The 144,179-nt window shown below is 41.3% G+C and overlaps 2 protein-coding genes across 5 annotated transcripts in view; both read left to right on the top strand.

Annotated features, from left to right (window-relative positions):
• The window catches only part of LOC309436367 (outer dynein arm-docking complex subunit 2-like), a 55,013-nt gene extending 4,548 nt beyond the window's left edge, over positions 1-50,465 (top strand). Inside the window, exons 6-10 of the mRNA XM_082045503.1 lie at positions 3,488-3,730; positions 11,010-11,124; positions 23,314-23,502; positions 24,084-24,305; positions 50,185-50,465. Of these exons, the coding sequence (XP_081901629.1) occupies positions 3,488-3,730; positions 11,010-11,124; positions 23,314-23,502; positions 24,084-24,305; positions 50,185-50,298 (883 nt within the window). The 3' untranslated portion in view covers positions 50,299-50,465. The remainder of the gene's footprint in view (positions 1-3,487; positions 3,731-11,009; positions 11,125-23,313; positions 23,503-24,083; positions 24,306-50,184) is intronic.
• Positions 50,466-70,657: 20,192 nt separating this feature from the next.
• On the top strand, positions 70,658-118,712 carry MKX (mohawk homeobox). Of its 4 annotated transcripts, none has more exons than XM_082045504.1 (7): positions 70,658-70,754; positions 70,966-71,212; positions 73,426-73,585; positions 80,328-80,481; positions 82,347-82,682; positions 115,964-115,997; positions 116,107-118,712. In XM_082045504.1, exons 2-7 carry the CDS (start codon positions 71,031-71,033, stop codon positions 116,291-116,293), a joined length of 1,053 nt encoding a protein of 350 aa, XP_081901630.1. In that variant the 5' UTR covers positions 70,658-70,754; positions 70,966-71,030; the 3' UTR covers positions 116,294-118,712. The 4 variants fall into 4 exon arrangements, with proteins under 4 accessions (XP_081901630.1, XP_081901633.1, XP_081901632.1 ...); XM_082045507.1 differs by having other exon boundaries at positions 116,112-116,194; XM_082045506.1 differs by having other exon boundaries at positions 70,661-70,754; positions 70,971-71,212.
• The last annotated feature ends 25,467 nt before the right edge of the window (positions 118,713-144,179 follow it).

Genomic DNA, 144,179 nt, shown 5'->3' with positions numbered 1-144,179 from the left:
GAGTCTCCATCTTCTTTGTAGACACCTTTTAAATGCTGGAATATGGTGATGATGTCTCCCCTAAGCCTTCTCAAGGCTGAACAAGCCCACGTCTCTCAGCCTTTCCTCATATAGCAGCTTCCCAGTCCTTTGATCATCTTTGTGGACCTTCTCTGGACCCACTCTGGCTTGTTTACATCTTTTTTATATAGTGAGGACCAAAACTGAAGACAGTATTCCAGGTGAGGCCTGACAAGTGCTGAGTAGAGGGGGATAGTGACTCTGTCTCTGCTGGTGATGCCCTTGCTAATGCAGCCCAGCATCCTCTTGGCCTTCTTTGCCACAGCAGCACATGGTTCACTTACATTGAGCTTGTTGGCCACCAGGACTCCCAGGTCCCTTTCCACAGAGCTGGATATAGGACACTGTGTTGGGAGGTGTACTAGCACATACTAAACATTTGACCATGGGCATGTCTGATATCCACACTCCTCTCTATAGCTTACAAACCAGAATCAATACTGTATTTTAGAGGCAGTAGTTAGTACACTTAGCTTTAATGTGTTATGTCAAGAGACACAGCAAATTATCTCATTCTAGGATAGATATCTAATACACATTATGTGTGCCTACTTTAAGAATATACTGGAATTTAGGATAATTAGCCTAATTGGCTACAGGAGGGGCTCAGAAAAGTATTATAGCTTAGGCTGGACACCCAGCTTCCAAATGAGTGGAATTAACTGCAGGTACCATAGGTACCTGCAGCCTCTCAGTATCAGGGTTCTGAGTGATTATCTGAGAATGTGACAGCAGGAGTTATCACCCTCCCCCTTTCATGGAACAGCTTATTGATTGAGAATACTTGATACCTTCATCTAAAATTAATTTGTCAGATCGATGCACCTTACCTCAAAAAAAAAAGCCTGCTCCCTTGGAGTCCGTGGTGGACTTCCTCCTGCAGCTATGCTGCTCTGTTCAGAGGAATGTAAGATTCATAGGCTGGAAGGCATATCAGTAAGAGGTAACTAATTTTAGTGTCCTTTGCTGGATAAGCAGATATGACAGATAACTGCTGCATAAAAATCAGAAAGAATTCCAGTAATAAGGGTTAAGAGTCTGGCTTTTTACTGTCCTAAATGAGTCCCCAGACTATAAGTATACAGAGCCATGGCCTTCTTACACTCTACTGCTGTCCAGCTGCAGTTTGCATTCTTGATTGCACAGTAACCTGGCTTTTCAGAAGGGTATATCCTCCTTTCCTGTGGGCTTTGGGTGTCTGCAGGGAGGCGACCTAGTTCTGGAGCAGTCAGTGATGAGGTGGACTGAATGCCTCTCTCTATACTAGTAAACTGAAGAGAGCTGAACTTTTCAGGGTTCAGGCACAATGTTATGATTATCCATACTGCTTAACTGGTAGCACAGCCCCTTACAGAGGTTGGCCTGTGCCAGCAAATGCACTCCCAGACAATGCCCAGACACTCCTTGGGAACAGCGCAGGCAACAGATTGTTTCCATTGCACAGAACGGGTGAGGCCACCCTGAATTGTGGGGGTGAGAGATTTTAGCCATATGGATGCTATGTTGTACTTGTTGTCCTCAGGGCTAGAGAATGAGCCACTGCCTGTTTTATTTATTAGTATAGCTGTAGCAAAAAATTCTGTCCAAATGCAAACAGATTTTTGCTGGGCTACTCACATATCTTTGGCAAGCGCTTGATGCTTCACAAAGGTTACTAGCCAGACGCAACTCCAGACTGGAGCTGAATTCATGTATTATGTAGTGCTGAGTCTGAAGCAATAAACCCTATCCAAACTCAAGAAGGGAGGGCACTGCAGAACAGGGAGGGAGTATAATATGAAAATGTGCAAGTAGATCTGGAGGGATGAGCTTGAGTCTGGCATGAAGATAACAAACCCTGCTGGTTCCTGCAGGGCCACTTAATTATCTTTGAACTACTCCACAGTAGTTCCTAGACCTGCAGCACATTGCTGAGATTTTGTGCTGCCTCAGCAATGAGCTGATACAGGTGCCAGGGCCTGACTGGCTCCCATTCCAGTTTGTGCGCAACAGCCCTGCTGCTGCTGGACACAAGGTGGCCTGAGCCAGCAGCTCTGTCATGCCAGAACCTGCTCCTATCATTCCATCTGGGAAGCAGTTGATATGCAACACAGATAAAGTAGCCAGAGAAAAACAGGGTTTTAAAATAATCGTTTGCTTGCTTTGTTGCTCTTTTTTTCATACTGTTGATGTTTTCTCTTGAAAAAAAAAATGTAGGGATACTTCCAAATTATAGTGAGCAAAGAGAGGACGATTCCTCCTTAAGCAAAGGCTTGAATCATGAAAAATGAAAGTTTCTTATTTCTCAGTTACTTTGTTATAGGTTGGAAGGAGTAACTTTTGTTGAAACAGTTCTAGTTCTGCCCTCAAAATGTCAAAAATGCTATTTTTTTTGTATGAAAGAAAAGGCACATGTAAAACTGATTCCTGGGAAATACAGAGTATTTGCACTTCGACTTTTCCAGAAGATAGGGGCTGTGGGGGAAGCACAAATGAGAATTCTGTACCCTCAGAGAAATTCCCTCTTTAGGGAAGGAGCTATGTGTATTTACACAAAGGTGTAAGTCAAAGCATTATTCTTAGGTAGTCTACAGGTTATATCTAGCTCGATATACCAAGTGGAATTGTCAAGGTGTATCATAGAAAATGTATGAAGAGACAGTATTTTTTAAGTGTTAAGAATCTTCTAAATTCTGAACAAAATGAACTTGGAACACAACTCCAGTACTGTGGAGTAAAGTCCTCTTCTGAAAGATGAACTTCTGAGGTTTATCATGCATCTGTTTGTAGGATGGGATCTCCAGGATTTTTAAAAACATATTTTTGATTTTCAGCATCTGGAGTGCTGTGAGAAATGAGGGAATTATTAACATAGCAGTCAACTCAAATTTCTGTCAATTACTTGATTTTAAAATGGAGTTTAACATAGTATAATAGAAATGTACAACTATAGCTCTGACCTTAGGAAATTGCCCTTATTTGGCCTGAACTAAATACAGAACTGGTCAGGGCAAATGCTCTAAAGGCAAACATTTAGTGAAAAGTAAGGGTTCAGAGAGGTGAAAGAGGGTTTAGTACACTATGGCTCTAGCTGGTGTTAACATGGCAGGAAAAAGTACTGGAACTCTTGCCACAGTACTTGCCAGTCTTCCAGTATGTTTTCAGCTATCTGTCTATAGATGTTGCGTGTCAAATGTCAAATTTTAAAAAACGCTCAAACTAGTCAAACTAGAGAAATGTATTTTAAAAGGCGGAGTAAGAAATTATGCTGTACGTCATGCTGACAAGAACTGATTGAAGTGGTTTACCTATATGGTGATTTCTTCAACAAGATACTTTACACACAGAAATTAAACATTAGACATGGATTATAATTATACTTTAATTGTAAAATTAAACTTAGTAATGTACTGAAAATAACAACTTTGGTTTTATTTCTCTATTTTAGATTTCAGGAATATAAAGTCGTAGAAGCTTTGGTAGGACTGCTGACTGACCAGCCTGAAGAAGTTCTTGTACATGTTATCGGAGCACTGGGAGAATGTTGCAAAGAACCAGTAAATCGAAGTACTATCCGTAGATGTGGTGGAATACCACCTTTAGTGCAGTTACTTTCTGGAACTAATCAGGCACTACTTGTGAATGTCAACAAAGTATTGGGAGCTTGTGCAACAGAACCTGACTCTATGTTGTAAGCTATTCATTTTCATAGCATTTTAAATATTGAAAAAAACCCTTCTTTTTAGTAATTCCAGCACAAATATAGTCAAGTCTAAACTGATTTAAAAGGATATTTTACTTTGTGTTTTTGACAGCACTGAGTAGGTTAGTTACATCCCTGTAAAATGTACTCTCTCTATATATATATAAAATATTTTTATTAAAGAAGAATATACATAGCATGTAAAACTTTTACATTTTTGGGAAAATCAGATAAACCTTTAATAAACTGATATTTATTAAAGCTAAAATTCAGAGTTAAAGGGCACCATTTTAAAGTGGTGTATAAGTACCTGTTTTGCCTTCTGCTTTTACATCTGTTCTCAAATCATAAATAATAGCCTAAATTAGAGAAAATAATTCCAAAAGGAAAAGTGTGCATTTGCTGTAATGAAAAACAATTTTAAATTTTGAAAAGTAGAGCAATATTTTTGTGTTTTATCTGTTTTGTCTCTCTCCGTCATTGCTTTTATGAACTCAGACTTTTTTTGACCCTTTCCTCCTCTTTTGTTCCTTTGCAAAACCAAAGAAAAAGACTGTCTTTTTACTGAGAGAGTTGTTGCTGTCTTTGGTTTTGTGATGTAGATGTGTACAGCTTACAAACATCCTTGAGTTTTATGATTAAGTGTTCCAGTTAAATGTTGAGGTCGGCATTTACTGTGCTTACTGTTCCCCTACAGGGATATTTACCTCAAGATTCTCGGCATATTTCCCTCCTTATACATGAGGAAGGTCAGAAAGAGAGTTTTATTAATCTCCTCCTGTTCTGATTTGCATAATTCACTTGATATTCATATAGCAGTGTAGGGAATTCTTTTCCTGAATAGGGCTTTTGTTTTCATGCTTTGGCTGTCACCCAGTGGCAAAAGGCTAGATGGTACCCAACTGTAAACATGGCTTGCATGAACAGTTAGCTATGGAGCATTAGAGTATACATAAATTAAATCACTTTCACGATGTATCTCTCTAAAAATCATCCTTTAGTGCTATGCATGAACCTAACAGAATTAACATTGTAAATTAACTGAGAAATTTAAATACCAGTAAATATTAATAACACCTCAAACATACTCTAGTACTTAGGACTATCGCTTGTAGTATCCAATATGGGTAGCTTCAGACTGGAATGTGGTCAGTATAAGCAGCAGAAATAACACAAGTTGCTGCTCAAATTGTGATGAACAAAGTCCATCTTGTTTTTAAGAAGGAGAGAGTACAGGTTGTTTGGAACAAAAATTTATGGAGTTTGCAAAGAGTGGACAGAGGGATCAAATGCTGAGTTTGGTTCATGTGAGCAAATTATTTATTGATGGTTCTCAACTTTTTTTTTTTCCTTTTAAATATTATAAAACATGAACAAGTAAGCCAGATCTCAGATCAAGAGTAGAATATTATTTTTACTACTACTACCAAAAAAAAAAAAAAAAAAAAAAAAGACAAGACTGTGACCTGTACCTGATGTATTGTGCTATTTAGACTTGTAGTACTAGAAGAGACTATGCTGCTGTCTTTTCCCAAGGTTTGATTCATCCAGGTGTGGATAAGTTTGATACCAATCCAGCAAAATATTTGAAGGCAATGCTTAGTTAAAACATTGACACCAGTGCAACTACTCACATGTTTAAAGGATTTGTTTGGTTGATTTCTCTGCCCCTCACAGGGTTAAGATATTTAATTCCCACCCCACACACACAAAGGGATATCAATTCCTCTCCCTTCTCCTCCTCTCAGACTAGTGGAGCAGGAACTGAAATTGTAGTTCCTCATCCAAACTGATCTTTTCCTTTTTGGGAAGAGTAAGTCACCAAAGACATAAAGGATACAGAGTCTGTAGCATCACTTTATTCCATTTACAGAATTTGGGACTAAAACAATAAGTAGTCTTGTTGGAAACTACTGTGCGGAGATGTGCTGAGATTGTATTCAAGCAAGAAGCAAAGCAAAGCCACTTGTAGCCTCTAAGTATATACAGGTGATGAGAACTTCCCATCGCAGTTCAATAGTTGGCTGTTTCTGGTCATCCTGGTTCATTCCTCATTTCATAATCACCTATTCCTCAGAATCACTTGACAGGTTCTATGAGATTAGTTGTTCTCTACTATTACCTTTTTCTCCTGGCAAATTTGGCTGGCAGGTCTTAAGCCCTATTTTCTTTGTCATCTGGTACAGACAAGGACTGTTTAATGAGTTACTGTTTTAGTTTGGCACTACAGAAATTCTGAAAACTATGATGATTTTTCTGGATTCTGCTATCACAAACTTTCATATGTACTAGAAACTTCAAACAAAGCAGGAAAATATAAAGGGAGTATCAAGCCCTCAGAAGGTTTGAGAATTTTCAGACATATTCTAACATTTCATTAGCTGTGTGTATGTTTTATGAAGTGTGGATTAGAGACTAAATATTCAATCGAACAGTCTTCTATTTTGAATGTGGTTATGCTTGCAGCAGTAGGCATGCATAGATCATACAGGCCAAGAGTGGAGCTCATGTGGCTTTTGTGAATGATTCAAGGGTATGTAATGAAGAGGATGGGATTAATATAAGAAATAAAAAACTGAGAGTGTTCTATGAAACTGTGCAGTTAACTTCTGAGGGAAATATTGTATATTTATCATATGTTCCATGGAGGAATCCTGCACTGACAAAGAGAGAAGACTAGTAGATCAGCATAGGTGAGACTACAGCTTCTGTATATCTTTTATATATTGTATCTCTGTCATGTTTCCTAGTTGACACTTTAACTTCTGCAACTACTCAGTGGAAGGTACAATAGTGTTACTTTTCTACGCCAAGCCTTTATTATAAGGCAACTTCCAGAAATTAAGGGATTCCTTTTGACTCTATCGAGCTGTGTAAAATGAATAGTAGCCAGCTTTACTCACAGCAAAAAATAAGTTGACTTTTCTTAAAAAGCCAAACCTATGTGACTGAACTTCCTTTTACTATTATGTGGACAGCGTGAAGTTGTTCTCCATACTTAGTCTGGTGCATGGCCACTGACAGATGCCACTGCACATCTTTTATGTACATTTGTCTTTTTGAGGAACTTTATATAAATTATTCTCTTTCTCTTATCAAAGTCAGAGGACTAGTGTATATTCTTCATCTGCAGCTAGATTTTCATTTGCACTTTTCATTTGAAAACCTGTAGACTTCATCTCTAGCATTTAAAATTGAGGGTTTAGAATCTTATAAACTAAAAAGTACAATTATTTTAGTCAAACAGATGGAGTTTGAGTCATTGCTATATAACACTATTTATCAAAGCAGTCAACAGCAACTAGTGAAAGTTTTAAGAAACATGCTAAATTGTGGTTTCAAAAAAGACAAGATTACATTCTGCCAGAATTAAACCCTGTAATCTTACCAGTGAGCACAGTGCAGAGTCAGTATAACTTTGTTTATTTACATTTGTATTTGTGGTCTAAATTGGCAGGCAATTAAACTAGACTTCTCAAAAGTACTGGCAAATGGCACTGTAACAGAAAAATATTATAGATATGACAAACAGATGTCTAGGCTGTGTGTATGCATGTGTGTTCAAGCAATTCATAGTGAAGTTTCTTCTGGAAATGTTCAATATTAAGTTTGAATTTGAAAGAGAAGTGCTATTTCAGATTAACATCTTTGCTAGTTTCAATTACCTAAAAAAAAAAGTTACTTTCTAGAATTGTAAGCCACGTCTTGCACAGACATCTCGTGACGTTCGATGACATCATGATACCAAGATTCTTAAATGAAATAATGTGAAAAGTCGTTATTAAACAACTGTTGACTGTAAACAGCCAACAAAAGTAATTCAGAAAAATTAAAAATTGTTAAATTATCTGCACTGGCCAAATAGCAAATACCAGTTAATTGTAACCTGAGATTTCCCAGATGATGTCCTGGACACTCCAGTAATCTCTGAATGTGTTTAATTGCATTAAAACTATTTGCCTGTAAGACATGTTCTATAGACATATTCTGTGTGGAAGCCAAGAAGATGTTTTGCTCCCCCCGGCAGTTGCCTTTTTGCAGGCGTGCTGCCAGCTGCACACCCTTGGGCGCTGCTCTGGTCACGTCTGCCTGGCACAGCAGCGCATGGCAGGAGCACCTCGTCACTCCTGCTCTTATATTTCTAACTGCCAATACAACCACCTCTGGGTATTTTGAGGAGCAGAGTAATTTACACCTCATTCTAAATTGTATCAGTGATCAAATAAGAACAGTTTACGATCAGGTTCAAAGCTTTGAATTAGAAGAGGTGGTCACTGGCCCTCTTGGGTCAGGTATATTGGAAGATGCCTCCGCTCTGCTAGGGAAAGAGCAGCAATAGTTCAGAATACAGGCTCTTGCTTCTGAACTCTGCATATTGTTATGTACTTACAGTGAAGCACCAGGTGGCAATTACTTATAAGATTTACATTTCTACTTCGTGTGACTTTCACGCATCTTGATTTTGACTAATAGTATTTTATACATTAGATACATTACATACATGTACTTTGGCTATTCTATAAGGCAGTTAAATATTTGAATTTTAAAATATTAAATATTAACATATTGTTATATCAACTGAATATTGCATTATATAATCTTTTATGAGATTCCCTTCAGCTTTCAAAGGAAATATTCTGCATTTTTTTGGTAGAACTGTCCTTTAACAGTCCCGTGAGTGGTTGTTTAATACAGGTTTAACTGTAGTTCAACTTTATCATCATAATGTCAACATATTATTATAAAATATATAATTTAAGGGACTGTAACCACAGAGTGGCTAATGTACTAACTATGGATGTATACAGAATTGAATGCCAACCAAAGTAAATGTTAAGGTATAGTTGCTTGTCTTTATTGTGGTAAGTAGCTTTATTCTACCATCCTATTAATAATGTTCCAATAAATTTGGGGTGATAAAATTAGATACAAAAGCTATATACAAAAGCAAATCAGAATATTGCTTAGTGTAATGCCATCAGAACTGAAATTTTCAAGATTACAGGTCTATTTTCCCATCTCTTTCTTTGTTTATTTGTAAAGAAACCTAACAGAAATTTCACATAGAAAGGAATCTAATGTCTAAGCACTTTTATAGAGGAAACATTTTTCAGGCCATTTATTTTAGTGTTCCCTTTGCTTTTGTAGCAGATATGCTCATTTAACACCTGGTTTCTTCATCTGCTACATTGTGCAGTGAAACCTTAAAAAGATTAAAAATTGAATTGAGAAAGGATTAGTCACTTGTTTAGCAAAGCAATTGGCAAATTATTAATTGGCAAATATATGTTCTCAGCAAGATGAAAATAAAAGGGTTAGTGCTTCTTTCATGATTACACAACAATAATTCTTCCAGTACAGTAATTTAAGAGCATCATTCTTGTATGCAGAGTTCTTTTCATTTGGGCTAATCTAGTGTAACTGAGAGAAAGCAGTAATCAGTGATGGACAGCGTACTTTGGAGATTTGTTTGTTTTGTCCTTATTGTTTATTAGTTTGGTTTAGTTTGATTAGTTTGACATGCTGAATGGATGGAGGATGACCTTTTCAGATTTTTTGAGCTGTTCTGTTGGGTGTAAGACAACTAGTCTTTCAGGTCTTCAAGCAAAAGGCAAAACTCTTTAGAAAATGAACCAGTGAGTGAGGCTGGTTTACCTTGAAAAGCAAATGAAAGTAAACTTTAAATTTAAAAGGAAGCTTTCAGAAAAATAGAAAGATAAATCAGCCCAGTGGTTCTTTTTTCTTTTTCTTTTTTTTTTTTTTTTTTATTTAAGCGTGGTGCAAAAATCTGAGCTATTTGGCTTCTACCTCTTGATTTTTATGTACTGGTTGGAGCTGAGTCATTTATACTTAGTCCCTCTTGGGAGGAAGTACTTCATGTTGGTAAATGGTCAGTACTCTGCTTGACTAGAAGAAAGATTCATGGGTTCTTTTTTAATTAACATCTCATCTAGGAAAAAACTCCTTGTGCTTTCTGAAATGACAGGAAAGTAATGTTAAAATTGCTTAAGTGTGGGGGTTTTGGAGGGATTTAAAATCTTGTTTTGAAGATTTTACTGAAGTCATCCTTACAATGTTGAACATATATAGGTAATTACGTAGTTTGTGATCATGCTATTTTCTTTTGATGTGTTAAGATTTCTGAATTGTCCTTTGAATGATGATTTTCTTGCAACTGATTTGGAGCTAAGTATGTAAAATAAGCTGTATTAAATTTAGCAGATCTTAAATAACTTATAGTATCTCAACCAAAAAAGTATTATTTTGAAAAACCTACGTGTTTAACCACTTTGCAATTGCAGTTATACAATTGAATTTTTACTTTTAAGATTAAAAAATGAAGCTGTATTTGCTTTTCGTTATCTTCATTGGCTTTGGATTCAACATATCTTTTTGAAAAAAATGCATATTTGTGAACGGTATTAAGTTTTGTTTGACCTTCCTTTCCATTTAAGGTATTCACTGGAGCCTAATGCGCAGTTATGATCCCCAAGCCTGATTGATATGTAAACATAACGCAGATGGCGTAGAGATGATTCTGATGATAATTCATTTTTCAGCTAGTCACGAATCTACTTTGATTACAGTGTGTTTAAGTAATTATAACACAGTGTTCAGTGTTAGTCTTGTTGGTAAGGAACACATGGGAAACAAGTTACATGTTATTCGTGCCCAACAAAGGATGCACTGTGGTGTGACCATTTTAATTTCTAATGCTAGATTAGAAACGTAGTATTTTAAAATATGTCATAGAGTAAGGTAAATACATTAAGCATAGACTGAATAAAAAGTTAAGTACATAGTTTTGGGCATAAATATTTGTTTTGGAAAGTATTTGTTACTATATGAAAGAAGCCAGTATGCTTGAAATCAGATTTCACTTTGCATGCAGATCATTAAAAAGTCACATGCTTGTTTTCACGTTTCTATGAGTTCTGGTTATAATGTAGTTTACTTTATCTTCTATAAGCATTTTGAATTACAGTGCTGAGAAATAAGTAAACAACATTAATGATATTTAGTTAGAAAATATATTCTGTCTTTGCATCATGTATTCACACCTATCTGCTCAAGTAAGCGTTTTTACTGAATGTGTTGATGGCGATTAGATGACAATAAAACACAAGTACTTACAGCAGAACAGTAGATTAAAGAAAATCATACCAATATTTCTTAAAGCAGTGTTCCAAACAAACATATAATTTCAAATTTGACATTGTCTACTCCATAAGTAATGATCTCTTTTTTTGGTTTGTTTCTGCAATAGCATAATTGACCGTCTAGATGGAGTTCGTTTGATATGGTCATTGCTGAAAAATCCTAATCCAGATGTTCAAGCAACTGCAGCTTGGGCTATTTGTCCATGCATTGAAAATACTAAGGTAAGGAAGTTTTAAAGTAGTAGTTTTGTTATATATATACTCACATATATTTTTAATATTTGGATGATTTCCAGCAATACGTTGCTGTTTGCTGCTTTCATTCTCTTTGTTTCGTTCTGTTAACTGCTTAAAAAAATGATGTATTCACTTTTCAAAAGTGAATTGTCCTCTATCTAGCACTCATTATAGCGTTCTGCTTTGCCCATATAAAGCATGTTGAAAATCTGACAATGCTGAAAACAGAAAGCTTCTACTCACAGGCTATGAATAGTAAAGGTAGTTGTAGTTGTTCTCCACTATGAGGTACTTCAGCTATGTTCTCAAGAGACCATAACGGGTTTCAGAGCATATTTCAGACCCGATGCCAATGTAATCCTTAGATTTTCTGCTCAGACTGCCAACAAAAAGTGCCAGTTGTGAATAGTGGTTGTTGTGCAGGTCAGTTGGGCACAGAAGACTGAGCTATTCATTTAGTTTGTGTCAGTTTCCAAATAAAGATATAATGGTAAGTATAAGCTGTAAGTCATCTTCAGTGAATTCTTAACCACTGACCTGTGGTAAAATAAATGGAGAGGGTTTTGTTTCCCATTAGAAATTTCCTAAAATAATAAGTAGACTTTTATCCTTAATCCTTGTACAGTAATATCTTCCGTTTCTAATTTACCTCCAAATTTAATGCAACTTTTGCATCTTCCCTCTACTGTACCACAAATATATATCCTTCCACTTATCTTTTGAGATCCTGACCATGTAAAGAGTGGAAATTCCTTCAAAGTGCTAGATATCCTTGGCATCCTCTGCTGGCAGTGTATGAAATTGAGCACTATATGGTTGCTATTAATTTATATAGATGAGTAAATGTAGATACAGATACACGGATGAAAGTATTGCGAGAACATTTGGTCTTGATTTTTGTAACTTAAACATTTTCTGTTTCTTCTCAGTGATTTCTACAGTTGCAGCTTGCTTGCCATTTTTCAAGCATGCTGGTTATTCTGAATTATCTTTCCATCTTTTCTTTTAAACATACTCTCTAGTATAATAAAGTTTTTGATGGGGTTTATACAGGTCTCCTCTGTCAAGATATGACTATACCTGACTCTCTCTTGAGTAGTCTTGCTATAACTGAATGTTCAAATTGTGCTTTATCTCAGAACTGAGGTAATATTTACTATGTGTAAGACTCTGCAACCTGTAGTGCCAGAGTAGAACTTAACATTGCTAGAGCTTCCACTAAAAGCACTTTTTCAGAAACTAAGGGGATAGAGGACAGCTACTGAAATTGTAGACTACATGGATTCTTTTTCTTGTGTTTTTTCCCTTGGGTATTTGATGAGTGTAAGCTATATACATCCTTAGTGTAGCCATCCTCCTTTCATCTCTCTTGGCTGCCTGCCCAAATGCTAATCTGTGACCCCACAAAGAGTTCTTTGTGTGAGACTGAGGCAGAGTGACACACTGAAACGAACCTACCAATAATACCCTTTCCTCTGACACTGAATGGAAAGAAGTATGTATAAAGCAGCGATTATAGCCACCCTGCGGAAGTGCAGTAACTATTTCTATCTAAACATTTTTTTTAATTCAAAGTTAATAGTATTCAACAATTTGCATGATCTTCCAAGAAGCACAGTTTGGTTTATGCAGTGCTTGATTCAAAAGCAGTAATGACTATATGACTTTAAAAGGATTATGTGCATTCTGGCTTTTCCAAGCCTGTACTGCAAACCATGTTTCAAATAACTGTGAGCTTGGAATCTGGATTTATTTTCTTTTTGTGCTCTTCTGTGGAAGCTATAGTGATTCTCTTCTGTACTGGGAGGTTCAAGATGAAATAGGACTTGTTAACCATATCAGAAACATTTTTTTAGAACAATGTAGTGCAGCAACCATTTTTCTGCACAGACATTTTCTGTACATCCAACTTCAAGGTTATTTTCAATTATATTTATAAAATCTTAGAAGCTAATCTGTCACACTGATAGGGCTGTTATTGTCATAGTATGTGAGTACATTATTATCTCTCATGCTCTTCCTCTAACCATAATCTGTTGAAGATGGAAAGTCTACCATTTCTGGTTTACCACTGGGGCATAAGAGTCACAAAACGCCAAGACTTGAGTTCTGGAGATATTTAGGTGCTAGGCAGTTTTGGGGCTTTCAGGTCTAACTAGTTTTCCTGCTGTTAAGCAGATAATTGCAAAAGGAGCAGAATCCAAGTTCCTGTAACCCTAGATTATATATGTCACCAGTTACATTATGGTAGCTGGTTCAGAATACTTCCCATAGAATAGAATTGTATCAGTATGATGTAGCTAAGTGATATAGTATGTTACAGCAACATGATGTAGGTGAGTGGTTTGGTCCATGACAGAGCTCAGACTTCTTAAGTAGAAGACATAAATTGTACACTGTAGTACATAAACTGTTACAGCTCTGGCAGCTATAATATTGATTAGATATCAGTCATCGTTTCTGCATGCCAGCATTAGTTCTAAGTATTTTTAACCTTAAGAATTTCTTTCAGAGTGAAGATCTTATAGGTAGGCTGGCAGTGATATAATTTGTGTGGTAGAACTATCCTGAGAAAATTTGCCCGTCACTTGTGAGTGCTACTTGTGAGTCTGAGAAAAATATCTCATTATTTTAGATAAATTAGTTTATACATTTCTTTAAAATATAATAACATAAGAGACCGTCATTTGTTAAAGGAATTGTCTTAATAGAAGGAGATTCTTATTAATTAGTTCCTTACTTCCAAAAGGAAAAGTTACTGCTGCAGGCACATTGGTAATGACAAAGTGTAAGTGCACAGTCCAAAAAACGACTGATTATGAAATACGGCTAAGAAAAGTCTACTCAACTCTGTTGATTTTGGAACAGCAATATTTGGTTATGACGCTTCTTTGAAAAACAGTATTTATAGTGTTCTCCCAATGTACATCAGCCCAAACAGAAAAATTTAGAGAAACTCTACAAAGCTGTTGTTTTGGCTATTATAAAATTCGTCCAAAGGCATTGTGCCAGTAAGAGGAACACTGCCAGCTTGAGTTTGTATGAAAATTCCTATTTCTTCACAGAGTAACCTTTCAACAGGATGCCTTGAAAAAAAAAAATAAAAAAAGAAGAAATGGTAGAGGTTATTTTCTGTCCTCATTTTTAGTAGAGTTTTGGCTGCAAACATTAGAATAGGAATGGTATTGTCAGGCTTCATCTTTGTCTCTGTCCTTTGTTCTTGTGTATCAGCTTTCAACTTTCAAAGTTTCAGTTATATGCTTTGTTTTAGCTACAACTGTAAAGGCTTTCTTAAAGAACTTCAGGAAGCTACATATAAAGTTTTCTGGATTTGAGAGAAGAGAGAGTGAAAGTTATTGTATTTTCTTAAAATGTACATGCGAAATGAGATCTCACACCTTTCTGATAAAATGTGATTTTTTTTCCCCCGAAGTTATTGCATCCCTTTTAGCTCTGAAGTGGAATTTGATGGGTGTGATGAAGGATGATCAGCCATGTAAAATTGTCTGTGTATTTCCTACATGTGGGGAAAGAGAATGTCCATGAGATGGGTATGTGTAAAGGTCAGGTAACTTTCACGCTTACAGAAGTATTATATACTGAGGAAACTACTTCTTCTGGAGCCAGCAGCCTGGAGTTAACCTGTGGGTGGAAAATATGCTGCTGATGACCCATGCTATTTAGGATTCTTACACAGATTTTGTTTGTTATGGAAATTTTAACATCACCATATGTATAAAAACACAGATATTATTTATTTACTAAAAGTAACAAAGAAAGGTAGTGGAACTTGGAAATTTTTCTGTTATTTGACAAATAGTAAAATGATTTGCTGTTTTAAATGAATTAAGATACTTTATTTAAACTTTTTACTAATTTAAAACTCTAGTGTATAAAGATCATTCATGCCCCATGCTCTTGTTCATTTGTTTTATATTTAAAAAATTTTACTTAAGCAGTACCAAGACATTTTTGTTTACGTACCATTCTTTTGTTAAACCTATAATGTCGAAACTCCCTGCTTGAGTATGTACAGCATTTTTCCAGTTTCTTTGTTTTCCTTGCTGTGCTTCTTGCAATTCTGTACAGAAACCTTGGCAGTTCAAACTTGGTGCTCTTCCTGCTCTCTTTCCATTTTCCTATTTGTTTTCTCTAGACATTATCATTTTTAACATCAATCATACCTACTTCTCTGTATTTGGTCTCATTTTCAGAGAGTTTTTAATGCCTGATATCTGGATGTAGACTTTCCAAATTTTTAAGCATTTGTTATGAACTAAACTTCAAAAGAGTACTGTAAGAGAGACAAAAAGGATTTTTTGGCTTGCACTTCAGGCTTTCCAGACCACCAGAGTCCTGGGAGATTTAGGAAGCCCAGGAAGCCAGGCCTGGCTTGGGGAATCCATAGCTGGCTGCCAGGGTACATGCAGAACCAGCCTGCCCAAGCTGCCTAGAATTTTAGTGAACCAACTATCATTGTTTGGGCCTCCTATAGGCATGTTACCCTGGAGATCCTCAGTGGACTGACATAAATTGCCCCAAGATCCTTAATGTCTACAAATATAGGAGTGCAGTTCCTGTAAAACGCCTAACCTGAAAGCTGGGAAACTAAGAGCGTGACCCATATCTCCCTCATTGGGGAGCAAAGCAGCTGCCTGAGAGCTTGGAGGCCATAAGAAGCCAAAAAGCTTAGGAGCTCCTGGAGACCTGGCTTTCCAGCTGTTTGGCAGCCCATCAGGCAAGAAGTCAAGGATTCTGTGAAAACCAGAAGCTCAGCAGCCTGGCAGGCTACTCACCAGCCACCTGGCTGACAAGAGAAAAAATGAAGAGGCATGTTGGTAATTTAGCCCGCCTTTCTGCCTGGTTTCTGTCAAAACTTTTCAAGAAGTCGTTGTGTTCTTGTGGAAGGTTTTGGTTCCATTCCATTAGCGTTTTCTGATGGAATACTGTTCCACTGGAAAATATTTGACCAGTTTTCCATGTAACTTAGTTTATAATAGCTACACCTGCTAGTCAACAGCTTGTCATGTAGCTTCTGTACTTTTAAATTAGTCTTGCTAATTGGATTTTAAAAATCTATAAAAAGTTTAAAGCCCATCCTCCTCACATTTTTTCTTTTTCATCTCTTCTTGGTTTTTCCTTCTGTCCATCTCACCTTTTTCCTCTTTTACCCTCTCACTTGCCACATAGGCCTTTCATAGATTTTAAGGCAAGAAAAGAGCACAGAGATCATTGTGTCTAATTTGCTGCATAATATAAACCAGAAAATTTCAAGCAATCATTTTATCTAGCACAGAAGCTTTTGACTTTACACTTGTTGTTCAGATTCTTATGGGTCAGTAATGGTAAGTGGTACAATATGATAAGATTGCCTTCTCATATAACACTCTAATTTATGGAACCGTGCCAGAGTTGCACAGACACAAACAATAATTGTTATAACAGTTTATTAGTTTGTGTTGTCATTGCATTGATTGTTTACCTAGCCTGGCCTCAGAACATTCTAATATTGCTGTCTTCCTTACAATATTAAACTACATATTAGTGATGGCTATCTCATAAATATACTAATAAATAAAGAAGTTTGTGTAGACACTTCTTTGGATTCAATTCAATCCAAATCCAGTGGAAACCATATTTAGTTTTTCCAGTTATTCAATGTTATCTGTTTCTCATACTTCCATTATTCAAACACTTTTCAAAATAATCTAAAGCGAATCATAATGTTTTCTCTACTGTGGCCTCAAAATACTTTAATGTTAGTAGTTTCACTACTTCTGTGAAAAAAATCAGGATTTTGGCATTTACTCAGAACTGAACTTCATTGAGAGTTGTGAGGAGGAGGAGAAGGAAGAGTAAGCATACTCAGACAGACTGAAAATTAAGGAAAACAATAGACAAATGGACTACCATGTTGCATGAGTGGTTATGTAGACCTTCTTTTCCCTCACCATCTTTTAGAGAACATGCATTGCATGCTTTCTTGGGCTGTGTGCTTGGCTAATGGACTCTGCTTTTGTTTCTTGAAAGTATCAATAGCAATATACTTGCCAGCTATTTAATAGTGCAATGATCAAATCCCCGAAGAGCCAAGAGTAAGGAGTTCTGCTCTTCCAGGCTACAGACTAACATTGGAGCCATGTTAAAGCTACTCTGCATTGTGGCTCTGGCTTTAGCTGCTCCATTGAGGTGAAGAGGATGGGAAAAAGTTGATTGTCTGCTGTTGTTTTCCCAACACGTTGCATTTTCCCAATGCAGAACAGCTGTGAGATATACTGAAGGAGTCTCATCTTAAATGATGTTTCTTCATCAGTTCTGTTACAGTGGAAGTCTCCACTGCTGTAGAGACTGGAATAAAAATTAGCCTTTAAATATAAAGTAATTTGATTAATGTTACCATGAAAGTGTTTAATAAGAAAAATTAATAGAAACTTCATTACATTAAATTGTGTGTTTCCCTTTTTCACTGAACAGCTATAATACAGAAATCTATCTGTTGCATTTCTTTATTTTGAATTTTAAATTGGACTGTGCATTAGGTTGATAACTTATTCAGTTGGTCATGGGGGATGGAACAAGACAGCTGCCTGCATTAAAGAAATGGTAGTTTAAAAATTACTCTTGATAACTAAAGTTTATTTGCACAGCCATACCATCACTTCTTTGGACAAGAGCAATTCGATTTGACAGATTAGCTTTGACACCTTACGCTTCTTAAAGTGAAATACTACTTGTTTTTAGTGGAGGAACTTTTCTCTTTTAAGTGGAGTATTTTAAAGATAAACACAATGTGGTTTTGTAATACCGTGTTTAGCTTTATGTCTTTCAAATAAAGCAACCAGTATTCACTTTGGAAAAAATAAGGTAGGAATTCAGTTACAAAAGAATTCAGTAGCTCATTTACAAGAACTGTATGTCTCAACTTAAGGCTGATGAACTTTCTTTACTTAACGAAAATAACCACAAAAACACATATAATATGACAGCAAGAGAACCAAGAATCCCAAATGTTCTCCTTGTATAAATACTGCAAAGATCAAGTGATTTTTCCAAATCTGTCTTTTTGCAAATATGCTTTCTGCTCCTAATTAAAAAAAATATGTGTAAAGCTGGTCTGTCTCGCAGTATTTCTGCTCTTGGCAGAAGCCAATGTAGAAATAAGTAAAAAGGGAAAGCTAGCTAAATTTTGTTAATAGTAATGCAGTTCATCAAGATGAAGATATAGGTGATTAAAGAGTAGCAGGATGAGGCTTTTCTTAGCACAACAGGTAACTGCTGGCCTCAATGTCTATGCCAGATAGGTTGGTTTTTTTTACTACATGAGATTGCAAACTCCCTTTGAATCCAGTTTTGACATCATGTTTACCATAATTTCTGAGGATAAAAACTTTGCTGTCCACTAGTTAGAAGATACGGTCATGAAGTCAAGAAAATCCTGTTATCTCTTTGTGTTTTCTTCACCCACTTAAAATGTGGTTTAACAATGTATGTTTCTTCATATCTCTCACCTCAGGTTAAATATTACATTAAAACCTATAATAATGATGAAGGTTTAAAATGAAGATATTTCTTGTATACAATAAAAAGTTCTTGCTTCCCCCTCTCTTTTTTGTTTAACATATTTATTACTTTAAATGTCTTTTTGTTTGGCCTCTTTGTTGAGCTCAGGAAGTGTGATGGTAAAAACAGAAGCAGTCAGCCTATCGTTAACACACTCAGATGTATACAATAAAATTATCTAGTGGGAGCGATTTTATCAATGTTTTTATCTATAAAAGCTGTTTCTTAGGCTTTATTCTTGCCATATCATTTTTTCCCCACCTAACTCAAGCTGAGTAGCCTTGCTGTAACAACTAAGAAGTAAAGTTCTGTCGCAACAAGTAAGGGGGGAATAAATTACCGAAATTCACTTAAATGCATTCTTCTTTTCTTTCAAGTTGTTTTGTTTGTTTGTTTGTTTTTAGTTTGTTTGGTTTGTATAGCTATATCCTAAGATGCTTTCTAAGCTTTTCAAAATACTTGAAGTGTATTGAATAACTTCATACACAACACTAAAGAATGTAGTAATGTAAATGTAGTTTAATAGCTATATTCATAGATTAGAGTTTGCAGTATGTAAATACTAAAGCATAAAGGTAGTCTTGGAAATGGAACACTTTCCGTGTCAAGTTCAATATTAAAATTGTTATTACCCAATAGTAAACTACCCAGACTTTGAAACATTTACATTTCAACAGTGAAGTTTAAGGACACAGGTAAATATGAAAGCTTATCACACACTAATAGCTGGAAATGACAAACCCTTTGGGTTAAGTCTCACTAAAAGTTGTCTGATGATTAATTTAGAAGGTAGAATTTAGAGACTGTGTTTTTTTCTGTGTGAAACAAAAAGTGCGAAAGATTTCCAAAAGAACATTATATGTGATTTTTCTTCTCTTGTGTTACAAAAATAAGTATAGATGAAAATGCCTGAGAGTATTTGGAAACTAAAGTCACAGAAATTACATTAGACTTTATAGCATGAACTGCTATCTGATCATTAATACAAGTTTACTCAAAGAACACAGATGCAAAATAATTTAATCCAGACCTCCACAATCACAGGCACAACTTCATATAATTTTTCTTTAAATATCTTTAAAGTATGGCAATATCATAAATACACATCTTTCAGTTAAAAAAAAAAAAAAAGTATAAATTTCCTGTACAAAGCAAATATGTGGTTTTGCTAAATGATACTAAAAAAATTGCATTTGTTGTTGAAATTTCTTTGGGAAAAAAAAAAAGATCTTGTAACATAGCGGATTTTAAAGCTCTCATTTCAGTCCTCCTTCTGCTCATTGTTCTTCACATTTCTTACTTCTTTGCTTTTCCCTTTGTCTTGCACAGACCACCAGACTACACCCACAATCACATTTGGGAAACTTTCCTGACATGTGGTTTCTGCAGTTTCCCTCTGCTTTTCATCACTGGTAGGAGGTTCTGTCCCTGTGTTTAGCTGGTTTCACAGACAATCATTGAAACTCTTTTTTTTTTTTCTCACTGCTGGATTGTTTATATATTATTCCATCAGTTTAATTGGACTGTGCTTCTTTACAAAATGTGGAAAGCATAAGGTTGTCAGAAGAGAACTTTAACAAGTAGGGTTATAATTATCTGGAAAGAAAGTATGTACAGGTAGGAAAATAAAAAATGTACATACTAGTTCATTAAGTCAGGATACAGATTATCTTATCTCTTCATGAAATGCCTTTCAAGAGCATGAATAATAATACATGTAGAAAAGTAGAATCATGTCCATGTATAGCAGGGCACCTTTCCAATCTTAGACACCTTACTCTAAGTTTCCCTGTTGAACAGAAGCCTTTCTCATTTCTTGAGCCAATATTTAGACACAATGTAATGCACACTTTTGTAGTAAGTTTCAAGAAGTTGAAGTAAATGTAAAATATCTTCTTTTCTTCTCGTGTATCTGGTCATTTAGCTGTCTAGCCCTCTAATACCCATAGGTAAGAAATTTCTGTGTAGAAATCTTGCTCTGTAACACATTATCTACCATCTTTGGTCAAATTTTAAAATTTCAAGACAGACATGAAAACTGATATCAAGAAAAGTTGTTTACATTTGGATGATTGTCTGTAGATACATTTACATTGTGGTATGTATGCAATGATAGAGAATGTTTTTATTCCGGTATATCCAGAATATATTCAGCTCCTGTTACATGCAGCTCACGTGGTAACAGAGGGGCAGATAACTGCCCTTCCTTCTCTGTTTCTCTCAGCTGCTTTTCTGGGTAATAAACCTGGATTGTCCTCTTTCAGCATAAACATTTAGATCCTCTTTTAGTTTCTGTAAGGTCCTCTGTTATTTGTTCATTCTGTGTTTTTTAGGACTTCAGCACAAATTTTGCTCTTGGATATTACCCTTTTTTCCACATGCCGTGGCTTCTGGTTTTGACCCTCACACTATATGGCTTTAATCTCTTCCTTCCAGTCTTGAGGATTGCACTGCCTGTGGCAGAAAATGCTTCATTCCTGATGGGCCTACTCACTTCTTTTGCTTTCTGTTAGCAGGAAACATCACAGCTAAGAGTTCTGTTTAGCATTTAGACCCAGAACTAAAAAATATGAACTGCAGCATCTTCTGGAATCTTTATTTACCAAGTCCATGAGCAATTTGATGGATTTGCTCAGCAAACTTAGCACAATACAATTGGACCCTACTCTGTTCATAAATCAGCCCCCAAAATGAAATAAATATAATCAAAACCATTCTTGGTCTCAGGGTCACTCCCTAGCCCTAGGAAAGTTCATACTACCCATTCTTGAATTTTCATGAGGTCCTAAGACCTTTCAGTCCAAAAGGCTTTCAGGAGAGTGTCTGGTAGTTTTAATTCAAAATTTCTCCTGTTTATCTGCTGAAGGAGGCTCCTGAAAGAAATTCCACTTGCAGACCTTTCTTTCCATCTGTGCACATTTACCATCACTGAGGTGCACAGGCTAGAAACATCAAAAAACACCTGAAGTTCTTGCCCACAGTGGTTTCTGACCCATATCTATTTTGTAATCAATAGTTTATTTACTTTTCTTAAGTCTTATGTTTTACAGAAATCCTTAGGTTGTCCATAACTAGGTTATTCGCTGGTTTCTGTGTTCATTGGACAAAGAACTTAAAGAGAATCACTCATCTTTCTGGATCCACATCTGAAAGATAGAAAATGTGACAAAAAATGTCAGACTGGATTATAGATTGTATAAAGAAGTCCTGATAAAACACAAATATCTATGGTCAGTATAGAGGTCCACTCAACTAAAGTAACTGGTGGACCCATTCAAGTAGAAATGGTGATTTCTCCAGATTACATTGCAATACTTGATATACTCAGGTCAGGCTCTTGAAGTTACATCCATCCCTTTGCTAATTATTATGTTTACACTGAAGTTTCTGAAAATGCTGCTGCATTTTGCAGTGTTGGCTTTCAGGCCCCAGATAACCAGGCATCCTGAGAACTCCTTCTAGATGGTTGTTGGCAAAGTGTTGCTCAGAGTTACCCGTGGGTTGAATAAACATGTAAAAAATCATTCAAATAAGTAGATGTTTTTTTCTATTCTGGCATTGTTTCTGTCCAGGAGGATAACCAGGAGGTTATCTAGAATAATGTAATCTGACATGGTGGAATGTCTTACCGAAGAAAGAGATAAGTTTCTTTTCAAGCATCTCAGTTTAACAGAGCACAATGAATCTTAGAGTACAGCATTGGTCAGTGGCTATGTATCAGTTAAGAATTCATGCTTGAACAAATCTTAGATTTATACCCTGTGTGCTTTTAAGGGTACATGAAGTACTGTATGCTGCATGTCACTTCATCAGATACTGCCAGTCGCTTTTTGCTTGGGGCAACCAAATGAATTCTATACCCGTTAGCTTAGTCTCACAGTCCCAAAACTGCTGGTTTTCTCTGGTTTACATATTGACATGTAAGCATGCGCTTGCTAATTTGAACTGATTAATAAACACAGGAGTGTGAGAGCAGCCAATGCTATGTCAGAGCCAAGGTTCACTGACACAGTATTCTGTTTCTCACACTAGCCCACAGGGGATGCCTGTGGAAAGGTAGAAGAACAGGGCAAACTTGTAGCCGTGGTTCCACTGCCTAGAATGCTCTTCCACCTTCAAGAAATCTGTGACTCAGGAACTTTTCTAAATCAGAGGGAATACTTTTATATTTAATAAACCTTAATGGACTTTTTTTTCCTGTGAATTTGTCTGGTTAATTTCTAACATGTAAACTTCTAACAGCCATTGCAATCCTGCTCCAAGGACTTCAACATCTTAACTATTCTTTGAAGAGAACTTCATTTTATCCTGAACGTGCCAACTGCCAATTTCATCTAATGCTCCAGTTCTTCTCCCTGTGGTATCTAAAATGACACTAGATACCTTTATTTAAGCATTGAATTTCTGTCTAGATGGTGGTACATGAAACAGCGTTAACTCTCATATGTCAATCAAGAGAGCTCTGAGTTACGAATTAGCCGTATTTCTTGGTGAAGGCAACACAGCAATAGCTGCAGTTTTGAATAATGATGTCATGCCATTCTCTTTTTTAAACATTTGCTTAAAATACAGATTGAATATTTTAAAATAATATTTCTTTTGATTCTCATTTAGGATGCTGGGGAAATGGTTCGATCCTTTGTTGGTGGCTTGGAACTGATAGTCAATTTGCTAAAGTCAAATAATAAAGAAGTTTTAGCAAGTGTATGTGCGGCCATTACAAACATAGCTAAGGATGAAGAAAATTTAGCTGTTTTAACAGATCATGGAGTCGTTCCCCTGTTATCCAAACTAGCAAACACGGTAAGTAACATCTAAACATTTTATACTAAGTATACATAAGTCAGACTGCATTATACCCAAATAAAGGTTATGACAAGAGTGGTAGATTTCACAGCAGCTGTAAGGAAGAGCTGTACAATCCTTCCTCTGTGAGATGTATATTAGACATGAAAACACTCTGTGGCTGGTACTAAAATTGCTTTGGAAGATGAGCTTCATTTTAATAGTCACTGTTGCTGAATATTGCATTTGAGAGATGCAGCTGCCAGGTGAAAAAAGCACAAAGGGTTGAGGGCGCAATAAATCTGAACCATGCAGACAATCTCAGTGATGGGTCTATATGTTACATTTTAAAGCTAATTTCATCTTATTTCCAGTCAGTCTAAAAGCACCTTTGAAATAATATGAAAACGCACAACACTTCATAAAAAGACAATAATAAAGGACTAGTTCCTTCATGTGTTACAGTTCTTTCCAGTTTTTAATTGTGCTTCAGTTAAATTGGCATACCTTAAAGATGTTTGAGAATACAACTCTGCTTTCCTATGAACTTTTTGTTGTATTGTGGTGTCTTTAATTTATTATGTTTTTACCTTCTTCAGACCAATAACAAATTAAGACGTCACTTAGCCGAGGCCATTTCCCGCTGTTGCATGTGGGGGAGCAACAGAGTGACCTTTGGAGAGAGCAAGGCTGTAGCTCCTTTAGTCCGTTACTTGAAGTCAAATGATCCAGCGGTTCATAGAGCTACAGCTCAGGCTTTATATGAACTTTCAGAGGATCCCAACAACTGTATCACCATGCATGAAAATGGAGTGGTGAAGGTGAGGTGAAACTTTTTTCTTATTTGGAGTTCAAACTATTGAAGGGGTTTGGCATTTGAAATAGTTCTTCAATATTGCTGTGTACCTCAGATTTTCTGCACTTTATCCTAAAAATGTCTGGTTAAATAGTGAATTAGGGAACAGTATTTCAGTGCTAAAGATATTACAGCTTGGTGGTTGTTGGGAGTGGAGATATGATGTGGATGTTCACCTCTAGAGTATTTGATTTGACTCTGACCTAGGTTAGTAGTGACATTACATCAGCATTTTGTTGTTCTCAAATGACTTTTGCAAAAGAACTTGCATTATCTTAATTAATAGTTGCCTAGTACAGCAGAAAGTCACCCAAGAACAGAGTGTAACTAGATTTGGGGACAAATTAAGATAGAGTAATACAAAGGCTTAGTTTATCTGGAGCTGTTTCAGTGAATTCTGCCTTTACTTATACAAATTCTTCTTTTAGGAATTAAGTATAAGCAAATACTGCAAAGATCTTTCTCCAGAAAGAATTTTTCTCTCAAAAGTATTTTCTAGCAAAGTTTTCTCACTAGTTGAAGACAGAAGAGTTATTCTTTTGGCACAGGAGAGATAAGGATTATGGCCGTAGAGATGGAGATAGTAGGAATTTTCAATTTTCATAAATTTTCTGAAAGATTCACTGTTTGCAGACTTTTCATTTCACTTCATGTTCAGATAAATGTATTGAAAGTATGAGTTGACTTATGATGCAATGTTGTTATTAATGGTGAATTTAGGCCTGCACTAATCATAATGCACTTTATTGTGAGCAGTTTCAATTCTGGCACAGTCTACTGGTCCTGCATTATCATGCATTTATCTGTAGTAGGCTATGTCTGTAGCTGGGTTAAAAAAAATCACTGGTCAAAAATGTTTAAAGACTCAGTTTAAATGCCAGTGCTTGAACTGACTCAATTCAAGCTACCTGTTCAGTGCTGCATTGTAACATCTTCCCATCACAGTTGCGTTACACTGGCTGTAGGGCAGAGAGGAATATATATTGTACTACAACTCCATTTGAAACAAGTGTCTGATGACTTTTTACTGTTGCTTATCTTTCTGTTCAACTGCCACAGCCCATTTTCTGCCTTCCTGCATCTGTTGTTTTCATTCATTTTGTTATGCAGGTTTTAGGTTTTATAAGTTGTAGCACACTGAACATACTATATAAAGCCAATTCTGATTATACACTTTTATAACAATTCCATCTCAGTCTAGGTTCATCTTTATTTTTCAGTCCTAGTTAAAACATTTAGGCTAATTAAAAACATTTCTTTGCACTTGCAGATAAATAGGAATGTACAGAAAACAATAGCAGCTATTTAATTTTTTTATTATTCACAATATTCTGGAATAAGACTAATATTTTAAGTGAGAGAAAAGAGAACTGATAAAGGAGAGCAAAACTACAAAATAAAGGAACATTCTTTTTTTCCCAGGGTGCACTTCTTGTGTATGAGAAACTTGTATTCTTGTAATGCAGTGAACAAGTGTTTGAACATGGGCTTGTATGTGGGTCCATCAAGAACCAAAGTGGAAGTGCCACTCATCTCATAACTGGTGGGTGGCCTGAACATGTGAGAGGATATACGACAGTTTCTCATCACATGTGCCAGCACACACATACATTTCTGTCTAAAAGCAGATGTGCACTAATTGTACAACAGGAAGCAGCTGCATTTTGGTCCAGGTTGAGACCAGCAGACAGGGTAGCAGTTCTGCTGAAAAGGACCTGGAGCGCAGGTTCAGCAAGCTGAACATGAGCCAACAGGATGCCCTGGGAGAGATGAAGGCCAACAGGGTCCTGGTCTGGAGACTTAGCCAGTGGCTCAGGGGTAGTGACTTAGCACTTATTAAATCACATCAGGAGTATTATATTCAGTTTGGGCTCCCACTTAAAGAAATATATGGATTACCCTGAGCAAGTGCAGTGAAGGGCCATCGAGATGGTTTGGTCCTGAAGCACATGACTTATGAGGGATCTGAGCTTGTCTAGCTTGGCAAAGGCCTTTGGGCAGCAGTGCCTAACAGCAGCCTGTCAGTATCTAGGAGAAATGTATCAAGGAAACAAAGGCAGGCTCTTTACTGAAGTGTGTGGTAGGAGGACAAGAGACAATGGTCATAAATTTAATCTGATGGATTCCATCTGTATATAAGGAAAAAAATTCTGCGAGGGTAGTGAAGCACTGGAACAGTTGCCCGGAATGGCTGTGGATTCTCCATCCAAGAGAATTTAGAGACCCAGCTTGAAAAGCCATCAGCAACCTGGTCTGACTTCAGTATTGACCCTTCTTTGACTAGGAGGTTGGACTAGATGACCTCTGAGATGCCTTCCAACCGAAATGATTCTGTGATTCAGATAATCTGATTTCTATCATATGGAAAATAATGAAAATAATATGAAATACAGAAGATAATTATTGTTCCTTGCAAACCACTTCTTCACTACCTTTCGATAACTGAGCAGTATTCTCCAGCTTCTCAGTGGACTTTATTGAGCCATAACCATGGCATATTCAATTAGGGAAAACAGCCATAGCTGTGATAATGGGCTTTCCCATTCAGTACCCAAAAACCCTGGCATGGCAGAAACCTTCTAAGTCAGATGGGTATCTCAAAAGAAATACTGTTTGAAGAACAGATTTAATCACTCTGTTGTTTAGATATTTAGATACTTAAAGAGATGTGTAGGATAAAGTGTCTGAATTCCAGTCTGTGTCATTCAGAAATAAAATATTCATTCCATGAACAGAAAATTCACTTGAATTTTAGGTCAGGGCTACAAATATATGTGACTAAGAGATGCAGTGCTATCGCGCATACTTTGAAGTATTTCAGAATTCCGTGAGGTGTGACAAATCCTCCTCTGTAGTTCAGAAGATCTCAGGTTTTTTGGGGAAAGCAGTCTGACTGCAAACAAAACTGGTTCTATAATGAATCTTTAAAATGCAGCAAACCTGATCAAATGTTAAGAGGTTAATGAGCATTAAGATAAAACCACCTGTGTCCATACATTACCATGAAGGACCTGCAATAATTCGTCATACCTGCTGGTATCACAATGTGCAAAAGTCTTGGGAAGAATTTTTGGAGGTGATTCAGAATATCAATTAAATCACCTCTAACCTTAAAAGGCTGCACCGTTGCTCTCAGATTGGTAGACTGGCATCTCTTCATAGCCAGGAGGTGACTGCGAACCAATTATATAGCTGGGAAAAGAAACATTATGGTTCCTTACTGCCCATTTTTCTTACTAGCAGTTAAAAATGAAATATCCTTGGAAGACACTAATTTACTGGAAAAAGTAGTTCTTCCTAGTCCCCCCAAAATAAAAAATAATGGAAGTTTGGGGGAGTGAGTTTTTGGATAAACTAAATGAAACTAGTCAGATGGTTGATGTCATCCATACCAAAGACTGTCAGCTGATGCACAGTCAAATGTACTGAATAAGCATAAATCTTTAAGAAGAGATCTGTCCAGCTCTTCAAGGAAAGTGTCTTCTTTTCCATGTCCTGCTGAAATCAGTGTGTATAGTGTAGAATCTGAAGTCCTAGGGTCACCTAGAAAAAGTGTAACAATGAGGTGTAACAATTTACAGTTGTAAATTGAGCCTTGAAAACAAGTTTGATCCTTTAAAAATTAGAAGATATTAATTATTTTTAGAAATCCATCTATGTGAAGAAATTCTTTAGACACATCCCATAGTTTGTGCTAAGAACTAAAAGTAAGTAGATAAGATACATGGAATTATCTTATTCTACACCAGCACATATTTCATTTTTCTATGTGTTTGTTTTCAGTTACATTCAAGTAAACATTTATGGAGGTGCTTAATTACAAATGCTGCAAACATTTGATCTGGAGAATATGAAAGTAATTACATGTAAACAAACAAAAACATTCTTCACAAATAATCTTTCTGTGGTTTTAATTATCACAATATTTTAAAATAGTGTTTTATGGAAACTTTATTATGACATAATAAGCATAAATGGAGCTGTTATTAAATCTTTATTCCTTTAAGTCTTTAATAAATCCTTAACACAAGGCAAATTGATAATATGGGTAAGTGAAAACAATAGGACCCTGGAAAAGTTTCCGGCTGTTATGTACAGGTGCGTAGCATGCAGGTGTGGAACTGGAACCACAATATGCATGAACCGTTGGGAATCAGGACTGCAGGACATATTGCAAAATGCATTTGCCTTTCAACTAGGAGATAGGCAGAGAGAATCCAATACTAGTGGATGTGTTGAAGTTAACACGGCTTAGAGATCCATGTTAATAAACTCTGAAAAATCTAGACCTTAGTCTGTTCTCTCTAGGCCATAAGGTGACAGAAGTCTGTGAGGGGTCATCAGAGCTGGCTTTCTCTAACTATCCTGGGCTTTCTTGCTTGTCTAGCTTTGGTAGCATGGAGATCAGTGTCAGATGGTTTGCTTTATTCTAGTATTATGCCTGCAGTATAGGCATATCCATTTTTTAAAAAGGGCATAGTTTGGTTTTGCCCCTGTTTGTCAGGGAGTTGCATTCTCCCACTCACAAAAGGACAATATCTATGGTCATCTAGAGTTTCTAACCCTAAATAAAGCTTGTTTTAATTAGCAAATATCTTGCTGTGATGTTTCCAATCACTTTCTAATGCTTTTATGTTGTGTCATACCTGGAATAACAAATCAGCAAAGCAAAGTGAAGCAACAAATAGGCCTTTTTAGAGGATATATCAGACCAGTGAGACATAGTGGTTCTTATCCAGTGAGGATGGCCATATAATAAGTGAAGCATGGTGGGAAGTCTGTGAAAATGTGTTGGACCCATCATAGTTTCTCCAGATGTGCTAGTCCAAGTGCTTTTGTTCGGTGTTGCCAGAGCTGAGCAGATCATGAAGCAAATCAACACTTGCACCATGACAGCTCAGGACACAGCTGGCCAGTGCACCAGTGCTTATGAGCTGGGCTCCTGTACCATCAAGAATCAGTTAGGGAGTTTCAGAAAGACTAAAGAGGCACTTCCAGAGGGCAAGGAAAGTGAGTGGAGGAGGTTTAGTTGCTCAAATGTGAGAGTCACAACAATGCTGAATCCTTCATGTTGTTAAATACAGATTTTTTCAGGACCGATCACATTTTGGAAAACTTGTCTGGGTTCCTTTGATATTTTTTCATCCTTTTACCAGATACCTGGTGTCTCAGTAATCATACCCAGTTGGATTCATGTCACAGCTGCTGTAGTTCTGACTAGGTTGCGATACATGTGTAATCCCAGGTGTTCTTCAACACATGTTCATGTGCTGCGTTCAAATACATGGAAATTCTGATGCTTCAGGGAAACATTTACTCTGCATGAATGACACAGTTGCTGAGTACTTGAACAGTCGGTCAGGGACTTTCTCAAAGCATCAGATTTTCTGACCATTCACTACACAATGTGTATATACATGTTTCTGTTCAGAAAACCAGGAATAAAAATAAATAGGGCAAGTAATTTCATCCAGATTCTCATATTTCACATTTTGCCACTGCTACAAATAGTATTTGCTAATCACAAAACAACAGGTATTTGCATACAGTTGTGAGAGCAAACCAGTGTTTCAAGTTTTCACCTATTTGTAAATGCACCCAAAATATGTTCAGTTTTCTCAAGCAAGACTATGTGACAAAAGGGTTGGGAAATGCTGGCATATGTCAGCTGCCACTTGAAATTCTGAGCAAACAAACAGCATCATTCTGGAGGAAGTTTAGAAAGGCAGTTTATGAAGTTTTTCTTTTATGTTCAGTTCCATGCTCAATGTTCTTATGACTGGGAATGGAACAATGGTTATGACCTGTGACAGATGAATCAATGCTTTATTTCTACCAAACACCAGAAAATATTTCCACTTTCTGAAGTAAAAATTCATGGCTGTGGTGGAAAAGACATTCATATTTTCAAAGACCCAGTAATGACATGTGGGACACTAGAAAGCAGGGGAAATTTTTAGACATCAGACTAAGGAACAGGCATCGACCTGAATTTAACACTGAAGACAGCTGTCCACAAACCAAGGGAGAGGGAAATCCAGTGGAGGATTGGCAGTTTATAGCCAAGATAAGCAGGACTGCCAGGCAAAGTTCTTCATACTGGGAGTCTGTCACAATTAGAGGGAAGAGAAACAGGAACAGTCACAGACAACTGGAGGCATCCAACCATCACCACATTCTTCATGGAAATGGAAAAAAGTCTCATTTAAAATGTAGCTGTTGCAAAGGGACAAAGATGGCTACTTGTAGCTGACGGTTGCTGGAACCTTAGACAATCAAGCTCATTCATTAAAAGATCTTCAACTGTCCACTAAAAAATACAGGTTTTTTAATAAGGATGCTCTTTTCAGATTTATTGTAGAAAGGATGTTCTGTAAGGCACAGGCAGATGAGGAAGTGTAGCTACTTTAGTACTGAAAAGAGGAGTCTAAACATGTTTCAAATGAAGAATTCAAGTCGTCTGAAGATCCTGAAAGAATAGTCAAATCATTATCCTAGAGACCACGTCATGGTATCCAATTAATACAATGCTTCTCTATGTTACAGTCACACTTCTTCTTGGTTAAGTTGGCAAGCTGTAGATTGGGACATGCGTCTGAAGTGAGTGAGTGAGGGTGGTGATGTGTGTAGGAACTTAGGAAATTACTCATGTGTTCTAAAAAAACTTCAGGTATGAACGGATGTAAACTGGAACACAGGAGGTTCCACTTAAATATGAGAAGAAACTTCTTCACAGTGGGGTAACAGAACACTGAACAGGCTGCCCAGGGGGGTTGTGGAGTCTCCTACTCTGGAGACATTCAAACCCTCCTGGACACATTCCTGTGTAACCTCATCTGGGTGTTCCTGCTCCAGCAGGGGGATTGGACTGGATGATCTTTTGAGGTCCATTCCAATACCTGACATTCTGTGATTCTGTGATTCAAAGTATATACAAGTGGAAAACATGCAACTGGTTATTCCTGGTCATTCTTTGCAAATGAAGAAAGATAAAAGGTGATCTGTTGTGGAAGTTAGTTTCTGCTGTTGTGGAAGTTAATTTTTGACATTGTAAGTGATATAAAGGATTTTTTTCTGTGGAATATCATTATTATTTCTCTGTAAAGAAGGCATAGGAAATTTGAATGGCCTCATCACCTACCGAGTTGAGGCCAGTCTTTTATGATGAGGCTAATAAGACCTCTGAGGAGATTATTGAAGTAATGAAAAAAAAAGGAGAATAAGAACCCAAAATCAGGCTGTAGAAGAACAAAATTAATCAAAGTCATCATTCATCACAGCTTTAAATGTTTACATTGTGAACATACCCATCTGAAATAATCACCCAAATTCTTAAAATAGTCAAGGAAGAGAAATAGATTCTTTACTGTGCATCATTTCTACTAATTTAGACATTCATGCAAAGATAAGGCACCTCTGGTCTCCTTTGACTATAATGAGAGCGCAGGTTCAAAGTTCAGATCTGCACATCTGCACCGTAGGTATCTATGTTTAATGGGGTGAATCCCATCCTAAGGCAGTGGAGGACTTGTTTAAACAACTATACAGTCCAGTTCATTAATAGAGAGAAATGACAGAATTCTGAATAATAGTGCAATAAGGAAGAACAATTACATAATTTGTTCTCTTCCTAGGAAAATACAGATGAGATGCATTTATATGCTATGATGGTGATAAACCTCTGTCTTCCCAGCAGTAACTGAAGCACACTTTGAACCTGATCTAATAAAGCCAGATGTTTTAAATTAGTGGATTTAACTAACTTGAATCCAGGGATTTTGACAAAGATCTTTGGAGTATTAAGGGTGGATTCCTTTCGTCTAACTTCCGCCACTTTTAGGTATGGAGTAGTCTAAATTAAGACACCTTCTGTAGTCAATGGAAAGAGAGAGAGGCACCTGCAGACTTGTGCTAGCTGAAAATAGGTGCCTGAGATATCTGGAAGGAGTAGACTCGTGAAAGTGCCTAGTTTTCCTCACTGAGTATAGAAAGGACCTAGGTGGCTAGCTCAGACTGAACAGCTAGCTTCCAGACAGCTGAATTTTAATTAATATCCTCCTGAATGTTGGTTTTCAACAAGCCTTGCAGCACAGGAGAACTTGCAGGGCTGGAAGAAAGGTAGTGTGCCAACATTTAAAAAGCCTAATTAAGATTATAATCCTGTAAACTGGACACTATTCTCATGTTAAATAATAATAAGTACATACATTATGTACATACTAGAATGGATCATCTTATTGATCTAGTCTGACTAGCCTTACTCATACAAACCAGAGACATTGCTTCAATTTACTTCTGTTTGGAAGAGAGTATATATTTTAGAAAAACACTGACTCTTTACTTAAAAAATTCCAGCGATGGAAAATCCCCTAGAGCCATCATAACTTGTTCCAGTAGTTAAATACCTTCCCCATAAAAACATTTGCACCTTATTTGTAGCCTAAGGTTTGTCTAGCTTTATCTTATGCAGTTACATGTATGATACTGTTGCTTGCTATATAACTTCCGTTCTCATATACATTCTTACTGAATAAGATAAAATTGCTTGTCACATTGTCATCTTTTTAATTTGCTAAGCAAGTGTAATCTCTGATGGAATTTCTATCTTTTTAATTCTTTAATTATATTTCTGTGTCAGTCCTGAATTTTTTATTTTGAACTTTCCTTTTGGACTGAATTTCAACATACTTCAGAGCAGAATTCAGTATTCCAGTAATATCTGTATGAATACTTAAAACAGGTAAAATAACTTCCTGTTTCTATGTAAGCTCTGTTTGAACATCAGAGATTTTCATTATTCTCTTTGGCCACAGTATTGGCCTCAGAGTTCACATTTGGCCAATTTTCTACTTCGATTTCCATGTCTTTATGGAAACTGTTCCCCAGATTAGACCTTTGCATACTATAATATTGACCTTCATGCACAGGAGTGAAAATTAGGTAATATTGTTAATGTAAATCACCAGGAAATTTAGACCTTGTGATAGAAGTTGTTGGTTTTTTTTTTTTTTCAGGAGATTAAATCAGATTTGAATTGTTGTCAATACGCTTTATGAATGTCAGATGAGTTAGCTTTCATTTTTGTTAAAAGCAGCCACAAAATATATTCTAGCATTTTATTGTTTTAGAGTGGAAAATTTTAAGAGACCAACAAACTGACTCTTCTTGTAATGCCTTTAAAACAAAATATTGCCTTTCAACAATGGAGGATTCCAGGTCTGGCAGAGATATGATTCATTAGAACACTGACAGAGTTCACTGGCTGAGAAAGTGGTAAATGCTTTTGAATTATGTAGACAGAAATGGATTATGGTCTGTGAAAAGAATAGCAGTGGCTTTGATTGTAAAGTATGAAGCTAAAAAAAATGGCTGTTAAGCTTGCCAATGAAATTCTAAATTTGCAAGTACCTGATCAGATGGTACATAAATATTCTAAAACATTTAGGAAAATCTCCTCAGTGACATAATTTCCAGTATCTCATATGAGGATCTCTTGATATTTTGACTTAAAGTTTGTGCTTGAATTCCAAACCAATTAAACAATAATGGTAAAGGCATTATTTTTTTCCATTTATTCATTTATTTATGTGTACTGTGGTGATGCTTAAAGCCATTGACCACAGATAAGTAGTTCACTTTGTTAGGCAGTGATATATACCTACATAAGAAGACAACTCTAGAAAACTTTCAATTTAAATGTAGCACGTAATAAGGTGGAGGAGAACAAGCAGGAATGGAGTTGTAGAAAAAAATCTATAAAAAACATTTGTTTTGATCATATTTGATAGTTCAAGCAAACCAAGGTACAATCACTACTAATTCTTAGCTGCAACTCAATTATCATATGTAAAACATAAATACTGTGAGCTTTTTGAGAAAAACAAGGAAACAGGAGCACTGGAGAGCAGCCAGTCACCCAGACTGAGGCACTTACACCATATGGGAACCATAACTGGTGCTGCTGGCAGCTCTTTCCATGTGTGTGTGTCTGTGCTGAAGTCTACATCAAGTCACAGTAAATCAGCCTCTGCTGAGCTCCGCATTGTGCTGAGCTGCTTTTGTTATCCAAACAAGTTTATTTAAAGATTGTATTGCTGTGCTGCACTATGAGCAGGTCTTTTCTCCTCTTCTTATTACATTGTACATACAGAACTAATTATTGTTGGGTTAGAGGAGCCATTATTGGGGCTTTTTTATTGGGTTGGGTTTGGTTTGAGTTTTGTTTGGGGGGGAGGCAAAGAAGGTGTAACAGCTATAATGTATTTTCTGAATTCTGTGATGAATTAATAAAAGGTATTTGTGTTTTTTAGGTTCTGTTCTTGCTGGTAGAAAGGGTAATCACATGTAGGTTCTTCTGTTCTCTTGTAATAATCTAAGATACAAACCCAGTTGGTTTAACCATGATTTATGAAAGTTACTGTGAAATGTAGATTTAATATTTGGAGAATTCTTTTATGTTTCATTATAATGACTGTATTGAAAAAAATATTTTATGTATTTTATTGTGCAGAGCTTCCAGAATATTGGTTTTCTTTTGCTAAAGTCATAAAACCCTACAAGAAATTTTGGCTAACAATTTTATGTGAAAAGACTTTCGTAAGACCATCTTTGTGAAATAAATAGATGTGAATTACAAAATATGGAAGACAATTAGTAATTTCTACTGAAAACATTCTAAACCCAACTTTGTGCCACAAACCATATATATCTGAAGCTTAGAAAATGAAATGCAAAAGCACTGGCACCTATTTCTGTAGGAGTATTTGGTTATGGGGTTGGTTGTTGGTTGTTGGGGGGGCCTTTGGTGAGAACATTGAATACAGAATATAGAGTTTTATGTTATTAAGCGAGATTTAAGGTAAGATCTTTCTAAATCAATCCAAAATATTTCATATAATATCTATGCAAAAATATTGTCGGGGTACAATAGTATGTATTTGCATATTTACATATTCATATTTTTGTCTTAAGTTTAGAAGAACCAACTTTTTAACTGTCATGCTTGGCTCTATTCAGGCTCCACAGCTCAGTCCGGAGATGCAGCATGTTTGGCACGTAATCCAAGCTGATGCCTGTTGCTTTTCATAAATTAGTTGTTACAATTCTTGGACATCAAGAGAGAGGGCACTAGATGGCAAAATTTCTGCATGTTTGTTGGCTACAGAAAGTCTGCCCAGTCCCTTCGCCCACAAATGTATTGATTGCATCACACTTTAAAATTTCAGATATAAGGCTCCGTAAACTAAGTCAAATACTGCCATATTTTGTTTAGTTTCAGAAGGATTGATGAAAATTGACACAGTTGCACCACTGCAATTTCTGTTGTGTTAGCAACTGCCAGGTGTGAACATTTTCTTTACCGTTTCAGCTGCAGGAGGCAGAAACCAGTGAGCCTTTACCTTCATAATAAGCACAACTTCACCATTCATAAAGTAGGGTACTTACATGTAAGACATTTTGCTTTTGCACCATTGCCAAAAGTGATGAAGTTTGGCTTCAGTGCAGACCAAACCTCAAACTTCAGATTATTTTTCAAAATTTCACATTATTAAAGTTTATGATACGTAGCAAGTGTTCTGTTAAAATCTGGCTGATCCCGGATGGGAACAACCGGCAGCCTAAGGGACATCAGCTTATCTTTGCCCAAACTCTGTGCTTCAGGAGACATCTGATTTAGTAACATTTGGATAGCAAACCTAGAGGCTGGCATAAAGCTCCTCTTGGCACATTTTAAACATCTTTTAGTCTTATAAAAAGAAGCTTGTCCCACTAAGCTGTAGGTTTGTTGGAGCTGTTTAACAGTAGCTGTGCCCTGCAGCTCTTTTAGTGATAAATGAGCCGCTTCAAATAAGTGCAATTGCAGCCAACTGTGCAGAAGGAATCATTAAAAAAAATTAAATCGGCATTTTTTGAAGCTTAAAAATGAACAAACAAAATATGTTAAACCAAAATATATGTTGCTCCTTTTAATGGAAAAGATTGCTCCTGGCTAAGTCTGCCAGCTTCAATAGGTGTGCCAAAAAGCCAAGGAATCTGGCAGAGTCCATAGATAGCAGTTCCATCTTTCATCTATATTTCTTTTCTGTATTTATCTTGCTTTAGAAAATGCAGAGAATGTCTTTTCCTTCCGACTTGGCACTATTTCCAAACCACAGAAATACACAGAGCAGCTTCTTGCAATTGTTTAGCTCCCTGCACCAGTCTTATCCTTGTGAATATGCGAAATGTTTCTTTCTAATTTGGCAATAATAAGAAAGAAGAAAATGAAAATAGTTTCCTGTTTATTGAATAATATCTTAGCTAAATAGTCAGATATTAAAATTAGTTTTCTTAATTGAGAGACACTGGGCTTGATGTACAAGGGCGGAATGCTAGGTAATTAGTTTTGGCATTCAGCTGATCAAAAATAGTTTCCTTGTATTTAAGGAGCTATTCAAGGAAGCTGAACATAAGAAATCTGAAGAACAATATACAGGCGGATATATATATATAGATATAGATATATATATACACACACACACACATACATGTGTAAATAGAGGCTGAATTGTTACTCAGGAGTCCTTAATGTACCAAACGATGCATTAATTGTTGACATCTATGAAGCCTTTTTTTTCCTTCTTCCTGTAGAATCAATCACTTGGTTCAAATTGGCTTCGGGCCCCAGTCATTGCCATCTCTTCTGTGTCACCATTTCAAAGAGCACTCTGGTATCTTTTAAGTACTACGGCATATCTTATTGCTGTCACTTTCAAGGTAAAGATCCTAAGGAAAAGTCCATTTGCAATGTATAGATTATGGGATGGGCTCCAGTGTTCCTGGTCAGTGTTTTGTACTTTGGCATAAAGTGCAAAGACCTGGTGAGGCTGCTGGGCACATGAGGCTGCTCAGAGTTCTGTCCTGACTTGAGTGAGGGCAGGGTCAGGTTACGAATTGCTCATGCAATTATGATTATATAATAATTAATGGTATATAAAAGCTAAAATATATCTCCTCCTAGATTAAGAGTGAAAGTCCATACAATTTCATTTTATTGGAAATTTAATTTTATTTAATTTTGCATTTATCTCCAAGTACGCTAATTGGCTGTATTTGCATTGGCTGCTAATCAGTGCAGGATTTCTTGCCAAAGTTCATGATAATTTTTAATCTCTGGAAGTTTCAAAGAAAAAAAATGTTGACGTAAGAGAATATTAACAAATAACTTTATTACTGAAGGAATCTGATACACTGCAAATTACATGTTACCTTTGAATCTGAAGAAGCTGAAAAACTAGATAGAAAGTGACTTTAGGTTGTATCTAGTCTACTCGTTCGTTTGTGTTGAAGATAAAAATAAAGAAACTCTCCATGACATGGGATTGAGAAAGCAGGCACTCATAAAGGTGCTTCCGTACTGCCATACACGTATGGCAATTCCAAATACTGGACTCAGGCTAAGTTACGTAATTTAGGGCTCTGTGGCAATACAGAGGGGTTAAAAATCTCCAGAAGGTATTTAGAACACCTAAAATCAGAATTGCCCTCTGGAGGTCCTGTCTTTCACCAGGTCTTGGATACTGTCTACCTTGACGACAGGTGTGTGTGATGAATTTGCTGTTTTTCTCTCTGTACATTGCATCTGTGCAATCTGCACAAATCCAACAGTCATTAGCCTGGATTAGCTCCTTCACAGAATTCCAAAGAGAGATAATTGCTGGACTCCAGAGCCATTGTAAGCTAATGGAGTATGTATATATCTAAAGAAGGTCTGTCATTCTTTGGTACTGGCTTTGCTGGACATTCACTGTATAGAGAATATTTTGTTAGTCTTTTGCTTCTCAATGCATTTTATCTTTTCATCAGCTGTATAGTCTATTCATGTGCAGTAATCCTGTTGCTATTTGGAAGTGCTGAATTGACCAGGCTTGGATTTTAAGAAAGCCCTCAACAGAACCCTCCACCAAAAGCTCTTAAAGAAGTTAAACTGCTATGTGATGAGAAGGCAAAGTCCTAGCAAGGATAAATAATTGGTAAAAATCAGGAATAAAAGTGTAGGAATTCGGATCAAGTTTTGCAGCCAAGGGATCTTGCTTTTCGGTATTTCATAGATGATAGTGGGAAGGGTGGCGAATGGTGAGGTTGCGAACTTTGCTGACAATAAAGTTCTTCATGATCATAGAGACAAAAGCCGATTTCAAACTGCGGTTCACAGTGCTGAGCTGTGAAGGTCGGATCTCCTGTGCAAATACATCACAGCTCAGTGCATAGGTTGTACCTTTCATTAAATCATCGGATTTAAAACACTGGGCAGTATTGCACACTACACGTGCAACAGATACAAAGGGACTGCCAGCAACAAATCTGTTAGAACTGGAGAGATGTCCATATATTTGGGCAAAGCAATAGTCCTTGCAAACAATTTGGACAGAAAAATAGTCAGTGTAACATATTGAAAATATTGTATGTTACATACATATTGTTATAATTAGGTGTCAGTGTGCCCTGAGTATGTCCAACATGCTGTTAATTGTGTTGTTGTGCTAGCATTAGTGTTGTGAAATAATATTTTGGGTAGCTAGTTAATCAACCTTTCTAACCATTCCATCCTACCTAAGGGAAACACCGTATCGAATTCAGAGTATTAATCATGATTCTATTTTACCTTTTGCAGTGGTAGCATTCAGCTAGAAGGCCAACATGAATTTTTTCTTTCTATTTTAAAGCATAGAGTTGTGTGATTTTAGGATATCAATTTTCACATCTTCACCTGCATGCTTTAACCAGCTCTAGCAGAGCCTTTATACATGGGCTACAATCTCCACTTGCCCAAGCACAACTATATTTTCATGAAACTAAAAAAGCCCAGGCAAATGAATAAGCCAAAAACATCCACAAAACCTGAAGCTTGGAATTAAAGTTGAGCAATTACTCAATTTAAAAAAAGATAAGGAACAGACTTTTGCTTTAATTGGAGGAAAGTTTTAAAGTTAACTTCTATTAGATAATCTTTCATTCCCTACTTTATAGTTACATCTTTAGAGAAGGAAGGAAGCAGATCAAGGCCTCTGGTATTTGCTGGCTGACATGCGCAAGTGAGGCAGGCAGGTATTGTTGCTTCCTCGCAGGCTATGAAGTGTCTTTAAAAATCTCTGATCTCATAAAGCTTCCACAATCCCACTCATGGAGTTTGTAGCCAAAGTGAGTCCTTGAGTGGTTTTGGGGAGATGTTTTGCTTCTTTTTTTAAAAAATATCTAACTCCACTCTAGACAACTATGTGCAAATACAAAGGCTTTCATTAAAGATGACCTGAATGGAGCAATTATTCAAGACACCCCTTATGTTTTAATCACCAAAGAACCAAAGCATTTGTCTGTCACAATAAGTGTGCATGGTAACGTTTTTCCACTATACCAACCTAAGGAAAGCACAGCACACAAACTTCCAGCACTAGTAGATATATTTTATGACCCCCGTATGAGACTCTGTTCATGAAGCAATGCTAAAGTGACTCAGAAATTTGGGTTGATTATAGGAAGTTGACTTCTCTGTATAAAATAATGTATTCCTTTTGTTTTTCTCTAATAACAGAAAAAGAGGCAGTTTGACACTCTTGAAAAGTATCTTCCACTCTATGTTCATAATTCCTTTTGTTTCTTTCCTGATACCATACATTTAAATCTATAGATATGAATTAATATGTGAACTATACACAGATGTTTGCCCATGAACAGCCTCAGCTCATTTCTTGCTCCATCACATTCAGAGTTTTGTATTCGTAAGAATAAAGCTGAGCTGTGTTCGTAGTATCTATACATTTATTTATACTGTGTTCTAATTGAACATTTTCTAGTACATTTACTAGTCTAAAACCAGATTATAAGATGAACAATACCACTCATGTTCTAATTTGTGTAAATGTATGCACTGTTGTCACCCACACATCTGAAAACATGAGATTGTAGATCAGTCTTCTTGCATGCCACAAAAAATAAAGCTTTGAAATACCCTGGCTTGTGATTTGAAATAAATGCTGTTGTATGGATCTACAGTGAGAACATCCTGCTTTTATCCCCAGACTTTGATATGTAAGGTTTACTAGCAAAAACACCCCACTGTTTTTGATTATAATGATCATATATAGGCGGAGAGACAGATACTTAGAGCATTGGACCTAAAGCTATATTAAATATAGAGATCAAGATCAGTACTTGGAATTGAATACCAAGAGAGTTTGAAGTCAGTTCATGCATACCAGTAGATCTAACATACTTTAAAAATACTAGTACAGAAAGATTTTGTATCCTGTTCTCGGATAAGATGCAACTTGAGATAAACATTGCAAAATCTGTCACTAGTCTTGAAACTGTGGTGTCTCTTTGCTGGAGTTCGATGTTGTCTTCAAAGACAGGCTAGTGACAGTGCATTTCAGGGATACAGACAAACCAGAGAGAACAAAAAAGAGCACCATGTTTTCAAAGTATTGCTGAGAAGTCAGGCAGAACCCTTCAGTATGTGAGTGTTAACGGACAGCTTATATCTCCTTTTTTTCCTCTGACTTGCTGCTGATAGTTTATTTGCATCTCTCCTTCTTAACTTTCCTATCATCTTCATATGACTGCTAGAGATAGACAAACAGATAAAATGATAGTACACTTATTGATAGTAATGTTTATGAATTTGGAAAAACAATTAGCAATTCTTTCTCAATTTCATATTCCTCGGTAACATTTGGGAAGGAAAGGCAAGGTAGAAGTCATGCTCTTGTAAAAATTGAAAAGAAGGGAAGGGTGAAAAAGCAGGTAAGTATGGAAAGGGAGCAGGTAATACAAGGAAGAAAGATTGATCTGGCTGGCACCAATATCAGGGAAGGACAGTCCCCAACATGTTACTGAGACAAACTAAATTATGAAAGGAACCTCCGTGATGTAAGTTTACTGTTTTGAATATCCATTACATGTAGTAAGTAAGCAGGCTCCTGTTTTAATAAAATTAATTTCCAGTGAATTGAAAAAAGCTTTTTTAAAATGTCACTCTGTTGAGATTACAAAAAAGTTCTTTATTCTCTCTGTTCCACTGAAAGCCTTTTATATGTTAATCTTCTTTTGAAAACTACAATGAAATAAAAATAAAATTGAGAAAGTGGTTCAAATAAAAATATGCTGTAAGACCCTGGGCTTCATCACTTCTGGATTATCAGATCTGCCTATTGCTTTTTGTGGGATGAATTTCATATCCCATAAGACTCTTTGTACATTGGAATGTTCACGATGATTGAATTCCTTCTTAATATTGCACCAAACATCTTACAGCTGAACGTAGATTCAAACTGTCTGCCTTTAAGGAGTCCAACTGGTTACATGTAATCATACCTTTTAAACAAGGGTTAGAAATCATTTTTATTGCTAGTTTTATTTAGCTACATTACCTTTGCATGGTATGTTTATATTTAGTTAGATTTTCATCTGAAATTTTTTAAAATATCCATCTGAAGTCCTATAGGTAACAACCTGAGATGAGAAAGCCTGTAAAATTAGTGTATTTTAAAGTGGCCTGAGAGTTTACAGTTTTTAAACTATTTTACATTTCACCACTTAGCATTTTGTTCACTTTCTCCTTGTCACTGATATTCAGAGTTCTCTGCCCATCTGTTATGTCTTTGCACAGAAGGGTGGCATCCTTCTCTAAACAATTATATGCTTATAGACAATTAATACAGATGAGGTGGAGAGAGAGCTGTGGAGTTTATTCATATTTTGTAAATATATAAAAACTTGCAAGTATGTGTGTGCACTTCACAGTGTGTACTGTATTGTAATTCCCTTTAGGCTTTCAGATTGTATGTGTTTCCCCAAGGTAATGCCATGCAACATTTAAGCTTATTGGAGAGTATGAGAATTATATTCTTATTTTGTATTTTATTAGTGTGTGATCAAGAGGATTTCTTTTCAAGAGTGCTATTCCATAATTGTAGGCATAATTCAGATGTGTTGGAGAAATGTAGTCCTTTACCCAAATACCTTTCAGTTTAGTTCTAATACAAGAGGTGACTAAGCAAAATAAATAGACAAAAAGGGGAAGATAGCAGGTAGGAAAAAACAAAAAAATGAAGCTGTACCCAGCAGGGTACAGCTTCAAATCTATCATGGCATAAAATCAGTTGAAGTTCACTAGAGCTGTATATTCTAAACAAGTGGTAAACATCCCATGGTAAGGTACCAGTGATCATATATGTTCATGATACTTTACTGAATCTATCAAGCCCTGCTCTTCTTTCTCCCCTGTTTCCCAGCATTTTGTGGAATTCAGCTAACCAGTAGCTGTTTTACCCCAGGCAGCCACATAAGAAAAAGTAACAAAAAGTAACTTGCTGGGGATAAGTCACCTGTCCTGAGACAGGTAAGGTGGTTTAATATCTGAAAGTGCACCACAAATTGAGACAAGTTTGTTCTCATCCTAACCAGTCCCATACCTGTTTGTGGAACATGCCCAGGTTTGCCTGGCCCTGTGCTCTGTCACTGGCGTTCTGAGGGAGGAACGGGGAGATGAGAAAGAAGAGAGAGCTCCTGGCCAGCCTGCTGACCACCACTGTGTTCAGGGGTACCTTAGCCCAAGCTGCATCCTTTGGACCTCCTCATTCCCCCAAAAGGAAAGGAAATAAAGGAAGGGAAGGGAAGGAGAAAGGAGAGGAAAGGAAAGGAGAGGAAAGGAAAGGAGAGGAAAGGAAAGGAGAGGAAAGGAAAGGGGAAAGGAAAGAGGAAAGGAAAAAGGAAAGAGGAAAGGAAAAAGGAAAGGAAAGGAAAAAGGAAAGGAAAGGAAAAAGGAAAGGAAAGGAAAAAGGAAAGGAAAAAGGAAAGGAAAGGAAAAAGGAAAGGAAAGGAAAAAGGAAAGGAAAGGAAAAAGGAAAGGAAAAAGGAAAGGAAAGGAAAGAGGAAAGGAAAAAGGAAAGGAAAGGAAAAAGGAAAGGAAAGGAAAAAGGAAAGGAAAAAGGAAAGGAAAGGGGAAAGGAAAGGGGAAAGGAAAAAGGAAAGGAAAAAAAGGAAAGGAAAGGAAAGGAAAGGAAAGGAAAGGAAAGGAAAGGAAAGGAAAGGAAAGGAAAGGAAAGGAAAGGAAAGGAAAGGAAAGGAAAGGAAAGGAAAGGAAAGGAAAGGAAAGGAAAGGAAAGGAAAGGAAAGGAAAGGAGGGAGGAGAGAGGCGAGGAGAGGCCGAGGAGAGGAGAGAGAGGAGAGGAGAGGAGAGGAGAGGAGAGGAGAGGAGAGGAGAGGAGAGGAGAGGAGAGGAGAGGAGAGGAGAGGAGAGGAGAGGAGAGGAGAGGAGAGGAGAGGAGAGGAGAGGAGAGGAGCCAGGTGCAATCTTCCTAGGATTTCTCCCACCTCACAGCAAGTGACACAACGGGGTCTGCCCTGCTCAGCTTCCGCCTCTACTGGAATTTGTTGGTACTGGATTTTGTATGTCTGCTAGCTCAGAGTGTTCCCTGACAGACCAGACTTTATGTTTGAAATCTATTCTCTTCGTGCCACCTGAGAAAAACAAAATTAACAGAGAACACCCCAGAACTTATAGGAGCATCTTCTTCTTAGGAGGCTGTGCCTGGTACATACTGTCTTACCTTTTCACTCCACTGAAAGAGAAAATCAGGAAATCGGCCTGAATTTTAGTTTAGAAACAGTGACTTAGCCTAACCTTCGTTATGCTTTGATTGTGGAGTATTTTTTATTATTTATAGTTTAATTTTATGAGAAGCATTTTCATAGGAATATTTATAACATAAGACTGAAACTTGGTGCTTTAATATTTTCCAGTGATCAATATGGTGTTGAAAGTTAGCAAAATGCTGGCTGGATCTAGACTGATACTTTCTTGGATAAGCTTCTACCATATGCTTTTATTTAAAGCATTTTTTTTTTTTGTTTTAGGTTAGATTTATAAAAAGCGTGTGAAAAATGTCTTTCTTGGAAAAGAAGTGTTATGCAATTAGAAGATCACAGTACTAGAAATTTAGCATCCTTCAGGAAATGTTGCATGTAAAAGAAGTCAGATACTAAATCCAAATTTTAAAAAATGACAAGTCCTACCACCAGCTGGAAATGCTATGTCAATCTACAAGATGTTGTATTTAAGTAAATGTCTTTAGATCCAGGAATTCTAAGCTCTATGTGAACTCTTACTAGCTTCCCAGTATAGATATGAATCTTGTTGAAGGATTTTGTCCATATTTTCTTCTCATTAGAAAAAATCAAATAAAATTTCTTTTACAGGGCAGAAAACTTAAAGAAGCCAGGAAAACAAAAAAGGCATTTTTTTAATAGTTATGCTTTATTCATTATTTGCTTTGATGTTCACAGGACTCCAGAGTGTTGAATAGGCTGATCTTTTATCTTTTTTGTATTGGAACCTCTTTCCAGCAGCATTGTTCTGCCTTTCCACTGTTCTGGAAAAACTTGCTGTAGACACATCATGGGACTAACCCCTTATTTAAAGATTAATACATGCAAAACTCCATTCTTTCTGAAGACATCACTCCCTATTTTTCCCGCTTTCTGCCTCTGAGTCTGGAAGCTGCAGTGACTGTGACTAAAGCAAAGTGAGTAGTTGTAAATTACTGTAACCAGCACATGGAGCATCACTATCATCTGAGATTTTGTCATATTCAGGGTTTGTTGGTACAAAACTTGTCTACACTTTTTCTGCTTTCAAATCCCCTTGCGTTACTTCTTTTGTAGAAGTGAAAAATTCTATAAAGACATCTTCATAGAAAAGAGAATTACTAGCCCACGTTAATTACAGTCTTACTCATCCAGGGATCCATACCCATTTTGAAATGACACTTTTACAAGCTCTTATTTTGATGCTTGTCTTATCTTGTTGGAAATAATAGGTTTTCAATTGCTTATTTTGTAATGGTAAAGGTACTATGTGTGCAATTGAAAACATGTCATGTGCTTTCAGACTGGGGAAGGTGGCATCGTTCCTGATGCATGACTATGCAAGCAAATATTATGGCTTATCCCCTTACCTCAAAGACTTTCCATTTTTGTTGCACCTTCGGTATGCCAGAGAGTGTAAGATCCAACAATGAGAGTTTGCCAAGTGTGTCTTCAGAGCAACAATTCATCCTTCCAGTCCGGGGTACCACAGACTGGTCAGCTTCTCACTGATGTCTGGGGAAGTTACAGAGGGAGTCCTCTTGGAACACATTTTTTGGGCACAAGAAGGAGAAGATGATTTGGAACAGTGAACTTAGTTTTACCAAAGGTCAACCTGATTGCCCTCTATGTGTCTAAGTTTGTAGGTGAGAGGAGAGCAGTGCATGTCATTTACCTTGACTTTAGCAAGGTTTCTGTTTCCCACAGCATAGTTCTGTCCAAGTTACAATGTGTTATAATCTAGATGGGTGAACAACCAAATGGATTAAAACTGGTTGGATGATCGAGCTCAGAGAGTGGTAGTTGGTGGGTTGTGCTCTACAAGGAGGCTGGTGACAAAGGGAGCATTGAAGGGCTCTCTCAGCTGGGACCTGTCCCATTTAACATGTTTGTCAGTGATCTTGGGAAGGCAATGGACTTAAACAGTTTACAATGAGAACAAATTGCCAATTGAGGCAGGGGGGACAGTTTCGATACAGTCAAAGGAAGGGCCACCGCTCAGAGGGGCGGGGCAGGGCTGGAGCAGGCCAGCAGGAACGTTGTGAAATTCAGCAAGGACAAACGCAAAGTTTTACTGAAAAGGGTATGGAGATTTTGGTAGACAGCACGCAGAACATTAGCCAGCAATGTATCCTGACAGCAAAGAAGGCACGATACTGGGCTGTATGAGCGGGAGCACTGCCAGAAGGTTGAGGGAAGACCACACCTAGAATACTGCACCCAGCTTTGGCCTCCAGTATGGGAAAGGCATGGATAAACCATACTAGGCTCAGCAGAGGACCCCCAGGATGGTCAAGAGCTGGAGCACTTGCCATATGAGGAGAAACTAAAGAAACTGGGCTTTTTCAACCTGGAGAAGGGAAAGCTTCAAGCAGACTTAATAGCAGCCTTCCAGTACCTACGAGGATGTCGGTCATCAAAAAGATGGAGCTAGGCTTTTCACAGTGATGCACAGCAAGAGGATGACACAACAGGCATAAACTGAAACAAGAGTAACTGAATGCAGGGAAAACCTACAGTCAAACACTGCAATAGGTTGCCCAAAGAGATTGTGCCACCTTCATACTTGGAGGTTTTCAAGGTCAGACTGGATAAAACTCTGAGCAACCTGGTCTAACCTTGTAGCTGACCCTGCTTTGAGCATGACATTGGACTAGAGAACTCCTGAGATCCCTTCCATTCTGAATTATTCTATGACTGTGCAATCCTAATATAGTATCACAATTCTGTGCTATTTTAAAGCTGGGATATTAATAGCAAAATCTTCTTAATTGTTATGAATATTCGAATGATTTGGCTGTGCATTGCTCTTGCTTTTGGAACCCAGAAATGCTGCATATGCTCTGTACGTTCTCCAAACAGCTTGTATTTGTGCTTATTTGCTGGTATGACGTGCTAACTGTGCAAAAAATTTTGGACTCTCGCCTTAGAATATAGGTACCTGCCAACAGAAAATGAAGGCTACATAGTGCCGCAAGTGCTCTCTCTATGGAAAGTGCCTCTTACGTGCCAGAAAGAAGCATTTATACCACATGCTTTTTTTACTGCTTCTCACATCTGTTAACATTTACATGTGTCATAAAACAATACCTGAACAGTAAAGGGAAGGGATACATGAAGTTCAAGGGCATTGCATCAAGAAAAAGGTCATGTTATATTGTACTGGTGCATTGGAATTTAAAGAAAAAAAAAAGATTTCTTGGACTTGTCAAATATATCTAATATGTGGGTATAGTCTGTGTATACTCTCTATGAATACATTTCCATACCTGAATTGGATGACCCAAATTGCCAGTAAATTGAAATGAACCTATGAAAGTGTCAAGGAGTAGCGGTCAGGAAGTCAAAGAATTATAACTTTCTTGGTATATACAAAAAAGAATAAAATTCTGTTTCATTTAAGTCAGGATCTACATAAAAATCTTCAAAGTTAGATTCCTAAATATGGAATTACCTACTTATATTGAAATATTTTGCATTTTCAATAATCTTCTCTTCAACTGCCTTTTTGTTAGCACGAAAGGAGTAGGTTAACTGACAAATGCTGCTGTGTATCCTCAGTCCTCAGGGGCAGCTACTGTATTAGACTGTTTCCAAGTATATTTCTTTGAAGTAGTACTGTGAAAACCCTGAGACATAGTGTAGTACAGGATTTTGTATGACGTGGCAGTTCTTACAGATGTTACCACTGTAGGAGAACAACAAATCAGAGAAGAACTGATCCTTGATTCTCCAAACTCAGAAGAAAAAAAAACAGTATTCAATACCTTTATAAAAATTGCTATTTGCATTGTTTGCATTCGTACCACTAATTCTTTAGACATCTTTCTGGGTACTTTTAACCTATATTCTGTAGTGGGCTGTTCTTTGATACCTAACCCTGATGTTCCAACATGCACCTCCAATAAAGAGCACAGTTTCCCTCCCTACTACTATTGTCATTGCTTAATGTGACAGAAAAATACCTGTTTTCTTAAGTTTTCTGAGCACAGAAGTGTTGGCTAAAATAAATAAATAACCTTGAATTGAGTCCTACCTAACATGTAGTCATAAAGAAGGCAAAGGTCTATGTTTGCTGTAGTTCTAGTAGATGATTTATCTCCAAAACATTCGTTTTGTGATGAACTTCTGCTCTTACAAACTGGTAACAAGTCTTATGCTGAAATTATTCTGAAAGTTTGAGTTCCACATTCACTATGCTGAGAAAGTCCTCCACTAGGTCTGTGAAGATGCAGTGAATAATCACATTAAGCATATAGTTTCTTTGCCTCTCAATTGGAAACTTATGGCTTTACCAAAGCCACCATATGAATGGTATGTGCATACATATTTTGAGGTTTGAGTCAGGGATGTGAAGGATCTAGACAAGTTTTTCTCTGTAAGTTATACAAGAAAGTTGTGAGGCATCCAAAGAAACATTTCAAGTTGGTGGTTGAAATCCACTGGCGGAAGTTAGCAAGGAAGAAGGATCTTCATCCAGTCATAATTCTTAGGGGAAAAAAAAAGAAGTGTCTGTTAGGACTTGCACTCTGGCCTTTGTGCTTTCCCACGCAGCTTTGTCACCACACAGAGTTGGTCTTGCTGCCAGTTGAGGTCAGTGGAGAAACTTCCACTGACTTCTCTGGTTGCCTCTCCTGGCCCAACATTTGCAAGCAAATAAGAATATAAAGCTCTCTCATATCCTTTCTTCTCATGTTTAACTCTGGCTTATCCCTTTAGGTGTGTTCACACTTCAAGAAATCTTATCTAGCTATTTGTACATAGACATCCAATGACATCAACGGAAGTTATAGGATGAATTGCTAGGAAAAGTTATTATTGATGCTTAATTCACATACTACTTCTTTTGACATGATTCAGGCCCATCACAGGCACCCTTAAGTTAGATGTAGGGGTCAAAGGGTGAAAGGTGACTGGCAAGATGCTTGTTTTGTACATTTGGCTAACACAAATACTTCCTCAAGTATAAAATGCTTTGATCTCTATAAGCAAATGCCATATGTGTGCAGCTGTGGCCTATGCCTCACGATCGCTGGAAGGTTAGAAAAAGGTAGCATACGAATTTGATGTCTGCATTCAATTTATGCTTTTATATTTAGCAGTTCATAATTTCGTGTAATATTTTAGCTGTATGAAAAATATGCACTGGAGTTGAGTGATAACAGATTTCTCTGTGGTTTGAGTCAACATTGTTTGGGTGAACACAGAATCCTAAGTATTGCAGACTGAAAATAGAGGTTTTAATTAGAGCTGTCTGAGCTTCGAAATACCTGAACGCACATTAAGCTTGGCAGATTTTCAGAAATCTGAGGATTGTGTGGAGCTGATTTAAGCTAAGCAAGAGTCTTCTGTTTTCCACTATATATTGTATTTGCAGTTGCATCACTGACTTGCAACACGCTGAGGAAGTGAGATCCAAACCCATTATTAATGGTTTTCTAATATGTAAAAACGTTTTATCATGAAGGCCTGTCTTAGGTCATACTTGTGTTGAACAGCACCTTACCCAAGGGAATTTCCACTGAAAAAATTGAATGACTTCCAGAGTAAAGGATCTAATCCATATGACTAAGAAGCTGAATCAGCTCCAAAAGTTTGTAGTCTTTTTGAGCTTTTGTTTTTTTTACTTTTACATGCAAATGTTTAAGAATTATATGCCCAGATCTGTATCCCTCAAGCAGTTTAACGAGAGTGGATTGCTCCGACAATAAAGAAACCTGCTGCAGTCAATGGGACACGAGGGTCCATTCACATGGATCCAGTTTCATGATCAAGGCCAAAAAAAAAAGTATGGCTTTGTTTATTAAATATCTTGAACATGTACAAATACACTAGTATACCTGGGGGAAACCATTATTGCAGTTAAAGCATATGCAGTTTCTACCTACAAGAAAAAATCCAAGTGACAACCAACAGACAGGCGTGATACAATAAACAGAAAATCAGACACAAAAATATCAAATTACAGGTAAAAATATGTTAAAATATAAAGTGTTATGCTCTATGTGTATGTTAATACATATAGGTATACAAAAGTATACATATATAGGTATGCATACATAAATAATACAGTGTTGTTAATGTGATTTTTAGTATTTTATTTATTATATGTGTGAGTAAATCCATGCAATTGTTCTAGATGATGATTTGAATATTATTTAAACAATAGCATACTTATTTGTTTTGCTTATGCTGTTTCTCTTTTGTGTTTCTGCTAGCTCTTGCTGCCCATGGTGGGCTCCACAGACCAAACTCTGCAGGAGGCAGCAGCTGGTTGCATAGCAAACATTCGCAGATTGGCTCTTGCGACAGAAAAAGCAAAGTATGGCTGATGCTTTAGCAGCTTTTACCAACACACTTGTTTTGCAATACAGCTACATTTAAATATATGATTACTCCTTCTAGCATCTGTATTCCATAGCAGAGCTCATTCATATGAGGATAACTTAATAACAAAAATAAATCCGTGGAAAATTATGTTTGTTTTTACATTATTGGTTTGTCACACCTCGTAAGACACCTAGTTTTGTGTGTGTTTTAGTATTATATCTTTCAACAGACTAGCAGTTAAGATATGCCGAAGACTTTTTCTACAATTAATATGCTTGTACTTGAAATTCATTGTAGAAATAAATGGTTTTGCATACCTATGACATTGCAATAAATTTTCCTTCACTGTGTGTGGCTGTGCAGTGATTTGTGAATTTCTTGAACAATTCCCTTCATGCTAAATTTGTCCAATCATCCTGTCATTATGTTTTTGCCTGTTTGATCACTTGCAATTCACAGGAGACGACAAAATACAGATACATCAATCGCACATCTGGTGTTACATAAGAACTGAAAACAGCTGTAGCAGTAGACATCACTCCAAATTTCCTGTTTCTACCAACATCAAACAAAATAGTGTTTAATTTTATAAGTAGCTGGTAACATGTGTTTTAATTAACATGTGTTTAAATAAAATTAAAATTTACTAGCTGTAAATAAAAAGCAGAGAATTACTTTTACATTTATACAGTATCTTATTGTGGTTTTTTGGTTTTAAATTGAGGACAGCATTGTATTGATGTAGTTACTTTATTTTTCTGCATAAAAATATATTCAAAATTAGAGTTGCTTTCAATAACCACATAAACAATGATTGATATTGTAGATTACAGACCCACTGTGTGTACCAAGCTCAGCAAATAATACTAAAGCATTTCCTTGAGAGTAGTGATGTCTTAATTACAAGCACAGACTGCTGACAACACTGAAAAAAACCTAATGTTTAAATAACTTGTGTTTGCAAATACTCACTTCTGAACAATTCTTTCACTGCCCTTAATAATTAACCATTTTATTGTTTTAGAAGCAGTTTGTAATTTCATTATTTTTCTTTCTAACTAGCATGGCTATGCAAGGCAGCTGATTTTACTGCTAACAGAAGCTTCTAAGGAAGACACAAGGCAAATCCAACTTTTTATTTGTGTTTTCTCTGAAGCAGATGAGAAGGTTCATTTAAAATTTCATTTGAGAAGACCAATGCAATTCTGAAAAAGGAGGATTGCCTTGGGTCCTTAGGGAGGGTGTAGAGAGTATTTTAAAGGAAACCAACTATGAACAGGTGCTGACAGCGTGGAGATCAAAATATTAATCCAAGAAGTATTTTTTGATCAATGCAAACACCAACATGATCAGGGGTTGTCACAAATTCCATCAGCGACCGGTGACCAAGCAAATACTATTTTAGGTATTTTCCAGCTCTGCCCCGCAGGCCTGGTATGTTACTTTGAATAAATATATCCATATTATACTGATGTCACAGCTGTAGTAGTAGCATATGCTTCATCACTAGACCCAAAAATACTTCTAAAGTAAATGCTAATTGCCCAGTTTGTCTGGAAGAGCAGAGGCTTGATTTTATTTTCATCTTTTCTGTGAGAGAAGCTGTAGATACAAATAGTTTATCACAGACTTGCTTATGAAAAATATGTTAAATGGTGGCTTATTTTTCTAACTGTTGAGGGGAAAAAAACTCCCTGGCAGTAACTGTTGTCCTTAACATGACCTCTCAAGGCACTCTTGACCATTCAGCATGGATTTCAAATGGAATAAGTTCTAAAGTAAACTTAATTTTATGATATAGGTGTCAGTGCAATAAATGTTGTGTTCCTGACAATGACTGAGCCTCAGCTCGCCACTCTCGCTCACACTGGTAGCCCTTACGCCTCAGAGTAGTTCATCTCAAGTCTTAAGACCTCAGACAGTTAATCACAGGCTTAAACTGACTTAGTTGTGCTGTTTTCTTTTCCTTTACCATGCCTGCAGTTTTTAAGTTCTGAGAAGAGATGCTGAAATTGATACAGATCGCCACACAGGCAAAGGATCAGTATTAAAAGAATACATATTTTTTGGCCGAAACCAGTGGATTCCATGTAATTAATATAAAGAGATTTAGTTGTTGGAAAACGAATAAACAAATGTGATCCCTGGCCTGTGTGAGCAATGCGGTACAGCGTGTACATTTGAAAAGCTTCCACTTTGCAGAGCTGTGTTGAGTTTCAGGGCACTGCCGCCCTCTGAAAAGGGATCCTCACAAAGCCGGGTCCCCCTGGCTGCCCGCACCCCTCCTGCCAGCCCCCCGGCCTATTCAAGCCCTGGCACCAGCTCCAGCAGCTGCAGCCGCCTGGGCCCCGCGTTCCCACCGCGTGTAACCCGGCTCCCGGCAGCTCCCGCTCCCCGGCCCCTCTCCCTGCAAGGGAAATAAACACCTTCACTCCTTTCCCCTCACACCAGCTGCTACTTGTCCACATAAACCTGTAGCCTCTTAGGAAATATGGTTGTACTGAGCGCCGGAGCTCGATATTACATTCAGTGCAAAGCAATTTGATGTACAAATTCAATACAGAGTCTTTTAGTTGCAAAAGTGAAGAGACTTAAAAAGGGTTGTTGGCCTCTGTCCTGTTCATTTGCTGTCGTCTACTCAGTCTGTTCCTTCCTTGTTTTCTCTATGCAATTCCTGTATTTTCACAGTCTTGTAATACAGGGTTTTTTTCAGTTTGTTTACACTGATGTTACGGTCAGCAGGGAATATCCATCACTTTTCACAATTTTGGGAGCCAGCTCTCGGCTCTACACAGAGCACCATGATCCAACTGGCAGCCATAAAGCCAGCCTTGCTCTTCAGTGGCTGCTCGTTTTCAGCTTCATTCCTCATTTTCATTAAAATGTCAGAAAATGTAGGGGCCAAGTAAGAAAAGTTGTCATGAGACAGTGTTGTTTTGAGTATGGAAATACTATAGTTGATGAGAAAAAAAGCCAGAGAAGAAATCTTTCACCTTTATGCAATTATTTCTGGAACCGTAAAGGCCCACCACATCTTTCAGTCTATGCATCTGTCAGCAGCAAGATAGCTTTTCTTCTACCACTCTGTGACTTTATGATTTATTGCTTGGTGACAGATAACTATTATCAATAATTTAATTGTCCCAGGATATTCAAACTACATCTTTGAATCTGGAATTTATGTTCATTTCCTCTTAATGTTCATGCTAATGACAAGTGCATGTGCTCTGACACAGGATATTGTCTCCAAGTTGTTAGGGAAATATAAACTTCACAGCCTGGGTGCAAAGGATCTGCGATCTATTAGGGGCTTTGTTATTCTGCTCTGTCCCCGAAACTTTTCTTTGGCGAGTAAATGAGCTTGAAATTCACAGGGCTGTCTTGAGATTTGGTTCGCTAATTTGCTTTAGGCTAACTGATCGCCTTGTGTAAAAGCACCGTAACTCTTTCATTCCACGTCTCCTAAAATGAGTCAAATGAGCTGCTGACGCTGGGGGTCAGATGTGGATCGTCCCAGGAGGCTGAACTAGATAATATGTTAGTTTAAGAATTTCATCTCATAATAAATTAAATGCTTGTTCCTTGCACATTTCCACCAAAATAATCTTTGTTTTACAGATGACAGCAGGATGACTGCAATGGAAACATGTAATGTGTTTCCTCAGCAGTGGTATCCACGTTTCCCTGCAGGCTGTTTGCAGAGCTTATTCCCAGAGTCAGAAGCTGACTGCTCCCCACCTGTAAACTGTGGTTTGTCTCTTCTTTAGCCACTTAAGCTTTCCCACACACTGCTCAGGATCCAGAACAACAGAAGGAAGTGATGCTGTATCTTGGCAACTTCTCGGTTCGGGCAACTTAATCTTCTGCAGTTCGGTGACCTGATCAGGGTCAGGACCAGCATGTCTGCAGCCATAGCAATTGCAGGGGGAACTTACATTGCACTGTTTCTGCAGGAATAAATTTTACTGATTATCATTCCCTCCCCTGCTTAAACAGAGATGTTCCTCAATGCTCAATATCTTGCTGCTTTGGCTATTGAAACCAGCCAAAACTCACCCATTTTCATTAATCTTTTCTTTGAGTGCAATTTTACATTGTAACATGCTTTTGATCCTCTTGCCTAGTTATCAGTTCAGTAATACTCACGACTTGCTGGGAAGGATTTCCATGGACAGCATCAGCATCGCTTGTGTTTATTCTCTTGACTTCTTTCTATGTTATCTGCCAGACACCTTTCAGTTGGCAAGTTCCTCTCTCTTTCCCAGTTGTTGTCATTGGCAAGTTATGTGTTTTATCCTAGTTTACATGGAGCACAGTGGCCTTCAGCTGCTTGATCTCTCTTTTTCAACAACTGTAATCAAATCTACTTCAAACAAAAAGGTTTTCTTTCTGAAAGGTTCATAAACCCATATAAGGAAGCTTTGACTGGCTACCAAATTATATGATGTGGCCCAATCCTATCACGTTTGCAGTTCTCCAATGGCACAAAACCATCTTCACTAATTTCATGTCTTTTCTTCCATCATTTTGGAATCTTGGTGTGGTGACAAGATCGTAGTTGGCGAGTCAAAACTTTTGCTTGTTGTCACTCTAAGTGTGTATTGGAGAAGGGCCAGAAAAATGACATTATCCTAATGCTGAATCATGAAACAATAGGTCATAAACCGGCAGTTTTCAGGCAACTCCCCATTGCACCACGATCCTGAGTGCCTTTGAAGTGTCTCCACTCTTCATTAGGTGAGAATCTGCCTGGAAGCTTTTGGGGGCAAAACTGTTCATTAAAATCTTGGTGGTAAGGTTTTTGTCCAGCCATGCTGTGACACATGCTGCTTCTCCAAGGGGCTTGGTGAGTGCAGGAGAGCAGCGCAGAGCACCCGGGCTCTGGTGGGTGCATCTGGCAGCTGCACTTTGCTCCAATGTCTGAGCCTTCAACTGCACCTTCTAACACCCAGATTAAATAACTAGGGATTTGTGTACTGCTTCTGGGAAAGGGGAAAAAAAAAAAAAAAAAAGAAAAAGAAAAAAAAGAAAAAAAAGGTTTTAATAAAAATGGTAATTAAAAAGTTACAGATGCTGATAGAATTAAAAACATATGATATGGAACTGAAGTGATTTACTGTTGAAAAATGTTGATTGATTCAGTAGTAGTTAAATTTCAAAATAACTTGTCTTGAACAAGCAAATAGCTTTAAGTATTTGGCTACGTGTCCCTTTCTTTAAGAAAAATGCGAATACAGATCATGTTGCTGGTTCCCTCTACCACAGACTGGTAGAGGCTGCGCTATAAAACGAGTGCAGTAAACCACTCATCTTTCCAGTTGCCGCATTCTCTTCTCCAGTCGGCAGCCTTTTGGGGCCTCCTTGGCTCTTCAGCAAAAAGCACCAAGTGCAGTTCTGTTGCTCTAATGAAAAAATAACAACAACGTCTGGGAAGCCATAGAATGATGCAATAACCGTGCTGCTCTGCTTCCTTTAATGTGATGAAGCTTGCATATTTGCCTGGCCTCAGTGTTTTACTCCTGCCAGTATTGTACTGTAAAAGAGACTTGGCAGAACACGTTCAAAGGCTGTTCGTGGTTTTTCACTCAGCATTAAACCTTCCAATGACGGAAGGGTGGGGGAACCCATATTGGGACAGACACTCAAAAACTTAAAAAAAAGAAAGAGGAGAAGGAGGCTTGTGGTAGATGGTCAGCAGTTTAGCAAACCTCAGTTATGGGACTGGGGTTCATTAGGGCCAAGCTGAGACCCACTGGAAGATGAGACCATGTATTAAACCAGTGGGTCTTCTCTGCTCATTTTTCAGGGGTCAACCAGCTCAAAGGAAAACCAGCCCCTAATGTTCTCAATTAAGAGACCAATGTTGCTTCAGCGTGATAACCAAAGTCACACCATCATTCATAACCGCGCTTGGTCACAACGGGTGCGAGAGTGCAGAGGCTTTAGGATTGCCACTTTTTGTGCTGTGTTCACCCAATATATGGAAAATTCCTGTCCCCGTGGCTGCCAGTCTTGCTCTGCAGACCTTCATTGAACTCAGTTATGGCTGTCTTTCTTTTTCAATTAAACCATTTGGAAAGCTGACAACCTAGTCCCTACCCCTGCATAGGGTTCGGCAGGGAAATATTCAGAGTTGAACTGGAGCAACTCTTGGAGAGAAATATTCTATGTGCACTTGCAGATGAGGGGCAAAATATGTTCAGAGCAGAAGTTATGGTCAGATTGATGCCTCTTTCCAACCCATTCCACAACTGTCTGTGATGGGGTGTCATGTAAAAGGAAAAATATTTGCAAAAGTGGACATCTGTGGGCCAGCCTTGGTATGCTTCCCAGAATGTAATGACTAGGTGAATGTTTTTCAGCACAACAACTAAGGAATATAGGTGACTGCCAAACACTGGATCTGATGTGGCATGAAGAGATACAAAACAAAGAGGAGTGAATTCTCTGAAGAAGCTGAGGTCTAATTCTTTCAAAATTCAGCATTAAAAAAACCAAACAAACAAACAAAAAAACACAAACAAAGGAATAAACAAAACCCCCAAACAAACAAAAAGACAAACCAAACCACAAACCAAAACGAAAAAGAACTTTTTTCAGTCCCCACCATCGCTTTGCATATTTTTGCTTATCTTTAAGACACTTCCATTGGGTGGACATGCTCCTTTTCACCAGTCTTAGGGCTCTATATGTACGAGCGTAGACTCATTATTGTCAACATTTCTAAATCAACACAGTTACTGAGATCTATGTAATGATTTTAGTTCCACTGGCAATTACTGATATCTCATTACCACTTAATCCATTCTGAACTCTGTGGAAATGTGTAACAGAAACTACTTTAATTTTTGCTAGAACTGAATTTGAGTTATGTGTCTCCTGTCCTACATAACTGCAACATCTACATTCACCATCCCAAAGAACTGAAACTCATTTCAGCTCTTCCCAGCACATCTTTGCTCTGGGAGATGGGAAATGCAGGCTCCAGTGCCCCACAGCACCCTCAGGCACCCTGCAAAATCTCAGAGAGTCTCCATCAGAGAAAGACAACTTGAGAGAGGACCCTCATGGCCTAGGAACAACTATTCCATATCATGGACAACCATTGCAACTAGGACAAAACGCAGCTGTGATGCTGGGGCTTCAGAAAGTGCTGGCCAAAATGCTCAACTCCTGAAGCAGCTTTAGGGCTCCAAAGTATCTCTTTTCAGCCTAAAGTATGTGTTTATGTCCATGAAAGGGCTGAATGGAGCACAGAGCTTCTCCACAGGGTTTTGCAGTGCCGCCGGCCCCGCTGGAGATCCATGGCATCGCGCAGGGGCCTGGTGAGCAGCCCGGGCTCAGGGCTTGCGTTGTGCATCTGGCAGGCTGGACGCACAGAGGCGTATGTTTTCATAGCAAAACTAAGTGGCAGTTTAGAAAGGCTGACCCAGCCAAAGAAAACCCTGGAAAACCCCGCAGAATGAAACAATAAAACTGTCTAAGAATTTAATCCAATGAGAAAGTTAGTAATTGTCAGAAGTCCACCAGATTTAAATTTCTAAAATGAAACAGGCCAAGGAAATAACAAGATTGTGCTTCTATAATCAACCAGAAGCAGTGTTACAAAGTAATAAGAATGTAGAGGGAATTCAGTTACAAAAAGTGGTTGCCACCTGCAGGTACCCCTTTAACATTTTAATCAATAAGGTTTGTGGGAAAATATGTGAAATATCACTTTGCTGGGGCAGGTAACATTTTGTGTTGACCAGAAGAAAGTGTGATTTGAGCAAACATGTCTTGAATAACTGCAAATGAAATTATGGCAAAACAGCTGAGAGCCAAGGGGTGTTGCAGGCTGCCTCGGGAGAGCTCCTGAAGGACAAGGATGCGCTGCAAACCCGTCCTGCCGGGGACAGGAACAGTCCCCTTGGGCAGCTCTGGGCGACAGGTAACAGCGTGAAAATCCACACCTGGATTGTAGGATATCACTCCTGCCCAAGGACAATCTAAGGGGAGGGGTGGAGGAGTCGCTTCCAGTGATTCCCACATGTGGGACTGATGTGCAGGTACCCAGCGTGCCCCAGACCCCGGAGTGCCGGGGCAGCACGGCTGCACTCACGCTGCTTCTCACCTCACTCTTCGCTGCAGAGCTCACATGAGTGCAGCTGCATCTTCAGCCGCAGGGAGAGCTCCTGGTCTTCCACATCACTGTGTGGAAGGAAGCAAGGTGGAAAGAAAGATTTATTAAGGAAGGACTTTGGTAAAAAGCAAAGAAAGATGATTTAGTTTCTTGGCTTGATAAATGCAGATTTTAGGATGCTGCATGGGGGGATGGCAACCCAGACTGTCAGGATCCAAAGGCAGCCCCTTTTGTGAAGAGACATTCCAGCCAGCGAGGCATATGAAACAGTGCTGCTGCTACTCAGGAAAAGGGCATGTGTCCTATACACCATGTACTACCTTCATGCTGCTCCCCTTTCCATAAGGACTTGAGAGTACCTGGCGATAAAGGCTACCCTCCTTGCTGTGCTATGAGAAGGGAGCTCCAAAAGACCCTACAGAATTATTTTTTTTTGCAGTGGGCATCCCACTGTGAGTCAAATGCCCTCTTCATGTCATGGCACTCACTGAATTTCGTGGGCAGGCACTTCAGGAGGGCATCCTTCCAGCCTGTCCAGACCTCGCTGCAGCAAATCCTTGAGTTTCCCAGCCCTGGCAAGCAGCTGAGCCATGGGGGAAGCGGAGAGGTCTTGCAGAATGAAAACATGCACTTAGCTCCATGGACTGCCATGCTCCTAGCTCAGACGATTTCCTTCTGTCTCAGTCTGATAACTGTGTAGTCTCCTAAAACCTTCTCAGACGGCCACTGTCCTGCAGATCCCAGCAGAAGCAGGGTAAAAGAAAGCTTACAGAAGGCTTGATATCTCTCCGAGCAGTCTCAGTCTCTGGTAGATTAGCAATGCAAACAAACGAAGGCTTCTTGGAACGAGTCAGAGACTTTTGGCAAAGCCATGTGTTTGTGACTGCTACCTTTACTGGAGACGATTGACATGACTGTGTCCTTTCCAGACATTTTGAGCATTTCTGCATTATCAGCCACCTGGTCCAGGGCTGTGGAGTCCATCCAGGGGAGGACTGAGGCATGAGGACTGCTTGAAGTAGCTCCATGGGTGAAAAGCTGGATCTTTTGTGCAAGAAATCATATTCCTTGGCTGATTTGTAAATGTTCATTACAAACTATCTAGTCCTGCTGCCAGACAGAATTACCTTAACTGGGACCTTATGGCCCAATCCATGGAGAGTCTCCCATACAAACACAGGAGTGAATCAAAGTGCCTTTTTTTTTGAAAGCAAGCTCCAAGAAGGGCCAGGCACCTCAATCACAGCCTTTTACAAGACAGTGGCTGTGACAACATTGAAAAAGGTCTCACAGCTGAGCTCACTGAACTACAGAAGGCCCAGCAGCTGTTGAGCGTGCCTTCCTCAAGGGCTTCTTCAATAAAACCAGCAGTGTGCTGCTGCAAAAAGCCATCTCCTCCCCCCCAGATACCTGCATCCCAACCCACAGAGACAAATATTAGAGGCCTCTGAAGGAGAGTCAACAAATGTTGAGAAGGAGGTTGATTTTGAACTCCAATATTTTGTAGCCAGGTGTTTTTAGCCCTGTTATTGTCTGCAGAAAGGCAAACAGCAAAACCCTCTACTAGGATTCAGCTGTTCCTGAATTCCCCTCTCAATCCGAGATCCTGGGATTCATAATCCCAGGGCTGGATCCACAAATGCTGAACTGCCTGGCAGCTGTGGCTTGCTATGCAGGTATTTTCACAACTCTGATTCATCCATCTGGGGTAAGACACTGGTACCTCGGCTGTCCCCAGAGAGAGTCCCAGCACCCAAGTAGAGGTCTCCTCTCTATGTATAGCCATGTCTTCACCCATTCCACCCAGGATATGACAGGGTGACAGCTTGCTTAAAAAGACCAAGTGTTCGAGCCAACCACCTGGTTATACGAGATGATCTGGGGTTAGCAGCTAGTGCACAGATCAGCTGAGGAGATCTGTGCTTTCACTGCTGCCTTGGGCAGTCCAAAGTGCTGTTCACTTTCCCTCTGGTTGGAGAACCTAGTTTGTGGGCGAGGTGCCTGGCTCCTCATCAGGAAAAGCCTGCCCGTGCAGCGAGGTATCCCTGCAGGTGCTGCGTGGACAAACTGCTCACCACATGCCCACATTTCTTTCTTTACCAAACTGGGGAAAAGGAAACATAGGCAAGGAAGGGTTGCCACAACATATTAAAACAGGTGGCCTTGCTTCAACCTGATGGAGAAGGTAAAGTCCAACAAGGTGTCCCTGACCACTGCTGAGCCCTGGGAAGCACTCTTGTTCAGAGATCTGGAAAGCCTCACTCTGCAGAGACAACTGTAACCCTGACTGATGCCACCACCACTCTGGTGCAGGTGAAGAGCTGCTCTCAACAAGGAGCCAAGCCACCGTGTGGGCAGAGCACACGTTTAGAGTAGCTCTGAAAAGAGGCAGGACAGCTTCATGGCAGTGCCCTAAGCACCGCTCCAGGCACTGCCAGGATGGGGCAGGCACAGCCCTGGATCTGCCCTGGCATCTCTTGTGCCAGAGGACACAGGATCAGCTGCGACCCTGCACAGGGCTTGTGTGTACTCCCAGTATTTACCCTGGCAGCTGAAGAAGGTAACTTTATACCATCCCGCTACTTGGTGGAAATGCTGTGAGGTGATGGGCACCTGAATTTGTTGACAGCTTTGAAGGAAACAATTTAATTATACAAACCTGAAACTTATTCTGTCCTTACGGCCTGGGGCAGGTCCCTGCTGATGGCAGCTGTGGTCCTCCCTGGGCATCTCAGGGCAGCTGCTGCCCCAATCCAGCAAACACTTAGTGGATGCTTAACATTACACAAATGAAGAACGCTTGTGAAGCCAATGGGATAGCCAGTGGGACAGCCAACATTTATGCAGATAATGAAATGTGCAGTTTGGGTCCAAGCACTTTGTCAGATTCTTGGCCTGTGATTAAAAAAAAAAAAAAAAAAGGAAACCCACAAATCACATTTAAGCTAGCAGAATGATTTATTAGGAAAAAACACTGATGGATTTTTGAAGTACTTTTTGAAGTTGAAATAGTTTGAATAGAATAAAAATTGACACAAATTTTTACCACAATGCAAAAGGAACTCTAACTATTTGAATAACAGTTTGCTTTAATGTTCGTGCATGTCTTCACATCCTGATTTTGGCAATGGCTAGAAAAGAACTACCGAAATACTGTGAGAAAAGCTGTTCTCATGTTATTTCTGGCCCTGCCGTAATGCATAAAATCAGGACATCTCATGAGAGAGACTGATATTCAAGATTTTCAGTCTATTTTTCAGACAAAAAAGTCTGAATATATATCTAAACTTCTGTTTTTAGTCATGGCTAGCTCTCGAAACAGCAAGAAAACTATCCCTGAGGTCACAAGTCAAATAGTCACAATATAGAAGAAAAGATAATAGTTATATTCCGATAACTTGGAGAAAAAAAACCCTTAAAAGCCAAAATTCACTTGACATGCTAAGGTGGATGACTCCTCGTTCTCAAAATAACCCTTAATGCCATTGGGGAATTTCAGAAGTTTATTCATAGGATGGGTGGGGGCTGTGATTAAACCTAAAGTGCTTGAAGACAACAGCGAGTGCCATAGGACTAGTACTGTGTATGTGTATGGCTCTAATCTGTCTAAAAAACATTTTTGATAAACACCTTCAGGATTCAAAGAAATGAGGGCTCTATGAACTATATGTTTTCTGGTGCCCCTGCCAACTCCGAATAAATATGCTGTGTGTGTAGCCAAGGTCTTGAAGAATTATTTCCTGAAAACTACTTTAGAACCAGAAGGAATTAATGAAGATGTGCCAGCTATTTCCTTTGCTGGCTTGCTTGCCTCAGCCTCACCAATAATAAATAGTAACGGTTTGTATTTGAGTTATGCTGCTACACCTCATGTTCTGCACCCTGCAGAACCCATCTCTTCTGTACACAAGCAGGAAAGCATAGAGTATGAATTTGTTGCTTCTCCTTGGGTATCGACATTCAAGGCTGGCAATAGCTGTCACAGCCAAACTACATTTTGAGTCTTTGGCATTAGTCTCTGCTAAAATAGCATTTGTGTGTTTTAAAACTATTTACAGAGCTTTAACTTCAGTTAGATAACACTGCTATCAGGACTGGTTAAACAGATTAATATGATCAGCCTGACTTTTAATCTGCTTAAATAGACGTATTTATTATTATTGGAAAACTTCAAGAAAACTTCTAAATCATCAGAGATTCATAAATTATCAATTATGTAAAAGCTAGAGCAACCAGAGAGATGTTTTTATATCACTGCAAGCAATAAGGACGGGGATTTTCAAACTCAGGCCAAAAACATTAATCACAAATCATCTTTAGAAAAATCTTCCCGCAACCTTATTTTATCCTCCGACTTTCTGAGGCTTCCTCTGCTGGAAACTACCCCACTACAGGGTGACTCCCGAGCAGCGCTGGTGAGACCGGGATCCTGTATCCCAGAGCAAGCTCCCCCCAGGTGGCTCCGGCTGCCCAGCCCTGGGCAGTTTTTATAGAAACTGGCATTAACTTCGGGATTTTCCTTCAAGACACAGAATCCCCTCAACTCCATCTGTGTTACCTTGGCAACATGCTCTGACTCTGCCTGTCCTCTCCAGGACCTGACATCTACCAGGGGAGCTTCTAGACAGAAAATCATCAAAACCCTGACTCAACCACACAAGGTTTTATGCCGTGCAAGCAGCCAAGAAGCTGAGGATATTTCATTTTTTGAATGCAATAACTGGAGGGCCATCAAACTGGAGCATGTTATGACTACTTCTCCCTGTTTAAAATCCTAAAAGTCAGTATGAATCTCGTATCCTCTCTGTCTTCTCTCCGGAAAACGCCTCAGATTTGGGGTTGAAAGTGAATACGTTCTGGGCTGATGTGTTGGGAGCTGCTACCCCGCACAGAGCTTTGTCGGTGCAAAGGAAAGAGGAAACGTTTCTGCTGGTATTATTAACATGTCAGTAGCACTGATAGATTCCAACTGAGATCAAGCCCTCTTGTATTAGCCGTGTGCCAAAAGCAGAGTAGGAAGCAGGGAAAGGAGAGGAAGCATTATTATTCCCATCTTACAGCTGCAGAAGGGAAACTCAGGGATTGTGAAATCCTCCAGGTCACGCAAAACCACGCACAGATCAAGTGAGGAACAGAATCAGCCCCTCGCAGCTGTCCCTTCTGTCCCCTCAGCCCACTTGAGTCTCCCCACCTTGCCAGGCTGGGTCACATTTTTGGGTATTGGGGATGCTCGAGAGTTGGGGCTGGTGGGGTAAATCCCAGGGGACAGGTCCCTGGCAGATGCCACATGAATCGCAGTGTCCCTGCATGTTGCTGCTCCACCTTCGCTCATACCTCGCACATCCTCCTCTCTCCCTGACCAGAAAAGACAGACTTAAGCAGAACTTCCTCATTGTTTGAACCATTCTGCAGATAATTATTTAAAATGATGGATTGACCTCTGCAATACTGAAGAATATTGGTGGTAAAAACACCCAACTTTACGCTTTCCAGTCGAGCTAGATGGCAAAATGGGAATAAATAGTTGAGAATTCAATAACACAGCGTGTAGTGTTTATTTTTGCACAGGTGGCTGAAGAAAAATTAGAATTAGAATTATTATTGTTATGAACTGTTCAACGTTTATCCTTAACTTTTCAAAGCAGTGATTTCTGCAATGTGACCTGCCATCATTAATGTTAAATCCAAACAAACTCACATTCATTTTTTAAATGTGGAGCAGACATCAGCCATCTGAGATACCACATTGAATGGAACTGAATCATTCCTTGGCTATTAAAGGCACCAAAAACGTGAATATCCTCTGAGAATATAAAATATGGATTTTAAAACTCAGTTAAAAGAAATACAGTTATGGAAAGAACAATATATATGTAACATAGCAAAATTACTGATTTTTATTATATTGATACGTTATACCTAATTAACAAAAAGCAGCCTCTTTTTGGATCTTTCAGCCCCTGTTTGTACAGAAACAAGGGCTCATGTACATAGTTAAGGCTTGAGTCACTTAGGCTTTATATTCCTTGGGGTTAAGCAAAAACAAGCAGCAGAGGAGGAATGGTGCAAGCTGGAGCAACCCACACAGCTTGACTCCACGGAGGTCAGAGACCTGAAGAAATCAAATGCACCATAAGAGCCACGGGTGGGGTCTCCTGTGGGGCACACACAGATCCCTCCTGGATCCTAAGAGCACGAAATGGAGCGCAGCTCCCACACGTGAACAAAGCTCGATACCCAAGAAGTCTGATCTCAAGCCACTGACTCTGTCCCAGACCAAACTGCAGAGCTTCTCCTGCTAATCAAATTTCCCCCTAATTAACACCATGTTACACATCATCATCATTCCCATGAAAAGCATCTGGGCCCCTCTCTGGAGCCTTTTTGCCCTTTTGGCTGGTCACAAAGCCCCAACAGAGCTTGAGTGAAGGGGCACTGGGAAAACACAGCTCCTGCAAACACCATGGCCTTCCTCCCCCTTTTCTTCCTCCTCTTCCTCCTCCTCCCCAAGTCCACTGCATGCACCAGCCAAAGTGCAGCAGAGGCCCTGTGCAAGGTGCTTTGTTTTACATGGTCCAGGGGTTGGAAATCTAAAATATGTGATAAGACATGGAGGTGGAACAAAGCCATGAAAAAAAAATAAAGCCCCTAAGCACCAGTCAGGAGCTTGTTTTTCTGGCTGTTTATGGGGGTTCACATTGAAGTAGGATGAACTGTGATCTAGGCCTTGGCTGGAGACCTGGTTGTTTTTTTGTTTATTAATTCTTAGGACAAAACACATCAAGAAGATGCAGAACAGAACCGGGTCCTTCACCCTCCTAGATGACGCAACAGCAATGGGTTGGGTTTTTTCTTTTTTTGGTCTGTGGTTTGTCTGGGGATTTGCTACTACTAACCCCAGTGATTTTTCCAGAGTTCGAGGATGTCACCAGGGATGCCACCCCACAGGGCCACCTTCTTAGCAGAACAGGGGACAGCACTGCTTGATGCAGCTCCCAAAGAGGCACCAGCCCCCTCCCCATGTTTGCCAGCCCAGCTCCCTGCCTCTAGAGTGGCCCCAGACCCCCATGCCTGATGGCCCTGTGTAAGGCCAGGATCAAGGCACAGCTCTTCCTGCAGCTGAAGCTCCTTGGCCAATTCTCCTTGCCACACCATAACCCAGACTGGGTTTCATCGCTAAAGCTGAGCTAGAAGCCAGATGACAAAATATTAAGCACATAAGTCTGCTCTACAACCCAGCCTGTGCCCTCAGCCTACTCTAATACACAAGTAGCATGCAGCCTTTCCTGCTTTGTGGAAAACTAGAACTGGACTTTCAGTCAGGGTTGTCCCCCACATTCGTAGAGAGTCTAGTGCCGTTCTTGTTTTCAGTTTTCTCATCAGGTGAGGTCTGTCCACCTTTCTGCAGTATTCAGTGGCCTTCAGACAGCAGACCAGCTACCTTAATGAACACCTTTCCTGGATATAAACGTTAAGGAAATATCTGAATTATACTGTGTGCTACACTGGAGCTACAGTCAAAAATTTTAACTCAGTCTAGCTTTGCTGGACCCAGAAGTGAAACCACAGTTTTATTAATGGTCACATCTGCCAGCCTTCAGGATGTCCTCTTGACAACCTCTCAATTTCACTTGCTTGCTGTTGTTGTTCCCCTTGCTCCCCACAGTCTTTGATGTTGTGGTTTGACAGTATTACCTACTGAAGCACCACCAGCAGTCACAGTACCACCATCAAAGCTACTTTAGGGATGGTCACACATGATGTTGGCATTTGCTTCTTGCATACATGTCCATTTCAACACACACTCTTACCAATTCCTCCAAACCAAATAACCATAAAGAAGATAAATAAGCATGCATTTTATCTTTCAGGTGTTCCTTCACAGCTGTTGAGAAAACTTCCAAAGCTCATTTTTCCACAGCTCTTTGAATGCAAAAAAGCCTGTAATTAGGTGATAACTTCAGGGCTTATCTTTGCTTTCTAATAGACCAACATAATTATCTCCCCCTTAGATGTCCTATGCCCAGTATGATGACCCCACTGCTCCCAAGGTTGGATGCACCCTCCCAGCAGGGCACTGAGCCCTGTTGCTCTAAGCCAGAGGATATTTTAGGCATTGATCCTGCAAAATGTTCAAAGGGAACAGTTCTTCTTCCTTCCTTAGGATATTTACAGAACCGCATTTTACGAGATTTAACTTCACCCCTACTTTATTTCACTCCAGTGCTTTTGGGGGCTGCCAGACTGAGCAGAGGTTCCTGCTAAGGCTACAGCTTTGCCAGCTCTGGCTGCCTGCAGAAGCAGAGCAAACCCCATGAAGCACCATTTCAGACAACTTGGTTAAGCAGGTTCATCCTTGTTTACATATGCCTTGGGACTTCACGCAGTGCTGACTCGGCTGCTGCCGTGGATGGCAACAGGTCTCTACAGCTGCTCTCCCTGCGAGTGTGGCGATTTTGCAGTGTAGATAACACCTCTTTTTGCATAATCCTAAACAATTTCTCACATACCTGACTTCTCAGGCCGTTCAAAACCCATGGGTGTCGTTATTTAGCCATCCAGCATGCCATAGTGCAGAGTGTACCAGGGATGCGAGGAAATTCTTTGAATTTCAGACATATATGTTTACTGTCAAGGAATCCACAGTTGGAGGGGGAAGCTGTGAGAATGCAATGCCAACAAAATGTTTGCTAAAAGCCTTTAAAAAATAACCAGAACATGAAGCAAGAGACAAAAGCAACATTTTGCTGGGAGTGCAAACCAGAAATGAGGGCTGTATTTAGGAGTGTAGATGGGACTCTACCAAACCGGTTTTGGATCACCCCCTGCTCTTGGGCAGGGAAGGAGGAGCGGGCAGAGCAGCTGGGCTCTATGGGGTGGCTGTTAACCACAGGCAGCCAGGCTGTGGCTGCAGCCCCTTCTCTGGCTGGAGCAGGGCTGGCACTGGGGAGCTCCATCACTCACAGCCTCGGGAGCAAATTCTCCTCTCAACCTGACAGCACAGTTGATTTTTTCCTGGCTCCTCCAGCAAAACAGATTAGGTCCCAGAGCACCAGTTGTAGGCTCTTTCTGCACGATATCCCTTGGAAAGGTGCCGTGCTGCCACTTTCTGGCATGTCAGCCCAGCCTGACGGCTGTCTGGGGCTGGGCACACAGGCAAAGGATGGGAGAGGAGTGTTGCAGAGATCAGCAAGGAGCTTCTTGCAGCTCCAGCACCAGGTGCCCCAACTCCTCATGCACCCTGGACCCCCACCCTGCTGCAGGATGCATGGGAGCCCTGGTGCTCCCATCAGCCGGTGCTGCACCATCAGGGGAGCCGGCTACGGGCTGCGGTGTGCAGCCAGCAGCTATTGACTTACTTTTCTGTGCATGGCTGGGTAAGTAACCTTAATTAAAAACATGAAGCCCACAGTTTGTATCACATTCACGATGTTAAACAAGCTCTGGAAATAGAAACCCTGTTTTCATTTAAGCTTTCAACTGTGATCTAAGTAATGAAATATGGAGGGGGCGGGTGTGTGTGAGATTTACATGTGATGATTTGGGAGATCTCGCTGCTTTAGAGGCTTGTAAGGCGCCGTGGTGCCAACTGCTTCTGCCGCTGCCTCACCGCACTTGGCAGTGCCTGCCCCACACACACTTTTGTTTTTTTCCAGAGCCGCTTTCCAAATGCTGATTTCTGCCCTCAGCTCTCATTGCTGTGATTTATTCTGGGTGCGGACGTAGGATCTGCCAGGCCCTCAGCAACCTGCTGCCCTGGCTGCCTGTGCCCTGCCCGGCTCTGCACACCCCCACCGCTCCTGGGGACCACAGATGTCCTTGATATCAGACAGATACCCTGCAAATACAGACAATGAACCCTCAAGCCCATACTCAAGTGGAACCATCATCAGAAGACATGGGGGAGGATTATTGTTGCCTCTCCAGTTCCTCCTGCACCTGCATGCAGGGAAGGAACATCCCAGGCAAGCAGGAGGGGAAGCTGTTCCAAGGGCACCTGCTTTGTACTCTGCCCGTGTGTGGACTGACCCCGCTCCAGAGGCTGCCTTACCCTGTAGGGCCCACAGAAACCTGCTGTGCCCCATCCGTGCTCCTTGCAGGAGCTGGGGGGCACAGCCTGTGCCTGCCCTGCCAGAGGGGATCACCCAGTGCCAGAGGGTCTGGGAGTAGAAGGTGAAGACTACAGGGCAAATACTTTATGAAGCTGCAAAGGCCGGCACCTTCCTGTTTTGCTGGAGTGAGCAGGAGCCCTCAGGGGCTTGTTTTTGATCAAGCCTGTCGCTTTCTCAGCTCTTTTTGGTGTAATATAATTATAACAATACTTTCCAGGTCATAAACAGTTCAGCTGGGCATGGTAATAATTGGAGCTGCATGTTTTGCAGCAAGCCCCTAATAACCACATTAGCATAGACTAGAAGGCATTTGTCCCACGGTGTCCTTGTATGTACCCCTTCTCCCCCAGCTGTTTCTGAGTACCCTCACCAGGGCACATACTCTGGGGGAGGCTTGAACAGGGCTTTGCCCAAAGGCCTGTGACAGCACAGGGTGCACAAGTGCTCCAGTGGTCATTTAGGCCCTTTTCTGTCCCTTGTTTTTCATGGCTGGGGACTAGCAGCAAGTTGGTAGTGGGGTTTTTTTCTCTCCCCGGGAGTAGCAATTTTTCTTACTGAACGATGGATGGGGCATCTACAGAGCATTGCCCTTGCCCAACATCCCTCTTGGTTCCCTTCGGCAACCAGAGAAATTGCATCCGGGGTGCTGATCCCCGACTCCAGGGTGCTCCCCTTCCAGAGAACCCCACCCCTAACGCGTGTGGCTGTCCGAGGTCGCAGAGAGCGGCCGTGATGGAGGGGTGCAGGGACGGGAGCGGGTGGCCGAAGCGCCCCACGGCGGGGCGGGAACGATGCGGCAGGGCCCGGGGGAGGACGCGGCGGCCGGCGGTGTCCCGGGACAGGAGCCGCCGCTGTGTCCCGCCGCCGACCGGAGCGGCTGCGCCCGCAGCAGGTGCCGGCTCCGCCGCGGCGGTCCCCAGCTCGCCTGTTCCCGCCGCTCCAGCGCCGGGGGCCGGAAGAACCGCGTACTCCCTCCGCGGTGTCCCCTCCGGGAGCTGGCGAGGCCAGGCTGGGGAGACGGAAAGGGGTAAAGCCAGTAGCGGCCCTGCAGACTCAGGTCCTTTGGAGGTCACGCTTGACGGGACAAGGACAGGGACAAGGAGCCCACGGAGAACCGAAGTGCCGTGGAGGACGCGGGGGCGCGCGCACGGGGCGTCCGCGCCGCGCACGTCCCGCCGGGCCCGCGGGCGCAGACGGCAGCTCCCCGTTCACCCGCGACGGTCAAATAACGTCTGAATTACATCCTTGTAAATATTGACTGTGGCCATCTTCTTCGTTTCTCCGCACAGTGACTGAAATGTTAAGCCCGGTGGAGCCGGGGCCGGGCTGGCTGCAGCGCCGGGCAGCGGGGGGTGTGGAGCAACGGGCCGGGGGAGCCGGGGAGGCCGGGGCACATCCGTAGGAGCGGGCCGGGGGCACCCGCAGACCTCGCCGGGCACTGAGCATCGCGTCTCTGCGGGAACACGCCGGCCGCGCCGAGGATGCTAAAGGGAGAGGGCTGTCTGCTGGATCGGACTGCAGTCTAATTTACAAGCCTTGTAAGGGTTGTGGGGGGGGGGGTAAGAAGAGACGGAGAAGGGTGATGGGGTGATGGGAGATGTTTCCTGGTCCGGCTTCATTAAACGCCGGCGTTAATGAGCGGTGCACGGCTGCGGCTGCAAGAACAGCCACCGCCGCGTCGGCTGTGCCCCCCCGCGACGGAGGTCTCTGCTGCGGGCAGCGTGACCCCAGCCGATGTCCTCAGCCGCCTTTCCCCGGGAACCCCCCCCCAGTGCACACCGGGGACTGACCAGCCGTGCATTGCCGTCCCCTCGGCTGCCCCTCTCCGGGCTCCGACCGCCTCTCCACGCACCGCCCCCCGACGCCGCGCTGCCCGGGCGGGGCCCCTGCCCTTGCCGGGGCTGCCGGACTACCCTCGCCGGCGGTGCCCACCCCCCAACAAGGGGATGGGGAGTGGCGGTCCCGAAAGTGTGAGTGGCTGCCTGGCGGCTGAGCCTCCGGGTGCCGGCTCTGCGCATTTGGTGGTCGTTAAAAACAACTTGTTTCCCTCCCCGTTTGGGGAGGGGGAAGGGGAAAATCATTCCAGGGGAGGGGAAGGGCAAGGGGAAAAAAGAGGAGAGAGAGGGAGAGAGCAAGCGAGAGAGAAACACCAAACCCAACAGAAAACCCGCGCTCCGAACTATTGGGACACGGAGCGAGGAGCGTGGCGGAGGCTGGCGGCGAGGTGCGAGTGGGAGCGGGACGGGCCGCGGGAGCGGACCGGGCCTGGGTGAGGGGGCCGTGGGAGCGGGCCGGGCCGTGGGAGGGGCGGGCTGCCCCCCCCGTGGGTGGGCAGGCGGCGCCCGGTGCCTCCGCGCTGCCCCCCCGCCGGTCTCGCCGGGCGGGTCTCGGCGGTTCGGCGCGGCTGCCCGGTGACCGCTGCCGCCTCCCCGCAGCGCAGAGCGAGCCCCCGCACCTCGGAGCCGGCGGCCAGCCCGACGGTGGCTCCCAGCTCCCCACCATGAACACCATCGTCTTCAGCAAGCTCAGCGGCCAGGTGCTTTTCGAGGAGGACGCCAAGGAGCGGGACCGGAGCGGCCGGCCCTACGTGGGGGTGGTGGAGGGGCCGCACCACGCCGAGGTGTTGCTGCCCGACAGCCCGTCCATCAAGGAGAGCCTCAGCCTGCGCAACCGGAGGACGGGGTATGCCGTGCACTAGTCTCCGCGCCGCGCACCGTCTCCGCGGGGCGGCCCGGCGTGCCGCTGCCGGCATTCCCGGCCGCCGCGTAGCCGGTTTGGGGTTGCGAGATGGGTTTCTAGATGTGCCGTCCCCCACGGCCCCGGGTCCATACTCTCTGGGACTTCATTCCACAGCACCGGTGGGAAAGTCCGGTAATAGGTGATGCAGAGGTGTCCGATTGGGCTGGAATGTGCCAGATAGAGTGCTACTGTCCTGCGGTGCTTGATCCCCCGCTCTTTGCCTCCAAACAAAAACAAACCGGGGAAGCCTGGGCTTGTCGGTTTGGTCGGGCTTTTCAAGTAATTCAAGCCCCTCAAATAGAGACGCAACGCGGAACGTGTGAAACCTGGGATAGGGGGCGGCCGCGGGGCCGGCGCTCGCCGGCGGTGCCGGGGCAGCCGGTTCGGGGCCGTGACTGAGGCGGGCGGGTACTGCGCGGCCCCCAGAACTTGTTCCGCCGTCCCCGCTCGTTTGCAGGGCGCTGAGTGAACGGACGGGAAGGAGCTGCGATGTCGGTGCGTTCCTTGGGATAGGATTTAAAACCGACTGGCGCGATGCCATTCAAGGGCTGGGCAGGGTGATGTTAGGGATCGGTTTTGCTGAAAAGGCGGCTGTGTCTAAGCCGTCTGCGAGTGATTTTTTTTTGTGCTGGAACAGGTGAAATAGGAGGTGATGAGAGGACGTGTTAGCTCCGGCGGCTTGTCAGCCGTAGCTCGAACGGTTGAATTGACGAGCGCAGACCAGACATTTCGGGTCAGCTTTGCGAAGTAAAGACTAAGGAGCACTGTCAGGAGGCACTGAAACCGAGAAAACCCGAGGAGCTGTTTCTACTGCCGAATTTCCACCTTAACGATTGCATCAGCTCGTACTTTTAACGGCGGTGCTGGTTGGTAGGACGCAGGTTATGTTTCATCGAAATGTTACTAGCAGCCGATCGCGGCGGAGCTGGGTTGCCGAGGGAGCCCTGGACGGGGCAGCGCCCGCCCGCAACGGCACGACTCGGCAAGGCTCGGCCCGGCACAGCTCGGCGCGGCGGGGTGCGGCTCGGTACAGCCCGGTTCGGCACGGCCCGGTAGGGCGCGGCGTGGCCCCTTGGCGCCCCCTGCCGCCGCCGCCCGGAGCCTCCGCGCAGCGCTGCCCGCCGGTCGCACCGCCGGCCCCAGCCCGCCTGTGGGTTTTCCTTCCGATTCCTCCGGTTTTATTCGCTCGCTTTTTATTTTACACCATTTTTTACAAAAGCACTTTTTTTTTTTTTTTTTTTTTTTTTTTTTAAATGGGAGCTGCGTTTGATTCCCCCCGGTTTCACCTTTTTTCCCCGCCGGGCGTGGGGTTTTGGGGGCTGCTTCGCGTCGCTGTTTGTGGCACTGGGGACCGGCATGCCTGCTCCCCTGGCAGCATTCCTCGCCGCCGGCTCCGCGCAAGGAAATCACCCGGGATGCTCGATGCCGTGGGTATCTCTGAATATGACTGGTTAAATAAATTGGGGCAGGGAGCAGTCCCAGTTGGCCCCGGGGGCAGTCCACACCGCATCCCTGTCTTCCCGGCTGCGCCGCTCTGGGGTGTCCGGGGCCGTGCGAGGTGGGCCCTGACCCCTCTGGAAAGCCCCTCTGTAAACAGACCGACCATACGCCTGGCAGATGCCGGGCACCGAAAGCATCGGGACACTCAAACCCCGCACCTGCGGAGCCCTGACCCCGCTGAAATCCCCGCGGTGGAACCGCCCGGGCCCGCAGCATCATGAAGGCCAGCCCCCGGGACAGGTGAAGCCGGCCCCGAGCCTTCCCCTCTCGATCTGCTCCCCCAGACCCTCCACCGTAGAGTTTGGGGGAGCTGCGGACATCGCCTTCTCCCGAGCAGCCGACCCGGGGCGAGCATTGCGGCCGTGGAAAGTCCCCCAGCGCTCAGCGGGGACGGGGCTCGGCTGCCCCCAGGCAGGGCGCACGCCCCCGGGCAGGGACAGACCCTGGCGGGGCGCACCCCGGGGTCAGGGCAGCGCCCCCCCCAGCGGGCTTCCCCCGAGAAGGGTCCCCCCTCGGGCAGGGCGCACATCCCTGCGCACTTCCCGCACCCGCGGCCGCGCAGGGAAGCTCGACGCCGGGGCCGGGGCCGGGGAGCGGGGGCCCGGCAGATGCTCACGGTCCCGGCCGCGGCCCTCAGCGTCCCTTCTCCGCGGCAGGGCGCGGCAGAGCGGCGGGAAGGTGCGGCACAAGCGGCAGGCGCTGCAAGACATGGCGCGTCCGCTCAAGCAGTGGCTCTACAAGCACCGCGACAACCCCTACCCCACCAAGACCGAGAAGATCCTGCTGGCCCTCGGTTCCCAGATGACCCTGGTGCAGGTAAGGGATCCTCCCCTACCCCCGCCAGCGGCAGCTGCTCTGGGGCGTTTCGTGGACGGGAGAGACAGTGACAGCATCAGCCAAAAGCCCTGCTGTGAGCTGAGCAAGGGGCAGCACTGCGCTTCAGGGGAGGTATCAGTGCAGCCAGCAAGGCCAGGGGTCCTGTGCCAGCCCTTCCCTCTGCCCTTCCCAGGGCTCCATCTCCAGCAGGACTGTATCCCCCAAAAAGGAATTAGCACATCTGGGGTTACCCAGTCTGGGGAAGTGATAAATGCAATTGGCAAAAGGTGTGTGCTTTCCCTCATAGGAAAAGAGGCCCCCATCCTTTCATCTCCTTCATAAATACAGTGGAAATATTTTTTGCTTAGTCTTTAAAAATCTCCAGGTTAAAAAAAACAACCAAACAAACAGTAATGGCAGATTTCAGCACAGAATAGGAATTGTTGAGGAAGTTGTAGGGAGCTACTCTTCCCTTTTGAAAATATGCTAGAATAGAAACAGTTACATTGCTCTGATAATAATCATCACCTGTTGCACAGATGTTAGTGTTACCATACACACTGTGCGGCGGCTCAGCGTGCAGTGACTGTGCTTCACAGCCTTGCAGGAATTTTCATGATAGTGTAATTAGACATGGGGAGTAATTGTTTTGCTTTCAGGTAAAAATCTCTTCAAGTGACTGGCACTTGTGTTGCAGTAAGAGGTATAAAGTTGGCTACAAATGTTTATAAATCTTATTTCTTTGTTCTCTTTACCATCTGGTACTCAACTGAAATACATAGTTAGATGCTGTTGGTTGCTGAGTGATGCTGTCTCAGGTCTGGATGCTGCAAAGATTTATGCATTGTGAATAATTTAATTTCCTTACTGCAAGCTACTGCTAGGTGCATAAAATGAAACACAGATGTTTGCAGGATCGGGTCCTCAGCGCTCTGTCTAACACATTATGTGTCACTTTGCAAAGGACATGAAAATATTAAGCTGATGTGAAGTATTAGAAAAAGGTGGTAATTCAGCATTATTTTTTTGAGTACTCCTTCAAAAAAGCCAGTGCTATGAACTTCAGTCCTGGAAACAGCAAAATGGGAAACTTACACTTTAGTACCTCACTGTGAAGCTATTGCACTAGAAAAAACACTGTAGCTTTGACAAAAATAATATTAATGTCTCAGAAAATGCCAGTTATAACTGGAAGATATAGTTAAAACAACTTCTCTTGCTTTTAAAAAATATACATGAAATGTTTGCTCAGACTTCTAAAAATATGATTACATAAACACTATCCATTCAATGCCACAATTCAACAGGAGCAGTTTATTGGACTATGGCTTTTAGAATATTTCTGTATTTTTACATGAGTTTTAAAGCATATATCCAGAACACACGTTGTGACGTCTGTCACATTAATGACTTCTTGAGGAGTTCTTCTCCCATTCTTTTATAAATGCCATGGAACGGACAGACAAGGGAAAAAAAAAAAGTGGGTTTTTGTAGTATCTCTCTCGTGGCAGCTTTGATAAGTCCTGATATGCTGTGTTAACCTCTGTAAAAGCATCAAGTGAGCCATGGCGACTACTCCACAGAGTTTTACAATCTATGTAAGGTGTAGAATAAAATTAAAAAGAACCATTGTGGGGTACATTTTTCTCTGTTAGATCCCCATGACTCCAGCGGATTTATGCTGAATCTGAATTCGACCAGCATTATTTCTATGAACTGTAATATTTGAAAGAGCTATGCAAACCAGCACATCTATCTTCATTTACAGAAGCACACCATCAAAAAGAAACCCCAGATGTTTCTTTCATCATTTGGGTGCAATGCTCTTTTAATCCAGGAATACAATAGCATCTGTACAAGAGGTAAATACATATGTCTGGCACCAGCAGTAATTCTTCAGCCTGGAAGAACTAAACAACGCATGCCTCAGATCTATTTTTCAGATGCCCAGAAAGAACAAGACTGTAATCCAGATCAAAATTCTTGTTCCCTCAGCATGAGAGAGAAAGCGCCAGGCTGCGATCTCAGTCACGCTGGGTACACCTGCAGTAGCTTCCCTGGAGGCTGCACTCTTCGGGCTGAGTGGTGTAACCATCAGCGGGTTTGGGACTGGGCTTTGGTATCTGTTGGAAAGCTTTGCTTCTGTCCCAAGATGAGCACTTTGCAAAAGCATCAACCAGGGTCTCTTGTGATTGCTTTTCTAATCTAGTAACACCAGACATCGTTGGGGAACCAGGAATCGGTGTATGATGTTTTTTCTGGCTTACATGCCCTCATGTTTTCTGTCCTCTCTCAGATTTCCTACTCCTCTTCCATTTCTCGGTGCTGTCCTGCAGAGTTCACTCTTGGTGGGAACACACACTTGCACCAACAGCTTTCCACTCCTGTGGAGGTTGTTGTCTGCTGACAGCTATTACCTCTTCCCAGCATCCCTCGTGTGCTGACACCTTGTCGTTGGAAGCCCGAGGGAGGACAAAAGATACTGTTGAAAATCCCTTTGAGTTTCCGCCAAATGCTGTTTAGGGAATGAATGGTTGGGGTTTGTTTTTCACCTGACTGCTTGTCTTGGAAAAGGTCTTCAGCAGCTGCCTGGAAGATGACGTTGTCACAGTAATATTGATAATATAGCTGTAAATCTTCTCCTTGTGCTTTACTTTCGCCTAATGAAACTTATTCCAGTATGTGCCATCTATCCAAAGGAGCTTTTGCAGGACTATGGCGTATATAAAACTGATCCTTCTGTGAGACACAGAGGTGAGCATCCAGCCCTGTTTTCTACTGTTACTATTAGGAGAGTATCTGTATGTCAGATCTTCCACAATTTTATTTTTATTAGTTTTGCTGTCACCTAGTTGGCTGATTTTTATTTACCTCACTATTACTTTGGCTTAGCTGCCTGTGCTGGGGTGCAGTGGGACAGCAGGGGGCTGTTCAGGCTGTGTGTCTGACAGTGCTGCATAAGGGAAGTCAAACTCTTTTGAGAGGGTAGGATTTCACAGGAATCATAAATCATATTTTTTTCTTAAGAAGTAGTAACAAAACCTGGGGCAAATTCTGGGTTGTCTTATTCCTGAGCAGGCCAACAAGGTCTTCGGGAGTCCTCAAGGCGAATATTATTGCAGCTTTCAGTGCAACGGTCCAAAGTTTTCTACTTCCCCAACTGCCAAAGCAGGAAACCAAAAAAGCAATATAGTTTGAAAAGGCATTTTATGTTTTACTCCAATTAGATTCCAACTTAGAATCCAATAATTTATCCTATTACTATGCTACATTTTCATTTGTATTATTACCGCAGTGCTTGATTTATTTTATTTTAAATTTTGGTTTAGATGTTCTTGTGAAATAAAAAAAGTGGCTGTATATTCCTTCCAGAAAGAAATATGAATGGCCATATTGTTGCAGAGAAGTTTTTTGTAATACTAGGATTAATATGGTCATGTGCTGCTATGGATTTAATAGCATTCAGATTCATAAAGGCATATCTGGATTACTGCAGGAGGAGAATCGCTTGATTTCTGTTCCCTTTCTGAAACTTTGGCTGCTCTTAAGCAGTGAAGCAGAACAAATTACAATAAAATTGAAGAGTTCTTTCAGAAGCCAAGCAAGAGGGTCAGTATTTCATTATGCCAATCTAAGTACCTGATGCTCTTTGGGAATGACTGAGCTGCTGTAAAATATGAATGCTGGAAAGCTGGAAATCTATTATCATTCTCCTTGGGTTTTGTCTTTTACTTCTTGAAGAACTGCATGATGGTTACTTTATAAGAATAGTGAGTTTCATCATGCATTTTTTTCAAGATACCTAGTTCTCTGGGAGGTTTCTCAAACAAGGATTTTCCCACTGGCTTGTATGTATATAATTGTTTTGGTTTTTTTATTATTTTTGGAGGTCACAGTAGCGTAACTTGGGATCATGATGAAGGATGGATGGCTTTTGGCAGCTTTGGTTGTTTCTTTTTGTAACAGCTTAAGTGTGGCGCAAACAGGCATTTGTAGTGAGTAGGCACATGACTTTTAAAAGACCGCATGGATACACAAGGCAACATTTGGGGCTGGTTGAAATTAGTGACAAAATTGTCATTGGCTTTAAAGGAGCCAGGAGGTTCCTGCCAGAACCCTGGCGGTGGCTGGAGTTCGGCTGAGCGTGCAGCCTGGTCCAGCCTGTGGCCGTGAAGCCTCTTCCAGCCCACACACCTGGAGGCTGTCCAGGTTGGAGAGTGGGAGATGTGTTCAACCTCTTCATGTCTTAGAGATCAGGACTTTCCAGCAACATACACCAGTGTCCAAGAGCAGGAAAGCAGCCTGACATACCACGCTATAGATCTAGCCTAGAAATCTCTTAAGTGGATTTGCCTAAGTTTCCTCTGGCTTTAATGGATCGTGTTGTAATTGCATTTGTGACAAGAGTTTCTGGACTGAGTTTGCTGCTTTGTGCTTTAGCCGAAAGCTCCTCTCTTAAATGCTGACTTCAGGTTCTTTCTTAATGATCAAATACTACTGTTTCCTCCTCTCATAGCAGAAGACTGAAAATATGACTCATCTTTTCATATTGATATGCAGAAAGCAGAGCACTGGCATGGGAAATATGAGCCCAAAATAAACCAAGAGTACCATGCAAAAATCACTCCTGCTAAATTTAATTGCTCTTATGTGTGAGTCACATTAATACTACCCTATCTTTCTTTTCTGTACATGGCACTTCACTGATGAAATATTTCAATATGTAATGAAATGGAGCATAATGAAATCTTTCTTGTGAGAGCTTGGAAAGCTGTTGGTTTTGTAAGGTGCTGCAGTAACTGCTATAATATTCAGTGGGACCCTGGACTGATCCATCTCTATCATTACATACTTGATTTCAGAGTTACACTAAATCATGCAGCAGCCAGGTGACTGCTGCTTCAGCTGAGCAGTCTGCAGTGAGTTTGTTTGCATTAGAAAGGGGATAGATTCCAGCCCACCTTTTCTGGTTTACTATAATGATTGCTGTGTCAACATGATCAGTATAAACAAGTAGCTTGGAAGAGAACGAAAATTACTTACTATTCTTTGCCAGCAATAGTTTTGGTCTTCTAACCAGTCATAGGAAACTACATGGTTCGTAAAGTTATGTGTTTGGCATATAAGCACCGATCTAGGGGTCACTGTGTTTTTGGTGGAACCCTGTTCCATGTAAATGTGATTTTAAGTAAAATCAAATAGACGGGCTTAAGGTGTCACTGCTAAATTCTGGATGGGACTCAGAATGGAAGTTTTGTTTATCCTTTAAGCAGATAGTGTTTATTTTTCTCGTAATCACCCTTGAAGAGATTATTGATTCAGAATAATTAGCCAGATATTTCCATGTGATTTAGACAACCTTAGCTTCAATAGACAGGTGACAAAACCAGGGCCAAAATCCAACTCTGAGGTCTACAGTTTGACTCTCTAGTAGGTGGGGTAGCATGTATTGATAAACCATGTGTTAGCTTGCTTTGCAGGTTAATATAAATTAAATTGTACGATCATTCCTAGGTCAGACTATGGCTGCAAGTAGTCTCCAGGTTCCTCTGTGTGCACTTTCACAACACAAAGATGTGAGGGGGGCTATAGACTCCCGGCATCCTTTCCATTCTCCTTTGCAAGTCATGCTACTCTGCCTCCTTCTTGAGGTCACGTCAAAACACACTTATTCCTGCAAGTAATAAATAGCATTTTTAAGACCTGATTTATCATTAAACAAATATTGTTAAGAGTGTATGTACCTTGCCTCCGCTCATGCTCTAGTAAGGTTATGGTAAGGTCACTCTGTCAGTATGAGTATTTCCTATTTTATATATTTTCAAGTTACAACAGAATCAAGGCCAGCATTTTCTCAGGTATGCTTTTGTGCAAAGTCACTGCAAGTACACACATCCCATTTGGTGGTTTGATTACCACTGCTGTCACAGAAGACTATAATGTGCACTTTTGCTTGTTTGGTGCCTAAGGCCCTGTGAAATCCTTGTGGTTGAGCCTGACTTTGGGGTGACCCCGTATGCAAGAAGGGTGCTAACATATCTGTTTCACAATATCAAACTCCAGAAAATGCTCTGCAGCTGAGAAGAAAGACAAGCCAGTCTGTTGTTCAGTAATTATCTTGTGAGGAATCTGCATCCTCATTGTTTTTTAGGGTTTCCACAACAGAAAGAGTTCATTAAAGCTGCTGCTTTGTAGAGCAAATGGCTGATTTCTACAGTGACTCAAAGTATGTTGTATTCTGTGTAAGACTTTCTTGATACCCACTACCTGTCAGAGTTAGAGTACTGATAAAGCATGAGGGACAATTTGGGCTTTTATGTAACCAAATTCAGAATGGGTTTCCTGTTCAACAACCTTATTATAGCCTACATAAATGTCAAAGCAAAATTACCAAACATTAGCTATTAGTTTTAATTTAGGATGTAATTAATATATTGAAGGTTAATATTGAAAGTTCAGGGCATTATCTTCGAATTAAAAAAAAAAAAAAAGATTAATATAAAATGAGTCTTTTGGGACACCTTAATTAAAACCTTGTTAATAATGAGGGTTTGCTAGCACGTGTGAAGTGTGGGAAGCCTGAACCTGCCTTTTGTCTGAGGTTCCTGCTCTGCTCAGTGATAGTTTCATGGACTCCTGTTAATGCTTCCCTCGTTTGCCCTTTTCTCATGAAAACTCTGTGCATTAGATTTGTTTATCTGCATCATTTTCAAGGGAAACTAATCCATTCATTTTTGTGCAGGTGTCAAACTGGTTTGCCAATGCAAGGCGTCGCCTGAAGAATACTGTCAGGCAACCAGATCTTAGCTGGGCTTTACGAATAAAACTGTACAACAAATATGTTCAAGGAAATGCTGAACGACTCAGTGTGAGCAGCGATGACTCATGCTCTGAAGGTTTGTTGATGCTATTTTTATCAGTTTTCAACTGATTAAGATATATTTTGAAAGTATCAGATACCCTGAGTTAGCTCTGATTTCTCACAAAACACTCTCAGTGGATCTGCCTTTGCTTTTTGTGAATTAGGTGCCATATGCAGCCTTGCAAAGTGGGATTGTGTAGGTTAATTGGGGTGACAGTCTGGCTGCATGTTATTTGCCTGTTTCGTATAGCATTGTTATTAGAAAGATAATTGTTAGTTCATTCATTTCTACAAGCTTGTTCCTTTAATCTGCATTAAAGGAAAAAACTGATTACATTTGTTGGTCTAAAGAAACGAGAAATCTCTTCACTGTTACTTTCTGTGATGGAAGGGTTATAGCAATATTACATCATTAACAAGAGAATCTGATTAACTTGAGCAGGGCTTATTTAAGGTGAACTGAATATTACTGTTGCTTATTTTATGTCATCAATGACTTGGATGAGGGAATAGAGTGTACTATCAGCAAGTTTGCTGATTACACCAAACTGGGAGGAGTGGCTGTCACACCAGAAGGCTGTGCTGCCATCCAGAGACCTGGACAGGCTGGAGAGTTGAGCGAGGAAAAATTTGATGAAATATAACAAGGGAAAGTGTAGAGTCTTACATCTGGGTAGGAACAACCCCAGGTTCCAGTATAGGTTGAGGAACAACTAGAGAGCAGTGTAGGGGAAAGGGACCTGGGGGTCCTGGTGGACAGCAGGATGACCATGAGCCAGCCACTGGGCCCTTGTGGCCAGGAAGGCCAATGGCATCCTGGGGTGTATTAGAAGGGGGGTGGTTAGTAAGTCGAGAGAGGTTCTCCTCCCCCTCTACTCTGCCCTGGTGAGACCACATCTGGAATATTGTGTCCAGTTCTGGGCCCCTCAGTTCCAGAAGGACAGGGAACTGCTGGAGAGGGTCCAGCGTAGGGCAACGAAGATGATTAAGGGAGTGGAACATCTCCCTTATGGGGAAAGGCTGAGGGAGCTGGGTCTCTTTAGTTTGGAGAAGAGGAGACTGAGGGGTGACCTTATTAATGTTTACAAATATATAAAGGCTGAGTGTCACGAGGATGGAGCCAGGCTCTTCTTGGTGACAACCAACAGTAGGACAAGGGGTAATGGGTTCACACTGGAACACAAGAGGTTCCACTTAAATTTGAGAAGAAACTTCTTCACAGTGAGGGTGACAGAGCACTGGAACAGGCTGCCCAGGGAGGTTGTGGAGTCTCTTTCGCTGGAGACATTCAAAACCTGCCTGGACACATTCCTGTGTAACCTCATCTGGATGTTCCTGCTCCGGCAGGGGGATTGGACTAGATGATCTTTTGAGGTCCCTTCTAATCCCTAACATTCTCTGATTCTGTGATGTATTTTACAAGACAATGTTTTCCTTAAAATGTGCACTGAAATTCTCTTCCTTATGCAAATTAACAGATGCAGGATTTTTTTAAATAGCACCCTATATTTTTTAATAGAATATTTGTATTAAATCTGTCTGCGGGTACTTTGGTTTAGTCCATTGTGACATGGAGATACATTGACAGGAACAAATACTACAGAACATTGTCAGAAATCTGTATGTGAATTTTTGGAAGATTATGTTTCTCTTTTGGAAGATTATGCTCTCAGTTTCAATTCTCTTTGTTCCAATTTCTGTTTGTACTCACATTTATTTGGTATACACTTCCCTTTAAAAGATTGGTTGTAGGACAATTAAATCATTGTCTAATTCTGAAGTATAAAGTTATTGTCTAGTTTTTATTATATTTATAGCAATTTAAAACATGTAGAGAAGTCCTTTTCTTAACTATTAGGTATTCGATGTATTACTTTATCTTTGTTCTTTTGTTTTCAGATGGAGAAAATCCTCCAAGAAACCATATGAATGAAGGGGGATATAACAAACCAGTTCATCATACTGTGATTAAAACTGAAAGTTCAGTAATAAAAACAGGAGTAAGACCAGAAACAAGTGCCAATGAGGATTACGTGTCACCCCCCAAATACAAAAGCAGCTTATTGAATCGTTACCTAAATGACTCATTGAGACATGTCATGGCTACTAACGCAGCTATGATGGAAAAAACAAGGCAAAGGAATCACTCTGGTTCATTTAGTTCCAATGAATTTGAGGAGGAATTGGTGTCTCCGTCGTCATCAGAGACAGAGGGCAATTTTGTCTACCGGACAGGTAGGGGATTCCTTCTGCATCATTTCTAATACAGCCAGATCTGGTGGATGGTGTCACCTGGGTTAAGTGTCACCTGACTGTGCCGTTTATGAGAGCTGGTAATTCCTGCCTGTCCTCTTGTATGAGAGTAGATCACTCCTGTCCATCCTCTCACATGGGAGTGAATAACTCCTGTCCGTCCTTTCATTCACTGGAGAAGTTGTACCTGCAGTATTGGAGTTAAATGCTGTTATTAACCACTAATGAAGCTGGTTTTCTTTTTGAATGGAGCTATGGGGATGATTTTTGCAATTACACTTATGAGCTGGTTTTGTCAGCACTAAGACAAGCCTAAAGAAGGAGAAGAATCAAGAGCATTCTATTATGACAAGGGAGGACTAGGGGAGGACTAAAGTACCCCATGGCCCCAGCTGGGAGTAAGAGAAGGGCTTTGAAATTTTGAGGTGCCAGTTTGTGGCACTTACATGAGCCACATGTCCCAGAATGGAGTGCACATGAACAACTTCCCCTGTTGTACAGCATATTTTCTGTCCTCAGAGTGCCTTCTCCACAGACTGGCCCTTTGGTGCGTCTCTTTAAAAACACGTGGGTTAGTTTAGATCATTTTCTGCCTCACTGTCCAGACACAGCGCACTGAGCTAAGGGGCCACAGACTTGGCTATTAAATATCTTGGCTTAATGTTTTTCTAAGGGTTACAAATAATTTATTATTTTTGTCTTCTCAATAAAAAAATAAAAGCGTGATTTATATCGTTCACTGTATTACCAGTCAGAGGAGGGCACGTGGGACTGCCTGGTTTGTGCCAGTAAATTGCTGTAAATCAGAGCAAGATCAGGACTTGCTCAGGTCCCTGTGGGGCAGGGGGTGCTGGAAAGCTTCTCTTGTGAAGCTTGTTCTGTATGTCTTCGGGGATGTAAGGCAAAGGCTGTCCCCTTGTCTTAGAAACAACTGAAGTTTCGCATCCCGAGCTCTGGAGGTCTTTGCCAGCATCTCAGGATTTCCACCCATCACAGCAGCCCTTCACATTGTCCCAGGGCCGTTTTGGGGGCGATTATTCTGCCAGGGACCACCCTGTGGGCAACATCGTGTTTGGGATGGCTGGATATTGCTGAAAAGTACCGGAGGGCTTTGCACTAAAGTTGATATAGATTTAGATGTTGTACTTGGTTCCCCTTGGCTTCCCTTTCAGGCAGGTTCAGGTGCCTCTCGCCCCTGCAGCCTCTCAAGTTTGTAGCTTTTGCTCTCTCTTTCCTGGCACATTTCAGGTGATTTTTTTGTCCCTCTGATGGGGCCACAAGAATTTCAGGAGGCAGAATGCTCTGGTGGAGGTGGGAGGACATTGGTGCATGCATATTGTCAGGGGATGACTGAGGGGACAGTCGGGACTGCGTAAAGAAACAGGATCTTGTTGGGAGCAGGAATAGTGCAGGCACAATTAATAAGCTTCAAAATTAACTCTATTTATTTAGCGCTTTTTTTTTCCAACATACCAAGTGCATTTGGTCTGCATTATGGGCATATTGTCTGCCAAGTTTTATTTTTAAGTGAAAAGTAACTCAAGAACAGATGCAGCAGCTCAGATATCTAAACTTCTGTTTTTCTGTACTTTTATACCATAGCTTAAAAATGGACACAATGACTTTTTAAAAAGTGTAATAAATGTGCTACTAGATTAAGTTCTCCTTGCCAAGTTTCAAGCTGCACTGAAAAAAATACGGTCTTTAATGAGAAGGCTAAGACAGGCACACTGTAACTGCATGAGTTGACAGGCTGGGCTGGAATGACTAAAAACCAGTACATTTGTCCTTAAAGTTCATAACTGACATTCCTGGAACTACTTTTGAGATCATATTGAAGTCAGTTCTTAAATATCTTTGTTAACAGTTTAAAGTGCTATGGCCTTTGATGAGAATGCACCAGCTGGTCTCAGGATATAGTTTTATTCTTTTTTACTCTTCAAAAGCAGACAAGCAGTTGCCTGCTGATAAAAAGAAAAAGATCATGTGCACACAGTATATTATTTGGTGTATTCTTCGTCTGTATGTGTGCACATTCAGGAAATAATAGGTACAAATAGGTTTTTTTCAGCTGCAAGATTAGAGTCACATTAATGATTTTCTAGTGATATTGTAACATGCAGGAATTGAGCCCTTCATGAACAAAGCAGATATTTTGAAGTTATCATCCATTCATGAAACCTATTTACAAATAGATGAGACTGTCCAAATGATTGTTCGATAGGAAGAGATAAATAAGGGCATTTTAATTTTTTATGTCTTTTCTCTCTAATTTCAACATCTGGAATGGTAGTTCTCAGTGCCGTCATGTAGTAGACCTGCATCTGTGTTCTCAGAAATAGCTGCAGTCTCTTTTGCTAAGCAAAATAAAAGGATATAGCTCACTGTACCACTCATACCCTCTGGAAAGCATCAAGTGTATTTTTAAGTGATATATTTCTATTTATAGGGAGCTCCCCACCATAGTTTTTTTGTTAAGTGAAACAGCTAATTTTTAATCCAAAGCAGCTGAAACAGAGTTATGAAGTCACTACTAGGTATTTTAGTTAATGAAGACATTTTGAACAGTATATCAAAAAGCACAGAGTAAAAACTGATTGACACTTCGCTTTTGAGAAATGTTTGGCAAGGTTGCCGTGCTTCTAAGAGCAAGCAGTCATTGGTGTTGAGGCTAATTCTTTATTGTGTTTCCCTGGACAAGCAACTTTTCATAGCAGATCATGAGTAGAAATCTTACTCACTGCATCTGGTTCGTGTTTTGGGCTGCTCCCTGATTGCAGGTACATCAGTGTGTCTGAGCGACTTTGCTCTCCCAGTGCCCAGGCTCAGCGCGGTCATGTGCGTCTCAACAGTCTGCGCCAAATTAACAGGGTACGAGTGCAGGGTCCAACGACAAAACCAAGAAATTGCAGTTTAAAGTTTATAAGGAAAACGGGTTGTACAGTTTCCCATTTCGGTCATTAACATGCTTATAAACACGGGACCATATGCTGCTCTCGCTTCATGCAACTGGGAAATCCCATGTAAAGATCAAGGGCAGGCTATAGAACCAGCGACCGGTCGCTTTTTACCTCTGCGGGGTTATTGTGAGCTCCTGGGCAGCGGCCGTAGTGCTGGGGCGGGAGCAGCAAACCCAGGCCGGGTCCCTCGCAGATGCGGTGCCTGCGCTGCCGCCTCCCCAGCCGCTCTGTCCTGCTCCGGTCGGGTGGCCGGGGATCTGGGGACCCGCCTTGGGAGAACGGAGCAGCCGGGAAAAAGTGCAGCAGTGCTTGGGTATGTCACATATGTAAGCGTTTCTGTCGTAAGCTAATATGCTTATGTATATAACGTGAATGCGTTCACTTAAGGCAGAAAATTTCAGTTTGGATTAATCCTAGTGCAGGTATAATATATAAACATATATAATTTGTCAAATATGTTTCTTAAACTGATCACCGAAAGGCTTGGTTCAGTGTTTTTGTTTAGTTAAAAATCCACGTTGGAGAACAAGTTTTCATTAACTCCTTGGCATGCTGTCATTCACAGCAGGTTCACCCTGTGACAGGGATAACTAAAACCAGACTTGCCTATCTGTATTTGTTGTACAAACGCACACAGAAACAACAGTATGACTGCAGCAAGTGCTCCAGAAATCTGCAAGGAAAAGATGAAATAATGTTTATAGTGAGGCTGGATGTAAATCTAAAGCGGCAATGTCAGTCTTTGGTTTAGGGATCACTAAACCGCTGACTTTGTAATCACGCTGCACTGCTCGGCGAGTACCCTGTCGGCAGTTACCTGCAGAAACAAAATGTTCTGCACCGTTACACTGAAAGGAAATGAAAAATCCCAGCTTTCTGGGATATCACTGTCTGGTGAGCTGCGTTTGGTGAATGAAAGGAAAAATTAAAATGAGAAAGAGATGAAATGGCAACAGAGGGAGTTTTCTAACTTTTTTTAACGTAGGCAGATTTTCATTGATTTCACTTTCTGTGTTACTTAGCACAGTAGTAAAGCCAGAACAAATAAAAATAGTGAGGAAACTAAAGACTTGCAAGCCAAGAAAGGAGGGTGGCTTTTAAAAAAACTCTTGAATGATTCGAATTGATTTTTGAAGATGTTTGATCTCTATTTTTAGATGTTTATATTCAGGAGCGTATTGGGTTTCTGACGTTTTCATTACTGCTGCCTTTTTCTTTCCTCTCGCCTTCCTTTCTTTCTTTCATTTGAAGGCTGCAAAGTTTGTGATTTATAAAGCATGATCCTGTTACGTTTACTGCAGCACACAGAGCACCTCTGATGAGACCCTCAGCACGCTGCAGGATCAGGCCCACATTCCTACACAGCACTTATGTGGGAGGGTATAGCCATGCACATAAGTACTGTATAGAGACACACGCGAGCTGCAGAACAGTGCTGTGATTTTGTGTGGTCCTTGCCAACTTTTCCTCGCAATTTAACATTTTTAGAAATTAACATGTAATTTAAAAATGAGCTATAAAATTTAAAAGCATAATATGAACACAATGAAACCTGTTTTCAGAAACAACTCAAGGGACCTGCAAAAACTGCTAGCACCAGTGACTTCTGCAGGTTTGATCTAAACTGTACTGGAGGCCTTGGGGATACTTTAAAATAAATGGTAACCTGGGAGAGCTGAAGGAGGTCCTTGTTGCAGATCCTAATGTCATCCAGAAGTGAAATGGAAAAGGGGAATGTCAAGTACAGTATTAAATGCACACAGCAGCATAACTGCAATTTGAAGGTTACACAGCTAAGATCGTATTTCTGCAGGAATTTTATTATTACATGACCCGATTCGTCAACACTGAAATAGCATGGAACTGAGAGTTGAGGATTGCATTTAATTTACTGTTCCATTGGTTTTTTTTTCTAAAGAAAGATTAAAAGGAAACGGCTTTACTACAGGGACGGTGTCAGGTTTAATATACCAGATGTGATAGCCCAAACTTGAGAATTTTAAAGATCCTGCCCACTCCTTGCAAGTTAAGCTGTTTGTTCACTTTCTGCATTTCTTTCAGTTTGAACAGCAAAAATCAAATAAGCTCTTTTTTCTTTCTAATTCCCTTTAGTTTCTCAGTTTCTCAGTGTTTGAGCTGCAAGTGGAATGGGTTGGGATTATTTCCTCATGACCCTGAAAAATGGTGCTTCATCAAAACAGAATCTTTTTTTGTGGAAAGGTAGCAGTTTCAACCAGAAAGTGTCTCAGGTGGGGGAACAGAGGAGGAGAGTGCTGGGGGCACTGGGACCATCGGTGGCGCCAAAAGCAGACCCACTAGCAGGAGAACCTGCACTCCTGGCAGTCCTGGCTCTTCTGAGCCATTTCTCTCCACTCCCTGCTTTTAATAGTCATTTTTTTTGGGAAAAGGGAGCACATGTTTTCTTGCAAGTGCTGGGTGCAAACACTGTGCATCCTTGTTTTATCTGTTTGTTTTCAGATGCAAATGAGTATGAATATTTTGGGCCTTTTTTGTTGGTTTTTTTTGGACTCAAAATATTAAAGATTCTGGAGACTGGGCTGTGTGTGGGTCAGCTGAGCTTCTAATTGCAGTGTACTATGTGAATACAATTTGGGTGTAATTGCTGCGGAGACCCCACAGGGCAGAGGAGGTGCATGTGCACCTCTGCTGGTTTTACTTCTGTTGGTGTCACGGCAAATTTTCCACGTACTCCAGTAAAAACTGGCTCGAGACAGTTGTTTGGCTGCAGAGGATTTTCTTCAAGTCAGTTTGCTTCAGGGCAGCACGTCTCATGACTCCTGACAGCTTTATCATCGCAGAGAATGAGATGTTCTTGCATGAATGATTTGAAATGGAAAAGATGACAACATCTGACCAAAAAATCAGACAGACCAAAAAAATTCAGGGGATGAGCCATGTTTCCATGGCCGCAGGTTGCTGCTGCCCGTGCCGGTACAGCAACCCGCCTCTGTATCTCTGAGACCATTAAAATTTCCCTAACGCAAATATTCGCCGCAGCGGCCAAAAAAGCAGCAGACCCCTGCGCTTGCCCAAGACCTCTCTCAGACACAGCAGGAAAAATGTATGGTGCTGTCACCAATTGCTAACAACTATATATTTTAATACTCCTTTTTAGAGTTAGCCAATGCTCCAGGCCCTAGTCAGGGCTGTTCCCTGGCAAGCCTTGGGCCTCCATCATTTAGTGAAGGTGTGTGCTCAAAGAGAAAGAAATATTTATCCCCATTTTCCCATTGTTCAAAATGTCTTCAGAATTATGCTTGGTCTTAAAACCTGGGGCCAGCCCAAATGTGAATGTTTCAGGAAATTATGTGCATGGAAAAGCACATGATCGTAAATCAGACTGTTTTCTCATTTTAGCAGTAGACTGCATGGCTAGTAATGAATATAATAGGGAAATTAGTAAGAAAATTAGCAGTTAATTTAAGGAGTCTTTAAAGAGTGTGTGAAACTACAGCTTGGGAAAACTGATTTAGGGAAATGGATGTGATTGCTTCTCCTCTTCCACTGCCTGAGCAGGTTTTTCCCCAGTAGCCAAATTTCTGTGCAGATCTCTTACACCAGACATCAGGCTTCAGTGCTGCCTTGCAGCATGTCAGCTGGCCTGGCTTTTGCACCAATTCAGGGATCCTCAGCCTTGCAAACACCATCTGGCTGCAGCCACTGCCTCTGCGAGCAGGTGGGTGCTTTGCAAAAGGCAGCACTACTCAAATGAGCAGGGCAGATAAGGAGGTGAGGTGACAGGAGTGGAGCAGCAGAAAGCCCTGGGAGCTGCAGGCTGGTGCAGCAGCCAGGGATGGAGCGGTGCAGCAGTGGGCAGGAGCACAGGTTTGTGTCCTGTGGGTTGTCCCCCATAGCCTGGCTAAGGAACATGAAAAATATGGCACAATTTTAAAGAAGAAAGAGGGGAAAAGAGAAATAAAACACAAGACTGTTTGCAAAGACAGAAACACAGAAGTGTGTGTTATCAGCCCATCAGGACTGGCTTTGAAATCACACACTTTTTATATCACTGATTGGAAAGTGCTTTTGAGTGCAAAGCCATGGCTGGAGGCAGATCACCCTGCTGCTGGGTTGCGAGCAAGACTTGTGCAGGCTCCAACACCGAAATGTGCCCATTCTGCCCATTGAGGCTCACCTGGGTCTCCAGCCAGCTCAGCCCCTGCACCGAGACATCTGTCTATGGCACCTGCGTGGAGAACAAACATTACAGGGACAAAAAACAGTGGGTTATTTTTACGTGTGAAATCTGTCATCTCCTTCACAAGGAACTGCTGTCTTTGGTGACACTTAATAACATGCTCATCTGTGTGCAATACAGCAAGAAGTGACCAGGAGGGGACGGGGTGCAGGAAAGTCAGGCGCAGACGGGGAGGGGGCGGTAGCAGTAGGGGGACGAGAGCTGGACTTTTCGCATTCTGGGGCAGTAAATTTAAAGGCATGGTGAGCCCATAAAAATTTCACTTCTTTCTGGAAAAACATCTGAATTGAAACTTCATACATGGCATGGGGTTCCTGTGTGTCCCGGCCTCCTTCCGCTGCTGGGGAGAAAAAATGCGACTTCGGGTAATGTCCTGGTAGATTGTGCTTGTAGTGCGGACTGTCCCCCACGCAGTGTTACAGTGCTGCTGTTCATGTTGCTGTAGTTAAGGCTGTATCTGTGTTTCCATTAGGACCCTTTTAATCCACAAATTTATGACCCAGCTGTAAAAATTCAATCCAGACTGAAACTTGGCACGGGCAGTGTTCGTTCTCCCATCTGTGGAAGGGATTTAAGCAGGTACATCCCAGTAATAACCATCCGAGCTAGGCTTGTAAATTTGCAGCATGATGACTGCTGAATAAAACTGTTAGCTTCTCATTGTTCCCGGAGTTTGAAATTTTTTATGTCCATGGTGAGTGTAGTGCCAAGCAGCTTGTTTGTATTCAATCAATAAAAGTAATGTTTTGGGTTTTTCTGCATTTGCATTCACGCACAGAACATACCTTTTCCTTATCATGGCAATATTTTGATGTGGGTGGCAAACACTTGAAACTCTGCAGGGTCTTTCTCCAAAGGGGATTTGATCACTCTCAGGTAGCACCAGAAATTGTATTCACACTGATGCAAACAATAGAATTTACCTATTGATTGTAATAGAAAAAAATAAGGAAATAAAAAGATCAGATTGTTTTCTTTTGAATGGGATTTTTTATTGGATTCTTCTTAAAATACCTTCAAAACTGATTCAGTAATGAATTGCAAAAATAGCTTTAGTGATCATCGCTTCTTCCCATTTTATTTTTATTTTCTAAAACGCTACACTGAATGTGTCTGACCAGATAGACTAGTAATCTTATCTGATCCAGTAAATCCTATTTCCCTTTGCAGGTTTGTGGTTTTCGAAAGTAATTGTGTAACTTTAAAAAACTCCTTTATGTGTTTAACTGAAATTTTTTAGGTCATTTGTCCATAATGCGAATACCAGAAACATAATGATAAAAGCAGTTTAGTGAGACCAGACTTCTGATCTTCCATGTGTATTCACAGAGAAGCTTTAGGAGGAGGGAACTGGCACAATTTGAGCAGTGGATTGAAGGGGGAACCTGGAATCTCTATGTGGACTGATGTTCGTCTGTGGATGACTTTATACCCGACCACTTGGAAAACTCCTTGATTGTATTGGGAAAATGTGGGGATCCAATGAGTATTGTTTGTGTATGAGACTTTGCCATCCTGATGGAAGAAGGCAGTGCTCATGAAAACACCTGGTCTGGAAAAATGTCCCTTCATCTGTGAAGTTCAGTTTCTAATTTCTAATTGTCGAGAAAGAGAGAAGCAGAGTTGAGTCTGTTTTATTTAATCCACTTCACTCCAAACTTTAAAATTTGAATATGAGATACAATGGGTAGATGTGGAAATTATCAGTGATACTAAAGACCATTTGAGGTCTTTTATGCTTTACAGCATTAAATTGGCATCAGATAGCCATGTAAAATTTGTTAAAGGAGAAATATGTCCTAACAGTCCAAGCACGCAGAAGGCTTGTATAATATAAGTGAGTTTTATGTGAGCTACAAAAAAAGAAGCAGGAGTTTAAAGCAGGAAAGTAAACTGGAGAAGTAAACTGCATTGTAGAAAATCTGGAAAAAGTAAAAACAATTCAAACAGGAAGAGATCAGATAAACAGCTAGAGCTGGAACAGCTGAAAAGAAACACACAAAAATAGGTAAAGCGAAATTGCAACAAGCCATGAAATGTGTTTTCCTTAATTTTTCACAGTGGCCTTGAAACCTGATGTTGGAGACTCTATCTCTGTTCTTTCACTGATGGCCAGAAGTTGAGGTTATGATGACCAGATCATTTGGTATGGCACTGGCATTCCAAGTTAAAAGGGATTGCCAAGACTCTCAGTTATGACACTAAAATATACTGCTATTTCTAGGGCCAATTTTTAGTCCCTCCCTCATGCCTCCACATTGATTTAGGCAACAGATGCATGAAAAGCAAAGCAACACTCAAAATAATCCCTTAGCTAAAGCTGGGGAAGGCTGGCTAGTGGGCTGTAGCCAAAATTCCTTAAATGTTACAATGTTTTACATTTCTAAATGTAAAAACTTTCTTTCCAATGTGAGGTACCAGCCAAATGTCTTAGTTACGGTATCTCAGAGTAAAAACTGGCATATGGCCTTGTGGTCATTCGTGGGTATTGACAGATTTACACCATTGAAGATCAAGTTATGTGTTGTCGGTTTCTCCATCTCCCCTTTACTTTGTCAAGCTTTTTTTTTCTCTCAGTTACTATTTGTCAACTTAAATTCAGTTTGCTGGAAAAATGAAGGCTCTTCACGACCTGGCTCTTCAGAAGCAAATTGCCTCAAATTCTTTATGCTAGCCAAGGTATTTTGTAATGCATTGCAAAACAGCAGCAGGATTGCTTTCCTTGCACTAGATGTACTTTGTGGGCTAGACGCTGTGGGCAGTTTTAATGAGATCTTGGTGTGCTGGAGAATTTCTCTCAGCCGTTGACTCTAGGGAGACTTTTCATTCCTTGCTCTTCTAAGTGCTCTTCTCACCCAAAAGAGCAGGGTCTGGCTTTGCCGCATTGTGGGCCAAGTCATGGGGAGTCTGGACCAGTGGCTGCTCAGGGAACAGGTCCTGGTGCTGGTGTTCAGATTGCACTGTCTGTTTCCCACTATTTGTGGCAGTTTTGCACAGGCAGAGCAGCCCCAAGGTGATGGGTTGCCCTCTACACGAGCACACTGAAATTAATTGCCCTACTTTTCTTCCTCTCATATTGTTTACCTGATGTAGCAGTTGGTTATTGCATTGTTATGGGCTTCCTAATCACTGAACCTTGGTCATACTGGATGTTTAAAGACACTTTTTGAAGTGGGGAGAATCCCCAAAAAAGCTGTCCTGCTCTGGCCAGCTCCAGAGACAGTAGTGGTGTTTGTAAACTGTACACTCTTTCATATATCTTTCATATATATATATATATATATATATACACACACATATACATGTACACATATTTCCTCAGCATTCTATTATGATGTTGATGTCTCTGGAATTCGAGCCTGCCGCCTGGCAGTTTTGCTGGACTTACTCCTTCAGCTTAGAGCTGTGCAGTAGTTCACCGCGGCAGGGAATTTTGCAAAGACAGAGGAAAAGAGGCTCTCAATGGTGTTATCCACAAATGGTATCTCCCTCTCAAGTCCTGTACCTCACTGAAGTGCTCACTCCAGCTTGCCCAACAAAGCCCAAAATCCTATTAATGGAGGTCAGCAGAGAAGACGAGGTTGACCTGCAGGTACTGATCCCACTGATCCTTTGTTTTATGCAAAGGCCTTTTGGCTGGGTAAACCAAAGTAGAGAAATGCTTGTTTAAACATTTTAAATTAAAAAAAATGGCAGATGTCTTTATAAGAATGTTTTCTTTTTAGTACTGCCTCCCAGCATTTCTGCTGCTGTTTTTACTCCTCGTTTAATGAGACTGTAAGTGATAATTTCTCCTGGCTACAAGCACACATAAACATTAATTTGTGTTTGTTACATTTGTTGTGGATCTATAGAGAGAAAAGGTCATCAATATTTCTCAGTCCTCTGTACCTCACATCCCTGATTCTCTGCCCTGTTAATTCAAAAGGGGCTAATAATTACATCTGATGTCGGACTCGAAGTGCTTCCAGCTTCATCTGATAATCAAGGGGCAGGCACTCGGATGTTTTAAAACCAAACCTTTGGAAATGCTTGATGTTGGACAAAGCAAAAATCCAATGCGCCAAGATCTGGTCTGTTTTTTGAGTGTTTTGGCCCCAGAGCATGCTACATGGTTTGACACACAACGTTCATGTGTTTGTAAAACTTTCCAAACTTCATTTGGTGAACTCCAGCTGCTTTCAGTGGGATCTTTGCTCACAGATCAAAGACTGTGACCCTCAGAGAATGTAAGTGCTCATACTTGGGTACTGCTCTTCCTTCATTCCTTGCACAAAATAGGAAAAATAAAGGCTTTATTCAGCCCCACGGTACTGCTGTACTTGCTGAGGTTTGAGGAGCTATGTCATCTCTCTACGGGTGTCGTGGCTGCTCGCAGACATCCCTTCCCTGCCCAAAGCAGTGGCAACACCCAGCCCCATATGAGCCCACCAAAACCCTGTCCTGCCATATGGCCACATCCTTCTTCTGACCCATCCCAACAGCCTCCAGGCAGCAGCTCCATGCTCCTGCTGCACCAAAAATCCTTTGATGGGGAGTGTGGGACATGGCTGTGCTTGGACAAACTTGGCTTGAGCAGCTGGTCCCTGCTAACTGTGACCCACAGAGAGGCTGCATACCACCATGCAACACCTCCTGCATGCAAAAAACCAGCCTATGGCCTTGGCTGGAAGCAGGAGATCTCAGCAAAAAGCCAGGTCTGGATGAGCTGGGTGAAGGGCAGCAGAGGAGGGCTGGAGCAAGGGATCTGAAGAGGGTAGTGGGGAGAGGTGGGTTTGCACTGCCCCTCGGAGTGCAAGGGATGTGCGTGCCATGGGTTATCCAGTAACAGGGCTCACCTTCATCCTGGGCGAGCTCTGCTCCATCCGAGGATTTTGCTCCCTTGACCCCTTATATCTTTAGAGCTGGATTATGAGTTTAGGAAAGTCAAATGCCCTGAGATCACAGATATAGGGTAACTGTTTGTAGAGGAGAGGAGGAGAGAGAAAATCAACAAATTCATGCGATATATTGTATGTCATCTGTACGTGACACTCCGAGACCTTCAAATGCTTAAACTAAAGACCAAAATATAATTTAGTTAGTAAAAATATACCTTAGTTATAATAAAATGATAATAGTGGAACTTGGCAACAGAGCAGCTAATAAATACTACACTTTTGAAATGTGCCTGGGATCCAAGTACATACTCTTTTACGGTGTAGCTAAAGCATGTGGCAGGACATGCTAGACCAAGATTTTCTTTTTGTCTTTCCAGTGGAAAACTAAAGTTCTTTGTTTAAGTGAAGCCCATTGGGAATTTTTCTTAAGTAAAACAAGGAGCTAAAGAATTCCATTCCCTTTTGCCAACTTTTTTCCTCCTTCAAGCCAAATTATCGATTAATGGGGCATTAAATGTCAAATACTGCCTAGTTATATTCATACCCTTTTTTATTTAGGCTCCTTCAATACTTTCTCATTGGTGCTTCAAACACAGCTAGATTAAAAGATGAGATACTTTACTGGGAAAATGCTACCTATTCTAAACCTTTTTTGCCATATAAAAATAAAGGTCAGTAATATGAACCTCATTAAAAGTGCATACTTAACCCTAGCTTGGATTTTTTAAAAGAAAAATTCTATCTGTACTCCTTTAAGATCTTCTTCCTGAGCTTCCTTCTTTGCCTTCTTCATTCGCTGTCTCCATTTTGGTGCCCTATAGTTTTGCCAGCAGAGCAGCCAAGTGAATGCCTGACCATATTTTTCTCTGGCTCTGGTGAAACCGTGATCTGACAATAGAATACTTTTCTCTGGGCTTTCCTTCTTTCCCTGGGGAACCATACTTCAAGGGCAACCTGCTTGTCCAGCATATGAACATGTGGAAAATCCACTGCTATGCACTAATGATTTTCAGATGGGCAATTGTTGCTGAAAACCATCCCAAGATCAGCAGCTTCTCCTTTACAGCACCTAACCGCTTTGGGATTGCATTGCTTGGAGCTGATCTGGAATAAACCCTTTGCATTTATGTGTAAGGTGATGACATGAACTGCATCACACATGTAGCAACAAAATATACGAGAAAAGGAGGTAGAAGTTGCAGCTGTGGTTCTTTTTTGGCCATTGCAATATGCATCAAAATCTGACACTTATTTTAGCTTGAAAACATAAATGTAGGAAAAAGTTGAGCTACGCCAAAGATGCGCGACAGCAAGGCAGAAGCACCCTAAATACTGTCCACAAGATAATCACTTTCAAACTTTTGTTTTAAATATTTACAAGGAAACTTGTCACATGCCAGGAGACAGAAAAATGAGTTTTAAATTTTAAATCATGTCTATTACTGTTCTTCTCAAAACAGCATTCTTTTTAAACAACTTTCACTTTTAATCTGTAATTAAAGCCAAAGTTTTCATTTTCAAAGCTTGCCCTTGGACTAAAATAACATGGAACATTTTTAAACATTGATCAAGCTGCTGTAGATGCATTTTATTTAAACCACAAAGCCTGAAGCTGGATTCCTCGCTTTGCCAGGTCGGCTACGAACTGTAAGTGTGGCAGTAATGACTGCAGAGTCCTGGATGCTGCACTAGCAGCGAGGAGGGTTGTTTTTCTGGAGTCATTCCTCCCTTTGGGCCCTAATCATGAATGACTTAATCTCTGTGTATGATCAAATGTCGTGCAAGTTACTGTGCAAAGAAAAATCAAGGAATGCTTCTCATCCCTGCATGCCTTACGTGGAACTGCTCTGCCTGCCCAGCAAGCAGTTGGAGTGCGGTGAGGGCAGCAAAACCACACACACAAATTGACCAGAAGCAATATAAAAAGAGGGAGACAAAGCAAACAGAGAAAACTTTGAAAAATTGGATGTGCACATTGGATTTGGCTGTGCTTAGACAGCTCCGGCTTGTCAGGGCTGCACCAGCTGGAAGGGGCTTTTGACCAGGGGAGGATACAGGAGGGATACATTCACCATAAAAAAACAAAAGCGTTCCCCAGTATTTCCTCTGGAGAACTGGCCATAAAGGTAGTTTCTAGTGCATGTTTCTGTTAGCTTTTTTCGTCTTGGAAAGAAAACATTTACTGTTGATGGGCGGATCTCGAGAAGTTCAGGGAATCAATGGTGCTTAGTCTTTTTATCCTCTTGACCTAATTGCTTGTGTGGTGTAATTCTGTCCTTTCAGAACATGTTAAACCACTTTCACTTGAAACCAAGACAGAGATTTTCATTAGTTGTGATATTAAGTACAAGGAACTTTTCTTGCTATGTTTTGTTTTTTTCTTAGAGATCCAGCAGAATACAGGGGGTGAAGTGTTGCATAACTGTCTCTGTATTTATACAGACCTCTTCCATGGTCTTTTAAGTTTCAACAAAGTTTTCATTTATGTTAAGTGCCATTCTCAGTTAAGAGTGAAGAAAGGACTTAGAGTATCTGAGTTGTTTTTCTCATCACCAACACCCTGCGGCCACTGCAAGAAATTCTGTCTGTCTTTCCATGCCCTGGTGTGGGGACAAATTGCTATAGCAGGGCTCTCACACAGAACAATGACTAGTAGCAAATGGGGAGTAACTTGACTCAGGCGCTGAACTCCTCCAGCTGTCAATGGAAGCTACACTTGTTTGTCCAGGGCAGTTACTGGAATAGTCATTTAGCTCTTTTGAGATACTTTCCATCCCTTTAGTACGGACAATGGACTTAAAAGATGTACCTCGCTTTTCAGGTAGGTTATGGCTGGAGTATCATTTTAGCTCTGGGAGGCAAAAGATAGACAAAAAGGATGGGGGTGAATGGAAAAAGGAAAACTCACAGCCAGGAAATAAATACAAGTGGGAAAATAAAGAACAGAAACTTTTGGAAGACTGTAAAGAGAGAAGAATGCTGAGAGAGGACAAGAAAAGGGGAATGCAGAAATAGGACAAGAATTAAAAGGAAGAGGAAGGGAGAGAGCAATGCAGTGGAAGGAAGAAGAAAGAAAAGAGATCACAGGGATGAAGGGAAGAAGAGAAAATACTGGGGAAGCAGACGTGATGGAAATACCGGTAGGAATCTGGAGTGTAACTGGGAAGGGCTCTAGAATAAATGAGGGAAGCATAGGAGATATTAGCATTTTTCACTATTCAAAATTAGAAATTTGACATTTCTTGCTTTCAAAGTGTTTGACAAACAAGGGTCGATATCATTCAAGATAGATATTTTACCACTCTTCTTGGAAGGCACCTTTGAGTCTGATTACTATGTCTTGGCATTTTTTTCCATGTTATACAGGGTAAGAGCAAATACAGAAATTCCAGAAAAGGGCATGACCTTGCTTAGAATACAAAGCAAATTAATCCAAACTGTTGCTCAGAACTCGAGGAAAAAACAGAACTTAGTCTAGGACTGGGAAATACTCTAGTTCTGGTGGCAGTGGGGGTGTCTCTTTGTGCGGGGTGTGTGGTTATTAATTTCCCAGTTTCTTGGTCCCTGACTAAGCTGGACACGAAAGTATAGACGTTTTTTCATACTTTGGCTTAATCATACCCAACCCAGACTTTGGCAAATCCCACCAAGACCTGGTTTGAAAAACTGTAACTAGTTTTGAGGCTGCTGTAAGACAGTTTGGCCAAAAGTGGAGGCTTCTCTGACCCAGCGTTCCTGAAACATTGAACTTCTCCCAGGTCTACTCCTTCCTGTAAATTTTGCAGATCAGATCTCCTGTTTGAAAATTCTTCAAGTTATCATCTGTATGTTGCAGGCAGAAAAATCTTATTAACCTGTTGCATAGTTGGCTGAGGGTAACAAGTCTGTCCTCCTCTGAGATGAGCATTGGTCAGGAGCACAGAAAGGACATTCCCCAGGATGGACTGATAGTCTGATCCTGCATGGCAAATCATGCATTCCTATATAGTTCACGATATATAGGAACCTAAAATATGTCATGCCAGATCAGATTATACATATAATTTTCAAGTTCAACAAAAGGTTTTGTTTCTTTTTCCCCCATCATTTTTTAAAGAAACAGAATTTCTCTGAATTAAAAACATAATTGGTGATGACGAGTGGGTGGTTCTGTTTACCCTGCCACATTATATAGTACCACTTTTACTCCTTGTTTGGATAGCAGTCACAAGACCCAGATATCAAGCTGTGAAAGTATTTTTCTTGCAGCAGCCTTTCTTTTTTTGGCAGGCATTGGCTTTGGAGATGCCTCGCATTTTGTCATGTGATTGGACTGCTGATGAGGTTTCTGTGCTGCCTCGTTTTCTTGGATTCCATCTGAATTAACTCTTCTTTAGGTTGCAATTGTTAGCACACTTCCGAATGAGTGGGGTTTTGTATCATGGTGTCATGAGCTCCTAATACTTAGTCTCTGTAAGAAAACAGCCCGTAAAGAAGGAATTTCCTACATTTGTTCCACGTGACAAAAATCTGTTTTCTGTACCTCCAGCTGTCCACATCGAAAACACATTCCTTCTTCACAGTAATATTCATTCCTGAAGCAAGGGAAAATTAGGGGAAATGACTAGTATATAATCGCTCCATCTAAAAACATCCAGCTTAGTCTTGTAAACACATAAACTAGTTCTTTGTAAACAAATGTCTTAATTTTCTTTAAACTGAATATTTAGATGTCAAAGATAGAGAAGCTGGATATGTTCAAACACATATGGTTCCTATTGCATCAGAGACTTTCTTAATTTTGGTATTCTAATTGAAAAGACATTTTTGAAAGCATGCTAACTTCACAGAAACTAATCTATCTGACCTTCTGTCTGGTCTAGGTTTTATTTTTCCATCTGTCACCATACTCTGGAAACATCTTCCACTTCAAATGTGGAAGCAGTAACAATATCCCTCATGGACTTTGAATTGCCCTCGATACTTCCAGTGCTTGACATGGAAGTGCTGTTTGGGGTAGTTGTTGCTGGGGAGCTGACAGGGGGTTAAAGGGGAGAGAATTGGGAGGAGGAAAGGAATGCAAGTAGGGACTATAATTTATTCAGTAGTTTTTACCTTATTCTTGTACAATTTATAACACAAAATGCCCTAGGCTAAATAATATCTTTAACTGGACGAAATTTCTGTCCACATCAGAGAAATACTGCATGTCTGCTTTAAAATATAAGCTATTTTATAAATGTCATGGAACAATTACTTGCCTCAGATAAGGCAAAATTTCAATTTGGCATTCAATATATATTCATTTTTCCTCCTACAAATAACAGTCAGAAAACTATTAAGTTTACATCTGAAATAGGTACATTTGAAATAGGAAACACATTTGTATTTCAGGCACTGCCATTAGGTTTTCTGCTATTGTGGGCTTTAACTGCAGGTGCGTGCTCGGCAGAGAGCTGGGCAGGCTGCGATGGGGCGGGATGTCTTTGCATCTGAGTCAGAGCCCCCTCTCCAGCAGCACCTGAGCCCTTTGCCGCGCAGGTGCTGGGCTCGGGGCTGCTGCACTGCGTGAACCAGATGTGCCGCCAGCTTTGGTCTGAATTCCGTGTAAATCCACCTTTCCCAGCCATACAGAATACTTAACAATGAATTGCCTTTTTAAAATCCACTAACGTGTACGATATAAAGTCCACAAAGGTCACAGAGGTCAATTTATTTATTAAATGGAAATACTTGGGCCCAGAACCGTTATGAATCATTTTGGTGTTTTAAGTTCAGGATGTAGAGTAAATTATTCCAAAAATAATGGTAGCCAAATATCATTCCCTCCAAATGTTTGTGTAATATCTAGTTATCTGTGGGCAGATGACTGCTATGTATAATCAGAGGCAGACTTTTGTCAAACTGAGACTAAGTAAACACAGCTGAACACAAGCAAGTTGGACTACAACTTTTTTGAGTTTTGTCAGTGCTGTTATGACCTTGAAAAACGAGCATTGCTTCAGAGAAATCTGCTTTCAATACGGGAGAATTTTTAGTGTTTCAAATTAACAAGTGTTGGTTGGAAGTTTGTTCTGTTTAATTTTTTTTTTTTTCTCCAAATAAATGAAAAGTGTGTATTTGCCCAAAGGAGGGCATCCTTTCTACTGCTTAGAAAATAGGAATGTTTCGTAAAGGAACATCCTACACATACCTACTAACAACAGTTGAAGTGCTGTAAACTCATCTGAAGCTTCATTATATAATCAGAGAAAATTTTATTTCCTTAAAATATAAATGCTTTTTTTTTTTTTTTTAAATGTGCTGTGCAAGTAAACATAGCATTTAGGCAGTAGATTTCATACTACTACATATCCAGATACTGTTTTCATCATTTTTGAAAAAGTAATACTTCCATTTATGAATTTTGCCCATTTTTCTAAAACGCACTTTCCTACTAAACATTTTCTGCAAATCTTATTTTTCTCTGAGACGTGAAAATAAACAAGTCTGATTTTATTAACAAACAGGAGTATCATTTAAACCTTAGTTTTAATACGTAGATTTTCTGCTTTCACGTTACCAATCATTTGAACAGAAAACATTTTGCTCTCTTGATTTTGAAGATCACCACAGCATTTGGAGTCTCAAGGAGGCTTTGGACAGAAGTCAAATAGAAGTCTTGCTCAAAAATTTGTCTTTCAGTAATTACAGAGAGTCTAATCCATGGCCAATATCTCTATTTCAAGGCGCTTCTTTTGAAGGGATATTTTTTAAGTCCTGTACACAAACCAGCTCACACACCGAATTCAGGGGTAGGAAATGTGCACAGCTTTGTGGCCAGGGGAAACTTTCCCAAAGTCCTTGTGCCCTGAACCCACAAGTCATACTTCCCAATCTCCCTTTTTGGGGGGGCAGCAATTACCATTTTCAAGTTTCTAACAAATTCTTGCAGCAACAGAAGTTCAATGCCAGCAGCCAAGTGTACACAGCACCTTCAAACTGATGGGTTGCTAAAGCGTGGCTTTGACTTTGCAAGCCAAGCACCATCCCAGCAGGTAGCCTTGGATGTTTTTTGAAAGAACTGCAGCAACAATGTCTTCTTGCTTCAGTTTTCTTTTCCTCTATCATAGTAGCAAAAGTAAAATGAGGATGCAGTTGGAAGTGGGGAGGAGATGGAAGAGGAAGATGATAGAAAAGAGGATGGCACGACTAAGAAGCTATTTTAATTGAGAATTGCAAACAGTGGATATGCCTATACATTCCTATACATTCCTATACTTTGATCTCTGTACCGAAATGCAGATTTCAGGAACAAAGCAGAAGCCGCTGCTCCCAGATGTGGCTGAACAATGCGGCTTCTTAACATTAACCAAAACAATCTGGAAAAGGTCTTGATGCCAGGATTTTTAGACACCTTGTTGTTTCCTCTGGGCAGCTCCTCCTTGGGGAATGAGGGTGCAAACACTCAGAGTGTCAGTGTCCTGGATCTTATTCTGGGATTTCTACTGCACCATAAAGACTATTAACTCTTGTAAAAAATGAAAATAAAACCAGAATGTGCCAGGTGTCATCTAAGCCAATGGAGTTGGCCTCAGGGTGTTTGGAGGGTGCACAGCAGGTACTAATTGCAAAGCTTAGGACCATCCGGCAGGACTTGCCTTGAGTTACAACAGCTTGTGGCAGCCGGCTGTGTTCGAGTTGTGAGAGAACAGGGGAGAGAGCCTTGCTGTGGATGGGGCTGTGAGTGGTCAACAGCCCTCTGGGTGTGCTGAGCATCCCTCAAGATGCTCCTCCCTGAGATGGTAGTTGCCTGGGAAGTACTGTCAAGAGGGTATTTGAAAAATATGTGCATCCCCTTGAGTTGGGGCTGGGGTTGGTGGTGTGTGCCCGTGCTAGCCCAGCCCTGCCTGTGGGTGAGCTGCGCTTAGCAGCGCTCCGAGGGGCTGGTTTTGCCAACCCCTCGCTAGTTTGTTTGTCTGAAGTAAAACGGTGGCAAACAACCAGGTAGAGTGTGTGAGTGCTTTGTGCACCCTGGTGAATCTATACCCTCAAATACAGCGTTTGCTGGTGGTGAGTGGTCTGTTTGCCCACTGTTGTAAGAGAGGGTTGCTGAGTAAAGCAGATGTTTACCACACATGGGATTTGCCACGTCTGCTTTGCAGACCCTTTGCAGCTCCCCATAAACTTCACGAACTGTGACATATAGGCTATTGCTCTATGGGAAGGCTTTGGCTCACAGGCAAAAGTAAAAAGTCTTGCAAGATGAAAGAAAAAGGCTTTATTATTTTAAAAGTGGAAACAGAAGTACTACTAATAATAGCAGCGAGTTAATTAGAGAACATGCACCATTACAGTTCACAGAGCTTAAAACCTTTGTGTAGTAGCTGCCTGGCTTGTGTTGCTGCTCAGAGTCCTCTTCCTCCGTCCAAAGGCTCAAATCTAGAGTTGAACTGTGTTGGGGGGATCAAAGCATCTCAGTTTTTTTCACCATAGTTATTCTGTAAAAAATATGAATGTTATTTATGTCTGGAACCATGGCTTCCTGTCTCATTGCTTTTCTCTATAGAAGTGGAAATTCAGGATCTTAATTCTTAAAAGGGACATAAGGATGCAAAGCTATCTATACAAATACATGATTGTTGCAGATGCTGCTTACCCTTAGGAAAGCATCTAAGCAGGCCAGGGAACACACATAAGCAAATTAAAGAAGTGTGAGTTACTCTGATATGAAGTTAAGTTGCTTCCTGCTTAAGTAAAAAGTCCACAGTGATTTCCAGCTGCATCTGTGTGAGGAATTGTGTTCTATGAATGCAGATATTTTCATATTTTTATGCGTACATATGTTCCCTCTGATTGCAAACCCTGTTGGGTGAAGTGGTTTGGGTTTTTTTTTTTTTATGGCAACCGTAGGGATGACTGGTTATACATGCTGATAAAGCTTCTGAATAGTTTTTGATCTACAGATCTTTCAAATTATTCAAATTTCATATTTTTTGGAGTATGTCAGTTGGTTTAACCATAAATACCATATGGCTTTACCATAAATATGTATGTGTGTTGCTGTAGCAAACTGTTGCAGGAGAGTATTCCCTAATAGAAATCTCCTGACTTCCAGGAAAACACGTACAAGCTAATGTAAAACAAATATGTAGTAAATATGAAATTATTGCCTTCTGCACCTGTCTTACAGATTTTTGAAGCACCCTATCTCTGCGCCAACTTGACATTTTTAAACAAACAGTATTCACCCTATTTAGGGGAAGAATGTTATGAGGGGCTGCTTTAGACAACGTTGTCTTGGATCTTGGAAGCTGATAGCCAGCAGTTCAATTAGGTTTTAGAGGAGTCTTTTGGCTTTAACTGCTCTCAGATTATGTCCACTACCGTGACTTGGGTTATACTGGTCAAGGTGATCAGTGCCTTTTTGGGAGAAATATGTTTAATAGTTCTGGATAATATATTTTTCCCCTATGATAATAACACATTATGCTTCAATGATTTGTCATTTTATTAGTCCAAAGACATGGGTTACTTTTTATAACTCGTTATTTAAAATATATGTGTTGTTACCGTCACAATTTTTATTTCTACTATTTTAGTGTAGCTGCTATTTAGGCATAGTTTCCAGTGGCCAGTGTAGCTTTTTCAGGTAAGAGCTGTCTGCAGTGATCTCAGAGAATTGGCATCTTCACTCAGAGAAACAGCCTGGGCATGTTGCCCATGGTTCGAATACTCGGTATTTGAAAGCAAATCTGTTTGGCTTGAAATATTGTGGCTTAGGGTCCTTTACAGCTCAGCAATTGCGTCTTTGCAAACTGCTCTTCCTGGGATGAATGGCAGGGTTTGAATACGCCTCGTTGTTATGCAGCATATCCTACAGCCAGAGGAGCCGAACGGAACAGTAATAATCTCTGCAGAGTGAGTTTTACAGAAGCCCCCAAGTTCTTAAGATTGTGCTATTCCAAGAACTGCAAGCAGTGTACCGAGGTCAGGATGAGCTAGTAAGCCCTGTCTCCCAGCAGCAATCTTTGCTATGGTATAGGTCCATTAATGTGGCACAGCATTGCTGCCACCGCTCAGGCAGAGTGCCATGCCACGTGGATACACGATGCCCTGCTACGTGGTGTACGTTTACTCAAGCGTGCCTTGTGTCTGAGGCCCTGAGTGCTGAGAAGTCTGAATTCAGTCCTGTGTTATCAGTTGATGATGCTTCCCTGCTGGTTTCTTGAAAATTGCTGTCTCCAAAAGCAGCAGCGTGTGCTGAATAACAAACCCCTTCACATTCAGACGCTTCAGGTTTGGGAACGGAGCCAACATTCTTGAAGAATGATTTAGTGGCCAGTAAACATCTGCAAAGTCTGTAAGACTGTCAGAAGCAGTAACATTGAAAGTAAAGATCATATCAGTAGCAATTCCCCTGTCCTGACAAGGCATTCAGTGAAAATATTTGTTCAGTCATCCTTGCTCTCATTCCCGTTATCACAGTTTCACATGTTTTGCCAAAAGAGCAATTCCATCGTCTTTCACAAAGCTGTTCACATCCAAGGCCTTTGCAGTGTTAAATACCGGCCTACTACTGTTTCAGAACCTCCCACACATGCTTCTTCGGAGTGCAGGAGCCTCATCTGTCTTACGCAGACTCTGCAGTGAAGGGCTCTTACAACTTCCGATTAGTGAGCATCCGCAGTGTTCAGGTTTTGCTGCTCCTTGAGGATTCAAGCTCAGTCTGGCTGATTTATTACACTGCACCAATCTCCATGATAGTCAGGATAGTCTTGGAGCTCTTCTAAATACGATTTTCTTGCAGAGTCAGAGTCATTGAAATTGCACTGTGCTAGGACTGAAACCATTTGCAAGTACAAGATGATGTCTGGAGAAGGAGGAGGTGTTTCTGCTTCTTCGAAACCTCTTTGCAAATGAGTACAACTTTCTGAATAATTCAGGGCACTCAATTCTTCTGCTCCAAGAGCTTCACCCTTTTTGCCTGGTTTGGTGCACAGCCTCTCGCTTGGTGAATAGAGAAACTGAAAACACAGCCCTTCTTGAGATACCTCCCAGTTAACTAGAATCTCAGAGGGCCTGTTCAGGAGGTGTCTGGGGATATTTAGGTTTGGGAAGAAATCCTGTAATGGAAATAATAACAGTGCAAGTTGTGGTGAGCAGGAGCATGAAGACTGCAATAGCTTCACAAGGGAAAGCAAAGGGAGCAGAACTAAAAACTTGACTCAAAAAAAAAAAGGTAATCAAACACTAAAATCATTCTTGTGCAACTGGAGGTGAGAATAATCCATGGGCAACTATTTCCCCTGCAGTTCACTCAGCAACGTTTCTTTCTGCTGGTTATTCTGTATACAGCCAGGAGTGTGTGTGACTACATCTTTCCGTTTAGATTCTTATAATTCCTCAGGATGCTGAATAACGGAGATACTTTTCTGATACTTTTCAAACCCCAGTTTGAAAGAAGCCTCAAAACCCAGTTCACATCCTCACTGGGGGCTCGTTGCTACTTATCTGCTAGCAAAGCACTAACGTGAACACAGCTAAGCATCTCTGATGTGCTGTTCCATGCCATTTGATAAGTCCTCGTCCTTCACAAACTTTAGTAAAGTTGTTTCCATAAGATGTCTGTAGAATTTCACAAGTAGGGAACTGAGGCGCCAAACAGTTGCAATTTGAAGTCACTGTAGATACCTAAGACCTTGTGGATGCTCATGATTTCATGGCTCTTCACACATTCAAAGCACAAGTCCTGTTGACCTCATTTGCACCTACTAGTGCTCAGCTCTGCTGAAGATGAGAGCCTGGGCTCTCAAATTGTAGTCGAGAGACTGGGGAATGTACTATGGCATCTGTGAAAACGTTGGTTGAAACAGCTCGTCCAGCCCTCCACACAAACCTGTAGTAGAAACAGAGCCACTGTCAGTCGTTAACATGATTTACTTGGCATTGTTGGATCCATCTGACTACCTGTTATCTTCTTGTGTTCCCCTCCCACAACAGCCTTGCAGCTGCTATGCCACGGCTCTCAAGTTGTACAGGGAAAGGTCTCAGCTGCTGCTCCTGGTTCAGCCCTGGAGCAGGTCCATCCAGAAAATACCACGTGTGATTGTGCTGCTGTATCACATAGTACACTTAGTGGGAAGGCAGACTCCTTAGACATTCCCATTTTTATGCGCACATCAGATAGAAGCAAACACACATATATATATATGAATACATCTGTATCTCCTTATAGATATAAATAATTTTTAAAATTTCACACGCAATCCATTCATTTGCATGACCTGTTGTGCAATAGTTGTCTGCAGTTACCATGGAGCAGTTTTGCAACCTACAGCCATTTGTAGGGCTCTTTGACTCTTGGAGCCCTGTATATGCTTATGCACTTCCTTACAAGCTGCTTGAATTCTTTATGCTAGTGACTGCACAGAGCACAATAACTTAGATACCTGAGGTTTAGTATTTGGGCATAAGAATTGTGCACATCACAGTAGCCCATGCAGTAGATGGAAGCAACTGCATTTGAAAAGATCGTATTCATCTGTCTCTTCTTTATCTTACAGGCAAGTGAAAGAAACAGTGAATTTTCTCTCCCTGACAGACTTATCCGTTCTTTAGCTGCTGGCTAAACATGCCCTGGAAATCAGTTCTGGCACTCACTTAGAAGTTCCTCCTCTTGCCTGAAAATACAGCTCCTTGTAATTTAAATCGCCTTTGTGCAGCATGTGCCATGTCTGAGCCTGCTGGGCTCCCAGGGGCCGGAGAGGAGCTGGCTCCTGCGAGCAGGGCCGCGGGAACCGGGGGGCACGTTTCTCCAAATTCTGCAGGAGGCTTCTGAAAATATCCTGTGTGCACACATTCATATCATAACATTACACCGCATATGTAGGGTCTGCTCCCAAACCCACAGCCAACTAGCATAACAAAATCAGATTTTACTGCTGTAATGTCAGCCTAGGGTTGAAATATGGCTTTGAAACCCTCCCTTTCACCCCGCTTTTTTAATGAAAAACAAGCAGGCTGGAGTGTAATAGTGCTTACCCTGGCTGCATTTGACTTCAGCTTTTTACTTTTAAAGCCTTATTTTAGGCTTTAAGGGTTCCCAATTAAACTTTTTAGATCCAGAGTGAAAGCCTGAACGTGCCTGCCTGCACAACAGTGAGATTCCTGGGTGGGAAAAGGATATTTTTTTATGAAAAATAAAGAAAATAAACACAGCGGTACATTTTCTCCCTTCATACTCCTTATTCTTCTTTTTCCTAATTAATCTTAATTTGCCATTTTCTCTTTTCCTTTTTTCAACATCTTCCAGCCCTTTCCTTTATTTTTGTTTTGGTTTTTTTCTTCCTTTTTCCTTTCTCTTTTCTTTATTTCACGCTCTCCTTTCTCTGCTGCCTAACTTGGCTTTCACTGTTAACCCATAATGGTTTGCAATAGGAGGACTACTTAATCTTTTCAGTCAGCACAGCACGTGCTGTAAATCCCTTTCTAAATAACACCAAAAAAATGAAGCCTAAATCAGATATTTGTTTATCCATTATGAAATGCATGAGGGAGACTATCGCCAAGGAATCTGACAACATTACGCTGTTAGTTACATGCCAACTCAATGAGTAAAGATTTGGTTCCAGTCAGCTTTGCAGCAAACTTGAAAACAACATAATACCATATAACCGCCTGTTCGTTAACAACTCGCCTTCAACATTACACAGCCCTGACTCCCATTATAAGCTTTACTAAAGTCTGGCTAAGAAAACAAGTCTCACACAGTGTCCTGCATCTCACCAAGAAGAACACACTGTCATGGGAAATTTAGAGCCAGTTGTGACAGCACGAACAATGGAGTGATTTACACCAGGTTTGTATCTACTTTGCTAACTCATAAATTCTTCCATGCAGGTGCACAGCCCAAGACTGTAAGGCCATTTGCACCATGCCTACTATTATGCGAGGCTTTCAGTGCACTTATTAATACAAATGTTAATATAGACCTGCAAACTCAATTCTCTTTTATGGTTTATAAAATACACCTATCCCAGTCTCTGTGGGCATGTACACTCATTTTATAAAAATCACATGTATTAAAATGTAACTAGATGCCTACTCCCACTTCAGCAGGCTCCAGGCTACACAGGGGAAAAAAAAATCTTCAAGTTCCCAGATATTCAGCAAAAATACTTGAGAGGTACCAGTCCATCATAGTTAAATCTTACATCTCATGTTTTTTTACAAGAAGTACATTTCAAATAACGTTTTCCCTGGAAAGGCTTGGTCTGAAGAGCGATGGTAAAGGGATATTTCCAACATTGGCACGACCCAACCTATGGGTCTTAACAAAAGAAGTCAGACCAGTGCTAAAGCTCTTCCTGGAAAAAACGAAACAAAACAAAACACTGGATGAACAGGGAAAAATATTCACTGTAGCTGTCACTGTGAACATAAATTGTCATTGTGCACTTTGTTCATCTGAAAGGACGCAACAGCTGATGACAGGCCAGTCATTATATTGGGTGTCATTGTGGAGCCAAAGGAGTGAAGTAATGGGGTTGTGAGGGTGGCTTCATTACAAGCTGCTCCATAACATCCTCCTGGAAGAAAGAGAGATCAGTGGTAAATGACAGCTTTGCTGAAAGGGAGTTTTCTCTAGAGCCTGTGCCCAGAGCTTGTTCCTGCAAGTTTCTGACAGCTTTCCTCCTCCTGCCCAACAAAAGGACATGGTAATAAATCTTCGTCAGTAGAAATCTGGTACCCCCTTGAGATCTGACCAGCTGCAGTTGGTATCACACATACTTGCAGGTCACGCTGCCTTACCATGTCTGCAGCCACAGGTCGTCTGAAACTGAAACGGGGACTTTCATGCCTCCACCAAAAGGCTCTGCTGCACAAGCACTGCCAGCCCTGGCTGGGTAGATTCACGTGGACCTGCCCAGACCTGCTCTGGGCAGAAGTGGCTTCACAAGGAACAACACTGAGCGGACCCTGGGTGAAGATGGCCCAGGGTCTGCGGTAAATCAACCGCCAGGACAAGTTTGGGAATGTTTCTGTAGGAGACTCTGCGGTTTGGAGTGTCTTCCAGCATGAGTTTTCCTGTATGTGCTTCTCTGTAATTCATCCTTAATAGGTCTGATCTCTGTGGGGAAACCTGGGAGGGTGGTGTAAAAGGAAAAGGATCTTAAGAGTTACTGTGCTGGATTGCAGAAATCCCATTTATGTCTAGAAAGTCTTTGATAGTGTGGGTCTCTGGTTGAGTGATATTTGCGTTCAGAAACTCCTTTATATGTTCACATCAGGTTCAAAATGGGAGAACTCCCAAGCATGAGCATGGTAAGGCCAACTCCGTCTTCCTCCAGTTCAAGCTAGAGGAGCTGAGGTTTGCTGTGCTTGGGTTTTTCAAAAGGTGCTACAGTCTTTGCACTAAGATGAAATGACATTTCTTGTAAGAGGAAAGGGCCTGGTCTGGTGTTCTGGGCTGCAATTTTCCCTCCCTTGCACTGCTGAGCAGCCCGTGCTAAGCCACCTTCACTCCCCAGATGTGGGTAAATGTTAGTGATGTGTGATTCATGGCTTAGTTTGGGATCCTTTGAGAGGAAAGGAGCTGCGTCAATGTAGAAAAGTACGGGAATATTAACTCCAGCTAGCCCAATTTTGTTCTTGGAGAACCAAAGATCTGGAAGTTGTATGTGCCCTGAAATAGTCGTTTGGAAAATACTAGAGTGAAGGAGTGTGTGTGTGTGTGACCTACAGAAATACCTCATCTCACCACTAATTTACTCACATGTGTAAACTTCATTTTTCATTCAGCCGCTCCAATTTATTTCCTGTTCCTCCCTCTTTTTCATCCTCTTGCTTGTTTTGAAAATGCTGGTCAACACATGTTAAGCCAGAGTCTCCAAAACCAACAAAAGAAAGTTCAGGAGAGGCAGAGAGAGAAACAGCTGAATAATGATGCCAATTTTTAAATGAAGATAAGTTATACAGGACCTTTTACTGAACCAACAAATATTTTATAGTGTTCACCATTTGGGGCCAGCAGTTCTTTTTTCCTCTCCATTTTGAGGTAGAAAGTGTGTAATTCATCAGGAATCTGTACATGTTTAAGTAGCTTCAAGAAATATTATGGTCATGTGGGACTGACCTACTGTGCCTTGACTTCTGTGTCCATTTTTTTCCCGACTACATAATGTTCTGTACCCTTTCCTCTCTGTCTCATTCCCTCATTCACACATTCTTTCCCCTGTTGGTTTCAAGCCATCTTTGCTTTGTCAGTGTTACCTGATAACACAAAGCAAGGTTTTAAGCCAGTTTTGCTGTTTGGCTTGAGCTGTATAAAACATCGAGCAGGGGAGCAACGTGGATGTTTCTTGGTCCTACGTAAGTGGTTGGTCTTTCCTTTGCTGTTCCCGGCAGTGCCTTTAGGTGAAGTCAGTTCATCACCACACACGTGATATTCTTAGATCCAAAGAATAAAATGTAACTGTAATTAACATTATTCAGCACACCCCTGAAGTCATCCAAGTATATAAAAGTTATTAGTCTGGACTCAGCAAACACTAAGGGTCTGAATTGTTCTGAAATATTCGAATGTGCCTCAAGCACCATGTAGTCAGACAGTGTATTTTGTAAATTTGAGTAGGAATATATGCTACGGCATTGTCGCTGTGGCTTTCTTCTCTAAGGTTGGATGCAGTACATGAAAAGGCAATGTGTATGTACTTAGATTTATATCTTCTTGTGAATTATTTGTATATTATTTGGACAACAGTAAGGTGTAATGGCAATATACTGGAGGTAAGTGATGCTATTGTCCAGTTTACGGATGGTTTGCCTGCAAGAACCCTGGGGTTTATTTTCTTTGAGTGGGCTTTTCTGATAGCAGAAGAATGAAAGAAAATCTGGAAAATTCTGCTCTTAAATGCATTTGAAATGGTCAAAGTATTGCCTAGGCATGTTGTCTTTGGACTTCTGAGACTCATTTCCATCTCTGCTAAAATGGTACTGCAGACTACCTTGCAAGAGAGCTGTCAGGATCAGCCAATGAATATTTCTGAAGAAATTTCGTGGTGAAAAAAAAATAATGTATGCTACACATATTATTAATAATTATGTGTGTCCTGAAAAATCCCATACTATATCACAAAGCTGGTATTGTCCAGTGACTACACTCTTGGCTCTGCATGCTACAGTAAACTGTATACTGAAAACTCCTACTAATGGAAAGGTATACAGGATTCCATTGGTAAGTGATTTATAGTGACTTCCTATTATAAACAAGAGAGAACAAATATCCTGCCTTGCTGGTTTCTTTGGGCGGATGGTGAGAGCAGAATGAGACATTCCTGGCCAGGCAAAAGCTGATTCTTTGGATGCTTGCAACTAACTGGGAGCAGAATGAAGCACCAGAAAGTGAGATGTAAATGACAATCCCTAATTATAAATGATTGAATTTCCATTTTCCTAGTACTTAAAACTTTCCATTTTTAGAGCAAACAACCACTGTTTTAAGTAGTTTCCAAACTTGCAACAAAAAGATATTTCCAATATTTAATATTAAATAGACTTCACTATAGATAGTTTATTTAGGAAGGTTATTTGTGCTGGCCAGTGGTATGCTGTTGATAGACTTCAGTGTACACCCTATCAAATAAGTGTTGAGAACAGCGTGGAATATAATAATGCATCGGCATTGACTTTCTCTTGTGTCACTTGACACATTGATCTAAGCTTGTCAAGTCTGTAGGTGTTGAAATTTGTGGGACAGCCTACCTTGATCCAGCTTGTGAGAGGACCACACTTTTTCAGCAGAGACCAGAGGTGGCTGCTACCTAAGGTGTGTTAGATTAAAGTTAACCACAGTGCTTGGAGGGGGCAGCTATGGTTCCTCCGTGGTACCTTGTAAAATGTGCTGCCTCTCATGTAGTGAGAGAGGGCTCTTAAGTGAAGGGCCAGGTCTGCCCATCAGTACTTGCTCTGAGCTGAGTCCTTAGCTAAGGCTACTCAGAGATACTAAGTATGCTGTACCATTTTTCCTTTATTTCCATCACCATTTCTGGAGTTGTTACCCAGTCCCAGTGCCATTTCCTCATTGCCTCAGAGAAAAAAATCTGGGAACATGTTGTGCCATGGTCAAGAAATCAAACACTTTCCATATTAAGAATTCTGTTCTTTGATAATATTAGTGAAACAGTCTCACCAAAATGTTGCTTTTACAGTTGAAATATACTTTGCAAGTGTTGTGCAGATATGTCAAATATCAAAAGCTTTAATTATCAAAAGCTTTAGTTCGTATTATGGTCATGAGTAGAGCAGGTAAATTGCAAAAGATGAAGAAAAGGCAAAGCGTAGAACAAGATTCACTGTTGGTTTTTGTTTTGTTTTTGCTTTTTAATTGATAAAATTTTGCCATTTATGTTCCCTCTCTGGTCAGTGAAGAGCTAGAGATGGCTATACTGCGATTCTTCCAGGCTGAGCTAAGCAGATAAGGCTGTAGTTACACCAGCAGTTTGATCTGTAAAGGAGAGATATGGTCCTCCCTTCATTCAGCTCACAGCTTATCCATGTAGGTGATGATGCTACCTAAAGGGAAACAGTGGGAGGAGGTGGCTGTAGAAGAGGGCTTTGTGGTCTGGTTTTGCAGCAGCACTCAAGGGTATTGCACTGTGGTGTTAGGAGGGCTGAAACCGTTTATTGGAGGACATCTATGTTGTTTGTGAATATAGTCTGGACAACTAGCCTGGATAAAGGTATATGGCTTAGATGGCAGGTTCATGGCAAGTGAGGTGAACCCTACTCTTCCTTTTGAGTTGGAACAAATTGGTTTGACCAACAGGACATGAAGGAAAGCATGAGGAATGGTCTTTGTCTCTCTCAATGTGGTTATCCCCATGCACAACAAAACACAAACAGGGTGGTAATACTTATTTCCTTCACTTAAGGGCTGTTCAGACAGATGTGAGCTGCTTGGATGCTATGGCAGTGCAAACTAGGATATGCTGTAAGAGGTTTGGTGTAGCAGAAAAGGATTTTTGGCAAGAAAAAGGGGGCCTGTGCTTTAGAATGATGGATTTTCAGACTTCATTGTACTAACACGCTTTTACAGCAGTTATTAGCAAGAGCTTTGCAAATTATCAGTGATGGTTTTATTGTAACCCAGTTTCGAGTTTCTTTGACATAGATTATTTATTTGGAAAAAAACCACCAAACCATAAAATCTGAATGAAACTTAAAAAGACTTGTAATTCAAGAAAAATCTTCAGCAAAGTTGAAGAATGCTCTTTGCTCCTGGATTTTATTTTTTAGCTTTGCTACTGCTTTTATGTAGCATGGGCAAGCTGCTTGCTTTTAGAGCTGGCTAAACACCAGTAAAAAATATTTGCAAATACTCCTTCAAATAAACGCTGGAATTGGAATGTGTGTCACCATTCACACCTACTTTCCTCAGAAGTTTGTACAAGCAATTTTTTTGTTCATACGAAATATTTTCCAACAGCAAAAGAAACTGACAGTTGCTTGAGAGAGGTATATTTATAGCCAGGTTTGCTCTGGCAACAATGTTCTCTATTACTTGCCATTTCCATTTCTATACCTACTGACCTATTCAGTCCTAAGCCTCCTCTTTAAAATTCTATTTAAAAAAAAAAAAAACCAAACCAAAAGCAAGGCTAAAAAATTATTTGTAACTACAGCATGAAGAAGGAGACTTCTGGTGTAATTCTGTACCTCTCTCTGGATCAAATGGCTTCTTTTTTCTTGATTGCCTCTCCGCTATTTAGGTTGAGTTTCCCTCTCTTGAATCCCATTCGAGCATTCATCTAGGAGAGCTTAAGAGATACTGATTTAAGATGTGCTCTGTTGGAACAAAATGTAAACTTTGGTCACTTGTAGACATTTATTTATAAAGCTGATTTGCAAAAGGATGGAGGCCTGCTAAGTCACACAGCTTGGCAAACATCTGACCTCTGAAATAACAGCTGGTCCACCTGCATTTCTTTGGTGAGACTGTTGTCTTCAGTGGTCCCCTCCAAGTGCTGGGGAGGGTGGCTGGACTGAGCCAGCCGATACGGATTGGCTGGAGGAGAAGACGGGTTGCTGGTCAGTGCTGGGCAAAGTCTCTTGTCAGTGAAGAGCTATCAAGTGTTGCAATGAGCTTTGGGACCTATGCCACTGGAAGCTTTGTTTAAAGAAAACATCAACTTTTAATTAATAATCTGATGGAAATCTAGCAATAAGGTTGATTTTTAGTTGGGAACCCAGCTTCATAAGGAAGGGCATTACTGCATGAGATTTATGCTGTGTTTAGGGGCTTTTTGGGCCCTGTATTCATTAGTGCTCATGCTGGTGGTGTTTCTTTTGTTTGAGTGGTTCTCCATAGGCATTGCAGTTAGGCATCCATTTCTTGCTCCTCTATGAAGTGTTTCTGTGTCAGAAGAGCAAGCCAACTGAATAAAGCTTATACATTTCTGCCTGGTAAATATTTCTGGGTTCTCTGCAACATGAGGACTTCATGAATGAACAAATGTGACTCTTGATGGGAAAGTGTAGATTATGCCCATGATGCAATTCCATCTTTGCAGGCTGGGAACCAGGTGTGCTTGTTGCTTGTGTCCTTCTCAGCCTCCGCTGTGACAGGGTCCCAGCCTGGGCAACGGGCGCATTAAAAACCACACAAATCCTGTGTGGAGGGGTGAAAGTCCTATTTTTAGTGCATACAAGAAGGGCATTCACTGAAGGGCAATGAAGCTGATTTTTAAGTTTTGCAGTTCCTTATGTCCTGCAAAATATAGGTGACCCTCCAAGACCAGCTTTATTCTGACTATGACCAAAATAACCAAAATACTTTTTCCCAGGCAGGACTGGTATGGGGTGCACTGAGCAGGGTACAGCACCAGTTCTACCAGTGGAGTTCTGGTGAGACTCAGTGAGGTTCTGCCTCACCAAAGCCTTTTTCTGTAAGGCAAAGCCTTTTTCTGTAAGGTCATGTCTTGGGGACCTCCCCACAGCATTTTTTTTTTTGACATGTGCCCTGCTTCAAGCTCAGTGTAGATTTCTCCAGGCAGATGCTTGTGTGAAGCTGACCTTTAATATGTGTCCAAACAAAGATTTTATTGGGAAATCTGGTATCAGTTTTGTTATTAATCTTGTGTTATTTTTTCATGTACCTATTCAATGAACTTGGTCATTTTAAAAACTATTAAGAGAAAGTAGACGTCTTCTTTTTTTTTTTTTTTTTCTATTTTCTGTTTTCAGAAACTCTGGAGAATGGACCAAATAAGTGTGAAAGGTGAGTAAGGAACTTCACAGTTTTCCAAAATTATTATTATTATGGTTCTCCTGACATCATGTAGCTATGTAAGCTGTACCTGTAAATATTTGTTATTGCTTGAATCTAGCGCAGCTAACAGAAAAGGAACCAGCAAAGATGAAACATACTGGAAGGAGATCAACGCAGCTATGGCCCTAACGAACCTTGCCCAGGGGAAGGATAAACTGCAGGGAACTACCAGCTGCATCATTCAGAAATCATCACATATATCAGAAGTAAAGACTGTTAAAGTGCCGTTAGTTCAGCAGTTTTAAGAGATGGGTCTTTTTTCTTTTTCCTGTCAAACAGACATTTTCCTCTCAGCATTGGTTTTTAGCAAAATCAGATTCACAGATATGAGGCAAATGTGGAAAATAGACCCCTTTTACAGTTTAAAAAAATAATGTTCCTTTCTGACTCAGACATTTTCATTGTATTAAATGAAATGTTCAATAGCTTCTATAAAAGGCATGTAAATTATAAACCCCCCTGTTTTTATCAAAACATTAACTTATTTTATGTTAATCAAAGTGCGCATAACATGTTTGCATTGCTATTACAGTAAGTGCCTTGCTTTCAAAAAATAAGCTATAACGTGGGCATAGTATTACAGTATTATGCCTCAAAATGACAATGCCATAATGCTTAAACTTTGTATATTATTCCAAGTGGGCTTAAGCAGCCTAGGGCTAAACACATTACTGCTGGAAGCCCTGGAGAATTGTGCTTATTTGACTTGTACAAATTGACGAGTCTTAATGAAGTTGTTACATCATTTTCTCTCTTTTTTTAATCAACAGTGTTATAAAAATTGTACAGTATGTTTTGTCAAAGTGACAATGAGGTTGTTATGCATGTTTCTTACCTGTATATGCAGTATATTGAAATACCAAAATCATTTCTTTGAAAAGTGCAATACTCTAGAACACACAAATTAGGAAATAAGTTAATTGTTCAGATTATTTTGATCTTATACATACACTCCCAGCTGTATTGCTCGTTGAAGATTTCTAGTTGAGAAGGTTCCAGCCAGACTAGCTGTAAATTCAAGTTGAATTTCTATAATTTTAAAGCTTTGCTAGTGACTAACTGAAGTTTTGATAGAAGTTTATTCTGGTACAAAACTAAATCTATGGTGCCATTTATTATTTGCAATGGAGCTCAAAAAAGTTTCCACGGTAGAAATTATTATTTTAATGTGATTTAATAATTTTAATTTTGTACGTACTGCATAAATGAGGACAGTTGATTGACAGTTCACATTTCAGTGAGAAAAAAGCTATAATATAAACTATCAAAGCTGAAATTAGAAACACAGATGGGAAAAGAAACATTGAAAAGCTTAGCATGTAAGGTGGGAGTTTTTCAAGTAGATACTAAGCCATGTATTAAATGTCATGTCTCTAAACTTGACTGCTATTGAGTGTAATAACTAGCATAAAACCAGGTTTATTTTTAAGTTTTATTGGGAGGTGTACAAGTTAGTCTCAAGTCATATAACAATAGTTTAATGAGGTTTACAGTGCTTGAATAAACGTGGCAAAGCCAAAAAATGATTTATACTGAATCAGTTACAGAAAACTGGAAAAGAGCTGATTGTTGCTAGAATTTGGATTTTTTCCTGTGGGTATCCTGTCAGGATTTTTCCTACTTGTCGCTTTCCTCGTTTTTCTTTTTGGTGAGCCATCAATGAACAAGACTTAAGTCCTGCTCCCACTGAATTCAATGGCAGAACTCCCACTTCAGTGGAAGCAGGACTGTGCTAATGATGAAACTAAAAATTGCAAGTATAGGCTTTCCAGTTGCACTAAAATAGCCAAGATCCATTGCAAATATCAGCCTTGGTGTGACTTCTTAGGAAACTTCTTGTTGTAACATAACATGTTGTTGGGTTTATTTAGTGTACAATGAAAATTATTTGATATGAAAATATTTTGTACATATATATTTTTACTTTGTTTTCTAAATTGCTGATTTGCAATGACTTAAAGTGCCAAGCAAGAAATGTATGTCATGACTGTATGAACAGTTGAAGTATATGTTTTACTGACTTGCATCATTATGTGTCTAAGATTCCATGACATTAATTTTTGATACTTTACTGGATTTTGGCATAATAATGTGAGTTTATAACTAATAGCAGTGAGTTAATACTTCACTTTTGTTCATACTATTATAAGTTATTCTGGTATTAAATATTTTGTGACAATAAATTGATGGTTTTGACAAACTTTTCTGTTAGAAGTATTCACAGTGTTTTTGTCTACATAAATGACAACAAAATTTGTGCTGTAAGAAAGGTACTTTTGGGGACTTCTCTGGAGTAAAACTGGAGAAGACAAGCCATTGTATAAATAAGTTGTTTGTGGTTCTTTTTTTTTAAATGATCAAAGCACAAAGAATAATCTGTAAAACACATCAAGTGGGTTTTAAATTTAAGAAATACTTGGCATAATTTCTTGTTACCATTTCCTTTAATTTATTTTTTTCTACTGCTGCTTTAGAGTTTTCTGAAAACACAAATTCTAATGAATTATGTGTGTGGTTTTTTAAATAACAAAAATCATGATCAGTGCTGAGCCAACAGCTAATGAAGACTCAATAATTATTTATGATATTGGAAAAACAAACATTATTATTATTGCTCTTCTTTGTTTCAACATATGTAACCATTTTAGTAAAATAAATAACTGCAAACAACGTCTTGCTGGTTTGAATCAATTATTCATTTATCTGTGCTTAGTTCCATTTCTGTTTTCCCATTGTAGTCAGGGTTTTTCAGTACTGGGATACAAGCATGTGATCGGCAAAGCAGGAATGCTAGTCTTTTGATTAATACACTTTGTGGTGCACAGTTACATGAAGTAGTTTAGCCCATCCCTGATGAAAATGACTGTTGAGTGAGTTTAGGCTAATAACTGCTAATGACAACATGGCATGATGCTTATAAATCCTACACATTGGAGGGGTGCAGAGGGAGCCATGGCTAATCACTGTCCTGAGTCACCAGAGGAGATCCATGAGCTGGGAAAGACTTTGGTTGTTTAAGGGTTTTTATGAGTACAGGCTACATTTGTCTACAGTACCATGCATGGATACACTCTGGCTGGGGAGCCTTAGTGGAGAAGGAGATGCAGTCAGCCCATCCAGAAGTTAAGTGCTCATAGTAAGGAGAGCTCAGGGCAACTGGTCTCCTAACTTTTGAGCCTCAGCCGAGTTCCTGCAGTTTCATGGGAGGGATGATAGCTAAGGTTTTAGTGGGCACTTTCAGGTTTTATGTCCTTCTTATCTGATGTAGTATATCACTGCAACATCTGTGGCCATCCAACATGTCAGTGGAGATTTGGATTTAGTTGATATGTGAGTTCCTGACGAAATACGTACAGCCCGACTTATGCTGTTGGGAATGCATAGAAACACCCACATCCTAATGATGCTGAGCTTCTTGGCATCTATTTTGTACCTGTGTCTAACATGAAGAACCTAACTAATTCTGCTCCCACCTACTCTGTCACATCATTTGCAAGAGCTGAGCACTCCCAACCTCTTATAAACCACTGAGAGTAAGAGGAGCTCCAGTTTTGCCAGGTTTCTCAGTAGTAAGAATATACATTGGGATCAGGACTACAGCCTCTTCTTCCAGCATCATACAACAGCTACAACCACTGAGTTCTTACTTTGTGGCCTTGAGTTCTCAGTTGGTGGCCTAATATACAAATACATATGCCAGGTGAAGCAGTTCCACCAGGGAGACTGAGAGCAAGTCTGGGATTACACATGGGCCATTTTGAGGACCTTTGATAACTTGGTGGCTTAAGTTTTAACTTGGAGTTTGGCAAAGGATGGCAGCTAGACTTGGATGCCCACACACAAGTGCATGAAATAACCACTGCACTGTGGGGCTGGAAGAAGAAAAAGAGAAGGGAGGTCGATAGCACCTCTGTGCTGTGCAAGGAAGAATGGATTTAGCTTAGGCTAAGGGAAAGGCTACGTGAGGTTAAACCTGTTTCTTCATTATCTGTTTACTCAGCTAGTTTTTCATTATGTGCCCTGGCATTGATTAATGATGTTTTTATCCACCTAAACTATCCAGCAGTGGAGATCCACAACACCAAATGTGAGATGCTGTTACAGAAAGCAGCCTTAATTATAAAAATGAGCAAGATCTCTGATTATCATGAGCTTCCAGAACTCACCATACTCTTAATGCCCAGAAAGTCCTTCTTTGTACCCCCTGTGACATCCCCAGCAGTGGGAGAGAGTGTGGGAATCATTCTGCATCAGTCAAAAGGGAACCTGCACTGGGGACAGGAATTTATGGCTGCTCTGGGGATGCTCTGGAGTACCAGGGAACTGCCTTCTCTCCCTGCTTCACCACAGTGAGTGGATACTGGTGTGAGGAATCACTCAAGGCCAGTCAGGGCTATTGGGTAGCATGCTGATGGGGCACACGACACCCTGCCTACCAAGGCACTGCCAAACAGTAGAACTGCAGCCACCAAGCTCAGATCCTCCTTCAGGAATCCTTCCAGAGGTTTTCAGGCTCAATGATGCCTCTCTTTCTTTCGGTCTTGAGGAAGCCCTGGGACATGACGGGTGTTATCTGCTGGTAAGATCCCTGTGTGGGATGTAAGATGAGAGTCATCCAGTCTCCCCCAGAGCTGCAACAAAGCTCCTGTAAGTTGAGCTCCACCAGGGCTATACAAGTCTTATTTCTAATTTCTGCATTCAAAAGGCCACTTTGGATCTCAGAGCAACCCTGGCAGAGCCAGGATCCCAGTACTGCCAGGAGAGAAAAACAGTTACATCAACAGAGCTTGTGACTGCTCCTTGGGCTGGCTGCGGCCTCAGATGCCCATTTGCTGTGTGGCAAAGGGTGCAGTCGTCTTCTACCATGGTTGACTTTCTCACACATACCAATATTTTCTTTCTGTGAAATTTCATGTTCTGCTATGAAGCCTTCAACTCAGGTTGTACTTCAACTCAGTCCTCAGTGTGACTATGCTTTCTTGAACCCTGGCCTGTCACTTGCAGGAAAATGAAACCCGGACTCAGCACAGACTGAGGACACCGGACCCTCCAGTACTCCATAAGCAACTCTGAAGTCCAGTGAGCATCAGTTCAGTGGTCACAGTGATGGCTTCAAGCGTGAAGACCCATTTTTTATCCCTGTGTTACTATGAACAATCTGTGAGACTTTTGGAGAATCAGAAAGAACCTCAAAGGGATCCAGGCTCCTAACCAAACAAATCCTAGCATTTATGAAGGCCTGAGGGCCAAGACCTGTTTCCATGGCCAAGCTCAGACGGTTGCATGCCTGCTCTGAGCCAGCTGGACAGAATTGTGATCTTGTTCAGAAACTGGGTAACCAAGTTGGGCATCAAGCCTGAGCTGCTACATCAAGATCCCCAACAGAGCATGGATTGGACTCAGCATGATGCAGACATGTCTGTGCAGATTTTGGACCATTGCTTGTTCTATGCCTTCACTTGCCCACAGCTATATCCTCAAATTTCTCCGCGCTTTCATGCAGAATTTCAGAGAGGACAATAATCCTGCTCTGCATGGCTGAGCTGTTGTGTGTAGAAGAACACTGATAGTTGGGAGCTGCTCTGGTGAAATACCTACTTGGCGCAGCTAGCCAGGGCAGAAAAGGGAGATGAATCATGATGCAAAGGGCTGAATTGTCACACTGCAAGGGAGGCAGCAGGAATCCAGCCTGGATGTGAGCTCATGTTTTACAAGCTGGTTTGCCAATGTCTGGGTGTGCTCGATGCCCGTTAGCAGCAGAACTGAGACCCAGACCCACAGCTTTCACAGTGCTGTTTTTTTGAGCCAGTGTTTAGGTTTGGGCCCCATCTTGAAACTCGTCTTGTTTAACAAGAAGGGAGGAGGTTGGCTAAAATACAAGTACCTTGTGAAAAAAGAAGAAAAAAAAAAGTGGAAAAGAGACATGAATGCCTAATCCAACAGAAAAAAAATCCCAAACCTGCTTAATGTTGCTGTTATGTCAGCTTGGGTTATTGGCGGTGGAAGTGGTTATTGGCAGCGGAAGTTAGACCTGGCTCAAGGCTAATATAACTCACGCACCTGACTTTTTAAAAGGAGCTGAGATCTGTTTTCTTTATGGATGGGCTTTTTTTCATTTGTGGTGTTGGTCCCTTCTTCAGATTTCCTTAACTTTCCTTTCAGCCAGTTTTGGACTTGATTCTAATTCTATCTTTCTTCCTGACTGAAAAGTCTCCTGTTACATGCAGACAGCAATGGGATCCTTCACGCCGAAGCTCATTCTTCTGGCTTTGCAGTTTCTAGGGCCATATAGGTGAAGGATGTATGACTCAACAAGCTGGTGTTCACTGACAGAATCTGGTATCTCCCTTCTCCCAGCCCAGGGCCAAAGAAGATACGCAGTCTCAGGAGTATGCAATAGAGGCTCTTCAACCAACAAGCTCCACCATCTATCACTTCACTCCTAACTACTACTGCTTTTGGCTATCTTAACTCCCAAAAGGACTGTCAATTTAACCATAACTACCTAAGAACTGCCAAGTCTCATTTTATGAGCTGCTGTTGAGAGTTTAGCTATTTAAGGCTGATTTTAAACAATTTTTATTGGTACTTCGTGGCATGTGCCTGATTTACAGTGCTGTAAATAACCACAAATTAGAGACATTTCTTTCTTTACGGTAAGGCACATTACCTTGAGCATAAGAAAGATAGTTTGTTGGTGAAGAACTGGAGTGCAGGATTTTCTGCAACAGGCTTCCTGCGTGAGCCCAGGTAAGCCTCATCCAGGGTTTGGTCAGCAGAGAGGCTGGCTCTCTCCCATGGGGAATGTTCTAAGAACCAGGGAATGTGGGATGAGGATCACATCTATGAGATGTTCCTCACCGCTCAGCCTGCTGCTATGAGTTTCTGAAGGCAGCAGAGAGCAGTGTTATTGTGTAAGTGATGCACTCATTTTGTTGCACTTAAGGGACTGTAGGTATCTGATGTTAACCATAATTGAAGATTGCATCTCGGGCACATGTCCCAGAGCAGACATCACCTTCTGCAGCACTTCCATGTCTTCACTGACTGCAGTGGGAGAATAAGCTACAAATGGAGACCAGATGCCCAAACCTGACACAGCTAGAGTCAGGGAAGACAAACTACACTCTTGGGAAACAAACCATTAGGTGCCACATCATGAAGAGACCCAGTTGGTTCAAACTACCACCACCTACCTTTCTCTGCAACATCAACTGAGGAGCACACTGAAGTACCTGAAAAACCTCATGCTCAGAAGGGGGAAACATCTCTTTCCAGCTTAAAAAGGACCTTGTGCAGTCCAGGAATTTGTGGATGCAGAAGTTTGGGTGTAAGATAAAATGTTTCATTTGGGACTATCCCTGTGACGTGGGTATATTCAGCAAAGCTGTCCCATCTTCCTCATATTGACAGGTGTGAGGGTGAGAATCTTCACTCTAAGAGGTTGTATTTTTCTTTTTCACACTCCTTTATCAAGTTGTTAGCCAGACCTGAAAAACATTGACTGTACTTATCACATTCAGAAGAATCCAGAAGTCATGCAGCAAAAGACATCCCATGTCCATTCAGGTTTGCTCTCTTCACATAAAGAAACAGAAAGTCAGCCTTCTATTCACAGGGAGGAGTGAGGGTGTGTAACTGAAATCCATAGCTAAATGCTTTGAGCAGCAGCTAAAATGTGAATCTAACTTTGGAATGAATGGTGAAATGGCCACAAAATATGTGGCTGGATTTTGAAATGTTCCAAGTACTCAGTGGCAGGCAGTGTAGTTGTGAAAAGTGCTCAGCAGCATTTCAGCTAGATCTTTGCAAATTAAATGCCAGGTCAGCAAAATGAAAACATTTTGTGGAACAAGACAACAATTTCTTGTAAGAAAGTTTGGAGATGATCAAGAGAACTTTTTTTTTTCTTTTTTTGTCTTTTTTTTTTTTTTTTTAGTAAATGAAAATGTCTAGTTTTCCAGACTGATTTTTTTCTTGAAATGTAAGATAATCCTAGTAAAAAAGGTTGAAATCAAAACAAAAATAGAAATAATTGAAACTTACCAAAATATTGCGGTTACCAAATTTTGTTTACTGACTTTGTAAAAAAGTTCTTTTGGTTATTCATATTCGGTTGTTCACATATTTACACTTTCCAACCCAGTTTAAAACAAAAAAGTTTTAACAGCTCAAAACTTTCTACAGGATGGAAAAATACTCCCTCCACCGAGTTTCATGGAAGAATTTTTAATGCTCAGTGTTTTGAAAATGAGAGCATTTTTGCATGGTGACCTGTGGATATAGAAGTCTATATCTCAGGACTTCATTTGAGAGTGCTTGTTTTTATGCTGGATTGTTTCAGCTAGCACAATACTGCTTTTGCTGTAGGTCATCTTTTTATCAGTGTCCCATTGCCTTCAAAAAAATAAGGTTTAAGGGCAACAGTGAGACTTCTGCTGCTGTCTGGGATGATGAAAAGAATTTGCATTCAGCCAGAAAATTAAGACAGCGAACAAAGCATTTGCTAGCACTCTTTATCCTTGGAGAACAGATACCTGCTGTGGTAATGGGAGAACGCATGTGATGCTAGTTCATGCCTGTTGATCACAAATAATAGATAAAGCAAGAGAAAGCAAAGGTGTCAGACTGAAGGTGGCATCCCCATCACTTTAAAAGAGACTGCAACAGCAATAATAAATGCATTACTCCATGAGCAGTGTAATGGCAACTAGAAAACTCAAAGTGGTCCAAGATTTGCTGCAAAACTTCACTGACAGTGAAACCACATGCAGAAAAATGCAGGAAAAACCCCCCAAACAATCAAACAAACAAAACCAAAAACAAACCAGCAAAACAAACCCACAACAAACAACACAACAAAAAAACCAGCCAATAATTCTCTCCATGGTTCAAGGTGTAGAGCAAAAAAAATCTTAGTCATTTCCAGACCTTTAAACCCCTGACTACACTTCTGAAGCTGACATCTGTGGAGAAGGCTGCCTGTAGTCGGGCAGCAGAAAGGTCTTATTGGGAGCATGCTTTCCAGGCTGGTGTAACCCCATCAGGCCATGCCCAGGGCCAAACTGAAGGGAACTTCAGCTGCAAAGTCTGGTGCTTTTGTCACTTTAAAGTGTGAGACGTGTTAAACGGTTGCAAGATACATTTATCCACCCTCTCTCACCTTTAAGTAAAAGCTTTCCTTTATGGTCTTAGCTCCTAGAAGACCACATTTCTGTTACTGGTATCTCATACAAGCCTACTTGCAATAAACATGTTTACTATGAAAAACAACTATATACATGTCTCTATATAATGCAGTCAATATATTAAACATCTTCTAAGAAGCATGAATCAGATTCCCTTTCAGGAAGGTTGCAATCTTTTTGCAGTTTCCTAATGGGCAGCTGAAGTGGGAACTGTATACCCCATTTATAGCATGAAATATTCCCTGTATCTGTTTCACAGGGACATGTACCAGCCTGAGAGGGGCATTTGGTGGAACCTGGATTTACAACTGGAAATTAAATACAGCCATGTGGAAACATTATTATGTAAACTAATACTTAGCTACTTCTTGCTGCATTCCCTTAACAGCAGCAAAATGGTAGCATGGAAACCAAAAGCCAAGTGTACTTTTTTTAAACCTGTTCTATGAGAATGAAAAGAAAAACATTCCCATGTAGAACCATGAAGACTTGTTACTTTTTCGTCTGTGAAGTCTTAAATGGCACAACCCCTGGGCTGAATTCTCCTTTCATCAAAACCAATGGAGCTTTGATATTAGTTTCCACTCGAGCATGAAGGACCTCAGAGACTCCGTTTTTCACCTCTTACTGAGAATCCTGGCAACATACTTCAACGTCTTGCTTTCAGTAGTTTGTTTTGGTGTCTCCCATTGCTCAGGTGGGAAATACACCTCAAAGCAGCTCAGAGGCACACTGAGCAATGAGCCCGGCTGTGCTGGTGATTCAGCATCACTCCAGCCTGAGACGCTGCTGCACCAGCCCAGGCAGAAGGGCAGATCACAGGCAAAGTGCTCTAAGATGCAGTCAAGTCCCCTTCATCTGTGTGTCACCTACCTCTCCAGCCCTTTCAGATCAACCAGGAAATCACAGAAACAAATGGTCCAGCCTCACCCAGACCCAGATCCTGACTACACCTTCTTTGCAATGCATGTAGTGGGACAGTAAGAGATGTAGCTGCTCTTGATCCAATAGGACAGGATGAGTAGCCCCAAATCTGTCTGTTTGCACTGTACAAGGGTGTCTACTGCTTCTCCAAAATATGTGCCTTCATCTGCATAAGGGACAAACTGTGGATGTCCAGGCAGTTGGCTGACATCTCAGGGAGCTGCAGGAGCAACCAGCCAAGCTATGTATGAGCACCTAGAGAACAGCAAGGGGCTAGAAGTAACAGCCAGCATAGGTTATTCATAAACAAACCACATCAATCCAATCTGATTTCCTTCTACGACAGTACAGCAAACTCTGCAGTAGATCAGACAGCTACTGGGACTCTAGTTGGGCTTTTGGCAACATCTTACAACGTTCTCATTAATAAGCAGAGGAAATATCATGGAGCTGAAATTACTATAAAGAGTGTATAAAGCAAGCTGAAACTTCATACACAGAGAAGTTATCAGGGACTCATTGTCAAAACAGAAGTATGCATCAAGGACTTCCACAGAGGTTTGTCCATGGCTGTTTGTGCTCAGTATTTTCATCAATAGGTTGGCTAAAGGAATAAAGCAGAGGTTCCCCAGCCATGGGATATGTGCTATTAGTTTTAAACATCCAGTTCTTAGGGGCCATAGAGGCCAGAAAAGGCCTCTGGCTGCTGCTTCCAGGACATCCTTCATCTGCCTCTGCTATTCTTCATGGTGGTCTTGAGCAGAAAAACGTGAAGCTGTCACAATGCAGAATCTTATTACATTTTTCGTTGTCAACTGGGTACTCCTTGCAAATACATCAGAGGCCAGGGTTAGAATTCAAAATTACCTTGGTACATTGGAGAAATGGCCTGAAAGGTAAGAGAATTAATCAACTGTATTGCAAGGACCTGTGAACAAAAGTGATGAACTGCACAGAGATGGGGAGGTAGCTAGGAGAAGATGACAACTGATCACAAGGTGAAGATGATCCAAAACGATCCTGCTATTATGAAAAAATAAAAGACACACTGGATTATATATTTAGGTGTTGGCCTACGTGATGTGTAAGTGAATGTCTTCTGCTCTGCTGAACATTGTTGAGGCTGCTCTTAAAGGAGGAATAAACATGTCCTGGAAGGAAAGACTGATTGATCTATGGTTATTAAGTGAAGAGAAGATAACAGTCTTCAAGTATATGCGGCCAACAGAGAAATAAAGGAAACAATCTCTTCTTTGTACCATAGCATAGTCAAGTAATAATGGGTTTTAATTGCAGCAGAGGAGATGGTAGGTGAGGTACTGGGTAGAACATGCCCACAGAAGAAGGTGAATCAGATGGTGAAGCACTGGAATATGTTGCCTGTGTGGGTGGTAGACTTCCCATCACCAAAGGTTTTTAAAGATCAAGTTAGAGACATATTAATCAGGAATTAAATAGGTGTAATTTATCCTACTTCGGTGCAGACTGGCCTTTTGAGGTCGCCTCCCCACCCTTATTTTCCATTTCAGCAGTCTGCCTTACAAACATGGCATGGAGGTCTGTTGCTCAATAGATGGTTAAAAGAGTGAATAGCAGCTGGTCTATTCCTCTGTTTTCAGGAGGTGTGTTTACATTCCAGGTGTAAGAGTGGAGGGGAAAGACAGCGAGTTCTGATCCCACCAGCCAACAGAGGAGACTAGGCATCCATCCGTTGGAGGCTGTTTAACTTTCCCAGCCTTTCAGAGCCTAACATAAAGCACAAAGGTGGCTCCCAGATGGAAGACAACAGACTTCAAAAACAGGGAAGCTGACAGAGAGGGAAGTACATTTAACGTAAAAGTTAAAATTGCCAGAAGAAGAAAGCAAAGAAATTTCCACTTTGGTGGAATGGAACTACTGAAGGATCTCTGCTCTCTGTGTTTTTGGCCTCCATAGAAAATACTTGGGCAGAAACCCTCCAGAAGGTATGTTTGTTTTGAGCAGAATCTGGAGTTCCTGCACCGAGCTTTCTGAAGCCTGAGTTGTGGGACTAGCCTAGATTGCCTCTACTCAATGTCCTGGGAGACTGAAGGTTTTCACTGTGTTCTGGAGTCTGACACAGGCAGACAGACCACAAAGAAAAACACGGGAATAGATCCTGTAAGCTGCTTCAAATAACACTTGCTCCAGACCCTCTGCTGAATGCTGAGAAATTCTAGTTGCATGAAAGATGCCAACAGAGGAAGAAAATATTTCACAGTTTGCCTCAGGCTTCAAAAGGAGTTGCTGAACATGTTAACTGACACCCTTTTTGACAGGCTGGTTTGTGGTCAATGCCGCTAACTAACAGGCGAACAAATGCCTGTACTCCAAGTTGGGATTTGCGCTCTATGCCACAAAGCCAAGCAAATTGCTGCCAGAGAATCCCCAGAGCTGCTCTGTGAGAGTGAGCAGACCGACAGGATGTCTGAAAAAACATCAGGAATGTTCCTTATGTGACAAGATGGACCATTCAGAAGGAAGGTTCTGCTGGGTAGGAAAAGACTTGGTATGTTGACTCAAAGGGACACTCTGAATATGTTGCCAGGTATGAGCAGCTGACTTCAGAAAGAAATTAGTGGATAGGGAAACAGGGAGATGGGAGTAGGAGGCGAAGTGAAGTCAAGCTGTGTACAAAGATGAATATTGAGCCAGAAATGGAAAGTAAATCAGAATTTAAGAGTCCTGCATACATTCATTATGATAAGATACATTTTTTCTTGCAAGCACCGGCAATTCCATTAACCAGAAAGATACACAATCACTTTTCATACAAAAGAGACAAGAATTTTATTACCATTGTATCAGATCCAGTGACTATAGCAAATTCAATCTCTTTCCTTTGCCAGCTACATGATTCACAAGGTGTTTGCTGCGAAGACTGACAATCCAACCATTTGTGTGTGCTGAATGACCTATTCTTGATGTGAGGACTTGAATAAATGGTCAGAAATGTTCAGGAGGATGATGAAACCTGAAACGGATTCAAGTGCAGCATGATAGAAATGGGCTTTGGCTTTCAAGGTAGGAAAGAGGAATATCACAGATACTGCTAATGCGAGCTGGTTATTAAACTAAACTACTGATCCCTGGAGATGAAAAACAATCAAAAATCCTAGATATGAGAGATCTGGCCAACACAGGACATTACCTGTTGGTGACAGAACATGGATTTCTCCCTTTAACTCCACCTGGAGCCAGGGATTAAAGAGACCCTGATTGTGACCTGCCAGTATTTCAGTGAGACTACAAGTCTAGTTCTTTATTTAGTCCACCATTCATTTTCTTGTATTAAGAGTCTGCTCTTTTAACAAGAGTTGCAAAAACTGACTTGTGAAAACATACTTACCTACGGAAATGGCAGAAATGTCTCATGAGATCCTCGCAGGAGCAACACATAATACCGATACTGTTGTCTGTCTCTTGGCACCAGCATTTTATCAAATGGCTTTTGAGAAGTCTGCCTGGAGAATATAGTATTAGCCCCATAGTCAGAATGTACAACAGTGAAAAGTCAAGAAACTATAATCAGTCTTTTAAGAAATTTCAGTTTGGACATTTTCTCTGTATCTTAGAATTGCTGGATCACCTATTTTTCAAATTACCAGCAAAAGCAACATAACAGTGGTTTTCCAATTTCTCTCAATCATTATTATTATTAATTATTTTATTATTTTATTTGAACTACTGAATTAAGGTGCAGAAATCATTGCTTGGTTAAGTACAGGTCTGAATTAACTCTGCCTTTTAGACTCAGGGAAAATTTAAAGCCCTTAACCATCACAATACTTTTATCTGCCACTTTTCTCCCTCCCACTTTGCGCTCCCCAGTACATTTGCCACCTTGTAGGGGAAGCTTTTCCAGGGATGGATTGACTTTTACAAAGCCTGGCTCAATACAGCAGAGGACTAAATGACGACTTCTTTGTGGCAATATTTACTATGAAAGAAGAATAAGCTACTAAATTAGAATAATCTCATAGGATTTAAGCACACTTTGATCTTGGTTTACCAAGGCACTTACTATGCCTTATATTTCCCTTGAATGGAATCTGTATTTTATGATGATGGGGGGGGACGGGACTTCAAAGGAAAATAACTATGAACACGTAGATAAGAAGATTATTTTGAGTGCTGCTAAGTATTGGTATAGATAAAAAGATGGTGCTTTTGAGATAATGCTGAAGATGCTCAGAGGACCTGAAAACATAAAACCCAGAAGTGAATGGAGCCTTGAAACATGAATCCAAACCCACAACTGGGATTCATGATCCAGCCAAGAGAGGCTTTTTATTTACCTTTCCATGCCATTGAGTACAACAATTCATTTATTCTTGATATATGAATACATACACACACAACACTAAGTAATATCTTGCTAATCCAAAATGCTCCGCAGGCCTCACACCCTCCCCACCGGCAATCCCCATCGCAGCCCTGGGGTACGTAACTGAGAAATCTCTGCTTCAGACAAGGGAGAAAGCTTCATGAATCACCAAACAACACTTCTCAGGTGGGAAAAGCACATTCTTTATTCCTCTACATGGAATTAGAAAAATATGTGTAAAAGTAAAGCTCTGAAAGCCCCAGGAGAGTAATTGCTCTCTTTCTCTTTCTTTTTGCTTTTGTTGAACTTGTGAGTTTTGGAGTGGTTTGATTAAAGGCCTTAAAATTCTTTAACACTCACATTCAAATGCTTCAGATTTTTCCCCTGGACTCGCAGAGTCTCTGTCCTCCTCCTCCTCTCTCTGTGTCACTTCTACGCTGCAATAAAACAATTGAATCACACGCTGGTACATAAATATTGGCAGATTTTTAGGTTTGCTGTTTTTTTCACTCAGCCTATTGGGCAAACAGCCTAGAAAGGCTAAGTTATTTGCCAGAGTTTGAATTTCTGGCAAATGGTGCAGATCCAGTACAAATCTCAAATCATATTTCAGGAATGCCGTGCTTCTACCATGCCTTTCCAACTCTTCTCTCTGTGCGCTAATGACTATTATGGTGAAATGCGTTCCAAAAATATGAAAATCAATGTAGTGGGAAATGTATCAAAACCACCTTTTCACTTATACAATCTCAGTTGTCCAAGAAACACAATTAATTAGTGTTATTGAGCTGTTTAGCTCCCCAATAAAACTTTTTGAGTGATTGTACGAAGAACCATTGGTACTGGAGACTTCGTAGTGAAGTAATTAATAGAAGTTGATTATATTCTGACAAGTTAAACACAAGTTCGTTTGATATTACACACACATGGAAAACACATGCGCTATTGAGCTCCGTACATAGGAGTTTAGATTAATGGTGTTGATGAATTATGTGGAGATTATATACTTTGCAGACACATAATGGACCTGATTTTGAAAAGCAGGCTGTCATTTTGCTCCTGCAATTTTGAGGGTGTGAATAATTGCAGGTGATTTTCTAGCAGCTAGACATCTCACTGCCTGGTTGAATTCCTTCGGGCAGAGGTCATGACTTGTTCTGTACAAGGCACCAGAAGGAACTGGGACAGAGTGTACAGAGAGTGAAGAACAAAGCTACACGGGTGCTGCACGCTGGGACCACAGTGACCAGTGAGGACAACTGGTTTCTTGCATGGCTGTGGCAGCTGAGTTGGGACGTTCAAGAAGTACCTTCTCTTTCTAAGTTTAGCGGCATGTTGTGAACTTGAGACTCAATTACAGAAGGGGAAGGAGGAAGCTGTCACTAAGCTTTCTTCTGCCACTAGGCAGAGGCTGGCGACAGACCCACCACTTAGTCCTGAGACCTGAAGCAGTCCCTGTGGGTCATTACTCAGGTTCAGCCTAATACCTGAGCCTACTACTCAGCATCATTTTCTTGAGACTCTATCTGAAGGTAACTGAATGTCATCGGGATGAGGACAGAGGTAGTAGCTGATCTCAGTTTAATGGCTGCAAGATACAGCTGGGAGGTAGAACGTCAGGTTCAAACAAGTGGCTTGATTCAGGCAGGGAAAAGACTCAGATTTTAGTCTTGGCTGCACTACTCTGCCATGTAGAGCAGCCTCTGCAGAACGCAGTCCAGATCAGATGCCTTCCCGTGGTGTTTACCTGCATGAACACGTAGGGGTGCCCCTGGGATGCTACAGCCAATATTACATGGCATTTACTGAATGCTTAGTACACCACCAGGTGTGCTCCCTCAGGCTTTTCCTAGGAGTGTGCCCAGAAGGTGCTGGGAGTGCAGACACCCTAATCCCAAGCTACAGAGGCAGGATGACTAGAAGATGTGGGGAGCAGCCTGGCTTTCACAGCACTCCCGGAACTGGCTTCCAGGTCCATGAGCCATCCCAGAGGTGCATGAGCATCTTTTCACAGAATCACAGAATGGTTGGGGTTGGAAGGGACCTCTGGAGATCATCTAGTCCAACTTACCTGCCAAAGCAGATTCACCTACAGTAGGTCACACAGGAATACAACCAGGAGGATTTTTAATTTCTTCAGAGAAGATGACTCCACAACCTCTCTGGGCAGCCTGTTCCAGTGCTCTGGCACCTTCAAAGTAAAGAAGTTTCTCGTCATGTTCAGGTGGAACTTCCTATATTTCAGTCTGTGCTTGTTGCCCCTCATCCTGTCATTGGGCACCACTGAAAAGAGTCTGGTCCCGTCCTCTTGACATCCACCCTCCAGATTTTTGTAAGCATTGATAAGATCCCCTCCGAGCCTTCTCTTCTCCATCCTTCTCTTCATAAGAACAGATCCTGATGAGCACCCACATGTGTGATTCAGTTCAAGACAATAAATCTTGGAGTCAAATGCAGGTTTTCATGTAAGCCAGGCACTTAAACTCCCACCAATGTGATGGAGATCTCATTGAAACTGCCAGCGCAGGGGGATTCTGCCCTACCTAAAGCACTATTTCCTTGCTGAGCTGTGACACTTGCCCTCTACCTCAGACATCTGTGGATACTTGCATTCAGAAATCCCCATTTAGGTGTCCTTCACCAGGTTAAACCCTGCCCATTGAGACATGTAACAGCTACAGCACAGCGGCAGCAGGCTGTCTGTTTGCAGCATCACTGTGAACACAGACACGTGCTGGCTGCTCTTCCCAGTCTTCTCTTGTCCCCTGGACGGGACATGCCCAGTGCCCTGTGGCAGCAAATTGCCAACGCCACCCAGCTTGAACCAACAAGGAGAAGCCCCAAAATCCCAGCTGTGCTGAGCAGCCCTCTGAGGACTGCTGGCTGCAGAAACAAGAGATAATATTAACAATGGGAGCAGGGCAGGAAGGAGCAGTCGGCCTTTCTCCTGGGACTAGTATACCTTCCTCAAAGTTCTGGTGTGTTCAGAGCTAGAAAGTGTTTTCAGCTCAGCCATTTCAGGTCACCCTGGCGGAAAAATGAGTTAAGAAGATGTATCATACTCCATATTCAGGAGCTGTACCCAGAGACTTTCTTTAGGCTATAGCTTGAGGTGTGTTACATAGAGAGAGAAGGGGAAAAACATGCAGAGCTTCTCTGTCTTGAATCTTAAAGGCATGTGAGGAACAAATATGAGGAATCACCACGTGCCTACAGTAAGTGGAAACTTAAAGAGGGCCACACAGCTCCTTTCTTCTGTGTTTTCAGTCTCTGAATCCAGCACTTGGCTCTCTGTCCGTGCATCATTAAATGTTGACCACTACCATGGTCTATAAACAAATACAGAACATGCATCAATCATTTAAAAAAATGAGATCACAAATGTGAACCCCAAAAATGGCTGTGGCCCCCAGCTGGTCATGCTCCAGGTCCATCTGAGACAGCTTATGTTGGCATGTATCCAGGCAATGAGATAAGCTGCATGACTGGCACCCCACCACTGGTTACTGTCCAGTCTTCAGTGGAGATTTCAACACCCTCTCCACCTCGCCTGATCCTGGGGAGTGCTGGGGTATGGGAGCAATGGGGCAGGCAAGGCACAGAGGGTCAGCAAGGGGTGGAAGGGAACCAGTGAGAGGTGACCAATGGCAATGCCCAGAGACGTCAAAAGGTCTTGTGGTACATGGTACTATACCACGTCTGCCCTGGACAGTGCAGACGTGACAGAGGAACTGCCATGGCTAAGGACAAGTTACTCCAGTTTTGTCACTCCACATGGAAGTTGAAGACCTCACAACAGCACAGGTATAGGTGCTGGAGCAGTTTGGCTATATAAATACCTAACCCTTTCCCAAGAGTGCTGCTGCTTTGATCTGTCAGCTAGCTGCAAACCTACACGAAAGACAGAATTAGGGCCTAATTCTACAGTTATTTGCTGCCTTCAGGAAAAAGAAATAATTGTTGTGAAGGGGCTTTTAACTCCCCCCCTGTGCTGGCTGTCTGCTGGACGCAGTGGATAATCCCAGAAGCAAACCCGTGCGGGCGGACAGGAAGCAGTCCTTTCCGAGGAAGGGGAAGGACCTGGCTTCAGCTGCTGCTTCTTAATTAGCTGCTGCAGGTGGAGAGCTGTGCAAGTCCCTCACATTGCTTTTATAACTATCACATCTTTATGTGGCTGAACTGTTTTTTTCCACTGTAACTTGGCCATTTCTGGAAGAGAAATATTTTGGGTCACATTATCAATTTTCCCCCCATGGAAAGCTTATAAAAGTTAATCTATAAGCAAATTGATGTGAGGAAAAAAGTTAGCAGAAATGTTTTCAAATGGACAACCTTCAAAGGATTTGAGCTCATTCCATTTGAATTACAAAGTAAGAGCTTCGGTCCAGCCACTCTTCAGTTCCCTACCTCTCTTCCCCACCCATGCTGCTTTGCATCACACTTGAACAGGTACCAGTGAGTACTTTTTTCCTAACAATTAAATTTAGCATTGGCAGAAGTAGCTTGATAGACTGTTCCTCAGGTTGAAGACTTCATTTGCTGCCCACAGCAGGCACAAGAAGCCGCTGAGCTGCCTTTTGGATGGCAATGTGCTAATCTGTCTCAGACAGGCAGAGGAGGGTACTCCTTCCCCCAGGCCTACATATTATGGAGACTTTCTGTTAAAGATCCTAAGATAGTTCTCAGCTAGGGTAGCGGTTTGTCTGCAGACATCAATCTAGCTGGACTAGATGAAAACCACCATGAAGATATCTGACTTTGCAGTAATCCTGTGCCTGTTTAGTTAGTGCTAAAGCAAATTAGTGACACTGAGGTTAAATGACTGCTAAAAACCTACAAAACCACAACCCTGCCTTTTCCTTGAAGTGAGATGCCAATTGCAGAGCCAGGTGAGCACCGAGATTGTCCTCAGAGAGGACTGTAATAGCTACCATCCCTGTGGGATAAATACAAGAAACAAAAGTCTTCGAGATGCTTTGTGGAATCAGAAGGAAAAAAAAAAAAGCAGCCTCCACAAGAGACATGCATTACTGCATTAGTAATATAAAGAAATAAAGAAATTACCTCTACTTACAGGTGTCTTGTATCTCACTGGTTATTGGTTTTGTGTGTTTATGCAAGAAAGCAGAGCAGATCAGAGAAGCCAAGGACGTGGCCTAAAGAAACATTAGGACTGGGGCTCCAAGAACAGAGGCGAAGCAGGGGAGGAGAGAGATTTTTGTTAAGCTGATTAAAAAACAATTGTAACATGAAAATACAGCTTCTAATTCCTCCTGTGTCTGGGGACACAGCACATTGCACATTCCTTGTAGACAGAGGACCATAGTAGAGAAGGCTGACCCTATCATCGCCTTGATTTTCAAATGAACACAGCCCACAGCACTCTGAATTTTAGCGAGCAACCTGGAGTGCAAAGTGCGTGTTAGGAAGAAGAGCCAGGCTCCAGGTGAAGAAACTGAGGAGCTGTATGCGCACAGGCTCAAGAGAGATAACATAAAGGAGATGCCACCAAAATCAACCATGGTGGAAGCATATCTGAAAGCCAAGTGCATCTGGTCTTCAGCTGCATCTTGTGGAGGAACCAAAGTCCTTGATCTACCTCCATCCCTCCTCCATGTCACCTTCTGTGGTGCTCCTGCTTCCTACTCTTTCTGTGCTCCTCTCCCCCTCCACTCGCAACTCCTCTTGACTCTGCAGTGCCAAACAGCAGAAGGACAGAGCTGTCCCATGTCAGCTATGTGGCTGCTAATGCTACTTCCAGTGCTGGTGTGGTGCTGGGAAAGGGTTAGAACAACCCTCAGCACATTTGACCTCTTTCATGACCTCCTTGGCAAAAAGGTTTCCCTTGACCTGCAGCTAGCAGCATGAGGTATCATCAAAGAAGAAAGCATCAAATAAAGAAGGAAGAAGCATCCATAAGTCTCTTGATAATGGTGGAGAGATGACTTGTGGATGGAGACAAAATTGCTTTGGGAGCAACAGCTGCAGAGCGTCTAGCCAGACTAGGAAGCCCCATAGCTGGAAGCAGAGACATGTCTGCTCTGAATGAGAAGGATTTCCATGGAGCCAGGGAGACTCAAAGGTGTCTTGACAACCCAAAACCTGCTAATAGACGTGAGCAGCAGCAAGGAGTGACAGATCTCAGAAACTGTGTTGAGAAAGCAATGAAAGGGGCAGAGGTCAGAGCAGACCTCACTCAGCCACCTGGCTGCACCAAGTGGGTTAGCCAAATGACCTCAGTAAAACTGTGTTCTACTCCATTTGTAACCCTCAGAGGCCAGTCAAGGAGAGGAGATATTGTCCAGTTCAAATAATGCAAAACTTGATTTCTTTGAGGGAAAACTCCCTGACAGGCTTCTTGGCTTTGCTCAACATCTCACCCAAGCGAGTGGCTAGGAAGAGGAATAGGACAGGCTTCCAGCAGCCAGCCCAAGCACGCCAGCTCAGCCGTGCTGCAGAGCAGCCCACGACAGACGACCAAGCAGTCCAAGTTTGTAGGAGCTGTTGAGATGTGGCGTGCAGGCAGCCATCAGGCAGAAAGAGCCAGATCAGAGAATTAGCAGCAAGGGGAAAGCTGAATCCTCCAACCTGGCTGAGGACCAGGCAAGACCTGTTCTTGGCATAATCTGGTGCAAACAAGGGCTCCCAGGATAAATGGGCAGTGGAACAACTTATGCACATTTAGCTGGACTTCAACTTGCAGGACCAGATCAGAAAAAGGAAATCAGACACCCCAAGGGCTTGGGGAATTTGCCCCACCATTTGAGTATTTCTCTGCAGCAGCCAAGCAGGAAAGGAAGCAGCTGCTAGAAAGAAAGATGGACATTAATTGCCATGAGCCCCGTAAGCACAGATATGTCAAATGGAAAAGGTGACTCTAGTCTGGTCTGTGGCATTCTTGAACAATTAGAAGAAGTGATAGATTTGGTTTATAAAACAAGAGAAGTTGGCAATAATGCAAAAACTAAAGAAAGAAGTGCTGGTACAGTGAAAAATTTCGCTATAAAACACCAACTTGCTATAATAGGAGGCTGGGCCAGAACTAAACATCACAAGAGCCTAGTAAAAAGCCTTTTTCCCAGTCTGAGTGTTACAAGGACACCACATTATGTCAGTGAAGCCCAAAGGTACACAAATGAGGCCCCAGATTTCTGTTTAGGTGCCTGGAGTTGAAGGAGGAGGCTGGCTACAAATCATCTGCTGGTATCTGTGAAATGCATGGAAAAAGTGGACATTGCCTCAAGGATAACCACTAATGGAGCAGACATGCTAAAAACAGTAAGGAGTAGACTGTCCAAAAGTGAACCAACTAATTGGTCTCAAATGGAGACAGTGACAGAGAAATGTGCATTTGTCCAACAGTTGGGAAAGCTGGGTTTGCAAATTAGACATCTGGAATTTGAGCTAGATTTCTGGATAGCTGAGATAGTGGATGAGCTAATAAACAGTTTGGATTTCATTATACCTAGTAGATGAGTAAGTGCCAGGAAACCATGTCTTAAATACCTTGCCTGTGAAAATTCTTCATAAATATGTGGCATAGGCAAGCAAAATGATTTGTAGATGACTAGTTTGCAGAGAATAGGGAATGACACTGTTATAAGCGACACGCCATGGGGGTTTTCCAGACAAAGAAATCAGTTTCCAGAGGCTGAAACCTGTTTGAGGCCTAGAATCTCCAAGGGACTTCAGCTGCCCAAGTGTTGGTATATTGGAAGCAGGAATGTGTTCCCCATTGTGTGCTAGATGTTTCTGATGAGGAACAAATAAAAGAGAGGGAAGGGGAATGAGGCCCAGAAAGCATGACAAAGCAAATGGATGTAGTAATTATACAGAAGAAAACTAGCAGGGAAAGAAGAGTGAGAATAAATGCAGAGAGCTTGGTGTTTATTTGGTGCTGTGGATGGCTTACAAACCTTTGCTGATGAGGTCCTGGGGTTGCCCTCCGTCTTGTTGCCAAAGTGGCGCAGGACCGAAATAGAGGAAGGTGGCCACAGAGCAGCTTAACTGAAGCACTTAACTGAAGACAAGTGCATGGGATATTCTGGGCAGCTGGCAATTTCAGGAAGGCAAGACTCAGCTCTCACATCACCTTGGGCCTCCCTGATTGTTCAGAGGGCAGCCCCATGTCCAGTTCAAGGCTGCAAGGACCACTGCAGCAACAGGGTCAGCCTAGATTTCCACTCTGGATCTGACAAGCAGCTATGGACCTTCATGGAAAGATCTGCGTCACAGTGGCAGAGCAAAACCCTCAGTGTCCACTGAATACAGCCACATACCCCCAGCCATAGACCAACAGGTCACACCTCAAGCACAGCCCTGCAGAGATATGGCTGGAATGCTTTTAAGCATCTTCACATGACAACAGTGCATCCATCTTGTGGATGTCCCAAGTCATCCTAGGCTACCTCAGCAGGCATCTTCATATAGTGGTGACCTGCCATCCCTTCTGCCTCCTCAGTGGGGTGGCTCTGCTGCACACATTGAAAGCCATGGCCCCTGCCTGGTGCCTTTACAGATGACCTGAGATAAGCCAAAGGCCTCCAGGCTGCAATAAAATTCCAAAGATAGAAAGCATTTCCCAATAGAAACACAGTCTACATTGGACAGATGGGAAGAGAAGGAGGAATTTCCACTGACACAATGACAGTGGAGCTGTCCAGAAACAGCTGCTCATTCTGGATGTGCAGGACTGGGCAGGACTTGTTTCCTAACAAGAGGTTTACTTCTAAGCTTGCAGATACTGCCCAACACCAGCTAGCTAGGGTGAGCTCATGACAGAAAACCATTGCAATGGTCACTAGTGCACAAGTCAGCACTTGTGGAGTTACAAAGGCTCTTGTGATCATTCACAGTTTGTTTTTCTGTGTTTTAAAATACCTTTCATATAGAAAACAGATGCTAACAGATACTGAACTTATAGTTTAGAGACAACATTGCTCCAGCAACATAAAGGATTTGAAAGCGTTCTGATTGTGGCAAAGGTTTCAGGTTTCTGAATTGATTTATCATATTACTGAAGCACACCTTGGGGTAAAGGTTTTATTTATATATCTTCACTATTGCTTGGATAGGAATAAAATCATTCTGGACAGCAAAAAGAAAATACTCTGACAAAAGGCTGTTGCATAAATATGTAATAATTTATTATTCAACAATAACTACTTACAATATTATTACAATAGATGCCATTTGTCTTTTTGTCTAGAACATACTCTTTAGACTACCATCATTGTAGACATGTCCTTGCTGAAGTAAAGGTGCTTTTATGGATTAAATGTAGCTGCTGCCTTTCAGCTGGAAGGAGTTAAGTCCTTTTACGGATCTCAACATCAACAGCCTCCATATGAAACATGGGCATTGCTACACATGTGTATAGAAAGATAAGTCTCTATTGGTCTTCTTTTCTGAGACTTGGGTGTCTGAAATAGGGACAGAATGGGACAGAAAAACAAGAAGTTAAGAACCTTGTCCCAACAAGACTGGTGAAAAGCTCAAGGAAAAAAAAAAATTTAAAAAATTATTTGGCCAGGCAAATGACACAAGGAACCATGACCAGAATGCCAACACTTTGCTGTTCAATTCCTCCCATGTTGAGGAGGAAAAAAGTTGAATGATCACAGTGAATAAAGAGGCTAGCCTCCAAACTATGTTATTTAATGAGCAATTTCTCCCCCATAACAGAGCCTACCTACTGGACTATGAGTTGTGAGCGCTCAGGTCAAAAAGGTAATACTTTTATTTTTTTCTTAAATCTTTTGAAAGCATCATTAATATACATGAACTTTGCACTTAAGTGTTCAGCAGACTTATTTATAACGTTGTTTTTACCTCTTCACCTACATAACTCAATCTCAGATTCCCTCAAACTAATTTATCTACATTATAAAAGCAACTGGTTGCTGATAGGACTACTGCACACTTTTTTCCTGTCAAAAAGAACTGTCAAACCCTGTTTTCTGCACCACTAACAGAGGCAAGGCAGAAGCCTGTCCTTCTCAAAAATGAGGTGACATGCATCTCTGTGCTGGCAATAATTGTGTTATCTAGAAATTCTTTCAAGCCATTGAAATTATTTTAATAAACTCTTTTGGCCATATTTTATTCAGAGGCTAATCTCCATTTCCTTGTAATAAAACATAAAATGTTAGGGTTTTTTTAAAAAAAAATATATATAGATATATATATATAAACTTATCTATTACCATTATGTCTTTGAGAACTATGGTTGTGTACTGTAAGATGTGGCAAGCTCATGCTAATACAGAAAAACTCTTTCTCCATGGCATATTCATTATTCTCCCCTACTGAGTAATTCTATCACATGCCCTCTACAAATTCTTTATGCTTCAACAGAGATGCAATTTCTGACCAGAGCACCTTCAATATAGTCTGAGCTTCCATGGATGTGTAATCATTTACACCTGTACAAAGTAGATGTAAACTCACTTTGCACTCACTTTACACAGGTGCAAATGACTGCACAAGGTGAGAAGCAGTGGAGAATCAAGCCCATAATGACTGCAAAGCGTTTAAGCAAGGGGTGATGGAGACCAACAGAGGCACATGGGGTATAGCAATCAGGAGACAAGTGCATGTCAGGAGCGGTTTGGGAGCCTATTCTCCCTCATTGTGTGAGCAGCCTCTATTATTAGCAATAGAAGTCAGGCGTGTGTGCCCAGAGGATAATAAATCAGGCAGGTGTGTGTGCATGCTGCAGATCTGGCTGCTTCAGCTCCTCTAGCACTGCTGTGAGGGCCAGACTGCAGCAGAAAACCTGAGTTGCCACCAGGACTGGAAGATGCCAGGTGGCTGTGTGGTTGTGAGATCAGTGCACGTGGAGAATCAGACTAAACCTAGGGGGTCTGGCTTGGTTTAGGGCATGTTTTTTGTTGTGAGTCAAACAGGTAATCCAAAAACCTAGTTCAAGCACTGCTGAAATAGTACAAGTGCTCTCGGCATTTTTTATTATCTTGCCCTCTGAAACTGCCCGAGAGCTGGGGGGTGCAAGAGCTTTCAAAGGGAACTTTACTTTTTACGAGCTGTTGGACAGGACAGGGTACCTAGATCTAAAATAAATTTGCTGCCCTTTGTCAGTGCTCTCTGACTGCAAGGTTAAAGGCAGTAATTACCACAATGGGATATTTGGGCCAGGTTGGAGGAGAAGGGAGAGAAATTTTTTCATGCTGACTTTTTTAGCCTGAAGATTAGGCTTTATATAACAACTTTGCTTGGTAGTGAAAAAGACCTTCTGACATATGTTCCTCTTAGTCTTACACCTGCCAGCTTTCTTCACTTTTCTTTCCCTAGCCTACTAATAGAGATGGTAAATGCATCCAGAGAAATACAGTTGCTATAAAGTACTGAAGTTTCTGTGTAGCGTGACATAAAAATACTGAATCAGAAATAAAGTATGTGTGCCATTTTTCCAAGGGACTTTTAAAATGTGTCTCTGGATATATGTGAAAATATAAAATACCGCTCACAAAAAATTAAAGCAGAAAGCATACGCTCATGAAGGAAAACTGCTTCATTTGGTACAGGTATCTTTTCAAGGCAGAGCAGTCACACCCTGTGTGTGGCAGGCTGGAAATCTACGTGTCCCCACTGATTTTGCTGTGTTTGCAGTACCTGGTGTGGGAGAGGACTGGCCATCAGTGCAGAGGTGTTTTCTCATGGCTAAAAAGTTACGCAGAGCCGGCACCGAAGTCAAACCCAACATTAATTTGCATCCCACAACAGTCAAGCTAAATCTGATTCGCAAGCAAGATGATGACAGCTAGGACAAGGGATCAGTTTTAGTTGTAAAACAGGCAATTTTGAGCACACAATTGTGGCAAATAATCCACATAGTTTCTTATTTAATGCAAGCACTTGCCAATGACAGCATCAAAGATGTGGTGTCAAGGGAGGGTGGGTGAAGCCTGGTACTGACCTGTTGCAGGCCCCTATGGGCTAGAAAAATCAGAATCTAGAAAGGGACGACTGTTTCAATACTTACATTAACAATAGACTGAAAGAAGTCTTTATTTTCAGTAACAGGTTTTGAGCAAAAGACTTTTACCATCTATTCCTGTTTTCCTAGTAAGTTATGAAATGTTCATTTACCCCACATCAGGAACCCCCAGTGGCTTCCTCTGTAATGGGCTTTTTGATGTCTTTTAAGCATGAGCTACAGTTAACAGAAAGAACATGTTCTCTGTAGAATCATAGAATAGTTCAGGTTGGAAGAGACCCTTAAAGGTATCACAGTATCACAGTATGTTTGGGATTGGAAGGGACCTCAAAAGATCATCTAGTCCAATCCCCCTGCTGGAGCAGGAACACCTAGGTGAGGTCGCACAGGAACATGTCCAGGCGGGTTTTGAATGTCTCCAGCGAAGGAGACTCCACAACCCCCCTGGGCAGCCTGTTCCAGGCTCTGTCACCCTCACTGAGAAGAAGTTTTTTCTCAAATTTAAGTGGAACCTCTTGTGTTCCAGCTTGATCCCATTACCCCTTGTCCTATCATTGTTTGCCACTGAGAAGAGCCTGGCTCCGTCCTCGTGGCACTCACCCTTTATATATTTATAAACATTAATAAGGTGACCCCTCAGTCTCCTCTTCTCCAAGCTAAAGAGACCCAGCCCCCTCAGCCTTTCCTCATAAGGGAGATGCTCCACTCCCTTAATCATCTTTGTTGCCCTACGCTAGACTGTCTCCAGCAGTTCCCTGTCCTTCTTGAACTGAGGGGCCCAGAACTGGACACAATATTCTAGATGGGGTCTCACCAGGGCGGAGTAGAGGGGAATCTAGTCATCTAGTCCAACCTCCTGCAATGAGCAGGCACACCTTCAACTACATCAGTTATGTAGAGTGGGAGCATAAGGGTTGTCCTGGGACCTCCTTCTTTTGAGTGACAGCAGTGCCAAGCAGCACTGCCTTTCCAAAGGGGTAGCATATGGGGCCAAGGGCAAGCCCCCCCTCCCCTGGTACCAGGCTCCTTGAACCTGCCAGCAGGATCCCACCACTTCACCTCTCCCATGGGTGCTGCACATGGTACAGCCCAAGTCACAGACATGCAACAGTGGGAGAAGAGAGTGGAGCAGGCTCAGCTTCCCTATGACTGTTCTGCTGTGCTAGGGATGTAGCCAGTACCTCTGGCATGGTACAAAGCCACCACTTGAGCGTAAAGCAACAGCTCAGAGGTGAGCTTCAAAGAGCTGAACTTCCTTTGGGTACTCATCTTGCCTCATCTTCTTCTTGGCCTGCAGCCTCAGATGTAGTGTACCTCAACGTTGCCACAACTGTGTCGTTCTCTGTAGTATAGGAACAACTATGAAACTTCTGTGCCTGGTTGTGTTGAAATGCCTGGAGGCAGCTGAGATAGGATGTGGGTGACTTCACCATACTTGGCATTCATGGTAGGATGCCTCCATCACCTTCTTAGTGGCAGCTGACCTCTGGTACCTGCTGTAGTGTGCTGCTAGTCATGGTCAATGGTTCGCATGCTCTTTGGCTTCTTTGGAGGACAGTGAAATACTGTGAGTTAATCCCTGCAGACTTATTCATTTATCTCCCAGGTCTCCTCAAATGCCATAAATTATAAAGGCAAGCTTACAGCAGTCCGGTAGCAGCATCTTCTACCACTGCTGCCATGAAACCATTTTCTCCTTCTTCTATCCAGCTGCCACG

Source organism: Streptopelia decaocto (genome assembly GCF_964273445.1).
Source record: "Streptopelia decaocto genome assembly, chromosome: 2".
NCBI lineage: Eukaryota > Metazoa > Chordata > Aves > Columbiformes > Columbidae > Streptopelia > Streptopelia decaocto.
Note: the sequence above shows the minus strand (reverse complement) of the source record. Positions and strands in the feature narration are given on the sequence as shown.

Excerpts from the sequence above, each read along its gene's own strand:
- MKX (XM_082045504.1), top strand. The coding sequence starts at position 71,031 with ATGAACACCATCGTCTTCAGCAAGCTCAGCGGCCAGGTGCTTTTCGAG. Across the intron at positions 71,213-73,425 it reads CTGCGCAACCGGAGGACGGG|GGCGCGGCAGAGCGGCGGGA; the intron begins GTATGCCGTGCA and ends TCTCCGCGGCAG. Across the intron at positions 115,998-116,106 it reads GGACCAAATAAGTGTGAAAG|CGCAGCTAACAGAAAAGGAA; the intron begins GTGAGTAAGGAA and ends GCTTGAATCTAG.